General features: G+C 39.4%; 2 protein-coding genes across 11 annotated transcripts; one reads left to right on the forward strand and one right to left on the reverse strand.

Annotated features, from left to right (window-relative positions):
- The first annotated feature begins 13233 nt into the window (after positions 1-13233).
- LHCGR (luteinizing hormone/choriogonadotropin receptor) lies at positions 13234-70411 on the forward strand. Of its 6 annotated transcripts, none has more exons than XM_070236380.1 (12): positions 13241-13463; positions 31388-31459; positions 33474-33548; positions 36466-36540; positions 38526-38600; positions 38689-38766; positions 48278-48346; positions 53349-53423; positions 57295-57480; positions 57972-58124; positions 60753-60833; positions 65441-70411. In XM_070236380.1, exons 1-12 carry the CDS (start codon positions 13315-13317, stop codon positions 66576-66578), a joined length of 2226 nt encoding a protein of 741 aa, XP_070092481.1. In that variant the 5' UTR covers positions 13241-13314; the 3' UTR covers positions 66579-70411. The 6 variants fall into 6 exon arrangements, with proteins under 6 accessions (XP_005600049.4, XP_070092481.1, XP_070092482.1 ...); XM_070236385.1 differs by lacking the exon at positions 13241-13463 and adding an exon at positions 18688-18774; XM_005599992.4 differs by lacking the exon at positions 57972-58124 and having other exon boundaries at positions 13234-13463.
- Positions 70412-71909: 1498 nt separating this feature from the next.
- GTF2A1L (general transcription factor IIA subunit 1 like) lies at positions 71910-118355 on the reverse strand. 5 transcript variants are annotated; one of them, NM_001204845.1, is given in 9 exon segments: positions 73811-74078; positions 87351-87440; positions 88137-88397; positions 104373-104947; positions 106167-106251; positions 107673-107728; positions 115471-115594; positions 115807-115908; positions 118233-118296. In NM_001204845.1, coding segments are annotated over 9 exon segments (1422 nt in total). In that variant the 5' UTR covers positions 118254-118296; the 3' UTR covers positions 73811-73970.
- Positions 118356-121896: the final 3541 nt, after the last annotated feature.

Below are 121896 nucleotides of genomic sequence, written 5' to 3' on the forward strand. Positions count from 1 at the left end.
CTGCTATCAAATGAAGGGGATAATAGGTAGCCAACATGACCAGTGCCCATCACAGACAGATGAGAGCCTTTCCAGGTAACAAGTTGCCAGGGCAGAGCATTGTGTGCAGAAGAGAGCAAACATCCTCATCAATATTAATGACACTTGATACTTACAATGGACTTGGAACATTTTCAGATGTAAAAACTAAGAGCTGGCTGAAGAAACATAGTTCAAGCATTAATATAAGAAAATGATGAACCCCAGAGCAGGCTGTGTGGGAAGAGAAAAGAATAGGCCACATCCTATAGATCAGGATATTTGGAAACACTTGGAGAAGAAAACTATAGAACAGACCAAAAGGAGGACTGTTTTAGGGATAAAGATTTTACCAGTTATCTTAAAAGGAGCAACTTGAGATTTATTCAAGACTCTCACTCCAAGACAATGTATCATTGCTTTATAAAAGTATGTCTACAGTACCTATGTAGTAAAATACACATAATTCTCATAATTCTATGTGAGTTCAATTATTGTTCATTTCCTTACAGTCTTCAGAAACTCCCTCATTAAAGAATTGATCCTATTATTATTAAATATTGACACCTTGGCGGGATATCATTCCAAGGAAGACTCTGAATGTCAAAGTGAGCAAAACCAGGTAAGCATTACCACTTAGAGATGATGTCTCAAGATTTATTTCTCTGTCTGTGCATTGCATGTGCATAAAAACTGAAATGTAGAATTTAAAAAACAAAAATGATATGTCAGGACAGTATTTCTCAAACCAGTATCCTACAAACTAGCTCTTGGAGATTTTCTTGAAGGGAAAAAGAACAAACCGGGGGCTGGCCCCATGGCTGAGTGGTTAAGTTCGCGTGCTCCGCTGCAGGCGGCCCAGTGTTTCATTGGTTCGAATCCTGGGCGCGAACATGACACTGCTCATCAAACCACGCTGAGGCAGCGTCCCACATGCCACAACTAGAAGGACCCACAACGAAGAATATACAACTATGTACTGGGGGGCTTTGGGGAGAAAAAGGAAAAAAATAAATAAATAAAATCTTTAAAAAAAGAAAAAAGAAAAAGAAAGAAAGAACGGGATTCCACAAATTAAAAGGAGCAGAGACTAGAAACCAGAAGTCTCCTATTAGGAGCCCACTAAGGTAGTTCACTGGCCAGGAATTAAGGACCATGATAAGGAAAGTGATTGCGAAAGTAAAAGTAAAACAAAAAGACATGGAACAGGTGAGCGAGGTGTCCCATCTAGGAAGTAAAATCATCAAAGGGGTGTCTAGTAGTGACCCAAGGGCCTAGAGGTCATACCCTTTGTTCTCAAGCATAAGCTTATCTTTCCTTTTCAAGAATAAGTAGTTCAGTAACAAAATGGATAAAGCTCAAAACAATTATGCTGAGTGAAAGAAGCCAGACAAAAAAAGAGTATATGCTGTATGATTCCATTTATATAAAATTCTAGAATATGCAAACAATCTATAGAGACAGAAAGCAAACCAGTGGTTGACGTGGGATGAGAGGGTGGGCTGGGTAGAAAGAGGATGGCTGAGTTACAAAAGGACGGGGGAAACTTATGTTTATTTTCTTGATTGTGGTGATGGTCTCACAAGTGGTGATGTCAAAACTCATCAAATTCTACACTTTAAATATGTACATATTATTGTATATCAATTATACCTCAATAAGACTCTTTTGAAAAGAAAAGAATATGTGAGCTTTAATCTACAACAGAATTTCTCAACCTCAGCACATTGACATTTTGGGCCAGATAGTTCTCTTTTGGGGGGACTGTCCTGTCTATTGCTGGAAGCCTGGCAGCATCCCTAGTGTCTACCCACCACACGCCAGTAGTACCACCCCACCAGTGCTGATAAGCAAAAATGACTCCAGATATTGCCAAATGTCCCCTGATAGGAGTGGGGAAAAGAGGAGAAACACCCCCAGTTGAGAACCACATGTCTATAAGGATTTAGCAGGTTACAAAGAAGGTAAAAGAAGAGATTAACCGGAGTCTCTGTGTGTCAGGGAATCCATTCAGAGCTAACAATGAATGCTGTGGACTGAACAGAGATGCAAGCTAGATGGCAGGAGGAGGACGGCAGCTGGAGGGCTGTGAGGCTTCTGATGGAAATGCCATGAACTGCCAAAGCCCGGGCTGTAGGAGCAGAAAAGTCCTAAACAATGGCAAAGTAAGACTCAAGGGGGAAAGTGAGAAGTATTTAAATAACACCTTGAATTTGCTTATATTTCCTAGAGTACTTTTATTCATACTATTTTGCTGGGTCCTTACAAGGTCCATGTAAAGAGAAGGGGGTCGATTACTGCTCTCCTCATTTTACAGACCTAGAAAGGGTGTCCATCAGCCTCAGAGTTCCTAGGTCTCTGAGCACAGTGTTAATAAAAGAGGGTTAGATGACCCGTCACCTAGTTAAAGCTTCCAGATAAAAATTCTGAAGGCTAAGGATTCTTAATCTCTGATGGCAATCCAACAAGAAATAGGCTGTAAAACTGCACATAAGAAATTCAGTTTAGGAAGTTTAGCTTCCTAAAGGAAGCATTTCTGGGGTGAATCTTGTCAGACAAAAAAATGTGTGATTGAGGGATGGTGAAGAACATCCTCCTCTGGTGCTTAAAAATAGGAGAAACTTACTTCACTGGAATGATTTAAAGTTACGATAGAGGGCAGGAGGATAAACTAGAGGCCATGCCCAGCCCCTTCTAGCCCTGTGCTTCTCTCCAGCAATAAGAGGAGGGGAGAGAATTCAGGAGTGAGGGACTGAAGGTGATTTGAATGGGGAATTTGGCTTCACCCTCAGCACATTTAGGAAGGGGCTACATTTCAGTACACTCAGCCTCCCTTTTTGCACCCCTTTCCCCTCACAGATATTGAAATCCTTCCTTTAGAAAGATGCAATTATTTACATGTAGTGTGAAGGTCACAATGCCTCTCTCCTTGAATGAAAGCATTGCTTCCCAGAAAAAGAACCACAGACCTATGCAGGAGGTAGAGTGAGATTTGGTGAAGAGAACTTCACGAATCATGTAGATGACACCACATGGTCCACCCCTCCCCCAGTCCCAAGAAACCAAAGCTAGTTCTCATGTAGGCTGACTATTCGCAAACACTACAATTGGAAACATTCAATTGGAACCTAGCTAGTTATGAGAATTTAATGACCATCCTTGTGCATGCATTTACGACGTGATAATATTTTGATAACCATGCTTGCATTTTTGGAGTGCCTTTCTTCTGGAGGAGCTCAAAGAATGCTCCATATGGGTTTTTTAACTTTTTTATTACATATTAACAACTTTATAGTGAAATATAAACAGAATCATCAGAAAAGACAATCTCAGTCCTCAGTCCTCTTCACCATAAAACCTAAACAATGGTCTCTCCTTGCTTTAATATTGTACAGATATAATTTTTCCTAATTACACTCAATGTGGCTATATTATTTTAAGGTTTTACTTTACTTCACATTACAGAATCTAGATGTTTTTCATGTTCCTACCTCATTTACATATTTTCAAAAAGCAATGTGATATTCAACTTTTTAACGTACCAGACTATTTAAACAAATTGCCAAATGTTTGGTCATTTACACTGTTTTTCACTGAAAAAGAGAAGTCTTAATGCGAGTATTCTAGTTATCTCCCAATATTTTGCTCATTCATTCATTTATTTATTTAGTCGTGGAGCAAGGTGGAGCAGAAAGTCAGAAGGATCTTGAGTCCTTGGCAGTATCTTATTGCTGTCACACTGGCTCGGGATTGCCTATACCTAAACCTCTACTTATTTGAGCCACAGTAGTCAAGTTTCTACTTCTCGCAGCTAAAAGCAATCCTAACTGACACACCACTGAAACAATTCTTTAAGTCTGCACCACCCTCCCTCCTTTGCTCATGTCTCTAGGGGAGTGGTAATCCCTCCTGCTCTTTGAACTAGCCCTCCACCTGCATCCTTGGTCCCATCCCCCACCCCCCGCCTTGTCTTAGAGCATGTTCATGATGTCCCGTCTTATTTGCAGCCTCTGTATCTCCCTCCCATTCTTGCTCTTTTTTATATCTACTAATGAACCTGTTAGGATCTCCCTTTCCTATACCTAGTTCACCGGTAGGGTAACTCTCCCTTCCTCTTCTTCCCTTTGCCACAAGACTTCTTGACAGAATTGTCTATACCTACTTACTCCTCAGTCTCTTTCCAGCTGGCTCTCATCCCTACAACTGTGAAACCAACAATAAGTTCACCAATGATTTCCTAGTTAACAAGTCACACAGCCTTTTCTCAGTCTCCATCCGCCTCCAGCTTTCTGCATATGGTACTTCTGATCACATTTTCCTTCTTCTTTTAAACTTTTTTTAGAAGTATAAATATATTACACAAATTTTGGAGAAAATTATTTTAAATGATTGAAAAAAATGAACATAAAACTACACCCATCTACATATTTCCTTTCCTACCCTAGATGCCACTAAAATGTAGTAAGGATAAAAAAAACACTGTCCTACCCTCCCTCCAAAAAAGGAACCATCCAAAGGATACAGGGAACAAGAGAAGAAATAAATTGTATCAGCCATGAGACTGCTCAGGCCTCCATCTATGGGAGTGTAATTGACAAAGGCCCCCAGTACTGGGCTCTGAAACCCACCTAAAATCCACAGCTCAGTTTGGGCCCAGGCCATGCTTCCCTGGGGCTGCTCCCAACTAGTAAGTGAGCATGGTAAAGACTGAGCATTCCCAGGAGACACAGGACTCCTACAACAGACAACCTTGGCTCAAGGGCTCTGCCAGCCTCGCTGAATAGCCTTAGATCACATTGTGGTCCAGGATGCTTCAACCCAGCCTTCCTTCCTGCTGTCCTTCATTCTCATCTCAGTCTGATGCTCTCTCAGCCTTTTCTGGCTCCCTCCCCATATTCTCTCACACAGGTGGTTCCCTAATAAAATTCTTGCACACAATATCATCTTGGAATCTGCCTCTTGGAAGACCCAAACTAATGCATAACTGCAGGTAAAAGATTTCAGCAGATATTTGGAAGATAACAAGCAGATAGAGGAGCAGTAGCTGATGTAAGTATTGTGACCCAAAAGCCCATCAGAAAAGAATGCTGATAGGCATTGAGCCAATGCCACTAGCAGATCCAGAAAGTCTCAGGACATGGAGACGTAACTTGTTGCAGACGGTGAGGGGGTACAATGTGGGGCTAAAAACAGCTCTATTTGTTGAAAGTCTGTATACAGAGAGATTAGGCCAGCAGATTCTCTCCCTGACCCTGCTCAGCCTCCACCCACAGAAACCGTGCAATAACAAATCATGTGTTGTTTTTGGCTGCTTAGTTTGTGGTAATTTGTTACACGCAATAGATAATTAAAACAGATAGCAATAAAAGTATATTATTTAGAAATGAAGGAAACGTCTTAGCTGTGGATGGGGGAGGAATATAACGAAGTATTATAGTTTTCAATATCAGGTGTTTAAAGCCATTCGGATAGTTTTAGCAATTACTTTGACACAATTTTTTTTAGAGTTAAAACTTAAACACATTATAGGACTGTTGAGGTGTGTCCTATTACCTGAGCTTGTCTAAAATTGGGAGAGCCAGTCACAGCAGCGTCTGAGGGGAAGGCAAAGTCAGAAGTGAGAGAGACCAGATGCAGAGGGTCAGAAGGGGCATCCTAAGACATAAGGAGGCAAGAGTTGGAAGGAAGAGTTAGAAACGAAATCAGTGATGAAGCTGGTGAGGAGGGGGGTTTACAGAGCTATCCTGGCCATCTGAGAACCATGTCGCTGCTCAGAACACCAGCCGGTATCCGTGGCTTGCTTTATAGGTTACCAGGCCCACGATGCATGATGCATTGAGCTGACTTAGAGGTGCAGGATTGGGACAGAAAACTACTTCCCATTTCTTTCTCCTCAAGGAACATGTTTACATTATTAGACTTACAATGTAAATATTACTTTGTATTCTAACTTTTTTATTTAACATATCCAACTTGCCTATGTCTGTGAAATTAGTCCAATAATTCTAAATCACTGCATATTTCATTGATTAAGTGAATCATAATTTCTTTAAATCACTGCAATATTGCTGAATATTAAGATTATTTAAAATTTGTCATATAGATACTACTCCAGTGAATATCTTCATTCTCATGGCATTCTTATTCTGTTCAATTATTTTCTTTGGAAAATTCTCAGTTTTAGAATCACAGGATTGAGGGGTACACACATATGCCTGGATCTAGATGGGAATTACAATATTGCTTCCCAAAAGGCTTAAATCACTTTAAATGCATGAGTGTATTTGTTTTTACAATTATTTCTCTATCATTTGGTGTTTCCTTTAAACGACTTTCCTCCTGGCTAATTTAGTAGAAGTAAAGGGTTTTCTTTACTTCTTTAGTAAGGGTTTTCTTTAATTTTCCTATCTTTAATCCCAAGGCAAAATGAACTATTCCTTTGTGTTTGCCTATCATTTGTCTTGTTTCTTGGGTGGATAGTCTCTTCTCTCAGTTTTGCTGCAGGCCCAGCTCTCCTTGTATGTCCCGATGGCTCCTCTGAGTCCTCACCCTCCCTAAGGCAGGTAGCCCCCATGCTGTCCTGAGCCCATTTCTCTTCAGACATTCTCTCCCTGCGTTTCATCTATCACTCTGGAGCAGTGTTTTTCAGGGGGTGGATTGGGATCCCTCCCCCCCAAAAAGTTACCTGAGTCACTTTTAAAATGCACATTTCCTGTCCTGATGCCAAATGTACAGAAGCAGAATCTCCCAAAGAGAGTTCCTTGAACCTGCCTCTTAAGCAACTTCCCAAAAGTGATTCTAAGAGTTTGACAAGGACTGATGCAGGCTGCCCAAATTTGTCTCTCCCATTTCAGTGTTTCTCTTGCTCTGTATGAGTGCCTTCAGCTGCCTCCTGGATCGCTCCAGCCAGATGTTACCTCAGACTCCACACATCCTAAACAGCACCCCTCATCTTCCAGCTCCCCGACTCTCACAGGCACCCATGCACTGCTGCAAATCAGCTCCCGCTACATTCCCTGCTGCTGAAATCAGGGCCACCATTCCAGTCTGTCAGTCCCACGTGCACAATATGGTACTGATGGCTACTTCCAATCTAGTCTTTGAAGGAGATTCCCCTTTGACAAAGGCCTTGTAGGCCCTCGGGTAATGACTGGCCTCTCTGGTTGTCTGCATGCCACACAATGTCCAGAAAGCATAATTCAATGTGACAGATATTAGCAGCAGCAGGCGGACAGACGGTACGGGCTCTCAGTGCATCTCTAATAGAGCAGCACCCAAGCAAGCGAGAGCCAACACCACACCCGCCTGCCTAGGGCAGGATGAGAGCAGGAGGGGGAGAGAAGAGGGCTGCTCTCTCCACACAAAGCAGCCAGAAGGAAAACAGAGGTTTTCTTCGCCTTCCAACCCTTAACCTCTGTGTTCTGAATGCATGTGAGGGCGAGTCATAGCGTCCACTCCTGGCACAGCTCTGATGTGAGGAAGCTTCCCGCAGACTCCTCCCTCCCCTCTAGCAAAGTATGTCCACCTTCTAAACTTTATGTGCCCTGGGTCTTCACACCACCCTGGGGCCTTCAAAAATTATTCTGAAAATAAATAATTCAGACGAAGATAAAATCAAATCAATGTACTCTCGCCCTGTGCTGTATTTTCATTTTTTAAAGGAGCCTGGGTAAGCTAATGCTTAAGCTAAAGGAATGTATTGATAACACTGGGATTTCTAGACCTTGAGTATCCACATCAAAGGATGGAAGGAGAAGAGAGAGACCCCGGTAATCTTTCCTATCTCCACCAAATCCACACATTAATAGGCTGTATCTATGCTAAGGTCAGCTCTGGCGTCCAGTTCAGTGAAGGGGTTCTTTGCCATGAATGTCAGGCGCCTGAAAATTTGTGAGTAAATGAGTTTTCTCAATGTGTATTTCCAAATCAATATTCTCAAAGTGCATCCCAAAGAGACACACCAGTCCCCTGCATATACTGTGGCCCTCTTAGAGATTCAGAACGCATGTTAAAAGTTCAGAGAAACTGTTTGTAAAAAACCTTGTTTAAATTTTTTAACCTAATTTTTCCCAAATTTCTTGAGATTTGACACCTTTTCCATAAACACTGCCAATTAGCATAGCAGGCGGGGCCAGCCTGGTGGAGTAGTGGTTAAGTTCGCATGCTCCACTTCAGCAGCCCAGCGTTCGCCAGTTTGGATCTTGGGCACAGACCTACACACTGCTCATCAAGCCATGCTGCTGCAGCAGTGTCCCACACAGAAGAACTAGCAGCACTTACAACTAGGATACACAATTATATACTGGGGCTTTGGGAAGAAAAAGAAAAGAAAAGAGGAAGACTGGCAACAGATGTCAGCTCAGGGCCAATCTTGCTCATCAAAAAAAAAAAAAAGCACGGCAGGCAACCAGTATCCTGTGGTACACACTTTGATTAATTCTATATAAGCTTTTTTTTTTTTTTTTTAAAGATTTTTTATTTTTTCCTTTTTCTCCCCAAAGCCCCCCCGGTACATAGTTGTATATCCTTTGATGTGGGTCCTTCTAGTTGTGGCATGTGGGACGCTGCCTCAGCGTGGTTTGATGAGCAGTGTCATGTCCGCGCCCAGGATTCGAACCAACGAAACACTGGGCCGCCTGCAGCGGAGCGCGCGAACTTAACCGCTCGGCCACGGGGCCAGCCCCTGTATATAAGCTTTTTAACAATCAAATCCTCTTTCCTTGTTGACTTATTTCATCATTTCAGAAAGTTGTCTCTCTTTCCTTGTGTTGGCTCTACCTGATATTTTAGTTTAAAATTTGATTTCTAAACCAGGGTTGCAGTTTACCAGGAGGCCCTCCCTAAAATGGAAATAATGCTTGGTGAATTATTTAGCAAAAGGCATCTTCTCTAAAAAGAAGCAGAATGTGGTTCTACAACACTACCTCTTTATTCACTCATTCATCATTCATTCATTTGTTCACTCATTCACTTGATCTGTTTATTCCCAAAAGTGCAGTGATAAACGCTGCAAAGCAAAGGGGAAAAATGTGTGTGATGAATCCTATGACAGAGATAAAAATAGAAAAGCCCCTATTTCTTTTCTGGCTGAAAAGGGGTCGGGGGAGTAGCCAGTTCAAATAAAGGTCATAGCAAGGCCCATAGTAGAGATTAGGAATTGGGTTGCAAGTAGGAGTTGGTTGCAAGTTTGTTTGGCGAGAGACTCAACTCCAATTAGCTTAAGAGGGAATATATTGGCTCATTACTGGGGAAGTCCAAGGGAGGTGCTGGCCCCGGACTCTGCTCCAGTCTGTCTCTCATCTCTGCTTTCTCTCTATGGCTTTAGTTACTGCCCAAACACACAAGCTTTTTCCATGAGATAAGGAAGACAACAGTCTGCAATTCTTTCACATTCTTCCAGCAACACACCAAAAAGGCGAGGCCCTTCTCTAGCTTTCTCCCTGTCAGTCTTGGAGAAGGATTCTCAGCCCCAGACCAGCCTTCATCTTTCCATTCCCAGACCCACTCCCAGGGCCAGAGCCTAGGTGCCCATCAGCCTCCTAAGGCCCACAGGACCCCCAGGGTAGCACTGGAGGTGGCACAGCTTGATCGCATCTCTGATTTCACACTATGTAGATAGTGAAACACAGGATGAAATTTCCAAGCATCAACAGAGAGAGTGCACGAAATTTCAGAGTGTAACTTTCAGGGGTCATCTTTTTATTTTCTTTGTTTTGTTTTTTGTTCCAAGTGGCAAGGTGGACAGTTCACAGGAGTAATTGTATCTTTCTTTTCTTACGAATTTTTTTCTCCCTCTGCCCTACCTTCACCTTTTCTTCTGAGGGAAAGGTAAAACCATTGCTTTTATGAGGAAGAAATATCAGTTATGGTACTAACAAGGTATGTGTTCAAGAATCAGAAAATCTTGCGTATTCTACTTGAGGTTTTTCTCATTACTTTGCTGACTTCCTCCAACTCCAGTGTCTTAGTGCGATATCAAGTGCTACTGAGTTTTGATCTCATGAGGAAAAAAGAAAAATTGGATCCATGATCTTATGAAATTGTTATTCCCCAACCCCCAAAAATTAAAATAAGCAAACTGATTGCTACTTAAAAGAAAAAAAATCTCAGCATTACAACCAGTTGAGCAATTTTACACACACACACACACACACACACACAATACTATTTATATGCATGAGCTTACATACACTAGGTTTCCTGAACAATGCATCAAAACTCTTAGGCTTCATCCAACGTCCTTAGGAAGGTTCTTGAGTTTTGTCTTCCCAAGGCAAATTTAATTCTAGAATTCCCATTTTAGTGTTTAACAAACTGTGTTCTGGGAACCCCATGCATCCAAATTACATGGGGAGTGGGGGGCTTGTTAAAATGCAGCCTCCTGAGCCCCACTGCATACCAACTGAATCAGAATCTCTTTGGGGAGGGTGTTCCAGGAATCTTTGTTTTTAAAGCTTCCCAAATGATACTCCTGCACCCTAAAATATAAGATGAATTCTATATTCTATGTTCTAGAATTTTGGAGAGTTTTATTAAAATTTATGAGTTGTAGTATCAGATTATTTTATATCTTTAAGGTAGGATAAACTTCTTGTGAATTCCATGAACTTTAGTTTGCCAGTAAAATATAATTAGCCATCTTTGTGGGTCATGCTCTTTTGAAGTTCTGTGACAAAAGTAACTATAAGCCTAGTTATATGACACAGAAGTCCTTCAGATTTAAAAATATTCACTCTAAATAGGTCACAGATTAATGAGTAGGATAGGTAAATTCCATTGCAACAAACTTTGTGGTTATAACAAACAATTCAATGCAATTTTGTTATAATAGGTACATTGCAAGAACTGACATGATAATTAAGATCCAACTGAAATTAATCATAGATAGAAAATTTTTATGAACTCATTACAGTTGTGAGTTTTCTTCCAAATGAACAACTTCATCTTTCATAAACATTTTACTTCCAATCGAAGACAAGCAATAAGAAGTCAATGTACACAATCCACCTCCTTCTACCTCTGATACCCAGGAGCTGTCCACAGAGTCCTTGCATTTTAGAACTGGAAGAGCCTCAGGCATTGTGACTCCAACCCTTCCTCTTAGAGATGAAGAAAGGGAAGACCAAGTCACATGGTTGATGACAGAACGGGAAGGAAAATCCAGATGTCCTGACTGCCCAGTCCTCTCCTACTAGAGTATAAGTAGCCCTCACAGATCCCAAGCGCAGAATCAAATGGTTCTTCAGGGGTGAGTGTGAGCAACCATTCTTTTTACATAACAGATATGCCATGAAGTAAAAAGAAAAGGCCACATAAAGCATAAGACTTGAAATAAATGCCACTTGGCAACTTGAGTTACTCATTCCTTCTCTCCTGCAATTTAAGCTACAGGGTGGAAACATTTGAAAAGCCCAGTGCTACCCCAGCTTCCCTACCAAAATCTGACAAATTAAAAGAGGAGAGAAAATGTGATCCTCAGGTAGTCATGGGTAATTACTTGATACCTATCTAGATAGATCCAGTGTGGTTGACAATAAGTCAAGCAAGGCTGTTAAGGTCTTCTCAGATGATTTACTAAGCATCTGCTGCAGGTCTGCAACTGGGGTTGATATAGTCATTCTGTTATTCAAAAGACATATACTGAGCACCTACTAGAAGCTAGAAGCTATGCCTGTCCTAGCAATACTAACATGAACAGACCGGGGAAGCAACACTAAAGCCATAATTACAGTGCTATACAATCAGTTGCTATGGGCACTACTCAGCTAGGTTGGGTCAGAGAAAGCTTTACAGCGGAAATGACATTGGGCTGAGTCTTGAAGGACAACCAGGAGTTTACCTAATGGAATAAGGGAAAGAAAGAGAAAATCATTCCAGGTAAGTGAATAGCATATGCAGAGGTAGGAAAGGGTGAGAAAAGCAGTCAGAGAGGGGATCCAGAGAATAAAGACAATATTATAAACATAAACTTTGTTTTTCACACCATCTAGCACAACATGGGCAAAGTCAAGTGATTTTTTAAAACTAATAACAAAAAATCCACCTTCCGTGAGCAAGAGACTCACAAGAGACTACAAGCTGGTAACTGAGCCAGTCTGACCTTGAGAGTTCGCTTCAAACCAGAAAGAAAGAAATCTGTTCTTTTGCTTCCTGTATGTAGAGTCTTAGACACCTTTTCCAGCATTCAAAGCCCCCCCCACAGTCTCCTCCCACAGACTTCTAGGATTTGCAGAGTCCAAACTGAGTCCTTATAAGGAGGGAAGGAAAAGTGTTTTAATGGTGCAATTAAATAGAGGAAGTTATGCACCCCCATGGTTACCATAAAATTTTGTCTCCTTTCCAAGCCCTTGGTATGCAGATTGTAATTTTTTGCTTTGGTAAGAGAAAGTGGGTGATAGGAAACAAGTTTCCACTACTTAAGAGCTGTGTGACTTCAGGGAAGTCACATAACCTCTCAGGACATCATTTTTCTTGTTGCGAACACCCTGCTAGTTTATTGTGAAGCTTAGACATGATGTGAGGGAGAGTACCTGTCAGAGAGTCTGGTCGATCCTCGACCTCCCATTCGGGCAGCTGCTGTACATGTTACTGAGGACTGACCATGTGGAAGCCTGAATAAATCTGAGCTGGACCTTGTTCTCTAGGACCTCACAACCTATAGTGGAGCTATAGAACAGACTCACATCCCTCTACTCTAAGGAGAAAAGCAGTTACTACCAGGAGAAGAATACAGAGAAATAACTTGGGGAGTCGGGAGGACAGAGATTACCTGTACTGTGGAGGGAGTCGGTGGGGGAAGGAGAAAGGATTTGGGCCTGAGAATGAACAAGAGAAGTGTGTGAGCTGGGCACTTCCACCCTTTCTGATGTGGGTACGGCGAGTATCTGTCTGCCCCTCTCACAGATGAAATAAGAGAGGTTCGGAGAAGAGACACAACTCACTCAACTTCACACTCCTAGTTACAGGGGAGCCAGGAGGAGAATTCAGAACTCGCCACCCCTATCCAAAGAGGTCACCATTACCACATTCTACCTCCTCTGACTGGGGCCATTTGCAGATGCAGAAGACAGGCCAGGCCAGGGAAAGCAGCAGAAAGGAGGTGCTGGGGTCCCTGGCCCGGTCCCAGGTCGGGGCAGAGCAGGGACTCAGCCGCGGGGGGGCGCGGTCGTCGGGGCAGTGCCGGGGCGGGCCGGCGCGGGAGGGCAGGCCGAGGGGCGGGGAAGGGGCGCGGGCCGCTCTCCGGGGCTGTACCGGGCGCCCGCCCAGCCGCAGGCGCCTGCGCTCAGGCTCGCGGGCATGGGGCGCCCGACCCCGGAGCTGCCGCTGCTGGCGCTGCTGCTGCTGCTGCCGCAAGCGCTGCGCGGGGCGCCCTGCCCCGAGCCCTGCCGCTGCCCGCCCGACGGCGCCCTGAGCTGCCCCGGCCCGCGGAGGAACCTCTCCCGACTGTGAGTACCGGCGCCCCCGGGGCGCTCCGGGGCGCCTGGCCTCCCTACGCTTTGGCCCCCTTTACCTGGAAGCTGGGAGCAAGACGCTTCGCCCCATCAAACTCCACCACCTGTTAGGGTAACGAGAAGCCAAAGCTTGGTGGCTGTCTTTGCCGTCTGGGGCCGCAAGTTAGGATTGGGCCCCTCCTGCTGGCGCACCCTCCAGCCCCTGGCGGCCCGCTCTTTACCCCGGTTGGGGCTGTTGCGGGGAGCATGGAACTACTCAGAAGCCACAGGGCAAGGCCTCGCTCCCTGCGCTGCTGGAAGGGGACAGGGTGTGGTGCTCCTCAATCAACAACTGCCTTTGCCCAGAGAAGTGTTGGGTTGAGCCAGCCTGGTTGGCCAAGGTTACAGTGCTCTCTGACACCCTGTGGTCCTCTAGGAATGGGACCTATACTCCTGGCACATAGGCTCAGGCCTATGGCCAGGGGTGACCTGGTCACTCAACCAGGACTGCTGGCGTGTGCCTCCCACAACCACTGCCCACCTACACCTTAGTGAGCATATAAGCCACTGCTCCACCTCTGCCCCAGAGGGACTGGCAGTTCAATCTGCTTGCCTAATCCTTGTGTTCCCCTCCTGCACCACCACCACCTTCCTACAGAGCTGGTTAAGGGAATTGTACACATCAGCAAGCAGGTGGGGGGAAGCTGTTTGCTGAAGCGATGGGGTGAAGAGAAGGGGACCTTTAGACCTAGTGTATCAGAGTGTCACCAGGTCTCCTTTCTTTGATTTAGCAAAAGGTACACACATTATATGATTCTATGTATATGAAATGTCCAGATAGACATAAAGGTAAATTAGTAGCTACCAGGTTGGGGTGAAGGCCAGGTGAGTGCTAATGGATGTGGCTTTTTGGGGTGATGAAAATGATCTCAAATTAGATTGTGGTGATAGTTGCACAACTCCATGAACATACTAAAAACCATTGCATTGTACACTTTCAATGGGTGAATTTTATGGTATATGAATTACATCTCAATAAGGTTGTTAAAGAGAAAAGGAAAGGAAAGAAGAGTGGTATGTAAGTATCCAAAAGGCACCAGGCTGGCAGAGGTCTTGGTTTGTGTTCTCCCCATTAGAGGTGATGAAATTCCATGCTGGGGGAGGAAAGAGACCTGCCCTCCCCCATTTCCTTGGGCCCCCAGCAGTCTGTCAGGGGCCACTTCTTGCATGGGATTCCCTCTCCCTCCTGAGGATCCGAGCCTCTCCCATGAAAGAGTTAGTGGCCCTCAGGGAATATTTGCAGTTGAGACACAGTTTAAAAGTTGAGGGGTTTATATTAATTAGTTTCCATTATCTTGGCTTAATTCCCTGAGAGTGAGGACCATGCTGATAGAATTTGTTTCAATCAATCAACAAATCCCCGAAAACTTTATTCCGAGTCCCAGTACTTGTCCTTCCCTGACAAGCTTCCCTTCTGGCTCTTATGAATGATTGTGCCACTAACAGCCTTGCTCACTTGCCTGGTACTTATCATACAGATTACAAGAAACCGAGACCCAAAGACATGGGACAACCTGCCCAAGGTCCCACAGCTATTGAGTAGCAAAGACGGGACTTCATCTGTTAAATTATCTTTTTATATTTGCTTGTCTTTGTAAAAAAATTACCCCTTCCTTAATAATAATATATATATATATGTGCCCAGCAAAGTTGGCACTGCGTGGAGAAAGCCCTGGTGGGAGGCAGGAATGGGTGGGCCAAGTCCCAGCTCCTTTTAGATTCAGCTTTTCACCAAGAGTCTCAGCAGTTCTTGCCGCCATACCCATGTTGGCCTCAGGAGGGTACCTCTTCCCTGGAGAAGGCTGAAGTGAAAAGAACAAAACAAATTCCCTCGCTGCCCTGCAGCACAGTTTAGAGAGGCCTAGAACCCCTCAAAAAGATTTTACAGGGCTGACTAGGTTTGGGGGTAGAGGGCACAATATCAGCACTGCTAGCATGCAGAAGCTGGCTAGTCCAGCTCCCAAAAAGGAGCTAGTTGTCCAGGCTCTGAAGTCCTTCCCATCCCTGAGGGATTCTGGAGAATCCTTGACTTTCTCCCTTTACATGCACTATCCTGGCATCCACACCAGGAGCATCTTCTCCTAGACATTTGGACCCCTTAGGTCAGCAAGTGTGCAGACACTCACAAGGTCGGGCTTCCTGAGGATTGTTTCATTGAGAGATTACCTCATCCTTCAAGTGAAAACCCTATGGAGGTGGAGCCTTCTTTAGCATGATATGGTGACTTCAACATCAATATGACAAGAGAGATGCATCAGAAGGAATAGGACGGTAGTTATTTTAAGGCAATGGTCCTCAAAGTGTGGTTCCAGACCAACAGCATCAGCAACGCCTGGGAAATGTTAGAAAAGTACATTCAGCCCACCTCCCGACCTCCTGAATCAGAAACTCTGAGGGCGGGCCCAGCAGTCTATGGTTCAACAAGCTCCCCAGGTGATTCTGATGCACAGTCAAGTCTGAGACCCAATGTATTGCTCTCCATGGAGGATAATCTTCTGGAAGGCAAGAAGTATGTTTAAACTTCCTTGTGCCATTCACTTCCCTTCCCCATGCCCTCCACCCCACACACATCCACAATACCTACTTATTGCAAAGGCAGCTGTGATCAAATCAAAATCACAAACTCTGAGACATATGGAAAATAAACAGGATCAAGAAAAGGTGGGTGTGTTTTTTTTTGACCTTCAAAGGGGAACAGAGGAAGGAATCCATGGAAAGGACAGACTGAAGATCCAAGGGATGGGGAGGAATAATAGTTGATGGAGTAAGACCTCAGTGGGGTGGGAGGAGAGCATCAGTCCCAGACCAGAGGGGAAGGAAGGGTTAATCTTAGAAAGAGAGGGATAATTCGGGAGTCCTGGGGGAAGAAGACAGGTGGGTAAAGGTGTAAGTTCACAGTGAGGTGAACGATAGGAAAGTGAACAGGTTCATACTGAAACCCTCTCTTCTTGATGATAAATGAATGAAATGGTAAATAGTAATTACAAGATAGAAAAATGCTATGAATAACAAGTTATCAGGAATTTGTAAAAAGAAGACAGCTGAAATTATGAGATAAGGCTTCTGGAAGAGGAGGGATGTGGTCTTGCACTAAGTTATCCACAGGGTTTGACTCTGCAAAGAGAAGGGGAGAGAGAACTCTTGGTTCTAGTGGTTAGAGGAGGTAAGTACCAAGGAGCACCTTGGAAATTCATCAGTCCCTCAATAGATGCTAGTTTATGTTTTAATCATTTCAAGGCTTTGTAGTCCTGCCTTCTAAGACTTCCATCTAAAGTCCCCTATTTGGTTAAAAAAGAAATATGGATAATAGTTGCATATCATGTACAAGCCCACTGCTTGCAAATTTTGAAAATGGTATTGTTTAATCGTTCATATCTTTCCACCTCTTCCATATTTTATTAAAAACTTAGGTATTTAAAATCTAGAATGTGATACAAAAAATAGCCTCCCATGTGTTCATTCATTTTAATTGGGGAAAAAAAGTAAAAGAAAAATTTGATTTTGAAAATTTCCTTTTCTTATTAGTTCCAGACAACTGGAAGGAGGAAGAGAGAAAAAAAATCTCACCTTGTCCATGGTTATATAAAGATCTTTGTCTCTATGACAACAGAAAGGTTGATCTGCTTGATATGGAAACAGCTTCTGAAAAACCTGTTAGTAAGAAAATGCTAATAATAATTATGGCAATTTATTTTTTGCATGTTGTGCCTACTGAACAGATTTAACTTTTAGACTTTATTATAAGACACCATCCAGAGACTTCGGAAGAATAAAACAGGCTGTATCCATCAGTCCAGTGTCCATAGGAAGATGTTAGTCTCCTGACATCTTTCCTGAATGTCTTTCTCCTTCTACCTCCTTCAGTGCAAATGAGGGTCCAGAACAGTCTTCAAAGCTGTAGAGGGATATACAGGTGGAGGATGTAATCCTTGTCCTTGAGGAGCCCACATGTAGGTGGAAACACACCCAAGAGACTGGTGTAGGTGGGGAAAGAGGTAACAAGGTTCTAAGGAATTCAGAGAATAGATCAATCACTATGGATTGAAATCTCCAAGGGCTTCATGGGCCAAGGGTCATGAGGCTGAACCTTGAAGGAGAGAAGGGAAGAAGAGTCCAGGTGCAAGAACCACAGGTTAGAGTAGACTAGAGATTCCTTGCTGAGAAGCAAATACGGTTGAATGGATTCTTCCCTTTTTATGCCTCTTGCAGACTCTTTGGGGAATATTTTTTTTTTAAGAGACAATATAAAGTCATCAGAAATATTGGATTAAAATACCCAGAGGGTTGTGCAAAAACAAAAAATCCCCATATGTAGCTCCTGACTAATAAACTTTCAATCAAAGTCACTCTTGGACAGTCGATTACAAAGGCATTAAGTAAAAATCATGATGTGGAGCCACTTCCCCATGAAGCGTTTCCCAATGTCCCCTCCCTCCCATACACACATGCTTGCTTTGATACCTTGTGCTTCCACATATTTTCGTACATATCCCTCCATAACGTAACCAATTATTCAATGTGTGCCTCTTCTGCTAAAGCAGGGTTTCTCAACCTCAGCACAATTGACATTTGGGGCCAGATAATCATTTCTTGTGGAGGGCTATTTTGTAGACTATAGGATGTTTAGCAGCATCCCTGGCCTCCACCCACTAGATGCCAGTAGCACCGCCCTCCCAAATTATGATAACCAAAAATGTCTCTAGACATTTGCCAAATGCCCCCTGGGTTTTGAATCTTGTGCTAAAGTGAGAACCACTTGAAGAGGTCTTATTCAACTCACGATTCCCAGAATTTCACAGGTAGTATGATTAAAGTGTTTATTGAGCTACATGATGATCAAACTGAGTAGACAGCTGAATAGGAATAATGAACCAGTGCAAAAAGGAAGCACGTATATTAGTTAGCATGTACCACATCTAAGTGTCATTTTAAAAATCTCCATCCTAGAATAGGCAGGCAAGGGGTGCTGTGGGTAGTGGAGGGAGTTCTTTGTGTTATATCAACATCCAGGTCCCATATTTTGCAGACCCCCCAGGCTGTCCTTTGAACAGGCCATAGTAAACATATCAGCTTCAGAGAAGCAAGACTGGAAGCTTACCTATATTAGTATATAGTATATCCCAACCAGGTTTTTCTAATTTTTGTTGTTTTTAACTCACTCATTGGAGAAAAATCAGTCCCCAGCCCAGGATCCATAAAAACAAAACAACACAACTACCAAGGCCGCTTGAATTGAGACCAGTGGGTTCCCAGTCCAGGACACCAGGTAAGATCCACAGGACAGAGGGAAGCCTACCAAGTTCTTGCAAGTAAGACAGTTTGGCCCTCCCCTCAGCTTCCCTGCAGCTGAGAGAAACAAAAAAATCTCAGAATTCAGAAAGCTCATGTCCTGCCTCCCTACCCTACCCTCCACCAAAAAGCCACAGGCCCGAGGTAGAGGCTGATCTTGAACCCTCAGTTCTGACTCAGCTCTCCTTCAAGGCAGTTCTTAAACCTGGCTGTGCCTACAGACTCCTTAGAGGAAGCTTTGCAAGGACCAGATTTTATTAGTTTAAAAATCATCCTTTTGGAGAAAGTGAATGATAGCCCCTAGCAGGACACTAAAAAAGCAAGCAGCAGAGTTCCCAAAAGCTCAGTGGAAGTCTAGAGCCAAAAGGTTTTGCATACAGATCCCTTTGGCATTGGACCCAGCCCCCCGCTTGGAGAGCAATAATTCCTTGGGTTTTCTGCCTTATTCTTTTTTCATTTTAAAAGCAGTAAGTTAGATTAATTTAGAGCTCTAGTTCTGCTCTTTTACCCACCTCTATCTTCTTCCCAAGCCCCTCAATTTGGCTTCTTTTCATGTCTTTAAATGAGGCACAAAAGCCTTCTTTCCAAAACATAATCTCCCAGAGTGGCTGCACCAGACGGTGTCTTGGCCACGTGTAACTCTGCTCTTACACATGGCACTTTAAAGCCAGTTGAGTCACGGTGGTGGAGAACAGCCCTGCTGTTCACTTCTAGACCCAAGAGGATTGGCTCCATGGGAGCATGAGTTCTGTCCTGGCAGTTCCCCTTGGTGTGCAAAAAAATCACATTTAATGCAAATTTTAGTAAATTTCCCACCAGCTAATTTTTTTTCCTAAGAAGAGAATTAAAATAATCCCACCCCAGGCAGGCGGGCTCTCTGACTTGGTGGGCAGCTTCTCCACATAGTCTTCATTTACTCACAGCTTCTGCCTCACTGAGAGATGACACCCCCTTCCAGCCAGCAAACTCACAGCTGCTCTCTGTGTGGCCCTGAACTACAGCTCTTTAATGCCACCTGAGCCAAATTCAGAAAAGCCCAATTTATAAGTAAAACTCAACTTTCAGAATGAAGGTTTTACCCCTTGCTGCTGTTGAATCTGTCCTTGACTCTGATGAAATGAGGTGACTCCTGGGTTCCTAATTCTACCTCATGAGCAGCAGCAGATAGCATTTCTGAGCCCATAGGGGTGGAGATGCTCTGGTATGACAGGGTAGGGTCCAATACAGCCCCCAAATTATCTGAATTGATCAACAGGACAAAGATCGGACAGACCTGAGTTCTACCCCCAGGTCCCCTTCCCTAATTTGCACTGTGGGTTCGGGCTAGTGATAAAACCTTTGTGCCGTCTGTAAAAGGGGCGTGATGATTCCTACCCCTGACTGGGGTTGACTGTGGTGAAGATAAATGAGACAACAGAGCCAAAAGTACTCGGAAACGCAGAGAAGACTGAAAATCCCATAGCCCATATATGAGGTTGAACAGTAAATATCTGTCATCCAAAGGGTAAGCCTGATGGAATAGTTTTGTTCCTGGGAGGTGTTAATTGGAGAAAATGACCCACTAGGTCTTCTCAACCTGGAAGGTGAATAAGTTAGAATCCCAAAATAGCAGAGCTCATTATTGCCTGAAGTCTGATATGCTGGTCTTTCCATCCCAGGCTGAGGTGCCTATCGGACATGCCACCTAATACCTGATTAGAGGCTGTTTTCTTATCGTTCAGTTGGGTCAGTCCTACCTGCCAAGCTATAGCATCCAAGCCAATTCTGGATCCTTTCCTTTCCCCATTCCCCATCCCTAAGCCTCAGGCAGGACACATAGAAAACCTTCAGGTCAGACTTGTTGACCACTCAGGAACTATGTACTGAAATGGACTAGACAATGTGCAGGATCCAATGACACCGCCCCTGCCCTCCAGTAGCTTATAGTCTTCTGGCTGTAGGAGAGAGAGGACCAGTTCTCAGATTACTGCAGGAAAACTCAGAAAGGAATAAAAGCCAGATAAAGGTTATAAACAAAGTCTGGTAGCAGTTCAGAGGAGGGAGTGGTCCCTTCTAGCAGAGTAACAAAGAAACCTTGGTGGAGGTATCATTTGAGCTGTAGTTCTTTAAACCTCACTCTCTACAGGGGCAGTCGGGCTAATGTGGTTATTCTCTAAGCTCAGTCTTGGCCTTCGACATCAGGTTGAGAGACCACTGGGGAATCATTATTCAGAGGCTTCTCCTCTCTCAGTGACCGCCAGCACCTACTCCATCGTATTATGATAGTCAATGGAATAGTAGATTACTTCCCCTGGAAACCTTGGGTGTAAGGATTTTCTCATTTGCAAGCACCAGAAATCAGCCCTGACAAATTTAACCATAACAGATGAATTTAATAGAAGAATAAGGAGGTAGAAGGATGTAGGCAAGATCTAGAGAGAATTTGGCATTTTAACAGCAAGAGATCAGGGAACTTCTCTTTAGATTCCACCTTTACAATGAATCAGCTCCAAAGACTCCTTCTGTCTGTTCTATTACATGTTGTAAATTCCCAAGAGAGAGAATCAGATCACCCCAAGCCCTGCCCTCAGGGCCGAAGCATAGGAGCGCAGTCAAAGAGATGCTTGACTCTGATGCAACCAGCAATAAGATGCTTCCAGAGAAGGGCAGTTTTTGTTTTTTTTTTTTTTAGTGAGGAAGATTAGCCCTGAGCTAACATCCACTGCCAATCCTCCTCTTTTGGCTGAGGAAGATTGGCCCTGAGCTAACATCTGTGCCTATCTTCCTCTACTTTGTATGCAGGGCGTCTGCTTAGATGTGGCTTGATAAGCGGTGCACAGGTCTGTGCCTGGGCTCCAAACCAGCGAACCCCAGGCTGCTGGAGCTGAACTCCGGAACTTAACGGCTACGCCACCAGACCGGCCCCAGAGAAGGGCATTTTTGAGCCAAGCAAACACACAGATTGGTGTCTGATGAGTTTGTGAGAAGTGAAGGCACACATGCCAGTAATTCCAGGCACTTCAAACCCATCCTCAGATGAATTAAAAGTACAGTCATGCATCACTTAACAATAGGATATGTTCTGAGAAATGCATTGTTAGGTGATTTTGTCATTGTGCAAACATCATAGAGTGTATGTACACAAACCTAGATGGTATAGCCTACTACACATCTAGGCTGTATGGTACTAACCTTATGGGACCACCATCGTGTAGTCCATCATTGACTGAAATGTCCTTGTGCAGTGCATGACTGTATGTGGTGTATCAGCTGCAACCAGCTTTTACAGGCTCACTAAAAAAAAGGAAAAAAGTTTTTTAAGTGTCTGGAAACAGAAGCTTGTAATGAAAGAGCTTCCTGAAACATATCTGCAATGTCACTGCCCTGACAACACAATATTCTCTGCTTCTAAAAATTATTTTTGAGAAATCATTACAGATGATGTAACATTACCCCAGGAGAATTCAACATGTAGTTTTATCTACCAAAGTTATTCTTGTCATGTTATATTATTGCTAGAAGAATTCTAGTTTAGGTGGTAAAGTTTGGGTTATTTTGCTTTATGTCTTTAGGAAACTTGAAATGGGTTTTGAGGAAGGGTTTAGATGTGTTTACCATTTTCCTCTGAGGCTTTATATTTTTAATTTAGTTATTGCACAAATGACTTGGAAAATCCATTATCCAGGGACTCTTCTTGAACATCTTGTTCACATTATAATTCCTGAACTCCTCACAGCTTCTTGGGTGTCTGGAAAGGCTGTCTTGGAAGAGAGTCACTCAGATTGCACTTTCCAATGGGCGAGTTCCAACTGAGTGAACTTTTTAAAATCAATGTGCAAATGAGAACTCTGCAGAATGGCTCTCTAGAGTTGAAATATTTAATGGAAGGTTGTCCTTTATCATTTCTTTAAAAGGCTATGAGGCAAGGCCTCTAAGAGATACCTGAACTCTTAAGAAAGGTACCAAGGAGGAGTGTTTACCCTCCCTCTCAGTTGTCTTATGTATAATCATTGGAGAGTCAAGAGTCAGAGACAAGTCATAAGCATTTTATAGACTGAAGGGTGACCCATGACAAAAAGAAGAGCCCATTCTAAAGTACGGAACCCACCCTTCCAACCTCTGCAACACTCTCCCAACCCTCCTCCCCGCAAGGAAGTAGAGTTGTCATTGGACATAGCTCGGGTAGCTTGAATCTTTCACAGTAAGCAGATGTGAATTAACAGTGCCTATTGAGCTCTTATCTTGTCCTAGATGCCACGTTAGTACTACATAAATATTTTCTTATTTAATCCCAGATGTCTCTGGGGTAGTTAGTATCATCATCATTTTACAGATGTGGAATGATGCTGTGATTTGAACCCAGGCAATCTGGCTCCAGAGCCTGTACCCTTCACCACCCTACTATGCTGCTTCCAGAGAGAAAGCACATGCAATTGGTGAGCAAGACACATTCCATAAAGTACATTATGCCTGAGATAGACCTTTCACCAAAGACAGAATCTGACCAGCGGAGAAGGGTGAATGTGCTAGATGGTGGTGACAGTGTGAATGAAGGCAGGAAAGTGCAAGGCAAGTTCAGGAAACATAATAGTCTAATTTGTCTAAGGAGGTGCTGTCCAGTAGAAATGTAATGTGAGTCACATGTGTAATTTTAATTTTCTAATAGCTATATTTTAAAAGTTTTATAAGGTGAAATCAGTTTTAACAAAATATTTTATTTAATCCAATATGTATAAAATATTATCATTTCAACATGTAATCAATTACTAATGAGATACTTTACATTCTTTTTCTTGCCAAGTCTTCGACATCTGGTGTGTATTTTACACTTACAGTGCATCTCAATTCAAATTGGCCATATTTCAAGTGCTCAAAGGCCACATATGGCTAGTGGCTGCCTTATTGGACAGCACAAGTTTAGTGTATTGGTTATATGAGGGCAATAGTGGGTAATAGGACTCCAAATAAAGGCTCAAATGAAGTTTGAGCCTTTATTTGGAGGGCCTTGAATGCAAGTCTGAGACATGTGTAGATAAGTAGATAGGCCAAGGGGAGAGACAGAAGATATCCGAGTATAAGAGTGACATAGTGGGAGTCATCAGAAATATTAATCTAGACGGGGCAGAGGAAACTCAGGATGGGGTGAGGGGAAACCAATTCAGGGACTATAGAATAGTCAAGGTGGAGAAAAGAATGGCCAAGAAGAGTGGCAGTGGGAAAAGAATTAAGGGGCTGGAAGCAAGAGACATTGTAAAGTCAGAATCCACCAGAAACTGCATGTTCAATGGTGGAACAGAGGAAACGTTCATATAGAGCACCTGGTAAATTCTCAAATAATAAATAGTGCATGAAAAAACTGAATAGTTATTAAGAGCTAAGGAGGACAGAGAAGAAAAAGAAAACCCACTCCAGTAGGCTTTGCGGCTTCACAGAGGAACAGGAATTTGAGCTGCATCTTTCAAGTTGAAGATCGTGAACACATGCCCTCAAGAAGCTGATGGCTCTATCAGAAAGCTAGGTTTTCACACCAGAAAATAGGGTAGCAGACTGTAACACAACCCCAAAGGAATAGTACTTGTGTGATTTGATAAGGACACAGCCCCGGACCAGGAATGAAGTCACCTATGTTCTAGCCCAGATCTGCGTCTGATTTGCTATGTAGTTTCAGGAAAGTCATGTCACTTTTCCTAAGTTAAGATTCTCCATCTGCAAAGTGTGGGGTTGGACCAAACCACCTGCTGCAGTGGCCCTTGCACTCTTGACTCCTCGAGTCCAATGAAATCCGTGCTTAAAGGAGTAGTCAAACAATAATCAAAACCACCTGGATTTATTTTTAAGGCACATTCCAAATGTTTCTGATGTAAAACTTAACTCACTGAATGTTCATCTGTACTGACTTCATATTTTAGTTAACATTGAAGTCTCAGCTCCCTCTAGGTAAATGTTGAAGACAAGAGGCCAATAAATGAAGACATACCCAGTAATGAAGTTACCAAATAGATCAATGCATTTGAAAGCATGAAGTTTTAAAATCATTTGAAAAGAGGAAAGGCATTTTTATTTCATTCCAAGATGAAAGCAGGGTTTTATAATTACTGAGCAGCTTTGAAAAGAACAAAGAAATTCTTAAGTCTCTGTTAAATGTAGAACAAGGTCTTATGTAATAAATACAAAAACATTAACATTTTTTTGAACTTAAATAAGGTTATGCTTCCCCTTCCCATTTCAACAAGTTCATTAGGCAAAAAAGCCTTGACCGACCATCTCTCATTTCTCTCTTTTTCCCTCCCTCTGATTTTGTAGTGTTTTAAAAATTCAGCATGTGTAGCTCCATCAATAAACTAATCATCTGTGAAAGATGGGTGGATGTTTGTAGCTTTCTTAAATCAATAATATGGATGGCTTTTCTAAACAATTAGAAGAAAGGGAATAAAAATATTTTATTTCTGCTGTGATGGGCAGAAGGAAAGGTAAAAGCTCCAGCAAGGTGACCAAAGACCCTACCCAGGCTTTAGGGATTCCAGATCAGTGCTCAGTTTCTTCCCTGGCTCTCTTCTCCCTCTGGCCCTGCTCAGCATGTGCGCTTCAGAAGGTGGTCCTGCCCTGGGAACCATTATGCACTCCAAGCTTCTCAAAACCAAGGGGAGGTGAGGAACCTACAGTTGTAAATGGTTATGTAATACCTGCCTTTAAAAGAAGCAAGTGTGTCAATTGAACCATATTTTCCATTTACCTAGGAAGTTTGCTATTTAAAGGAACCTTTCATCCAATCCTTGTGTAGAATGAAGAACTCTTTGATAGCACAAACGTCTCCCAATTGATAGGTTTTAGTAAGCAAAGATTTCCAAATTTTGGGCTTCCTTGAAGGGGGGCACAGAGCCCTCATGATTCTGAAACTCTCCAGTTAACATTATTTTGAAGGTTTATTAACAAGCCAGTGAGCTGGACAAACTGGTTCCTTCTAAGGTCATCTGTGTTATTAAAGTCAGAAGAAAACAAGAAGGGGCCCAAGCCCCACCCTTGAGTACTCAAGAGATATTAGGAACAATTAGGAAGGACTTGATAACGTGGCATCATCCTCTTCAAGGTAATTGGGTTTATCTGAATGCTATTTGCTCTTATTTGTAGATTACCCCCTGTTGCTTGGCTCTGATATAAGGTGCACTGGTGGCTTGGCAATTGGGGCTGACTGGGAAGAGCACTGAGTCAGGGGCCCAGGTAAAATAGCTGATGGGAAGGAACTCTGAAGGTGGGATGGCCCTTCTGAGTAGTCCCACCTTGAGGCCAAGGGGCCCTGCCTTTATTGTATGCATTGACCAGTCATTGGATGAGGGCTACCCACCAGAGAAGACATGATCTTGGGTAAGGTAGAAATCTTAGGCTGAGAGTAATTCCAGGACAGCAACTCAGCTGAGAGCTTCAGCGGCCCACTCTCCCAGCAGCTGGGGGAATGAGTGCCTCAGTCCTAAAGGGTGATTTTTGGAGGTGCACCACAGCATCCACTACAGGAACTAACCCAACTGCACAGTTTAGCCCTAGAACAGGGTCCCCATCTGTCCCAGGGGGCTCAGTTTGAAAGAACCCAGCAGAGAGATACTAGGTTGAACCTAACCAGACAGCAACTAGGAACCGTTGTGGGTTAACAGTGTCTCCTAAGGGGCAGAGATACAGCAATCAGGATCTGGTGATTGAGATGAAGGGAAGGCAGGGGCTCCACTCCTAGATGGACTCCAGCGAGACCAGGCAGGCTAAAGGATAAGGAATCAAGGCACAAACAAGCACCAGCTTGGTGTGGGGGGAGCAAGGATAATTCAAAGCACTGCAGGTACACTCCTGCCCTCCAAATATTGTTGGGTTCAGTGTAGACAATTCAGAGAGACATGGGGCTTCACCAGAGTCATGACTAATCACAAGATCCCAGAACTAGGGTGAGCACTTAATTCCAATCCTAAGGGGTAGACTGCTTCTACTTCAACTTTAACCCATAACTAGAAGGCTTTGAGGACTTGTAAGTGGGATTCATTAATAGATGGAGGTTCCAGAACTGCTGAAACCAAGGCAGCCTTTCTCATTCCATCTCAGTATTTGTTTCAACATTGTGACGAAAGTACTTGGGCAAGGTGGGATGTGGCCATAATCCAGGTGTCACCTGTGTTACATCATCCATTCACTTAAAAGTCAAAGTTTAAAACTGTAAAAAAACAACTGTGAAAATGTAATAAATATAAGTAGCTGCATGGTTCCACAGCCATAGTCATCCACAGCCATCTCACTCACGATTCAAGAGGCAGAGAGAACTCTCATCCTGCAAGTTCAGCCTCACATCTGCCCAGCAACGCTGGTTTTTTGTCACCATCTGAGATGCAGAATTTGGGAGTGTCACCCTCTTTGGCTGAGCCAGAAAAGGGCTCTGCCGCTCTTTCATTTTTCTTTGCTTTAGGCACAGGTTTCATGCCCTTTCTAGACCCTGAACTGCAGAGCTGCTGAACTGTCCTTGCCTTTGGCCTTTTTTCCCCATTCTCCTTGGGGTCTGCTCTCTAGCAAATGATATTGACTAGACCTCTCCACATGAGTTCACAAAATCCTTGGAATACATGTGTGCCTAACTTCAAAAACCAAAAGGAAGAAAAGAAGGGAGGAGCAGGGGAAGAAGAGAGGGAAGGAGGAACTCAACACATCAGAATAAAACTTTTTTCTCTTCTATTTGCCTCTCAGGTACAGAGAGCTAAGTTGATCATGCTTCATTCAAGTAATATTATCATTGGCCCATTCAATGTCCTTCTCTGTTTTTAGTTATTTATTTTATCCCCTTCTCCCACTTCCTTCTGATTCACCATAAGCAGCCATCCTAATGTATGTTTATATGTTTTCCTTTAAAATGTCTAATGTTTAGTGTGCACGTATTTTAATTCTGCATGTGGTATTTAATATATATCATTAATTTCTTACTTGTTTCTCAGAACTATGATTCTAAGATCCACGCATGCTGCTCTGTGTGCCTTTAGACTCTTGCCTCTAACTGCTGACCTACTAGTTAAGTGTTTACCATCCACATTTACCATTGCCTCACTCAGGTTGCCTCCCAGGTTGCCTCCAATCCCCCCTGATGCCACAATGCTGTGAAGAAAATCCTTTTGTACAGCTTCCCTTAAGTATCAGTGTGAGAATTTCTCTGGGATATATACACAGGAGTAGAACAGCAGGGTTATTGAGAGAATGTTCACATTGCTAAAAGTTTCTAGCTTCATGGAAAGAACCATAAAAGCATCCATCAGAGAAGGAAGCACCTTCAAAGGTAGTACATTCAAATCATTATTAGCAAATCACAGGCCACATGAACAAACAAGTATAAATACAGGAAATAGACACTTCAATGCTTAGAAACTGCTGCCAACTGAAGATGAATCAGAAATGAAGCCGTCTCTAAAATAAAAATATAAGTCAGTTAGTGGGAAAAACAGTTTTGGATTCATAGAAACACATTCTCCACATCACTTCATGAGAATACGTCTGTTATGAAAAGTTCAGTGCACCTGCTTCACCCCACCACTCTCCATTCTGTGGCTCCCAGACCTTTCTTGCCCCAACTACATCCACAAAGCTACCTGCTGTTCGCTCAGTGGCTCTTTTATGATGAGGACTCTATTTTTACTCTCATCACACTGCCTTTCTTGCTCTGCAGCATCAACATCAACTCTGCAAAATTTCATCTTGCACCAGGGCTGTTCTGTAGTCATTGGGGACAGCCAGTGCATGATCTACAGCTTCTCTCACTTCCATCCAACCTTTGCTCCTCATCCCTCATCCCGACATCAATCAAAAGCTCAGGCAACCTCCCTGGTCAAATCTGAGCCAAACTGCTCCCCGGGGAGCCACAGTGTGCTCCCTTTTGGAGAAGGAGGCTGCCTGCTGAGAGACTCCAGCTTCCGGGCTCCATTTGCATGAATAAACAGCTCTGAAGGGTTCAGTTGAAGCTTTTATGTAAACACTCTCCAAAATATGTTCTGCACTGCATTATCCCCAGCAATAAAGATTCTGGAATCAGAATTTGGCTGTCAGTTTTATTGATGTTGCATGGGGTACAGTAGAATACGGCTTTCTCTTCTGGAAATTTATTGACTTGGCAGTGCAGAGAGCAATAAAACTGTGTTTTTAATCAGTAAGCCAAGCAGACATGATTCCAGAAGAAATATAGGAAGCAAACAGGCCATCATAAGAAGATTTCTCCCCCAACTGTCCCTGTTCTTCTCAGATGCCCTGTTAAATAAGTTTGGGTGTTGAACGATATGCTTGGTAGGCCTGTCTTCAGGAATAGAATCAGAGGACCAAGTTTGGATTACTTCCTCCAGGTTATACCATCGCTAAGAGACTATTCAGTGAAAGCAATTTTCTGAAATGAAATTTCTCTGCATTAGCCCCTAGAGAGGAACTGTGATAAGCTGCTTTGCACGAGGAACAGAGAGAATGAGACATGACTCCTCTCAAGAGAAGAAAGGTTACAATGCCTGTCCCTCCACCTTGCTCACTGAGAGAGGAGGTTACCTGGATATATATCCAAAGGAAATGACTTCACTATCTCAAAGAGACGTCTGCACTCCCATAATCATTTCTCCATTATTCACAATAGCCAAGATATGAAAATAACCTAAATGTCCTTCGACAGATGAATGGATAAAGAGAATATATGTATATTGTATATGCATATGTACAATGGAATATTTTTCAGGCATAAAGGAAGGAAATCCTGCCATTTTCACAGCATGGATGAACCTGGAGGGTATTATGCTAAGTGAAATAAGCCAAACAGAGAAAGACAAATACTGTATGGTATCACCTATGCGTGGAATCTTAAAAAAAAAATCAAGATTTCATAGAAACAAAGAATAGAATGGTGGTTGCCAGGGACTGGGGAGAGGGGAAAATGTGGAGATGCAGGTCAAAGGGTACAAACTTTCAGTTATAAGAAGAATAAGTTCTGAAGATCTAATGTACAGCATGGTAACTATAGTTAATTATACGGTATTGTATACTTGAAAGTGGCTGAGAGTAGATCTTAAGCATTCTCACCACAAAAAAAAAAAAAAAAAGAATTAACTATGTGAGGTTATGGATGTGTTAATTATCTTGATCTTGGTAATCATTCCACAATGTATGTATATATCAAATCATCAAGTTGTACACTTTAAATATACACAATTATATTTGTCAATTATTGGAAAAGTTGGAAAAAAGGAGAAAAGAGAGAGAGAATAAGTTAGGAATCACATGCTAGGTAAACATTTGAACTCAGTCTGCTTGGTCCTGTTACCTTGTCCAGGTTACTAAATCTCTCTGTGATCCCGCTTCTTCTGCTATCAAAGGAAAATACCCACCTCTCACCATTGTTAAGCGGATAAATTAAAGTTAGAAGTGAGTATGCATAACTCACACAGCACTTTACACCAGTGGCAAGTCCCATTCGGGACTGTAGAACATCTGACTGATGCAAATCTGCTCATGATGGAGGAAGTGTTCTTTCCCAGCAGCTAAGGCAGTCTCTGTTGCATAGACACATGAAAGCAAATCTCCCACCTCTGTTCTCATATTCCTGATATTCACTTCCCACCTGCAATGTCCTCATCCACTCCCCTCCTCTCTGCCAGTCCTTGGGCCAAAACTTTGAACCACTGTAGTTGCTTGATAAATGTTGGTTGAACATTCCTCCCTGCCTCGCAGATGTTTTCTCCTGAGTTATCTTAACCCCAGGTTCCATTAGCACTCATATATCATCCTGTTCTGGTTTTGCTATTGCTGAGTAATGGCTCTTCTCTCAACTCTTATGTAATGCCTAAGTTTTATCTCAATCCTAGAACACTTAGATTGTTCCTCTGGATACAAGCTAGTGCCTGTAGGAAACGCTCTATAGATGTTCCCCCAAAATGGCATGAGATGTCCACGTGATTTAACCTTAGGAGCAAGTGGTCTGTTTGGGATAATATTGAAATAGGGGAAGGTGATATAGATCAAAATAGGAGCATGTTCTTAGTGAATCTTTCCTTTCCTGCCTGCCAGGTTTCCAATTGTATTTTCACCATTCATTTCTCCATTCTACCCAAAATAGCTTCTTTCCCATCCTCTCAATCAAGCCTATAGGGCCACTCTAGAACTATGTATTAACTATTTACTTGGTGCCAATCCCTGTCTTTTACGTAGGTTATCTTGATTAATTGTAACAACCCTATGAAATAGGAATTATCATTTCAATTTTATGGATGAATAAACTGAAACAGAGGGCTTAAATACCATGTTCAAGGTCACATAGCCAGGCAGTGGGAGAGTGGGGATTTGAACCCGGGTGTGTCTGATCACAAAGTTCAGGATCTTAAAGACAAAATTACACACTCTTTGATAAATACCAAGAATGTCAGAGCACATCTCTTTATTGATATGTTAGAATTCTCAGCCTGAATCCAGTTGTTGGGAACTCTGTAGATCACATACATACAAACACAAAGACACACACACACACACACACACACACACACACACACACACACACATTTTATTCATAAACTTAAAAGGCACCTAATCTTAAATCTTAAACTCTTAGCTTTCCTTTTTTTCTTTTCTAGATCACTCACCTATCTTCCTATCAAAGTAATCCCATCTCAAGCTTTCAGAGGACTTGATGAAGTTGTAAAAATGTAAGTAAAATACTGCATATCAAAAGACATTCATAATTGGAATAATAAAATTTTTCCTAAGAGAAAATGTAGTTGAAAGAGGATAATTTTTCTAGAAGAGAAATTGTGATTAGGAAACCCTAGTATTTTTATCTTTTTAATACAAATAATATCTAGGGACCTTTGAAGAAAACGTATGATTTTCAAGAGTCATTAAAATCCAGATAATTAACTTTGCTTCAATGAACTGAATGCATTTGGATAAGTGATGATAAACTTCTCAAGTAGAAAAGAAGACAGATTCCAATCATAAAGATTCTCCTTCTGCCAGAGCAGCTATTCCCTCGTGTCATATTCTTAGATAACACCCACATAGAAGAAAATGTGTTGGAAGTTTATTGTGCATCAAAAGATAATCTTTGTATCTAAAATATAGTAATTGTATGATGAAAACACAGTATTTCTAGCCATATTGATAAAAGGCATTTATCAAAAGTGTAAAGCAGCCTGATCATGCAGTGTGATCTCACACTGTGTCAGAGGTAGCGTCAATCCTTTGTCCCTGGGTCTCAGCTTCTGGGGCACAAGACCTCATACACAGAGATAGAACTTTCTCAGGAGTCCAGGATTCCAGCATCCTCCTTAATGTTAGTCCTAGTCAAAGAACCTTAGAGGCCATTTACTTCCCAGAGAGCATCTCTTGATCTTAACAATCCACTGGGCTTTCTAAGTAGATTTGCATGTGTAAAGAAGATGCTATACCCATCAATCCTAGCTCCTTCGGGAACCTCTGACTGCTCTTTAGGGTATTAGCAAGAATCGAGGTATTTTTGTAAATTCCTCAAAAAGTAATGCATATTATAGGAAATTCACTGCAGGTTTACAGAAATGTCAGTTTGCTTGAGCCTAACCCTTACTCTTCTGCTCTCAAGTTTAAATGCTGAGTTTTGATCATTTGATCATTTGATGCACTTTTAATGCATTAAGACCTCCTGGTTAGAAAAGCAACCACAGTTAAATAAGCAAACCATTAGGTAGAAATAAGATGAATCAGCCCAGAAACAATCCATTACTGTGTCGTTCGTGAAAGACATTAACTGCCTTAGGCTCAGCCTTTCTGTGGGCTAACCTCTCATCAAGTCTGAAGCCTTCAGTGAAAGTTAACCTTAGAAATACGCAAATGTACAATTTGTGAATTGGAGACTTCTTTCTCAGTTGGCAGCAAATGGTAGCTTATGTTGAGGTTTTAGGGTAACATTGACATTACCTACATTCGTAGGAATGGTACATGGCAAAGCTAGTGTCTTTACTTTTGTGTCTTTTTTAAAAAATTCATTCATTCATTAATCTATTCATTCATTCATACCCTATGTGCCAGGCAATATGAAGCCACCAGGGATTCAGAAGAGAATACGACATACTCTTTGTCCTCAATTTGCTAACAAAGTGAGACAAACAGTCATAAGAAGTAGACAGTTACAACCCAAGAAGGACACTACGTGCAGAAGTTCACCACCTTGCAATTGCCTCAGAACAGGATTTTAGGAAAAGGGTAAAACGTTATGAAACAATGAATTCAACCCAAATTAAAACCTCCTTAGAGTGATGGAGTTGGGAACCCAGACATCCTGATCCTTGTCCTGTACCTTCCTATTAACACTGTTTGCCCCTCCTCTCAGAGCCTCAATTTCTAAAGCTGTACAACAAGGGGATCTGACGAGTTTTTCTCAAAGGTCCTGTCCACTTCTAAGAATCTGTGACTCTGAGTCATAGATAAGCAAGAAGAAAACCTGTCACATTAACAGAGGTTACTGAAACTTGCATTTCAACTGCACCTGAGCTGTACGTGTCCATCTGTGCTCCTAAAGGGAGACGTTAGCACTGTATCATGCAGGACAATTTAAGGCATCCCTGCTCTTTTTTAAAAGGACACACTGGAGTCCCCAGTTGTTGGGTCACACACAAAGCTTATGACCATGCAGACACCATCATTTCTTTCATGTTTCTCCTTTTTTTTTTCTTTTCTCTCCCCTAGTGAAATCTCTCAGAGTGATTCCCTGGAAAAGATAGAAGCTAATGCCTTTGACAACCTCCTCAATTTGTCTGAAATGTAAGCATCAGCTAACAGATAGTTTATTGCTGTACACTATTACCTCGCTGGCTGGAGCCCACTCAATATTTGTATTCAAGCATCCACTGCTAGGAATCCAAGAGGAAAAGACTACAGCAATTACTAGGTCTGAGCAGGCACTAATTTCTCTCACTGCAGTGGCCTGAAGGTTGCCATGGTGACAACTGCTTCTCCCTGGGAGCTGTATAAACTCTGAAACATCACAACACAAAGTTGGAAATTAAAATTGACATTGTGGAGTCCTGCCAAGTAGCTCTTACCTTATGGAAGGAAGGGTATGCAGTACTTGAGATGGTGGGAAAATTTGGAAAAGAACTTAAAGGTCATTAATTAGTTCTTTGGGGGGTGTTTGGGGATATTCATTTATTCAGTAAATGGTTCTTGAACACTGCCATGTAAAAGCCCTGTGTTGGGCATGTGTATGTTGGGTTTGTTTTTGTTATTGTGATGTTTTGGAATTGATATTTAATCCTTTCTCCAATTTACAAAAAGGATGGGAAAAGATTGGCTTAATTCAGTTTTCAAATGATGAACTGATGGCCCAAAGAGGTTAGCTGATTTGCCTGATGTAACACAGCAAGTTAGCACCAGAGCTGGGGCTGTAAATCAGGTCATGTGACTCCTAAACCTGGCATTTTACTGATGCCTTGTTTGGCCCAAACCTTTGGCCAAACATTTATTGTTTGGCATTTATTTCCTCTAGGTTATGTCTTCTAATCCTTATAGCCACCTTGCAACTTGGGGTAATTATTCCTTTTGTTAAGGGGAAGGAATGCAGGGTCAGAGACCTCAGTAACTTGACCAATGTGTCACCTTAGACAATAACAGGGCCAGGATTCAACCCTGGCCTGTCTTTCTTCAAAGCTTGTGCATTTTACACTATACCACAAGGCCTCCCTATGAGTGGTCCCCTTAGCAATTATCTAAAGAGAACAATTAATTGATAAGTATGTGAGTACCCGCCACACATCCAACCAAGGGCCAAGTGCTACTGGAATACAAAGAAGGTAAAACACAACTCTCCCGGAAATGACAGCATAGCCAGGGAGGTGAGACTAACTCACCAAACGATTATAAGGAAATCCAAAATAATGGGTATTTCAGTGCAAAAGGTATAGCCAGGACTTGGCTGTGAAGTAGAATTTCATGGTGGGGGTGGGGAGGGGGGATGGGAATCATTACCATTATAGATGATAGCCTTATCCCAGACCTGGAAATCTGCAGTTTTAACAGACTTCCCAGGTGATGCTGAAGTATAGCTTATAGTGAGAAGCACAGAGTAGCTTAAGATAAATAAAGCTGCTCATGATGAAAAGTAACATTTATCGACAGAAAGAAAAATGAAGTGCTCTATGGGAAAGTTTATGCACTTTTCCCAAGGAGGGTCCTGAGACTAGGATGTTAGCTCCACACAGGCTCTTTTGCTTTGTTCACAGCTATTTCCCCAGCACCTGGAACAGGGCCTGGCACATGTAGGTGCTCAATAAATGTTTGCTGAATGAATGAATGTATGACTGAATGGTCTAAGGTCAGATCCCAAAAGATCCTTAAGAGATAAAATTCCCTTCCCTCTCTTCCATATAATGCCTTACATGGCCCATGAGTGCTTGACTCACTTGTAAAAATAATTGCCACAAAACATCATTCACCTCTAAAGAATCACAAGGACATAAAAGATGGAAATAGCAGCAGTGGTGGATAACTGTGGTAAGGTGAAACGATCACAGACTTGGAGTCAGAAAACTTGAGTTCACCTCCAGGTTCTGCTACTTCTCATCTGTATGACTAGAGACAAATCATTCAACTTCCTGATTTCATCAACTATAATAATACCTGCTAACATTGATTGAAGCCTTACCATGAACGAAACACACATTTACTCCTCAAAAACCACCCTATGAGGACATTGAGCTTTAAGTAATATATCCAAAGTCATACAATTAGTAAAACCAGGATGTAAAGTCAAGCTGACTTCAGAGTCCGTCCACCGAATCAATACAATATATTTTCTATGTAGAACAAGAGTGATTATCATTTCCTCAGGGGTTGTTGCATGTGTTAAGAAAGCTAAAGGCACTTCCTGGCCTTTTATTGAATCCAAAGTAGACAGCACTTGGCAACTGTGGCTACTTCTGAAAGGGTGAAAGTCACTGGGGGAACTGGGGAGAAGGGCAGTGAGACCACTGTGGTATTATAGCTATAATTTTATACTTTGCAAAGCCCTGCCTTGTATATCATCTCTACCTATTCTATTACTCATTACCTAACAACCTGTGAGGTAGGAAGAGTGTGTATTATTATTCTGATTTTACAGCATGGAAAACTAGCTCAGGGAAGATACAAGGCTGGCCATCATCATACAACAAATTATCTACAGAATGAGCATAAAATCACCCAAATCCAAGCCCCTGGACTCTGCCCTGGCTGTTCCATAGACTGGGTACCCATCTGGGTAATTGGTCAGTGTGGCTGCTAGCCCAGTATGAAGAGAACCAGTTTGTCTACAAGGGGCAGTAGCTAATTTGCTCATCTCTCCTGGCAGTGGAATTTCCCATCACCCCCAGCGTGCAGGCTCCATGGTGGGGCAGGACCTACTCGGCCAGGAGCCCTGGACACTGATGTTCCTCGAGGTACAGGGGTGTATAACAGACTCCCACCTTTGATGCTTACACCTGCCTCAGCAGGAGGTTGAGAGCAGAGCTTCCTAGAAATAGCCAACTGGCTCTTACCATGCCATTTCCACCCCCAGGGTCTCAGGAGCTCCTCTCAAGCATATTAAAGTGACTTGATTTTGTTGATGCTATTTTCAGCCAGCATCCTCTGGTGACCATGATCTCATGTATTCCAAATAAAACATATCTAGTAAACTGCTGCCTTTTTTTTTTTCTCTTTACAGACTGATCCAGAACACCAAAAACCTAGTGTACATCGAGCCTGGAGCATTTACAAATCTCCCCCGGTTAAAATACCTGTGAGGAATTTTTCTTTTTAAGCAACTGGGGATGGAAAGATGGGCATGTGATGAAAAGCAAAACAATAAAAAGGCTGAGAAGAATTTTTAACTATATACTTAGCATTATTTGCATGTGCGTCTTCAGCCTTCTGATTTAATCAGCAGTTCTTGTCAGCCACCATGCTGGGTGCTTTCATATATGTGTAAGTGGTTCCCAACATTTCTCTGTCTCAAACACCCAAGAAGAATGTCTCCCCTTTGCAGTGATTTTCAAAGCTGGTGGTGGGAAGGCGGGGGGTGGGGGGGGTGACACTTTAAAGTCTCTAAGGTGAGGTGGTGATATGGGCAGAGTGTGGGTGAAAGTGAGAGAAGCAATTCTGATTGGTCCCCATCCCTGGTTGAGAATGACTGATCTTCTGTATCTCAGTTGTTTATTCACTTATTAAGTGAAAACTTTTTAAGCATTGCCTTGAGGTAGGCACTATGCCACATAAACTAAATCATTATTTTCTATTTCCCATTAAATGTAAGTCCACTAGTTAGAATTATACGTTGAGTACCACTGTAGCCCAGCGGATTCATTGCCTTGCCAGCAATACCAAAATTCCTGAAACGTGATAGAATCTATAAATTTATCACCGTGGATCTTCTCACATACCAACCAGTCACTTTTTCACACAGAAAAATTTAAATCTCTCTAACATAGATGTCCTCTCTCTCTTCTTCCTGATAAATTAAATTTCATAAGATCCCCAGAGGATGTAAAGTCCACAACCCCCATCACCTCCAAAAAGAAAAAAATGGAGGGGAAGTGGGGTCATCTTCTCTCTGGTGTTCCACGTGATCCGTGCAGTCTTGCCCTGGGGCCTCCTACAGGAGGTGCTGCTGGAACTAGCAGAGCTCCAATTCCTAACCCAGGGGCTGTGCTTTTCCAAATCTCTAAGGGGTCCATGGGACACATAAGCATCTGCAGCATCAACCACTTTGGAAAAACATAAGAAAATCCCAGAACAAAATGTGACTACTGCAACCCCTTGTTTTCTAAGAATCCTTGTCTTTATTAAATAGTATTTTCACCAAAAAAAAGGGATATTCTCCCAACCCCAGTATGCATTGCCGTTTAAGCCCACACTGCTACCACCAGCCACAGGCAGGGCAAGGATCAGTGTGACTGGGGTAACAGGTAAGTAGGAGAACCAGATAGAGCCCAAAGAGAAACCTGGCTTCCTTTCAGTGTCACCAGTGCCAGCAGTTCACATCAGTTGTCCAGAGTCCATGACTGGTGAATTTAAAACTCATTTGGGGGTAAGCCAGATGCTGGGACTCCTCTAAGGAGTCCTGTTCTTGTGTAATAAAATATCCTTCAATTTAACCTATCACTGAAGCCTCTCTCTTCTTTGAAGTTTGAATAAAAGGTAGGAGGAAAAGAAGAGCCTGGAGTAGCTCCAATAACCCAAAGAATGTTTAACGATTTCAGTGAGATACCTGGAAGAACTTCCTGAGTCGCAACGTAGCTAAATAAAGGAAGATTTTTAATGATGAAGGATATGGATTTCTCACAGGGAGATTAATCTTCCTGAAGTGTTTGAGTTAAAACGTGTTCCAAAGTAGAGGGATGCTTTCTAGAACTATCAAGAGCATGGAATAAACTAATTACCAAAAGGAAATGGAATGCGATACAATAGGAAAATGCAACTGATACAATAGGAAAAGACAGGCTGGAAATACAAACATAAATGAAAAAGACCTAAAAGTTTGGTCCCAGCCCCTAGATCTCTAAATAGGTGTCATTAGAGCAACTTCTCCGTAGTGTTAGGGGTTTTTAAATTCTAGCAATCTTTAACAGCTAAAATTGTTACTGATAAAGCCAAACTCAATATTTTTTAATTTAATGTGAAAATGGTATTTGTAAAGTGCCTTTCTACTGCCTTTATCTTTATGCCTTAATAACAATCACTTTTACTCACTCTCTGCCCACATCCCCACCCTGCCCCAAATAACAGAAGCATCTGTAACACAGGCATCCGAAAGCTTCCAGATGTTACCAAGATCTTCTCCTCTGAAATTAATTTCATTCTGTAAGTACCAGGCTGATTGGTATGCATAACAGTTTCCTATTTGCAGCTAAAATTTGGAAAGTAAATATTTCTCATTTCATTCCTCAAGGGAAATTTGCGATAACTTACACATAACCACCATACCAGGAAATGCTTTTCAAGGGATGAATAACGAATCCATAACACTGTGAGTAAACTCCCAAATTCCCATTCTGCCATACAGCCTCCTGCTATTCTTATTTCTAACTCGAGGTGAGCTCTTCCTCATCTTTTACCACATTCCTCATTTGCTGGTGACATTCTTTTTGACCTAAAATGTCAAGGGTGAGAGGAGTTGTGTGGGATCACAGCTGGGTCATATGTTCACTTGACAACCAACCAACCCATTCAGTTTAAAATTAATCAAATGGGCCCTGAGGATTTACAGTGACTGAATTTCCAACTGATGAAATTGTTCACTACATCAATGGAATGCTTTGAAGCTGGGAAGAGACAGCCCAGAGGGGATTGGCTGCCCTGGTTAAAAAAGAGCTTAGAAATTTCAAGTTTCAGTGAGAAGAGTTTGGAAGGATATTCTCCAAGTAGGTAGAGTAGTTGATCAATGGACTCTGCTCTCTGTCTTTCTTTCTCTGATTTTTCATCTACCTCCTGGGACCTGATCACTTTGTTTCTGAAGCAACAGCATCTGTGCCCATTCCCTACATCCCTTAATACTTGAAAATAATGTCTTTTTATTTGACAATCACTCATCAGGTTACCAGGCTCACAGGCCCCATCCCTTTCATGCTCTTTCCTAAGACCTTGCTTTTCAAAATATGGTCCATGGACAAGCATCTACAGCATCTTCTGAGAGCTGATTAGAAATACAGACTCTTAGGCCCATCCCAGACCTCCTGACTTAGAATCCGCATTTTTCACAAGTTCCCAAGGATTTACATGCACATTAAAGTTTGAGGGGCATTGTACTAAGATAACCCAACTCATTCTCTTCACTGTACACCTGCTGACCTCCTTCCCTCTGGGATCCCTGCCATCTTCACATGGGGCACCTTCCTTTGCCCCACCCTTCAGAAGTAGCACTCTGGGCACCATGTCTCATTTACATCCAAAGTCCAGTGACCCATATTCAATTCTGCTCCCCACATCCATATTCTTCTCACTCTTTCTGCTTTGGTTATAGCCTATGGCAGGATCGTGATGAGGCAATAAATAAGTTTAAATGCCCTTAAAGAAGAAAGAGAGAGCATGGATTGGATAACCCTGAAATGAGGAGGTAGCTGTGAAGCAAGAGAAGAGACCATCTCAGAGGACCCTTTTATATCAATGGATTCTAAAAATTGGTGTCAATTGTATGCTGCATTTGTATAGTACTTTTACTTTCTAGGTATAATTCAACACACATAATTGTCATATTACAAAGCTATTGCCAATGTAGCCCCAGCTCAGAGTGTTACAATCAAAAGAATATAGAGCAATAAACAAAAATAACTTCAAAATAACTCAAATTCTTTACTTGCAACTCTTGAACACCAGGAAGGAGACTTTAGATCCTAGAAAGACTTCTCTATGGTCTTTCTACTCTTCCACTTCCCTCACACTCTACAGTCTTCCAGCTGTTTATAAAGTGTTTCCAACTCACCATTGCGTATGGATCTGGAACTACTCATTCAACATGTCCCCTGTCAGAAACAGGGTATTTACAGAGCAAACGCTGAGTGGAGAGGTACAGCAGGCCTTAGGATCCGAGGTCTTCCCATGCCTTTATTGAAAACACAAAAGACATAGAAGATCCATGTCCCGGCTCATAATCTCAATGTGGGAAAACCTGAAATAATGAAAGAATAATATAAACCAGTAGATATCCACTGTAAGAGTTTGTGGTTCACAGAAATGAGAGTCTTAGAGAAGTCCTCTTGGGCTGGAGAAGTCAGAGGAGGCTGCATAGTGGAGCTGAGACTTGAGTTAGACCTCATAGAACCAGTAACATTTGTACGGGTAAATGTGAGAATAGCAGCTCTTATTCATAAAGCACTTCCTAAGTACCTGCACTGTTTTTAAGTACTTTTTTAAAAAAACTCATTTAAATCTCACAGCAACCCTATGAGGCAGGGACTCTCAGCCCTATTTTTAGATGAGGAAACCAAGGCACTGAGATGTTAAGTAATTTGCCCAAGGTCAAGATTTAGACCCAGACAGTTAGGCTCCAGAGTCATGGTCTTAACCATTTGTGGAACCACATATCCAGAAAAGGGGACTGTAATCCAAGTGAACACGAGCAAAAGCATAGGCTATGGGAAGGAGGAAACAGGATGAAGCACACTCAATGGGAGGAAACATCTTGTTTAAGGATTTGGAACTATGTTTAGATAAATGGCAGGGGTGGAAGGGACACTGGATTGCAGAGGGCCTTGAATGCTGGCATAAGGGGCTAAAGGCTCAGAAGTAACTCTTTATTCAAAGATCACAGAGACTTTGATTGAAGACTCTCTTTGATTTGACCTAACCCTAAAAATAATCAGGAACCAATAGGTACTCCTCCCAGGTAAATGTACAGTGGTGGGAGTGGAGTGGAAAAGGAATGAAAGGGCAGAAGACATGAAGATCAATAAGAAAACAAATGTTGGGAATAATCCATAGGGGTCTATGACCTCACAAGACTGGGCCACCCCAGCAAACTCAAGGAGCAACCAAAGAGTCCTTCTCATACATCACATTTCAGCATGCGCACACAAGAACTGCACAATATTTTTATTATGGTGCCATTAACTTATGTTAGTTATGATTTTAAGACGAGTAATGCCTACCAGCAGGGCATAATTGCCCCACCTCTGACGTTAATGAGGATTGTGGATCCATCTCTCCCAGAGAGCCTGTGGGGCCTTGTGCTTCCATCTCTCTCCTTACTCTCAGCCCTACATCTGGAAAGGGAGTGACTAGTCATTTGCTTGGCACTTGTTCTCAGCTGAATGGGCCCTTCTATAAGCAGGATCTGTGGAGCACCCCGCTGGAAAAAGGGTACTACACTTAAAGAGGAAAGCCTTATTTTCTCAGCTATAAAGTTCAACTCTCTAATTAGAAAATAATGAAAGCAAGCTTTCTCTTTTCATTATTAGCAGCATTTGAGATTTGGCTTTTTGTGGAATCTTTCCTGCCCTCCCCCCACTCAGATCTTTACCAACTGTGAGTTGATTTAATGAAAACAAAACACTTCACTTGATGCTGGAGAAGTTCCATGGGGCTAATGCTAACACTATGCATTAGGCTCTTATGTCCCTTTATAGCCACTTCAGCTTTTCATTAACTCTCCTCAAGAGGCCACCTTGAAATGTACCCCTGAGCAAGCAGGATTTGGCTGCACCACCTTTAAAATATTCTAATGACTGGTCATACCATTCTCAAAAAAGAGACAACCTTGATTCATGTCTGAACTCCACAAAGAGAAGGAAAGGTCATAGCAAGTAATTCTTAAGACACTTCAGAGAAGGGATGCTTGGCAAAGGATGACAAGATTCCAGACTGTACCTGTGACAACCCACAGTGGAGAGACTGCTGGGCATTGAAATAGAAAGCATAGGTTCTAGTCCTGGCTCTGCATCTAAGCAGCCTTAGTCAAGTCACGCCACCTTAACATGGCTCGATCTCTGTCTATCCAACGGGATTATTAATAACTCCTTGTGCAAATTCAATCACATTGTGTCAACTACACCGTACTGTGACAATTGAAAGTTAATATTCAGGAAGCCAGTTGTTTTAGACCGTCCTGAAAACCTCATGTCTCATCATCTTTTTAAATATTTTTTATTTTGAAATTTTTAACTGACAAATGGAGTCACTTTCCATTTGTCTTTACAACACTGACAAATGGAAAGAACAGTACTATGAATACTCCTATACACCTTACCTAGATTCACCAACTATTAATAGCTTGCCCCACCCACTCCATCTCTATATATTTAAGTACATACAATACATTTCCTTTTGCCAAACCATCCAAAAGAAGTTTATAGACATCATGACACTTCATACCTAAATACTTCAGCATGTATCTCCCCAAAACTGGGACATTCTATATAACTACAACACCATTACACCTAAGAAAATCAACATGAATTCAATGATATCATCCAACCTACAGTCCACATTCAAATGAAGATGTCTTTTACAGTTTTTTTTTTAAAACTCAGAATCTAATCAAAGTTTATGCTTTGCATTTTTGCTATTATGTCCCTTAGTCCTCCCAACCTCACCTCCCACCCCACCCCTCAAAGAACTGCCCCCCTGCCTTCCTCTGTTCTGTATGATATTAATTCCTTTGAGGAGCCCAGGCCAGTTGTGCGGATTCATCTGACTGTATTGTCATGATTAGATTCAGGTCAACATTTCTGCAAGAACACTACAAAGGGGATGTTATGTCTTTCCCCTGCATCAAACCAAGAGACACATCATGCCATACTGTCCCACGCCTTGGCCATTTGATCAAGGTGGTGACTTCCAGACCTCTTCATCGTAAGGCACATTATTCCCATTGTCATAAATAAGTAAACCATGGTGGGATACTCTGAGTTCATGTGACTATCGTGTCTGCCAACAGCCTTTCATCCAATGGTTTCGGCATCCATTAATTTTCAACTATTACATAGGGAGTTTCAAAATAGCTTTAAATTTTATCATTCCTCTACATTTGTTAGCCAGAACTCTTCCATAAAAAAGAGGTTTCCTTTCCTTTCCCCCTTTTCTTCTCTGTCTTGTTCTGTTTTTAAGTATTACAATGGAATGTGCAGTTTTCAGAAATTTTATTCAATATATTATAATCCATTGCTGTCATCATCTTTTGGATGCCTGTCACCTTTTTATTATTACATATAGTAAGTCATATAAGTTGACATGAACTTGGCTGTGGTGGAGGAAAACATAAAAACTCAGTGCTGCTAAAAGGCAGGAGACATGCCTGTATCAGAGAGAGGGATCTGCCATAGACTGTAAGCCCCACAGAAATGGGGGAATTCTAATGAACATTCAAAACTAGTAGTGACCAACATCACTACTAGATGCAGCATCATGGCAGCATCTAGTAGTGACCAGTCACAGCTATCCATACAACCACTGCCAGGGCACCCACTAAAGACGTGTCTTCATACATGAGGAAGTACTCATATAAAAGGACTTCAGCAAAGTACCAATGGTGAATTTAGGATCCCTCTTCTTTATGAGGGTTTTCGTATGGTCGTTTGATAAAAATTTGCTAATAGATTTCCACCACAGGGCATATTTTCTAAAATAGGATGCTTCACCCTTCAGCAATGGGGCCCACTTTTTGAGACCCTGAGGATCTGTAAACATAAATTAAGTTTTTTTCTTTGAAATCATCCAAAAACTAGGTGGCTACATGATCCAAGAGGGAACTATGGGAGAATGTCTAATACTGTTACTATAACCCTAGAAATGCTGTTAGAGCCCCAGGAGTATTTGGAGTTTGTTATAAGGCAGCATTCAGAATTAGAGTATCATCTGTGATTAGGTTCTAAAGCTTGAATCTTATTTTGAATAAAAAGATGCCATTCTCTCTGAGTCACGATTACTGACATTTGAATAGAGAACCTAGACAATGCTTTAAAGTAAAGTACAGCTATTGTAATAGAGGAGAGAGGGGGAAAATTCATTTCTATGCTTGTGACAGCATCCTCAAGGCAAAAGAAGTCCTCCTTATTTAATTCTGACCTGCGATGTTTTGGAAAAAGTTATCTGAAGTGACTCTCCAGATGTTTTAAAGGGCATTTAAAGTATTGTGCAGGCTTAACAGCATGATGTCTCCTACTCGCATTTGTAATTTCTCTAAAGTAAGTAAGGCACTCTTTTAATCAAAATAAGGCAGTACATTTTACTGTGTGTGACTGGTAAGAACAGAGATGAAGAGCAATATCTGAAAAGGAAACAACAAGCCACATTCTTTGGAAAGTTGGGACAAGCAGGACCTGGGCTATTCAAAAAAAAAAAAAGACATGAGAAATCTCCAAATGCAAAATGTCAGTGTTGCCAACACAGACCGAAGGTGGTTGAGGGCCTTGGTGGGAGCAGCCCAGGCCACTGAACCAACCTGCTCCACCAGAGAAAAGAAAGGCCCCGACTGCAGTGGAGGAGAACAAGAGTTCAGTTAAACAGGTGGCTGCCTTTCATGGAAATCCTGTCTGGAGCATAGAAAGGGAGACTCTTGACCTCTGTTCTGGTCAGAGAGCTGAAGGCCACTGCCACATACAATAAGAATAATAATAGGAGCAATACATTAAGCCTTTACTGTGTTCCAGAATCTGTCTAACTCCTTAAGTATGTTTACTGTTTTAATCCTCATAACAGCCTTTTGAGGTCAATATTATTATTATTATTTTTGATTTATTTTTTTTTCTGAGGAAGATTCACCCTGAGCTAACACCCACTGCCAATCTTCCTCTTTTTGTATGTGAGCCACCACTACAGCATGGCAACTGACAGACAAGTGATGTAGGTCCATACCCGGGAACCAAGCCCGGACCGCCGAAGTGGAATGCGCCAAACTTAACCACTAGGCCACTGGGGCTAGCTCTCAATCCTCAATACTACTATTATCATCCCTATTTTCAGATTAGGAAATTGAGACACAGAGATATTAAGTAACTTGCCCAAAGTAACTCAGCTTATAAGTAGCAGAGCTGGGATTCAAGCCCATGTAGTTGGGCTCAGGGCTTGCAGACTTAACCACAAGGGTGCACTTAGAGCAATGACATTGTAAGCCCCATAAAAAAGTATAAAATCCTAATATGTATAAAACTAGGATCAGGACAGCATAAAACAGTTATGGGTAATGGGCATGCAGACAACTGCTAACAGCTTTGCTTTACTAAGAACAGAACAGAGTAGGGGCTACTCTTTCTTGATCCATTACACTTAGAAGGCAGAGAAAGCAATAAGAGGACTAGACTCTGGACTCAATTCTGACCAACAGACCATCTGATTGGCACAATGGAAATGATGAGAGCTTCATCATCCAAGATACACCCTAGGGCAAGGGGTCCCAAAGTGACATGCCCCAGGCTCACTGGGAGAGCTGTTACAAAAGTGCGTATTCCTGGATACCACTACCAGATTCTGATGCCATAGGTTTGCAGCACAGTCGGTAGGTCCGAGTCTGCAGTTTGGGCAAGCAGCTCCAGGTGACCCTGATTCAGTGGACGGAGGAGAATGCTTTGACAAACACTGGCCTAGAGTCTAAGAAATCCAATTTCAAAGAAGTTCAGAGAAAAGACAGGTGCGATTCCTTCATCTGAAAGAGCTTGCTATAAAGGAATTCACCTCCCCCGCCAAATGACGAGATACTGACAAAGAATAATATTCTAAGAGTAAAATTTTAAAAAAGAATTCCAGTGTGATTGAGCTGCTAAGAAGGCAAGACGGTTGTGTGTAATTACACAGGACAACAGATATAAACCCAGTACCTGTCCCCCCAGATTCTACAATATAAATGGAGAAGGAAAATTATTGACAAATGGCATCCAATAAGCTATTATAAAATATGGTTAAGAGCTAGTGAGTGAAGTTCAAGCTAAGAAGAATTCCAGAAGAAAGCACACGAGAGTGGGGAAGCTGGGGAAGGCTCTTCCTCCCATGGAAGGGGCAAGACTACAGCTCCCCCAGCCCGATGACTGAGCTCCTGCTGGGTAACAGGCACTATGGGAGGCCCGGGGGTTTTATGAAATGAATTAAATCTGCTCCCCTGCTCTCTTTGAACTCGATCTAATAAGGAGACACGACGAATTATTTTGTAATCTCTGCATTTTCTGAATTTCAGTGTTCAAATGTCAGGCTTCGAGCCCCAGCTATATTTATGTATTTACTGGTTTGTCTCAGCTGTGCTGTGGGTTGATGGAAAGAAACCACACATACACACACACACACACACAGACATATGTGTAGACATATACACATATACCATAAGATGACATTCCATACTTGTTTTATTTAACAAAGGCTAGAGAAATCTTTCAGACCACAGCCACCTGGAGCCAGAGCAGGTGAAGGATGTATCTAAACTCTTTCTCACCTCGCACTCCCCAGCCTGTCCCTGACATGGCCACGTAGCTGCCAGCAACCCCATAAAGGGAAGCTAGGGTCTTGCCAGATACAGGAGTTTAATTTTATATCTTACCACAGCCCTTTCTCACTTGAGTCTTACATCATTGTTCATAAAGAATTTATACAAATATTTCTATTTTAAGACTGTGGCTACAATTTATAGTAAGAAATTCATCTTACATAGACCCGTTTGTTCATCTAATTGATTTAACATATATTTATTATAATCCTCCCAGGTCCCAGGCACTTTCTAGATGTGGGGGATTCTGCAAAGAACAGAACAATTTGAAATTCTTGCTTTCATGAAGCTTCCATTCTGCCGGGGGAGGTAGATAATGAGCAAGTATAATATAATTGTGGGTCAGATGGTGATAAAGCGACAAAGGAAACATAAATCAAAGAAGGGGTCTGGGGGATGCTGGGATGCTGGGATGCTGGGGATGCTGGGATGCTGGGGAGGGGAGGATGATTGTTTAAAAAGGGTAGCCAGGAAAGGTCACACTGAGAACATGACATCAAACACAGCCCTGCAGGAGGAAGGAGAGGGGGCCATGGGGATATCTTGGGGAAGGAAAGTAAAAATAACAGCAAAACTGATGTGCTAGAAGTAGCCACGGACAAAGTGTTTTCTCATCCCATTTTTACCTGCTGTGGGCTTTAGGCAAGTCACTGTCCTCTCTGAGCCTATTTGCTTCTTTGTAAAATGCAGGGGTGCCACTTGATCCTCTCCAAGTTCCTCTCTGGCTCTCACATCCCAGCATCTGTGTTCTAAGGAGCCTCTTGTGTCTCACACTGAGCAGATGTGTATGTGTATAGATATATATATGCATATGTATACTTATATGTATATAACATACAAAAATGGTGGAAGAAAATTTCTTGAACAGTACTACCCTAATTACATACAACACACTCTAATTAATTTTTCATTTTGTTCTGTTCTACTTCATTTTTTAAAATGCCAATTCCACCCAACTAAATTGATTTCACTATCCATTAATGGGACTTAAGGAACTGTTTACAGACATTGAAATCTTCTTGGTTGTAGAGCTAAATATGGCATCAGCAAAACCACATACTCATCCAAGAGAAAGAAAAGCTAGCTCAGCACTGGAGCCTTCCTCTGCCCTCAGCTTTCAGCAACCCAGAAAGCCCACATGCCCACTGGGGCCTGGAGAGCCAGAGGCGAGACCTGAGTGCTAGTCAGACAGCTCCAGCCTCAAAGCCCAGTGCTGCCACTGCTTTCTTTGACCTTAAGCGAGCTGCACAACACGAGGCTTAGGTTTCTTATCAGTATAATGGAAATGACAATGAGGATTAAATCATAACATATACATAGAACGGCTGGTCAATAGAACGGCAGTTAATACACACTTAATAAATGAGTGATGGTGGTGATGGTGGAGGTGGAGGCAAACTGGAGCAAAAAGAGCAGTTTCATGTCACCAGGCGCTTAGAATCTAAAATGTTAGAGCAACAGAGCTAGATACTGTGAGTGCCAGTAATTATCTTGGTAATATATGTCACAGGAAGAAGAATGTGTGATTCCAAACTGTGTTTCTTTCATTCCTAAACCCTCTCTCTTCCCTCTTCAGCAAACTATATGGAAATGGATTTGAAGAAATACAAAGTCATGCATTCAACGGGACGACACTGATTTCCCTGTAAGTATGTGCTCATTTCCCCAGCTCATGAATAAAAATGAAACATTACTCTGGCTACCAGATCACGTTCAATCTTCAGCAACTAACTCAGGACAAAAATAAACTTTCAAGTGGCTAGTCCTCAGTGTTTCATGCATGTTACTAGGCAACTGGCTGGCTGGAAACCCGAGAGCACCGTGATTTCAAAGATAGATGCAGTCTGGATACATCGAGGTTGACAGTTTGCTGAAATATTCAACACCCTACTTTAGGCTCCTCCATCTCACAGCCTCCATCTCTGGCCCCCTTGCTAAGGCTGATGGTGTGTCAGAGGCAGCACGATTTCAGTGAAGATATTCTTCACCCTGGCCCCACTACAGAGAAATTGGGTAACACCATTTACCAGCCTAATCGGCCACAACAGGCCACTCAGAGTCCCATCTCCCTACTGTGTGTGTTGGTGGCAGGGGGGGCTTTTATGTTCCACAAGGTGAGGGAACCTAGCATTTTCACCACACCCTACCCCAGTCGCCATTGTTAACAGCCTTTCACTCAAAGGAAACAGCCCTACTGTTTCCTTCGTTGTTCCCAACCTCTCCTTCTTTCTACGGCTCCTTTTCTAAAAATGGCTCATTCACAAAGCTTGTGGGGCTAGGGCCGTTTGAACCATGACAGGGACAGGGTGAGGTGATGATCACCCTACAGTTGTGTATGATAAAAACTAAGAAAAGCTCAACTAAAGCCAAAAGTAAGGAAAATAAACACATGAAAAGGCTTTTATAATAGATAAGTCGTATAAACCATGGTCTATACCAGTGCCTCTCAAACTTTAACAGACGTAAGAATAACGTGGAGATTGTTAAAACAGAGATTCCCAGGCCCCACCCCCAGAGACCTTGATTCAATGGGTCTAGGGTAGGGCCTGAGAATTTGCAGTTTTAACAAGCTCCCAGGAGATGCTGGTGCTGCCACTCTGAAGTTGAGTAGCATAAGCCTAGACAATATACTATTTATTTTAACTATAGATTTTAATCAAAGACCCTATTATACTTATACCATGCTGTTTAGCTTGGTGACCAAGAGAACAGAACTAAGAGTCACTGACTGTGACTCAAACTCCAAACCCATTATTTATCAGCTTGACCTTGAGCAAGTTGCTTAATCTGTCTTAGCCACAATGTTCTCCTCCATCAAATGGAGCTGCCAATAAGCTTGTTTTGAGGACACCCCCACCAATGAAAAGGTCTGTTTTGTATCCTCAGCCTGGCACAGAGTAGGTGCTCATTTATTAATTATTTACTACATTACATGGTTAATTAATTATGGATGAATGATAATTAAATAAGGTTATATTTTTATGCTCTCAGCACAGGTCTGGCATATACTAAGGGCTCAAGAAATGGTAGCTTTTTAAAAGTTGTCCTTCCAATCATGGAGTGAATTTCCCTCATTTTCTTGTTGACTTGAATTTAACAAAGGGTTCACTCTAGCCAACTGAATCTGGTTCTGCCAAATTTAAGTCAGATGCATCTCCCCTCCCGGCACAGTACTCTCAGATGCCCCATTCCATTATCCACTCAACAAGCGTTCGCCAAGCATCAGCTGTGTTTAAGGAACAGGCTATATTTGGAGGGGAAATGAAGATGCATAAGCCCTGGTGTTTGCTCCGCAGGAGCTTACAGCCTAGAAAGAAGCATCTCCAAATGGTACATAAACTGCACTCTAAGTAGTAACTAAAACAGAAGGCAAAGCATGACACCTGCCCTGAAAGACAGAAAGTCCTCCGAGATTGCAAAGGCAGAAGAGAAGGAATTAGAGAAAGCCTCGTGAGAGTAGACTTTGAGCTGGGCCTAACCTGGACAGGCAAAGATGGAAGGAAAATGCATTCTGGGCAGAGGACAACAAAAAGAATGGCCCAGAGGAGGAAGCATGGGATGTGTTCATAGACCAGCAAATAGTATCTTTTAGAAAGTTCTAGATGTGGGTTAGAGACAAAGCAAGAAAGGCCTTAGATGCCAGAGTAAAGAATTTGGACTCTCTACTGTAGAAAATGAGAAGCCATTGAAAGTTCTGGGATGGGAAGTGTGAGAGGGGTGCGTATGGAGGGTTCATCTGTCAGTAGGGAGGACAGAGGGTTGGAAGGGGCAGGCCAGAGATGGAGACACAGACATCAGGGTTATCTGAATAGAGGGGGTGGCTGAAGTCCTTTGTGACTGACGTCACCTGGACAAGGGGAGAAAATAAGAGAACTGAATATAAAATTGGGAGGAAACAAGAGATGAGGAAGAGAAGCCAGAGCAAAAACAGACAGATGTGGGAGGAAGACCTCCTCCCTGGAAGGTCAAGGAAACTAAGACTTCAGGAGGGAGGGCCGTGGCTGCAGTGTCTCAGTGGCTTTGGAGATGCCAAAATAGTTGTGGACATCGAAAACTCCAATTAATCAAGATTCCATATTCCCCACATCTCATTGTTGCGAGAAAGAGGAAACCAAGAACACAAATCAGTTTGCCAAGAACACACATCAATTTCATTCATTTATTCATTCAACAAACACTTATTAAGCATCACCAATATATTAGGCACTATGTTAGGTGCTGAGTCTGCAATGATAGAGTGGAGTCTCCGCCCTCATGACGTTTCTGTTCCAGCAGAAGAGATAGACAAAAAGACAAGTAAATAAATGAATGTATTGCAGGTAGTGATGTGTACCCTGAAGGAAATAACCTGTTACTGAGATCTGCAAGAATACAAGGTGTGACTGATTTTAGGTTAGGTGCTCAGGGATAGCCTCACCAAGGATGTGATATTTAGGCTAAACCTAAAGGATGGCAAGAAGTCCACTCTGGCAATAGTGAGGGGAAGAGCGTTACAGAAAAGGGGAGCAGCATACGCAAAGGTCCTGAGTTGGGAAAGAAAAGAAGTTGATGAGCTCCAGGTATTGAGAAGAGGCCAGTGTGGCTGGAGGGTCATCAGCAAAGGGAAGACAGGTATGAGATAAACCTGAAGACGGAGATGGACCAATGCAGAACTGAGGGGCCTTGGAAAGGAGTTGGAATTCATTCTAAGGGCAAGGAGACCCACTGAAGGATTTAAGCAGGGAAGGGGGAGTAGTTTTCAAGACCATTAAGCAAAATTTTCAAACTATATATTCAGCCCAGTTTCTGACACCTTCCTCGTAAATAGGCTTGTCCAAAGTTGTTCAGAACAATGACACCAAAGCCCTGCAAAGTTCTCAAACCCGCCGGTTCCTAAGGCAGGACAGGGTGGGGAGGATCAGCACCTCCAGGCGGCCCAGAGTCAGTGCCTCCCATCCCCAGAGCACCCCACTTGGGAAAGCTTTGGGTGGAGTTTGGGGGTTCGCCCACTCTCCAAAGGTCATCCTAGCCGTGCACCTCACCTGAAGGGCCATGTCACTGGGAGACACCCAAAGTGCCCCCAGGAAAATGCGGCAGTTGAATTTATTTTTGACCAAGTTACACAATGCAGAGTTATCAGTATACAGAAAGAGCTTGTTTTAATGAAACATGCAAAATGCTCTGTCATGAAATTTGAACAATTACTTTGACCTGGCTGATATGAAGATTATTTGCTCACAGAGCCCGGTTTCAACGAGGTATGACCATAGCCGAACATAATGAAAACAAACCCAATCAGGGAGAAGAGCCATGGAGGTTTGAGAAGGAAAATTTCTTTTGATTTAGATTTTAAACAGCAGTTGACGCTGACAACCTCATCTCTTTGAAAATGGAAATACTCCCAGGGGATGGGCCGATGTGAGACGGGTGCATTCTGATGAAAGGGCTGAGGGATTCCAAGGAAAGTGCTTAGTGGAAGCATGTGGAAAACAGCCACCCAGGGAGTGAGAGGCAGGGGCTTTTGCAGTTAGTAAATGGCAGGCGTGATGTGGAGACATGCAGAAGGACGATAAAGAAGACGTAAAGCTGAGATGAGCCAGGTAATTACCGAGGCATCCCGCAGGGGAGGGGTGGCTGTTGTGCATCCGTTTTGTCGTGTAACACTGTAACAGTGGTGCAGAAGAATCATGTTCCCATACTCAAAATCACCAACGACAGAGGGACACTATGCCTACTGTGTCCAGGGTTTTCCAGAATGCTCTTTCAGTCACTACCCTTCTCTTAGAAAGTGCTCAAAAGAAGGCTGGCAGGCCTGAGCCCAGGACCTCCTCTCCCAGCACCCTTGTCCGCCCAGAGAAGGTCCTGTGTTTGCAGACACCAGCGTCAGGGCCCAGACAGGAAGCTGCTCTGCAGGGTCAGGCTTGAGCTGCTTTAAGGTAAAGGGAACAGAAGCCCTCAGGTAGCCACTGCCCAGAGCAGCTTTTGGCTTCTGCCACCATCTTAAGAGCAGTGGCCCTAACCATTTTGTGTCCACAACATGCACACTTGGCGATGATCATAAACACAGCACAGACCCCGGGGACACTGAGGGTACGGGGCAATTTTCTACACAGGCTGTCCTTCCTCCCCCTTCTCACCCACTGAGAAATGCATATCTGAAAGAAAAGAATGCAATTAACACTGTGAAAGAGGTAACTGAATGGACCCTACTTTTTCTTTTTAAGTAAAATATTTGCAAATTTCGGTATATTACGATTAACAAACGGAGACCTCCAAGGTCAGGGCAGCTGAGAGCCTGAGACAGGGCTGGCTGCACTTCCACCCGCGGCCTTGAACACTAGAGCAGCATTTTCATCCTTGCCCCGCTGTCTGGTGGTAAACCTCCGTAACTCCAGGACAGCAGGGGGTGAGTGCTTTTAGTTGTAGGACAAAGGGTTCCCCCAAGCAGTGGGAAACTGCAGAGGAAAGGTGGGGCCAAACACACACTCCAGCAAGTTCACAATTCACCAAGCACTAGTGTGTCTTTTTTCCACTTTACCTACAGCCCCCACTTGTGCCCTCTGACCTGAGCACCATGCACACAGGCTGGTCCAAACATGTGTGTACACAGCTATGACTGGGTACACGTGAGGTGCAAACTCCACTAAGGATACTGTCCTTCCCCACAGGGAGCTAAAGGAAAATGCCCAGCTGGAGAAGATGCACAACGGAGCCTTCCAGGGGGCCACAGGGCCCAGCATCTTGTGAGTACAGTGCTGCTGCCTCCCCTCCCCACCCAGTGCACCCCAACAGGCCTGCGTAGGGTGTCCAGTCACATTGTCCCCAGCCCCGTTTGTGGGGCATCAGCCTCTGCGTGTGAAAGGGCTTCCATAACAAAGCACCACAAACTGTGGGGCTTAGACGACAGAACAGTATTGTCTCATGGTTCTAGAGGCAAGAAGTCCAAAATCAAGGTGTCGGCAGGGTTGGTTCCTGCTGGGGGCTGTGAGGGAAAGATCTGTTCCAGGCCTCTCTCCTTGCTGCTGGTAGTTCCTCTGGTTGTGGCAGTATGACTCCAATCTCCACATGGCATTCTGTGTGTGTATGTCTGTCTGTCTGTCTCAAAATTCCCCCTTTTTATAAGGATATCAGTCATATTGGATTAGGGTCTGTCCTAATGAGCTCATTTTAACTTAACTACCTCTGTAACAACCCTATTGATAAACAAGGTCACATTCTGAGGCACTGGGGGTTAGGACTTCAACATACGAATCTGGGGAGACAATTCAACCTATAACACCAAATATGGAGGGCCGCCTCATGTGCTGCCCACCTGGCACCCACTCATGACAATCCAAAGCCAGAGATCAGATTTGCCCAGGGCCTTGGCTGGACAGGGCTGCACTGCTGTGTGTCAGACTTTCTGAGGGTGCAAGGAGCAGAGCCAAGTTCCCCCAGTTAATGGGAGTTTAGTGTAAGGACACGTATGAAAATTAAGAGGAACAGCAAACTGAAACAGTCGTGTCCTGACAAAGCCCTGGGAAGCCTGGGACATCTTACAGGAAACAACTGTAGCTGCCATCAGGCCTCAGGGAGAAATGCACAGGGTTCCAGACCCTCTGCAGATCTAACACAGGGTCACCTCAGCACCCTCCACAGAGGCGCTGGCCCATTACTCCCTACCTAGTACACTGTTACGCATTCAACAACCATTGACTGAACACGTCCTGTTCACCAGGCACCACACCATGCTGAAGAGACAGTGGTGAGCAAAACAGCTCTGGTCCCTGCCCCTAAAGAGATTATAGTCATGTGAGGGGGACAACAATAAGCAGGCACATAATTTTAAAATGAGAAAAGTGCTAGAAAGACAGTGAGCAGTGTAACTCAGTTCATCTGTTTGTTTATTCATTCATCATTTATCCAATAACTACTTTATAGGTCCATACTATGTGCTAGCCACAGGATCAGGCATCAGGAAAATAGCAGAGAATATGAAAAGATGAACATCTCTGCCTTAACAGAATGGGGGAAGACAGACAAGGATCAAATAAATAAATAAAATATGTAGTATGCCAGATGGTGTTGGTTACAGAGGAGAAAAATTCAGTTGCTTGGAGAAAAGGAGTTCCAGGGAGGGCAAGCTACCATTTTGAAGAGGATGGTCAGAGAAGACTATCCTGAAAAAGTTTCACCTAAGCAAACATCTGAAAGAGGTGAGGGAGCAAGTGATGTGGATGTCAGCGGGAAGAGCGTTCCAGGCAGAGGGAATGGCAAAAAGAAAGGCCCTGAGGCAAGAACTTGCCTTGTACTATCTGAAGAACAGAAAGAAGGCCAGTGTGGCAGAGTGAGCAAAGAGGAGAGTTCTAGAACGTAAGGACAGAGAGGTTGCAGAGAGCCAGGTCATGGAGGGCCTTGTAGCTATTATGAGGATTTGCCTGTTCTCTAAGTGAGATGAGAAGGCTTTAGGGTTTTGAGCAGCGGAAAGAATGAACTGACCCAGTTATTCTTTATATCCTAGCTCTTGATAGTATCAACTCATGATTCTGCCTACTTTCTATCTCCAACCATTATATAAACTCCAAACTCTATCGACTTAGCTCTTGCCACTATCAACTCCTGACTCTCTCTTCCTGACTCCTATCCACTATCACCTCTTGACCCTGTCTTCTTCCTACCCCACCACTACCAACCTGACTGTATCTAGTTCCTAGCTCCCACCACTATCAACTCCTGAATTCAACTGCTTCCCAGCTCCTGCCACTATCCATGCTGACTCCGTCGACTTCTTATTTCCTGACACCATCAACCCCTGACTCTTTCTGCTTCCTAACTCCCGCCACTAAAACTCCTGACCTTCTCCATGTCCTGACTTCTGCCACTATCAATCCCAGCTCTTTCTGCTCTCCACTCAACCTCATGACTTCTACTTTATGGCTTCTACTTGTGAGTACAGTGCTCCTGTACTCCTGCTTTCTCTGCCATCTCTCAGCTTCTGCCACCCTACCCTAGGGTCCCTGTCTGTATGTCTCATATTCAAAGTACACCAGACTCAGAATCTTACAGGTTGGTTGAATACTCTCCAGTCTAGTACAGCCTGTAGGCAGAACTCTTACAGCAAGCTGGCCACTCACTTGGCCACTGGACAGCTGAAGAGCGTTGCCTCTGGGCCAGGCACAGGACATGACAGAGCTGGTGTGGTCACAAGGCACCCTATAAGACAGTCTTCTCGAAGAGCTGCTCGGTCAGCCTGCGTAGAAATTACTGGGAGTACTGCAGGCACCTGCACTGTCCTGTTCAGAACAGTGGGGCCAGACCTACATCTCTTACTTCCCAGACAGTATTCTCATTACACCCTTAGGATTTAAGTGGTGTCTCTAAGGGTTCCTTCCACCCACACCCCAAAAATATTTCCCCCACTGGTCTGTCACTGAGACTGAAAATCTATTATCAGAGATTCACTTCTTTGTAATGAGACCTTGTCATTTCTAGAATCCTAGTCTAAAATATATCCTCACCACCCCCACGCCCCAAAAAAACCAAAAAACCCACGAGGCCTACAAAGAGTCACATTTTCAATCTCTAACACATCTGAGATAATAACTCTATAAAGCAGAATGAGAACACTGGTTACCTAAATCGACAAGGGCACAAAAACAGCAAAAGTGTGCCGCCCGTGAGGCAAATTCTGCTGCCTTTATTGTTCCAGCAAGGGTCTACACTAGTAGTCGCTCCATGTTGTCAAGTTCATCTGCCCATCAATCACCTCCTGACCCCTCCCATGTGCTGGGCAGGAAGTACTGAGGCAGTTTGCTGAGGGAGTTGTGCTGCTGGGGAAGTTTCATGGGGCATCAGCAGCAGCTGCTTAGAAGATGGACAGAATGTTTAAATTCCCGCTGACACCGACTGTTCTTCCTCCTCATATTTAACTTGTTTGGAGTCTTCTTGGACGATGCCTCAAGTCTAGAAAAACCAAGGAATTCAGGACCTTGTTTACAACACTTGAGCTTTCTACACAGTTCTGATGTCATAGCCGAGTGTCTGCTTGCTTTGGACTGATGAATCCGGTTTGCCTTTCGAGAACATGTATTCCTCTTCCCAGGTAGATGATGGCCAATGCCACACAGCAGCTCTTAATAGCATAACCAGCCTGTGCTTCATGAAAACCTACCCTGCAGGGCTTGACCAATCAAAGACCAAGGCATCTAAAGCCCTGAATATTTTCCCCTAGAGTAGAGCTCAAAAGCTGATGTCACTGCATGTGCCTGCTGTCTCATAAAGCAAGTAGTTATTTCACTTCTGCTAAGTGGAAAGAGGTAGAGGGAGGGAGGGAGAGGGAGAAAGGAATCAGGAGAGGGAGAGAGAGAAATGCTAATGAACCTATGGCAGGTACAAGGAGCTATATTCAACCTTGAAAAGAATAATGGGATACTTAGGAGAGAAAAAAAACCACAGCATCACTTTTTGAATTTAGATCCTAATGAGAATACTGAAATGGAGAATTAGTAGAAAGGCAAGATGGAGAAAAGATTCCTTAGAACCTGGAATGATATTATGGTTGAGAAGACATTTCATTCAATGAATCAAAGGTACAAAATAAATAAATAAAAAGCCTTTCTCTCTTTTATTTTTCAGGGATATTTCTTCCACCAAACTGCAGGCCCTACCTAGCTATGGGCTGGAGTCCATTCAGACGCTAATTGCCACATCATCCTATTCTCTAAAAAAATTACCGTCAAGAGAAAAATTTACCAATCTCCTGGCTGCCACACTGACTTACCCAAGCCACTGCTGTGCTTTTAGAAACTTGCCAACAAAAGAGTAAGTAAAACACAAAAGGTAAAGCCTGCCAAGCTGTGGCAAACTCAGCTTTGAAAATAGTCAATTGGTTGACAGCTCCCTGCCCCTTCACTCCCTGCCTTCTAGAACAATTCTGTAGCCATGGGGTCACTTTCAGATAGACAAGAAGAAAACAAACCATCTTGTTTCCTCCAAAACCATCAGTTTTGGAAACTGATTCCAAACAACCAATTTAACCTGCAGCTAGAAGACCTTTGTAGCCTCTGGGCTAATTGAATTATAGCCTTAAATTAGGCTATAATTGCAGTTGCAAAATGGAGTACAAAACTGACATCTCAAAGATCAATTAGCTCTAGTCCTCATCAGAAAGCAGCATTTTTAAAGAAGTGGGGGAAGTAGGCTCAAGAGGGTAAATTTTACCTAACATCTTAATCTTTAATAAAAAATGGACACAAAACACTACAAGTTTTGCGTTTTGTTGCTGTTGTTTTAAGCTATTTCTCTCCCAGCAGAAGACCATCTTCCATTTCAGAACTGAATCCTAGCTCCCTAATGATGAGCTTAGTGTGGGAACAGAAAAGGCACAAATTCCTGGCTGGTTCGTGTCCAGTGGGGGCATCTGACCTATTCAACTGGTTCACTTCAATCCAGAATGGAATGACAGGGTGTGCATGATTTCATTCTTTCCTTAAAGCATTGTTTTCCAGACCTTTTTGACTGAGAGGCATACTAAAAGATACCTTTTTTACATTGCAACCCAATACACATCACATATGTCACTGAAAAAAAAAAAAGCAATCCTTAACTTTTTATACATGATACACTCTGATATTTTCTTGTCAATTTCACTCTATTTTATTTCACATTTGTTTGTTTTTAATGCTACCCTTGATGCAATCTGTTGTTTTCATGACCCGCTAACAGGTCACAACATACAGCTGGGAAAACATTGCCTTATAGGGATATCACGCAGCCTAAAAAGATAATCTCAATCAATTAATTAGATGAAGCACTGAGAGAATGACACCAGGATGCTGCTGTCTTTGTTTGGAATCAACCCTTTTATAATTAATCACCCAGCCTGTATTATTATATACCTGCTCTGTGCCTTGCATGGGTACATGCAGGATTATCCAAAGCTTTTGAGGTAACCAAAAGGACAAACCACTCCCATGCTCAGAGAGCCATTAAATGAGCTTCAAAGAACATTAACTGAGCACCTACCATGTTTCAACACTGTGCAAAAGTCTAAAGATGCAAAGATGAGTGAGAGCTCATCTCAACCCTCACAGAGTCACAAACAGCTATGTGGGGGCAACACACATGAAAGCCAATGTTTAAGTTCAATACAGCAAATGTTATGATAGAGCTGAGAACAGAACAGAGTGTTCCAGGAGCGCAGAGGAAGAGCTTCTAAATGGCAGCAGGGCTTATGGAAGGCTTCCTGAGGAAGTAACTTCTGCTGAGTCTTGAGAAACAGGTAGGAGTCGGCTAGACATGTGTGGGGAAAAGCATGCCAAGAAGACAACATAGATTGTGTGAAGACACAAAGGCAAGAAACAGTAGGATGAAAGTCAGTGAGAAAAGCTGAAGCAAGTACACTTATGGGTCCATGGAGGAAGATAAGTGAGGAAAGGAAACCCGGGAGAGGTGGACTATGATGGGCTCTGAGTGCCACGCCAAGTTGCTCAGAGGATGGGGAACCCCTGAAGAATTTAAAGCCAAATTATTCAAATTTGCTTTTGTAAAATATCACTCTGGCAGCAGGGTGGAGAATGAGTTAGAAGTGAGCAAACTGGTGAGAGACCAATTAGGAGAATTACACAGACACTGGTTTATGATAAAGCTGATTCTGGACACCTCCAATTTTGTGGCAAAGAAGTCACCTCCCTTCTGAAATTACTGACATATAAAAACTTCAGTTCAGGGGTTTTTTATTCCAGTAGATGAAAGAGACTAGCTCTGGGTAAAAAAAAAAAAAAGTGGGATGGAGGGTGATCATGAAATTGTGGGCCAGTATCAAAGTGAGATGGGAATGTAGCATGCAGAGGTTATTGTGATTGAGATTACAAGCATTAACTGAGCCCGTCCGTACCCCTAAAGCTCCAGACCTTGGACGCTAGTGAGGATGGAGCAGTGAAGCTGGGCCAATGGAATGTTTGTGCAAATTCTGAGTCAGCCCTCTGCCCTGCAGCTGCTGAGCCTGGATAACGCACAGCTGCCTGGGCAGATGGCCCCAAAGACCTCCTTGGTATCTATGATTAAAATTTCAAAAAAGATAAGAGTAGATGGAACCCAGTGCTATCATCTGAAGGCCAAGAACAACCACATTTCCTGTTAACTGTAGATTGGTTCACACACACTATCTCGAAGTGTCAGATACAGAGCCAGCATTAAACATACACACACACATAATTTGATCCAAATTTGAAGATTTATAATTCTCACCCAAAATAACAAGCTGATTAATTTTTGAAAGTGAGTCCAATAGGTCAAATTGTTCTGATATATTCTCCACCTCCCTGCTTTTGTACAAAGTCATTCCTACAAGGAATTGTCTTATTAATATTGGAGGAGAAGAATGCAGCTCGTGTCGCTTCATTTCTCCTCCCTCCTCAGGAAAGGCTGAAGCTCTCACAGCCTGCTCTCCTTTCTTCCGTTTCTTCACTCAGTTTTCCTTTGTGCCTCCCTTTGGTTTCATCTTAGGAATACAAGCCTTCTTTTAATTTTTTGACATTTTCCCCCTTTCCATAGGCTAAACTTCTTAGAGAAAAAGATGGAGGAATGAGAATCACCCACATATATTTCTGCACATGAGCAAAAAAAAAAAAATGCAGAAAATTCACATAATAATTTCAGGTCCGGTATCTTCAAATCCTTACACAAGAGATTCCCAGCTACAATTCAAAGCCATGAATGGTTATTTGTTCATCAAGGCCGATGTGGTGAGGAGAGTGAGGAAGAGCAAATGTTAATATACCAGAAAGGTAGCTTTTAATGAGCACTGAAAAATCCGTGATTCAGTATGACAAATTTAAGTTTTTTCATCTCTAGAGCCCACACAAAACACTTGGCATTCAGAAGCATTTTATCTAAGCTGGAAGCGCTCTAATGACAATTCGGAAGCCTTTACTGTCTCCCCAGGAAGCATTTCAGTTAGGACAATGGTGCAGAACACGACACTGGTGTAATAGGTAAAGAATTTGGATGAACAAAGCATAAACAGACATGATCAGGTTTAGTTTAAAGACCAAAAGCTCAACTGCCTTTTTTTTTCACCTCTTCTCTTTCAGACAGAATTTTTCATTTTCCATTTTTGAAAACTTTTCCCAACAATGTGAAAGCACAGCAAGGAAACCAAATAATGGAACACTGTAAGTATTTGCATGCAAAGAAACTCAGGGAGCCATATCTCATTCTGTGTGCACCTTATTATTATCAGTGCCAACTATTTTCTTTTGATAAAAGTCTTGGTTGGGGGCATGTTTGCAAAGCATTTTATAATAGCTTTAAAGTGAGAATTTTTCTTTGTAAGTGACATCCAGTTGATCAGGTATCTCTTTCAACTGGTCAAAAAAAAAAAAAAACGCTTTAAAAAATGTACCTACATGTTCATTCTACAATTATATTAAATTCTCCTCAGAAATTAAAATTTTATTTGCAGGTATTTTGATGTCACTAAGGGCTTGTTTAAGTCATAGCTTCATTTGTAGGAGTTTTCACTAGTCACATGGTCAGCACTCCACAAAGATTAACTGATTGTAGACATGGCTTCTTGAAGTAGCCTCTGCCTTCAAAGAGACTTAGGCCACCTTGACCACTATGCTCTGGAGCTTAAACATATTCATCTTGAATGCTATCACTAACATACACTGGATGGGAGCTATATTTCTATTCTATTGACTGATCTTTTTAACATTTTTCCTGGCTGTTTGGCATTTCACATACCTTCAAATGTAAAAGAGCAAGCCTCAGAAGATAATCCCAGTGTCCCGAGGCCACATTTACTGCGACTTAGAAGTTTCATTATTCCCCCCATGTGTCCTTCAGGCTACAAACCCAGATGCCCTTCTAGGATACCCTGCCAATCTCCATTCTCTCTTCTACATCTTTTCTCTTTTTGTCCCCCATCAATCTGCAAGTTATCCAGAGGCAGCAGGGTGAAATGATGGAAGGACCCTGGGCTTTGGGGCTCCTCAGGGTTGGATATGAATCCTTGGCAGTAATGTTCCTGTAACACTGGGTATCCCTGGACAATACTTACCTTTTTTGAGACTTTTTTTCCTCATCCGTAAGAGACAGCAGAAATATCACTTGGCTTTCAGAATTGTGAGAGTGGAGGGAATTGTTGAAGAATGTGACAGCTTCTAGGGTACATTATAAATATTATAGTCTGTATTCTTCTTTTCTTTTTCTTTCATTTAGGTCTGACACCATCTATCCTCCAGTGTTCCTTTCCTCACCCTTTCCACTCTTCTCTCTTGATATTCTCTCCATCAGTGACCTTCCACATAACTCTTTTGCAACCATATGGCTTTTTCCTCTCATCAACAGGAAGCTGCTTCTGGGTACAAGTCAAGGGTAGCACCGAGGGGTGGCTTGAGGGAGGGGAGACTTTAGCCCACTCTCAATAATCCTCAGCAACCCCCACCCCAAGCCTTCCCCAGTGAGCACACGATCCTGAGTTTGCTATGCTAACACTGCTTTAAAACCAGCCTCCTAATCTCCAGCATCCCCAAAACTACTTGAAATTAATCTATGATCTAAATAAAAAGAGTGTGCTTCCTGCAAAAACATTTTTTATGATAAATCTTCTTCCCCCCTTCTCACCAGATTGCTATTTCTGAGTCCCTGGAGTTCAGAAATTCTAGAGCTAGCCACTAAGCCTTACCTACTCTCCCCAAGACATCATGGTGTCCTTACTGCTATGACTGGCCCCATTGTCCTCCTAAAACTCCTGTCTTTTCTCCCTTCATTGTTCATTGTGACCGGGGCAGTGGTGCTACTGCTTCTCCTTCCTCTGACTCAATATTGCTCAGCCCGTGCGAGTCCATTCACACACCCTGCATAGCTTTCAGAACTAAAGACAGCTCCGTGCTGGGTTTGTCAATAAGCATGATGCTGCCCTCAGGAGCCATCCCAGGACACAAATGCAAGTAGCAGCAGGTAGGTATTTGGTCTTAAGACAAATCACCAAGGAGAAAAACTGCTAGACATATGCCCAGGAGGGCAAAAAAAGAAAGGGCAAAGGACCAGGGGAGTGGGAGAGGGAATATGTTTGACCTCTTATTAATATAAATTTATTCAGAAATCATAGCAGGATTTTTAGAAGCTTTGAATTAGTGCTTCTAGCAGCTGAAGTCATTTTGAGAAGGGGAAAGGAGTAAGGGAAATTAAGGCATTAATTAAGAGAAATTAAGTTTTCACCTGATTTAATAAAGCCATTATTTTGTAGGAATCATCCAGGGAACTTGCTTAAAATGCAGATTCCTGGGCCCTGTCCCTGGAGAGTTTGATCCAGGATTTGAGGTAAAGCCAGGAATCTGCATTTTAACAAACACTCTGGGGATTCTGATGGCAGTGGTCCAAGGACCACTCTTTGAAAAACACTACGAGACAATGAAGTCAAGGAAGGACCCCTGGACTAAAGATATGAAGACCTAGTGCTGAGGGACCTGAGGCAAGTCTCTTATCTCCTTTAATCTAGTTTCCTTACCAATAAGACGATGGGTTCAATGAGATGTTCTTCACGGACCTTTCTAATGCTAAGAAATGACCTTTTTCTTTAGTCATTCTTTATAACCACTCTATCTCTTTTAAGATTAAAAAAAAGGTAATTATATTGATGTGCATGAGATGAGGACAAACAAATGTGCTACTTACATTTAATAATAAAGCAGATGAGGTTCCTATGCAGTCTTCTGTGCCTAGCAGCACAGTTCCAAACTGATTTCTATGATATTCTAGCACCTTTTTGGAGTCCTAGGTCATAGATTTCTTTTGCTTTTTTACCTCTGTGTTCTTCCCTTCAGTAACTGTATTGCTCAAATATGTCATTTCATCCACTCACTGAATTGGGTACATGCTTCTTTATTCAGAACATGAGAAACTAAGTTTTAAGATAGAGAAAAATACTCTTTCAATGTGTAAGAAATCCTAAGGTGAAATATATATTTGTAATGGTCCTGACAGAAAAATTATGCCCATTTCTCCAGCTCGCAAGATTATATTAGCAGACTGTTAGCAAAGGGGAAATTTGTTGAGCCTGCATGCATCATATTGTATGCACTCATTGTCCCTATATCCTCTCAGAGCCAGGATCACTCGGGTTTGTTCATTCCACAAACATTTATTGAATGGATACTCTGAGCCAAAAGTATGTGAGGCACTGAGATTTCATAAATAAATAAGACGTAGTCCCCTAGCTTCAAGGAGCTAATACTATTGAAGAGGACAGACACGCATCATCAACACGGTTTGATGATTACAATAGTACTGAAGTGCAGCTATGGCAGAGAGAAGAGGGGATAAATTCCCTGGAGGTGTAGAATGAAAAAAGGCTTCACAGAGGAGCTTATCTTTAAGGATGAGGAGGAATTCACCAGAGTGGTGAGGAGAGGAAGGGAAAAAGAAGAAACAGCACATACAGAGGGATCAAACAGCAGAACTTATTCTGAGAGCCACAAGTCTTTCATATGACCAAAGGGAAGGATGTACACGGGATTTGCAAGAGATAATTATAAGAATCCCTAACATTCACTGAACATTTAATATGTGTCAGGTGCTATTCTAAACATCCTACATGAGTTCGTGCATTTAATCCTTAGCACAACTCTAACGAGGGAGGTATGATTATTATCCCTATTTGGCAAGTGAAGAACTTGAGACACAGAGATGTTAAGTAACTCTCCCAGGTTTACAAAGCTTATAAAGACTGGAGCCTGGGCAGGCTTGCTCCAGAGCCTATGTTCTGAATTGTGCAGCACTACTCCTTCTTAGAGATGAGACTGGAGAAGGAGGCAGAACCCAGACAAGGAGGGACCTGGAGATCATCATAAGGAGTCTGGATCTTATCCCACAGCCAATGAGAACCTAGGGAAAATTTGAATTAATAGATTTGTGCTTAAGAAAGGCCATTCCAGGAGGAATGTACAGATGGACTGGGAGAGGGCTAAAATTGGAGGAAGGATACCAGGAAGAAAACTAATGTCACTGTCCTATAAGAGAGGATGCAAACCTGAACTCAAGCAGTAGCAGTAGGGTTGGGAGGAAGGAAGTGGCAGAGGTGGGACTGTTCCCTCACTAGGGACAGAATCCCTCTTCAGTCCACTCTCTGAATTTGACTCATACCCCTAAGAAGTATCTGTTTTCACCATTTCTTCCTATTGTCCACGACCATATTCTTCCTATGCTCCTAGGTTTCTAGTAATCTATCTTTGGCTTGGTTTCTATTTCTCAACTGGGCTATCTGATTAGCCAAGGACTTAAGTGTAAGCAAGTCCACCAGTAGCTGACAATCCTCAACAATGCCAACCTTCCAATCCCATTTGTCTTCTACCACAGACAAACAGCTTGATAGCAGTTTGGTTGGCAATGAAATGAGATAAATAGCTAAGAAAATGACAAGAAAGTATTCTTTTAGATTTAGCAAGCATATATTGTGGCTCTAAATTTGTTTTCCAAAGAAAATCATCCTCTGTAAACAGCTTCATTAAGTCTTTGCATCAAGGTGTAAAATCTATATATATAAAGAAGTCTAAATGGCTTTTCATTCCCTTCTTTACAAACTCCTACATCAATTCAGAGTTCTCAGATAATTTAACAAATAAATGTAAGACTGAGGCTATTCTGGCTTTGTTTCCTTTTGTTTCTTAGGCTTTAAGAAAACACTAAGGATGATTCTTGAATTTTTTTTAATACCCCAAAATGATAAGAAAAAAATCTGTTAAGTTTACATTGAGCCAAAATATTCTTCTTACAGTTATTCTGCCAGCTTTGCTGAGAGTGAACTGAGTGGCTGGGATTATGACGATGGTTTCTGCCCACACAAGACACTCCGATGTGCTCCTGAACCAGATGCTTTTAATCCCTGTGAAGATATTATGGGCTATGACTTCCTTAGGGTCCTGATTTGGCTGATTAATATCCTAGCCATCATGGGAAATGTGACTGTCCTCTTTGTTCTCCTGACCAGTCATTACAAACTAACAGTGCCCCGTTTTCTCATGTGCAATCTCTCTTTTGCAGACTTTTGCATGGGGCTCTATCTGCTGCTCATTGCCTCAGTTGATTCCCAAACCAAAGGCCAGTATTATAACCATGCCATAGATTGGCAGACAGGGAGTGGGTGTAGTGTTGCTGGCTTTTTCACTGTATTTGCAAGTGAACTTTCTGTCTACACCCTCACAGTCATCACACTAGAAAGATGGCACACCATCACCTATGCTATTCAGCTGGACCAAAAACTACGATTAAGACATGCCATTCCAATTATGCTTGGAGGATGGCTCTTTTCTACTCTAATTGCTATGTTGCCCCTTGTGGGTGTCAGCAATTACAGGAAGGTCAGTATTTGCCTCCCCATGGATATAGAAACCACTCTCTCACAAGTCTACATATTAACCATCCTGATACTCAATGTGGTAGCCTTCTTCATCATTTGTGCTTGCTACATTAAAATTTATTTTGCAGTTCAAAATCCACAACTGATAGCTACCAACAAAGACACAAAGATTGCTAAGAAAATGGCAGTCCTCATCTTCACCGATTTCACCTGCATGGCACCTATCTCTTTTTTTGCCATTTCAGCTGCCTTCAAAGTGCCCCTTATCACAGTAACCAATTCTAAAGTTTTACTGGTTCTTTTTTATCCTGTCAATTCTTGTGCCAATCCATTTCTGTACGCGATTTTCACAAAGGCATTCCGAAGAGATTTCTTTCTGTTGCTGAGCAAATTTGGCTGCTGTAAACATCGGGCTGAACTTTATAGAAGGAAGGATTTTTCAGCTTATACCTCCAAGTGGAAGAATGGCTTCACTGGATCAAATAAGTCTTCCCAGCCCACCTTGAAGCTGACCACATTGCACTGCCAATATACAGCTGTCCCAGACAAGACTTGATGTAGAGAGTGTTAACTGTTATATCAGTAACCACATTACTGGATTGTACTTAAATATGTAAAAAATTATCTGTACCAGTAACTTTAACAAAGAGTTGATTTTAGGAAATTATTTATTCTTGGGCACACTGGGCAAAGAGAGACCTCTACACCTAGCTCAAAGTGTGGTCCATGACCACTGCCAGTCTAAAAACTATTTGGCATTGATACATGATGACATACAATGCAGAAGCTGAGAGTGTTTAGAAACTAACAGCAATTTTGACGGAGTAATTTTATGTCTGTTGAATCTAGTATTTAAAAAATGAGGTAGTATTTTGCATATCTTTGATATTTTTCTCTCATTTCATCTTTGTAGTAATTTTTGTTACATTTTACAAAAATATTAGTCCATAACAGATTGGAAATTTAAAATAACTAGTCCTTTTCTTCAGACAGTTTGAGAAACACATTCTAGAGATGCACTGTCCAATCTGGTAGCCCCTAGCCACATGTACCTAAATTAAAATTAAATTAAAAATGTAGCTTCTCAGTTGCACTAGCCACATTTCAAGTGCTCGATAGCCACACGTGACCAGTGGTTATCATATTGGACAGCATAGATAGAAAACATTTTCATCATCACAGAAAGTTCTATTGGATAGTGTTGTTCTAGAGACTTTTATCTATCCCCTGTCTAGGTTCTACTATTTAAAATTTAATGTAAGGCAAGCAACTAAAGGCACATTTCAGCCTATTTTCTTGGTTCAGTGTTTAACCTCTAAAGAGCAATGAATCATTGAAGAGTACATTGTAAACACCTTATGGGGAGGAATCCTGTCTCAGTTTTGTGTGCCTGTCTCCTAGCTCAGGATCTTAGCACTGGTATGCATCAAATGTGCTGAATTACACTGAAGTTATGAAATCTATAAGGAAAAAAATGTTTTTTTTCCTTTTAGGGTCCCATCTTTTTATTTAAAAGAAAACTTTGAATATTTAAAAATATTTAACTTTCATCATTTCTATCCTCTGGAGGATACAGAAAAAGATATCCAATATTTGCTAGAAACTATTTTTATTTATCAGAACTGACTCTTACAGGATAACGAAATTATGGTTTTAAGTGCAGTGTTTTTTGTATGCTCCTTTGACTTTTTAAAATAAATTTTATTGAAAGCTTATTATATGCCAAACATTTTGATAAGTATTTTACATAATTTAGCCCATTTAATCTTCATAAAACTATGATGCAGATAGTATTCACATTTTAAAGTAGAGGAAAACTATTACAATTTGCCCAAGTTCTCAAAACTAAGAAAAGATTCAACCAATAGGATTCAAATTCAAAGTTCTGACTCAGGATCCCAGCATCTTAACTGCTGTGTTTTACTGTCTTCCATATTGGTAAACCAGTGATCCAAAGGTTTAATATTTGCTTAAAGTTTCTTAAATTTTCCCAAACATTTTATTGTGAATATTTCAAACGTACAGAAAAGTTGAAAGAATCATATAGTGCACACTCATACACTTAGATTCAACATTTTACTGTATTGGTTTCATTACATATCTATATAATTATCTACCCAGTATCCCAGTATCTATCCATCCATCACTTCTGATGCATTTTAAAGTAAGTTGCACATATCAGTACTCACCAGCCCGAAACACTTCAGCATGTTTATCATTAACCAAGGTTCAATATTTGTTTATACTTTTAGGTAAAATTTACATTAATGAATTTTGAGAAATGCATACAGCCACATGACCCAAAACTTCTATGAAGACATAGAACACTATCACCCTCAGAAAGTTCCCTCATGCCCCTTCCTAGTTAATCCCTCACCCCCACCCCGCAGAGTAACAATGGTTCTGATTTTTTCCCCATAGATTAGTTTTGTGTGTTCTAGAACTTCATATAAATGGAATCATACATTATATACTCTTTTGTGTAAGGCTTCTTTGACTCAACACAATGTTTTTGCTATTCATCCATGCTGCTGCTTGAATCAGTAGTTCATTCCTTTTTGTGGCTGAGTAGCATTCCATTGTATGAATATTAACACTGTTTTCCATTTTCCTGTCAATGGATATCTGGACTATTTCCAGTTTTTAGCTTTCCTTTGACATTTTATTAAATAAATATATAGGCATAACTATACCCTCTTCACATTTAGTCTGCTTTCAATCTTTATGCCATTGGGCAAAGTGATTCAAAATAGATTATAAAAGATTAAAACTCTGCAAAATGTCTCTTCTCTGTAATGTGTTTTTCACATTTCTGACTTTGCTACTCCTTAGCTGGTTACTTGTCTTCACTCAGATAAAGTCCTCTCTCTTTCAAGCTAGTGTTCTAGAGTTTGTCTCAGTGATATGAGAGAATATTAGTCATATTGCTATATACATACACAATAAACTTTTTGATTCATACATGAATCCCAGAACCAAATCAACTAAGTAAGCAAAAAAGCAGAAAGTAAAACAAAAGAAAAATAAAATATATCCTTGTGAAGAAACTTTACTTAAATTACATACTCTTAAATATTGTTTGAGCTCAAGGTACTTATATTCTCAAAATAACTTTTATGGCCTTTTCCACAAATATTGATCTTTATTTTCCAAATTACAATTTAAGTTTTAATATATAGAGTCATAGTTTACTATCTCCCTCACTCTCATATCCTTTCATCCACTAAGACCTGCCAGATATTCCTTTGAATTGTCTTCCACATTAGTCCTTTATTTTGTATTTCTACTCTCACGGGCCATTTCCCCTCACCTCTGGAGTCCTACTATATCTCCCTCATTTTAATTCATGTCCAATCTTTTCCATGTCTACACTCTCATACCCATCACCACTAATTAATCTTCTTAAACTCCTATTTCATATTACTACATACCCACCAAAATCCTGAAGAGTTCATCAGAATGAAGGAATTTAAGTTTTAGGTCCTAGCCTAACATTCAAAGAGATCCAGAATCCATCCTCAAATATGCTCACTTCATCTCCTGTATTTCTACATGAACCATATTGTTCCACTTACTTTTCCCTAGCCATGCCCTATCCACCTCCATTCTGGCACCCAAGTCACCCTTACCACCTGGAATACCTTCTTCCTGACCTGTCCTCCTTCTGCATCCTTTAAGACCCCAGCTATAAATTTATCTTTTTATCAAGCTCTCCTTAATCCACCCCCTCCCTAATCCACAATAGTCAACACAGCTCCTTTACCTGAAATAAAGTAGGGCATAAATAATAAATATGTAACCCATAATGGTTTCTCTCGTTGGACTTCTTCATCACTTGTCATCTGTGTCACTCATTTGTCTTTTATTCTAACACTGCTGGATATTACTATTATCTTTACATGCATCTCTCTTATTTCACCTATGTTATAAACTTCTATATCTGTCACAGAGTTTTGCACATAGTAGGTGATTAATAATTTTTTTAGCTGATTCACTTTTACAACTGAAATACAAAACAATCTTTGTTAAGGAGCATTTCCTTTATGAGATGGTCTCATAGAAAGCATATGTATTCTTAATCTGTATAATCTCTCATACATATTCATAAAAACATCAAATGCTCAAGAAATTTATGTTTCTATCTTGCATTTTTTAGCCATGTTTGAAATTATCACTGGTAGGTTGCAAAATGACCAAAAAGGATTAATCAATCTGGAGTAATTCATCTAAACTTACAAAATATTTTTAAAAGACATTTTGTCCTCCATGCATAATATTTACTATAAAGGACCCGGTTTTAGTTTCCTCAAAAATGTATTAAGTCCAGGTGTAAATTAAGAATCTTTATGTCACAAAGATTTCAATAAATGTGTTCATAATTGGAAATAATCTTTTCTTCGAAATGTGCAATATTTTTATTAATATTGAGTTTCTTCCTAAGAGTTATTACCATGGGCTTCCTATTTATAATTTAGCTTTCTAGTTATAAATCACAAAGTTCCCACTTGGCCTAGAGTTTATTTACATGGAAAACAGTATAACATTAATCTACTAACATGAGTGAAAAGAAAATCCCCCACTAAATTCCCCTCCGCACCAACCCAATTAACTGTTGCTATTCATTCTAAGGTTATTAGTTTTCCTACACAACTTAAATAACTGAAACTGAATGCCTCGGCCAGAATTGGAGTCTCATTGCCCTGTCGAGTCTGAGCTGTACAGATGATTATTTACACATATTATAGCACATTGACTAAAATAGGTAAAGAAGGTATTCCAGGCAAGGTCAGTTGATCAGTCCCTCAGAGACTAACTGTGCAAACTCAGCAAGATCTTCTTAGCCAACAGGGAGAGGTGGAAAGTATGTAAGGATGTAGGATGTGAACATGACAAAAAGTTTGAATTAGGAATTGTAATACATGATACTTTCACAAATTTTGTTTTTGTTTTCATTTTTGCTAAGGAAGATTCATCCTGAGCTAACATCACTGCCAATCTTTCCCTTTTTGTATGTAAACCATCAAGACAGCATGGCCACTGACAAACAAGTGGTGTAGGTCTGTGCCCAGGAGCTGAACCCAGGCCACCGAAGCGGCGCACACCAAACTTAACCACTAGGCCACTGGGGCTGGCCCCACAAATTTTGTTTAACTAAGCAAACTGTAACCTCTATAATAGAGACACTTTCTCCACCTATAAAAGGGTATGGGATGACATTGACAGGGATTGTATTTATAAGAACTGAGAACCTACCTTATGATATTTTGTTATAATATGTGACAAGAAATGTTTAGTTTGGACATGAGGAAGAGGTTCCTGAAGGTAAAAGTGATATCGTATCAGAGCCAAGTCTTGGATAAACTCCACCTACTTATAGGGCTTAAAGAATAATCTTCTTTTTTAAAACTGATTAAGATTTGTCTCAGTCTATCTTTAGCTCATGAGTTAAAAATATTTTTTTAACTATGAGTCATGACCATCAATGAGTAGTGAAATCAAAAAAAAAATTTTAATGCAACAGAACAGAATTAAATAGAAAACATAGGAGGCCATCATGTGCTAAAGGCAAGCATGACTTTCTGAAACTTTTGTTTCATTTGTGTTATGTATGTACATACATGCAAACATATACTGGTTGCTAAAGTATATTTCTTAGTGTGGATACTGCCCCCAAAATTTTGAAAACCACTGGTTTAGACTACTTTCCAAGACTAAGATTTTTTTCTAGTATTATTTGAGACTAATAAAAGGGCACCAGGTCCAAAATAATTTAGGGAATCTCAATTCTCTCTTCAGTCACCACCAAAACTATCATTATTTATATTATCATGCAAGGATAATTATTTGGGCTTTGTTTTATTTTGTGGTAAGCCTACTTTTAAACTGATTTTTTTTTTTGGATTTTTAAAAGATCAGGGGCATGAGGGCATGCAGAGACACAAATGGGACAACCGTGACTTTTATCTCTAATGATAAAATGTAACACATAAATAAAGAGGATCAAGATTATAATAATGTTTGTAATGTGCCATTAAAAAAATCACTGAAGCAAAGTGATATTTTAAAATTCACAGTGGAAAGGAATTTTAGAAACATCTATTATGGCCTCTCCTAAACACTTAAATCAACACATTAAACTCTAATTTCCAAGTGAATGCACTTTGTCAATAAATTCAGCCCTTAATTTGCAATAAGGCTTGCCTAAGGCAAATATAGAGTGACTAGGTGAGCCTGGGAGGAAGAAAGCAGGAAGAAGACTAGACAGTGTACTCCTCAGCCCTCGAGGGGGCACATTTCAGGGATAGATATAAAAAATAATTGCCCTCTTTTTGCCTTCCTTGTAGAAAAGATGGACATTTCATGGTAGGCAACATCCATGAAGAGAACTCATAGTTCCTGAAAGTTCTCAAGAGCCACAAAAGGCTCTAGCATAGCAGAGGTGGTAGAGAAAAGGATAATCACTCTGAGGAACCAAATCCTCAGGCAGCTGCCAACTTTAGGCCAAAGACAGTACCCCATACATGTTGTCCAAGGCCCAGAAGAGATTTACCCAAATTTTGAAAAGATCTATAAGTAGCTGGGTCTCTTGGGTAGGACAGGACAAGTGTTAGAACAAATTAAACTTTTCAAGTGGGGTTGCCTCCAAAAAAGGAATGAGGAATTCACCCAGTGACCAGCCAGATCCAGGCATCTAATTCTTAGGGAGATTTCAAAGACCATCACCCACTTATCCGAGCACTCCTTTCTGTGTAAGAGTCACTGTCCTGGAGAACACCATTCAGGCCAAAAACAGAGATCCTAGACTTAGAGACCAGGTATACACCACCCATTAAGAGAAGCAGAAAGATGGGGAAAATGTTCCTTTGAAGGATTTGATCTACTAATGAAGAGAGAATTATGAAATAGTTTATTGGGACATTAATTTGCTTTGTTTTTATTGCTGCAGGAAAACGAAAGGTATTTGTGTTTTACATGTTGTTTTCTCTCCCTGACTTTAAGACAGTTATCCAGGTCTTCTTGTCTCAAATGAGATTACTTGGCCAAAGCAAAAGGTTTCTGAAGAGTACATCTCTTCTTGACTTTTGTTTTAGAAAGCCTAAACTCAAATGAGGGAATTCCCTTTTACAGAAAAGAAAGAGAGATAGTGTCTTTGAAAGGGAAAGAGTATGCAATGGGGTCTTCCATGTAAGAAAAATAGAAAAACTTAGGGAGAGAGGAAAAATCCACCATGACTAGGAAGAAGACAGAAGTCTGAAGTTTCAAGAAGTAGAATAAGAACCTAACCCAACTCCCTTACAATTCCCCAGGGAGACAGCAAGATACCAGATGAATGGCCTGGTCACATGATAAGCCAAGAGAGGCTGATCCTTAGCTCCAGGGATCCTGATCTCGTCAAAGATTTCCATGTTCACGTGTGGTACAGGCTCAGCAGATGCCTCTGCCTCCCATCTGGGCTCGTATAATCAGCATATTGCTAATGACAAGTGTAGACTGAAGACCCAGAGAAACCTTGAACATCCCACTACTTAAAAGACTCTCCACGATCTTCTGTAACCTGTTTTGGTGAGAGGTGGTAGGAACACCAGCCCCAATCTAACAACCGATAGTGACTTTATCATGAAGGGGAATTGGAGCTTGATGTAAATTTTACTTCAGGATTAAAGAAATGTGACATTTCTTCATGCTCCATCACAACTGATGTATCTATGCTTTGTAAGGGTATAGATAATGAGGGTTACAAAAAAAAAAAGAAACCCTGTTAAAACAGTAAATGAAAGAAATATAAAATTGTGTATTTGTATCTGAATCTGACTTATAATTTTATTAAGTGCCATACAGTGAACTAAAAATTTGAGCAGCTCTGTGCTGGACTATATTTCAAATAAAAATGTTTCACAATATGTAATATAGTCCAACTGTTGTTTATGATGTATTGAGCTCATAAGTTTTACCACTCTGCATCACCAATGGCTCTTGCAAATACATAGTCTCTCCCTCCAAAACACATAATACCATCTTTCAAATAGAATTTCCATTTGTTCTTGCTTCGATGAATCTAGAGAAAGAGAAATAGTCTAAATTAATTAATTTTATAAGCTAAAAGATCATTTACATTTCTTTGCATATCACATGGGATTATTCTGACCCTAAATGGAGTTCTTTAAAAATAAGACTTCCTGGGGTTGGCCTGGTGGTACAGTGGTTAAGTTCATGCACTCCACTTCAGTAGCATGGGGTTCACCAGTTCAGATCCCAGGCGTGAACCTACGCACCACTTATCAAGCTACACTGTGGCAGGTGTCCCACATATAAAGTAGAGGAAGATGGGCACAGATGTTAGATCAGGGCCAATCTTCCTCAGCAAAAAGAGGAGGTTTGGTGGTGATGTTAGCTCATGGCTAATCTTCCTCAGGAAAAAAAATAAGACTTCCTCAAGATAGTTTATTCATTCATTCAGCAAATATTTGAGTTCCTAAGTGTAAGCTATTGTTTTAGACACTGGAGATATATCAGTTTAAAAAAAGAAAAAGTATTATATAATTTTTGGAAAAAACAGGAAAACATTCCTGTCTTTGAAGAGTTTACATTTTATAAGGATGAGGGAAACAGAAACATAATAAATATGTAAGTATATAGAATTTTAAAAGGTGATAAATGCTATAAAAAATAGAGTAGGAAAAGAACGATCACAAATACAGTGGTAGGGTTGTAATTTTAAATAGAAGAGTCAGAATAGGCCTGACTTATGAGGTAACATTTGAGCAAAGACTTGAAAAAGGTTTAGAGATAAAACCAGGCAGATATTGACTAGAGAGCATTCCAGGCAAAGGGAACAGAAGTGCAAAAGTCCTGAGGAGCAGCATGCCTGGATTGTTCAAGAACACCAAAGAGTTCAGTATGTCTGCAAAGGAAGAAACAGAGAGGATGTAGTTAATATGATCAGGAATGAAAAAAGCAATGTTTCATTTTGAAGAAGAAAATCACAATAAAGCACTGAGCAAGGTCAGAAGATACAGCTTATAATCTATTAGATTCTATTGGCTGTGCTTTGGATTCAATAAGTCAGCCTAGATACAGACAAAATAAAAACTAGGAAATGCTACTACCTCAAGAGGTAAGAAATCATAAAATCATTGTTACCTCTCTCGGTAAACCACAAGTGTCTATTTAAAAACCTTAGAAATGTATGATCTGAAATCAAGGGTAACAACTAAACCTAGCTGTTGGCTGCAAATGGTCAAAACAAGGAAGAGAAGCCTGTGACTAGTATTCAGGTGCATTTTGTGAAGCATAAGAAAATACAAAGGATAAACCCTCTATTTGTGTGAAAAAAAAGTCCTAATAATGGAAAATTTCTTTTCTGAGTTTAACTCCCAAATTTTCATTTGCATGTATCCTAAAGACTCTGGGAACACAACAGTGACAACAGAATCCTGAATGCAGCATAGGTGATAAAATCTGACCAGAATTAGGAGAACAACAGCAGTAGCAACAACTCATCCTAGTAGCCTTCTCAAGCTATATCATACATTTTTTAAATGTATGACTACATTTATTCTAGAAATGCAACATTGGCTCAATATTAGGAACTTATTAATATAAAAACTATATTACAGAAGTGACATCAGCATCATGGTGGAATGAGTTCTCCAGGCAATCTCTCCCCTCCATGATACAACGAAAAAGACGTTCATACTCCAACAGAGGACATCCATACAACACAAAAGACATCTGAGAGACCCACACAGCCATACACAGGAGGGTGGAGCGGCTGGAGCACCCCTCAGAGGAGGTGGAATAGGGTAAGAGAAAACTTCACTCCCTTCCCAAAAGACTGTGATCTGGGACTGTGCGCAGCCTCCAAGAGGGAAGGAAGGGGGAAGGGGACACCTGTTCATGGGAACATCAAAGATCCCCGAGGTCCCTGGAAGCCTAGGGGGACGTCCCCTAACAGGGCCAAAGCTATCATGGGGGATGACCTCATCAAGCCAACACTCCAGGAGAGCAGATAGTGAGAGCAGAGTGAGTAAGCCCATGAGAGCATGCAGAAGAAAGCAGCCATCCCCCACACCGCCCAGCACTGACTCAGCACCTGGGATCCGGGTGGAATGCAAAGGGCTCAGAATATGCAGATCTTGACCCCCACCCAGTGGCAACAGGTGGTAACGGCTACCAAATAATACCAGGATGTGAAAGAACAAAGCCACGCCCTTTAGCAGTATCAAAAATTATTAAATATCCAGACCAGAGAGAAAATGACAAGTAACCAGAAATCAGTCCTGAAGACACAGAAATATGTAATCTAAATGACAGAGAATTCAAAATAGCTATCATCAAAAAACTCAATGAGGTAAAAGAGAATGTAGAGAAACAATTCAATGAGTTCAGGAGCTACTTCACAAAGAGATTGAAACTTGAAAAAAGAATCAATCAGAAATATTAGAGATGAAAGACACAATCGATGAGATAAAACAAAATATGGATTCCCTGAATACTCGAGCAGACATCACAGAGGAATGAATCAGCATAATCGAGGATAGACATAATGAAATGTTCCAGATAGAGGAGGAGAGAGAACTAAGACTAAAAAGAAATGAAGAAAGTCTCTGAGAACTATCCGACTCAATTAGGAAATGCAACATAAGAATTACAGGTATTCCAGAGAGAGAAGAGAAGGAGAAGAGAGCAGAAAGCTTGTTCAAAGAAATAATAGCAGAGAACTTCCCAAACCTGAGGAAGGAGATGGAAATCCATGTGAAAGGGACTATCAGATCTCCTAAATATGTCAATGTAAAAAGGCCTACAGCAAGGCATATAGTAGTGAAACTGGCAAAAGTAAATGACAAAGAAAAAGTACTAAAGGCAGCAAGGCAGAAGGAAATAACCTAGAAAGGAACCCCTATCTGGCTTTCAGCAGATTTCTCTGCAGAAACCTTACAGGCTAGGAGAGACGGGAATGGCATATTCAAATCTTTGAAGGACAAAAACTTTCAGCCAAGAATACTCTAGCTAGCAAAAATATCCTTCAGATATGATGGAGAAATAAAAACTTTCCCAGATAAACAAAAGCTAAGGGAGTTCATAGCTACAAGACCCCCCTACAAGAAATCCTCAAGAAGGCCCTCACACCTGAAAAAAAAAAAAAAAAAAGTAGGGGGAGATAGCAGTTAAAAAGCATGGAGTAAGGAGATAAATAGGTAGACAAATCAGAAAATTGTAGCTATCCATCAGAACAGGTTAGCAAATACTCAAGTATAATGCTAAAGATAAAGGGAAGAAAAACACCAAAAACAAAGATAATCTTGTCATTTAAACCACAAACTCACAACACGAGATGAAATAAGATGTGAGAAAAACAACTTAGAAGGGGAAGAGGAAAGGGACTGAATCAGTTCAGTCTAAGGAAATAAGAGGCCATCATAAAATGGACTATCTTATCCATGAGATTTTGAATACAAACCTCATGGTAACCACTAGACCAAAAAAAAGCAGAACAGAGACACAAATAATAAATAAGGAGAAAACAAAGAAACACAACATAAAAAACCACATAACTCAATTGGTAGACTGAAACATGCGGGATGAGAAACAAAGGAAATGCAGGAGGACCAGAAAATGAGTGATAAAATGGCAGCATTGAGCCCTCATATACTGATAATGACCATAAATGTAAATGGACTGAATTCGCCAATAAAAAGACACAGAGTGGCGAGATGGATTAAAGAACAAGACCCAACAATATGCTGCCTCCAGGAAACACATCTCGGCTCCAATGACAAACATAGGCTCAGAGTGAAGGGATGGAAGACAATACTCCAAGCTAATGGCAAACAAAAGAAAGCAGGTGACATAAGACTTACATCATACAAAGTAGACTTCAAGATAAGGCAGGTAAAGAGAGACAAAGAGGGGCAGTATTTAATGATCAAAGGGACACTCCACCAAGAAGACATAACATTTATAAATATCTATGCACCCAAAACAGGAGCACCAAAGTACATAAAGCAGCTATTAAGAAACCTAAAAGCAGACAGTCATAGTAACACAATAATAGCAGGGGACCTCAACACTCCACTTACATCAATGGATAGATCATCCAGACAGAAAATCCACAAGGAAACAATGGAATTAAATGAAAAGCTAGACACTTGGACCTAATAGACATATATAGAACAGTCCATCTAAAAACAGTAGAATACACATTCTTCTCAAGTGCACACAGCACATTCTCAAGGATAGACCATATGTTGGGAAACAAGGCAAGCCTTAATACATTTAAGAAGGTTAAAATAATAACAAGCATCTTTTCTGATCACAATGCTATGAACTAGAAATTAATTACAAGAAAAAAGCTGAGAAAGGGACAAAGATGTAGAGACTAAACAACATGCTATTGAACAACCAATGGATCATTGGAGAAATTAAAGGAGAAATCATAAACATCTAGAGACAAATGAAAATGAAAACACACCATATCAACTCATATGGGATGCAACAAAAGCTGTATTAAGAGGGAAATTCATCATAATACAGGCGTACCTTAACAAACAAGAAAAACCCCAAATAAGCAATCTGAAACTACACCTAACTGAATTAGAAAAAGAAGAACAAACAAAGCCCAAAGTCAGCAGAAGGAGAGAAATAATAAAAATCATGGCAGAAATAAATGCTATTGAAACAAAAAAAAGCAGTAGAAAGGATCAATGAAACAAAGAGCTGGTTCTTTGAGAAGATAAATAAAATTGACAAACCCCTAGCTAGACTTACAAAGGAAAAAAGAGAGAAAGTTCAGATAAATAAAATTAGAAATGAAAGAGGAGAAATAACAACAGATACCACAGAAATACAACAGATTATAAGAGAATACTACAAAAAGCTATATGCCAAAAAAAATGGACAATCTAGAGGAAATGGATAAATTCTTAGACTCTTACAACCTCCCAAAGCTGAATCAAGAAGAAATAGACACTCTGAATAGACCAATCACAAGTAAAGAGATTGAAACAGTAATCAAAAGCATCCCAAAAAATAAAAGCCCAGGACCAGATGGCTTCCCTGGAGAATTCTACCAAATTTTCAGAGAGGATTTAATACCTATCTTTCTCAAGCTATTCCAAAAAATTATGGAAGATGGAACACTTTCTAACACATTCTACGAGGCCAACATCACTCTGATACCAAAGCCTGACAAGGACAACACATAAAAGGAAAACTACAGGCCAATATTGCTGATGAACATAGATGCAAAAATCCTCAACAAAATATTGGCAACCCAAATACAGCAATACATCAAAAGATCATATATCATGATCAAGTTGGATTTATACCAGGGACACAGGAATGGTTCAACATGTGCATATCAATCAATGTGATACACCACATTAAAAAAATGAAGAATAAAAACCACATGATCATCTCAATAGATGGAGAGAAAGCATTTGACAAGATCCAACAGCGATTTATGATTAAAACTCGTAACAAAATGGGGCTAGAAGGAAATTATCTCAACATAATAAAGGCCATATATGACATACCCATAGCCAACGTCATACTCAATGGGAAAAAACTAAACGCTATCCCTCTGAGAACAGTAACAACACAAGGATGCCCACTACCACCACTCTCATTCAACATAGTACTGGAGGTTTTGGCCAAAGCAATTAGGCAAGAGAAAGAAATAAAAGGAATCCAGATAGGGAGTGAAGAAGTGAAACTCTCACTGTTTGCAGACAACATGATCTTATATATAGAAAACCCTAAAGAATCCATCGGAAAACTATTAGAAGTAATTAGCAACTACAGTAAAATTTCAGGGTACAAAATCAACTTACAAAAATCAGTTGCATTTCTATACTGTAATAATGAACTTACAGAAAGAGAAATCAAGAATACAATTCCATTTACAATCACAACAAAAAGAATAAAATATCTAGGAATAAATTTAACCAAGGAGGTGAAGGACTTATACAATGAAAACTATAAGACGTTCTTGAAAGAAATAGATGATGACATAAAGAGATTCCATGCACATGGACTGGAAGAATAAACATAGTCAAAATGTCCATACTACCCAAAGCAATCTACAGATTCAGTGCAATCCCAATCAGAATCCCAATGACATTTTTCACGGAAATAGTACAAAAGAATCCTAAGATTCATATGGGGCAACCAAAGACCCTGAATTCCTAAAGCAATCTTGAGAAAAAAGAACAAAGCTGGAGGCATCACAATCCCTGACTTTGAAATGTACTACAAAGCCATAGTAATAAAAACAGCATGGTACTGGTACAAAAACAGGCACACAGATCAATGGAACAGAACTGAAAGCCCAGAAATAAAACTGCACATCTATAGACAGCGACCATTATCTCACACCATACACAAAAATAAACTCAAAATGGATCAAAGACTTGAAGATAAGTCCTGAAACCATAAAACTCCTGGAAGATAATATAGGTAGTACACTCTGACATAAAGCTTAAAAGGATATTTTCAAATACCGTGTCTTCTCAGACAAGGGAAACAAAAGAAAAAATAAACAAGTGGGACTTCATCAGACTAAAGCTTCTGCAAGGCAAAAGAAACTATGATCAAAACAAAGAGAAAACCCACCAACTGGGAGAAAATATTTGCAAATCATATATCCGAGAAGGGATTAATCTCCATAATATATAAGGAACTCACACAACTGAACAACAAAAAGACAAACAGCCCAAACAAAAAATGGGCAGAGAATATGAAAAGACATTTTTCCAAAGAAGATACACAAATGGCCAATAAGCACATGAAAAGATGATCAACATCACTAATCATCAGGGAAACGCAAATCAAAACTACACTAAGATACCACCTTATGCCTGTTAAAATGGCTATAATCACTAAGACTAAAAATAACAAACGTTGGAGAGGGTGTGGAGAGAAGGGAACCCTCATACACTGCTGGTGGGAATGCAAACTGGTGCAGCCACTATGGAAAACAGTATGGAGATTCCTCAAAAAACTAAAAATAGAATTACCATATGACCCGACTATCCCACTACTGGGTATCTACCCAAACAATTTGAAATCAACAATCCAAAGTGACATATGTACCCCTTTGTTTATTGCAGCATTATTCACAATAGCCAAGACATGGAAGCAATCCAAATGCCCACTGACCAATGACTGGATAAAGATGTGCTATATACACACAATGGAATACTACTCAGCCGTAAAAAAAAAAAAAAAAAGACAAAATCATCCCATTTGCAACAACAGGGATGGACTTGGATGGTATTATGCTAAGCAAAATAAGCCAGACTGAGAAAGACAAACACCAGATGACTTCACTCATATGTGGAATGTGAACAAACACATGGACAAAGAAAATAGTTAAGTGGTTACCAGGGGAAGGGGGAGTTGGGGGTGGGCACAGGGGGTGAAGGGGAGTACGCATATGGTGACAGACAATAAATAACTTACAACTGAAAGTTCACAATGATGTAAACTATTATGAACTCAATAAAAAAAAAAGCAGATTCAATTTAGTTTTAAAAAATTGAAAACAATGCTACATTTCTACACATCTGTGTTGTAAAAAAAAAAAAACAAACAAACTCTATTACTAGCCCTAAGGAAACAAATCATATAATCATCTCTATGTTGAAAAAGTATTTGATAAAACTCATGCATTTTAGTTTTTTTAACTCAAAATAAGAAAGACTATGTCCTACACATACATACACACACACTCCTCTACCTTAGCCCAAAAGCTGTGACTGGGTACTTAGTGAGGAAAACCCTAAAAGTATTCTAAAGTCAGGACATAGACAAGGATACCCACTATTATCCAACTTTTTACTCCAGAGGTACTAGCCAGTGCAATTAGACAAGAAGAAAGAAGTAGAGATGTAAAAATTAGAAAGAGTGAAATAAATTTGCAGATGCAATTACTGCATCTCTGAAAAACCTAAGATAATCAATAAAAAAATGACTAGATAAGAATTCAGAATTTGTATCAGAATTCAGAATTGAGACAAAATTAATATACATAAATTCACAGCCTTCACTGTATACAAACAACAGTTAGAAGATACAGAAAAAGAGCCCATTTACTCAAAAGAGATAAAAGAGCTAAGAATAAATTTTAAAAATACTTGTTCTACAAGCACCATTCAATACACTCTCCTCTTTGAAATATTTTCGTCACCTGGCTTCTAGAACACTCCTGGTTTCCACCTAACTTTCTGGCCACTCCTTAGTTTCTTTACTGATTCCTCCTTATCTCTGTTACCTCTCAATTTTAGAGTATACCAGGACTCTTCTTTCTGTTTATATTCACTCTCTTGGTGATCTTATCTAATCTCATGACTTTAAACACCACCCATATGCTGATGACTCCCAAAATTTATATCTCCAGCTCACACCTCTCCCTTGAACTTCAGATTCTCATTCAACTGCTTCGGCATCTCTTCTTGAATGTCTATTAGACATCTCAAGCAATTTAAAACTAGGACACTGATGTCCTCTCCCCCAAACTTCACAGTCTTCTCCATCTCACTGAGGAATGTCCACTCATTCTTCTAAGTGCTCAGGCCAAAAATCTTAGAGACATTCTTTATAACTCCTACTCACTCCCCATACCTGGATGTATCGGTAAATGTTAGTCCTACTACAAAGCATGTTCATATTCCAACTACTTCTACCACCTCCACTACTATTACTATTGTCTAAGCCACCATCCTCTCTTGCCTGGATTAATATGGCCCATAATTAGTTTCCCTGTTCTCACCCTTGTCCCCCTTCAATCTACCGTAAACATGGTAGCTAGAGTGGTCCCGTTAAAAACATAAACCAGACGTAATTTCTCTGCTCAAAACTCTCCAATGACTTCCCATCCAAAAACTAAAGTCCTTAGAATGGACTATAAGATCCTGCTACTCCCTTCATTTACTACTCTGGCCTCCTCACTGTTCCCTGAATACACAGGTGTTCTTCTACCTCAGGACTTACATATTTGCTCTTCTCTTTGTCTGAAATGGTTCCATCCAAATAGCCTCATGGTTCATTCTCTTACTTCCTTTTGGTCTTTACCCTATCATGTTCTCAGTAAGGCCTCCCCTGGACATCCCATCTAAAATTGTAACCTACTCCTCCTTAACATCATTAAAATACCAAATTCTATTACTTTAATGTGATCTCAATGAAAATACCACCAGGGTTTTTTTGAACCAGACAAGCTGATTCTGAAGTCAATATGGAGAAATAACCAATAATATCGAGGAAAACTCTGAAGAAGCCCATCATGAAGAAGTACTAGCCCTACCAGATATTAAAAACCTCAATAATGAAATCAATGTAGTACAAGCCAATGGAAAGACAAATCAATAGAACAACATAGGAAATCGAGAAGTAGACCCAAATACATATGGAAATTTTAGTAGATGATAAAGGAATCATTGTCTTATCAGTGGGGACAAAATAAACTTTTTAACAAATGATGTTAAGAAATTGGGTTGCCACCTGGAAAAAAAGTTGGAACCATATCTCACATTATACACGAAGATACACACCAACTCAATCAAGATTTACATTTTAAAAAAGAAACCAAAAAAATACTTAGAAGAAAACATGGGTAAATCCCTTTAAAATCTTGAGCTAAGAAAGAACTTTCTATTCATGACTCGAAATTCAGAAGCCATAAAAATAAAGGTTGACAAATTCAACATCTGCATGAAAGGAAGAAAAAACATTGAAAGCAAAAAACTGAAGAAAAAGTATTTCTAGATATACCAAGGGCTAATCTCCCCCAAAATAATACAGAACTCTTAGAAATCAATAAATAGACCAATAATCCACTTTTTAAAAATATAGACAAATTATAAACAAGCAGATCACATAAAAGTAAATACAAATGGCCCTTAAACACACAAAAAGTTAAAAATTTCACCAAGATATTTTTCACCTTTCATAATAGCAAAGATCCAAATGTTTTATTACACTCTGTTGTCAAGGCTGTAGGAAAAGAAGCACTCTCAAACATTGTAATGGGAGTATATACTGGAATATCCTCTAGGAGAGCATTTTGGCCATAGCTAACCAAATACATTTGCCTTTGACCCAGTAATCCAACTTCTGGGGACTGATTTAATAGACATAACTGCACACATATGAATATCTTGTGTACATGGTCACTCAATAGCAAACGACTAAAACATAACTCAAATATTCATCAGTAGGGGATTGGTTAAATAAATATTAATAATTCTACAATGGAATATTGTACACCTATAAAAATATTAGCACAAAGAGCTCCGAGATATACTGTTAATTTCTTAAAAAGACAAGGTGCAGAATACAGTATTGTCTATGCTATCTTTTAGGCTTGTACTTGAATAAAGAGACTGTAAATATATTAAGAAATTAATATAACTGGTTACTTATTTGCACTCAAGGCAGGGACATGAAGCTACTGGTAGGAAGAAGAAATGATGGAGGAGTGAGAACCAGACTTTTTCACAGTATACTTTTTATAGTATCTTGATTTTTTAATGATACATATGCAATATCTAGTCAAAAAACAAAACAGAGAGAGAGAGAGAGATACTGTGCTACACACTTAGCAATTACTCATTGTATTAACATCTAAGGGACAAAGCTAGCTATAAGCAAAACTTTGCTAAACTGTTAAATGAAGATGCAGCATATTCAAATAGTTTCACATTCCACTATAAACAGTATCCTATTTATTGCAAAGAACACTCCCATCTATAGTAACAGTGGTCTCCTCCAACCCCACTTTGACCTTATAGATACATTCTCTTTGCTAGCCATCTTCTGACTTCATCACTCCCTTTTAAAAACTTTTCATTGGTTCCCCAATACCCTGGTTTCCAATAAAATTTTTAGTACTGTTCTTAAATACTCACTGATTAGAGAGTACTCTCAGACAATTATATTTGTTAACAATATACATTTAATATCACTCCTCCTACCTAGCCCACAAGATTGTTTTAAGAAGGAAAAGAATGTATGAGAAAATACTTTGAAAAATACAAAGCACTATGTAATTAATTACAATCTATTTCCCACAAAGCAGTACAACAAAGGATACTATATCCATAATGGTCTTAAAAATTCTTTGTGACTATGGAATGCCTACATAATTCAATATCTTATAGAGCTTTCTTCACAGAAGGTAATACACTATTTATAAGAAACTAAAATAAGTTTCAAACTAAGGACAGTCCCTTTTCCATCACCTATTCTTTCTTATGCTTATGTTTACCAGCATCTCAATTGCCATTTGCTACCTGTATAAAATATTATAGGGGAGAAAATGATATTTTTACAGAAAAAGATTCATTTTTACAGCAATTCAAAACACCATCCTGTTTTCCCTAGTATACTGAAATTATTACTGAAAAAAAGTCAAAGAAATAAATATGCATTAGTCATCAGGGAAATGCAAATCAAAACCACGAAGAGATACCACTTCACACCCTGTAGGGTGGCTAGAATCAAAAAGTCAGATAACAAGTGTTAGTGAGAATTTGGAAGAATCTAAACCCACATACACTGATGGTAGGAATGAAAAATGGTACAGCCACTTTGAAAAGAAGTCTGTCTGATAGTTCCTCAAACTGTTACCATATGACCCAGGAATTCCACTCCTAGCTATATCCCAAGAGAAATGAAAACATATGTTCACACAAAAACTTGTACATGAATGTTTACAGCAGCATGCTTCATAATAACCAAAAAGTGGAAACAACCCAAATGGCCATCAACAGATGAATGGATAAACTAAATGTGGTGTATCCATTTAATGGACTACTATTCAGCAATAGGAAGGAATGAAGAACTGTTACATGCTACGACATGGATGAATCTTGAAACACTGTGTAAAGTAAAAGAAGTCAGTCACAAAAGACCACATATGATATGATTCCTTTCATATAAATCTCCATAATAGGGAAATTTATAGAGATAGAAAGTAGATTAGTGGTTCCTTAGGCCTGGGTGTGGGAATGGGAAGCAGTGGGGAGATATGGGAGTGAGAACTAAAGGGTATGGGGTTTCTTTTTAAGGTGATGAAAATGTTCTAAAATTGACTGGATCAATGGTTGTACATATCCATGAATATACTAAAAACCACTGAACTGTGAATTGTATAGTATGCAAATTACATCACAAAGCTGCTAAAAAAAATAAAAAGATGTAAATATCCATGAATTAAGGACAAAAACTGGCCATCTACTACATAATCACAGTTATAGTGTCTTTAAAAAAAAAAAAAAAAAGCAGTATTGTATTTTACTTGCTAGGTTAAATTGCTAGTGAAATTCTAGGCGTGAAACCTGAGAGATACCTTCAACTCTCCCTTGTTGATGATCCTCTAAAGTCCATCTAATCACCAAGTCCCATTGGTTTTTCGATCATAATCTCTGACTCTTCCATTTTCTACACTGTCATCCTTAGTCTAGACTCTAGTTACTTCACGTCAGCTCTATCCCTATTCTTCTCATTATTTGCTTCTTCCAAATCAGCAAACACTGCTAGCTTTTAAAACCCAATTACAATTCTCTCAATAACGTTCTCAGAATACCAACGTCCATCCAATCAAGTGTGGATTCTGGATTTTCCAATTTGCCCTCAACTCTGTCCCCAGTCCGCTTCGTTTCCTAATACATCCAAAAGGAGAACATCTCATTCAAGGCAGAGCTGTCTCTTGACTGTCCCTTGTACATTCTACATGCATTCATTTGTCTGCCTTTTTCAGGCTATTCTACTCTGAATGCCTACTCTCCACACTTATCTATATCCTACAAATCATCCAAGACCTATTTCAAAGCCCCACATCACCCATGAAGGATTTGTGGAGAACTCCAACTACAAATGACTTCTTGCATTTCCAAGCCACTTTTAGGACTTACTGTCTGTGCCACGTATCTTAGCATTTGATTTACATGCCACTCATCTTAGCATTCGATTTATATGCCACATATTTTAGCATTTGATTTACCTGTCACACGTTTTAGCTTTTGATTTATTACCATTTATTACCATCTTATTGTATGCCATTTTATTATTCCCTACAGAAACATCTCATTTCAATAAGATTATCTCCGCCTTAAGACAAGGACTATCATTTTTTTTGGTATCACTAAGACCACATGGCACAATGTGAGACCCAAAATACACTCCCAAAACTTATAGAATTAATTAGCTATTTTGAGATTAATTTAACTGTGAACTCTAACTCACCATCATATTCCCCATCATTTTACATATCTTTCTACTATAAATGCTATTAATGAACTCAAAATCTAAAAGGTGAATACAGTACCTTGTCATACTGACAGACAATTACATTATCCGTGTCAAACAGGTCTGACATATCCTGCTCACTAACATCATCTCCAGAATTTAAAGGGTCCTAAAGATGAAAGATGGTCACATTAAGGAATTTCATGATGCCTTGACTTTTTTAAAGATAGAGAGACTTACAGGAATAAAGGAACTAGAAGAGGCAGAATAGTATTATACTTAAAAGTAAAACAGCCTGAGTTTGAATCCTAGCTTAGCCACTCAATAACTTCAAGACTGACTTTTGGCAAGTTACTAAAACTCCCCATATCTCAGTTTTCTCATCTGTAAAATGAGGATAGTAATGAGACTCATAGGGCATTGGGAATATTCAATAACATAAGGCAGGTAAGATTTAGTATGGTACCTGGCACATATGTAAGGACACCATAAACAATAGTTATTACCACTTACATGCTTCTTAATTACCACATTGCACAACGATTTTACTGCGTTTATTAGGATTAGAGTAGATATTATACGCTTCTACCTTGGCTGCCTTCTTTACCTCCACTCCCATCCTCTAAACCTCCCACTATCTCTAGTTAAGAACAACAAATACAGTAGCCGATTCCTAAATACTTAATACTAGTTTAAATTACAGTTTAAGATTAGGAATTTATATACAAATGTACAAATAAGTCTCACTTTAAAGGACTAAAGACAAGGTTAATCTTAATCGTTACTCCTCTTGGTTCAAAAGTATATTAAAGTATAAATGTTATAAATTTAATAAAGAAAGGCTCAGCTCAAAAGTGATCCTCACCTCTTCCACAACGTCTATTTGAGAGTCTTCATTATCACTACTGTTGGTAGTTGAATCTTCATTTGATATACTGTCAGCTTCTTCTTCAAGTACCTTCAGGTCTCCTGCATCAATAATCCCTAGAAATTCATTCTCATCTACATCTCTTGTACTTCCTGTTTCATCATTGGAAGATGTATCACCAGTTCCATCTATCTGAATTATTTCATTAATATCATCATCAGTCACCTGAATGCTTAAATCCATCTGAGAATTAGAACCCTAAAAAGAGAAAGAAATGCAATAAATTTCTTCAAGTCAAATATGGTGTATAAAACACTGAATCACACAAAATATAAAATTACTTAAACATTTCACAAGTGGTCAGTTAATATATATTGCTTCCCTATAACATGATGTTCCCTAATTTTGAATTTTAGAACACCCCTGACATTTCTGTGTAACATAGGGATAATTTTTAAATTGTAAATAAAGTAAACCCACTTACAGTCATGCATAGACAGCAAATGAGTTCACTGTTTTCAGAAAATATTACCAGTTTTTATACACATCATCTTAAATTTATATAGTACCTGTTAGGTTTTAACAATTTCATTTGATTTTAAACAATAATTCAATGAAGTAGAAAGAACAAGGGACATTATTCTCAATGGATAAATAAAAAATATAAAGGATTATTCTAACTGATATAAATCAAATACAAAAGGGCAAGATAAATCAAAACTGATAGAACTGAAAAGAGAAACAAATAAATCCACAATTACAGTTGGAGAATTCAACATTCCTCTCTCAAGAATCAGTAGAAAAGTAGACTGAAATTCAATAAAATGTAGAAGACCTGAACAACACAATCAACAAACTTATCCTAATTGACATTTATAGAATCCTCTACCCCAAAATAGCCAAATGCACATTCTTTTCGAGGGCACAGAGAATGTTCACTAAGATGAATGATATTCTGGGCCATAAAACAAACTTTGACAAATTTAAAACACACAAAGTATGTTCTCTGAACACAATGGAATTAAATCAGAAACCAGTGACAGAAAGATTTGGAAAATCCTCAAATATTTAGAAATTTAACAACACATTTCTAAATACCCATGGGTCAAAGAGTAAGTCACAAGGGAAATTAGAACATAATTTTAACTGAATGCAAACAAAAATATAACATTTCAAAACTTGTGAGATGCAGCTAAAGTAGTGCCTAGAGGGAAATTTATAGCATTAAATGATTATATTAGAAAACAAGCAAGTCTCAAATTAATGGCCTAAAATTCCACCTTAAGAAACTAGAAAGAGAAGATCAAATTAAGGTTGTAGCAAACAAGAAAATAAAGATTAAAAGAGAAATAAATAAAACTAAGAAGAGAAAAAAATAGAGAAGGTAAATTAGACCAAAAGTTTATTCTTTTGGTGCAGCCACTTTGGAAAATGTTCGGCAGTTCCTCAAAATGTCAAACACAGAGTTACCATATGACCTGCAATTCCACTGCAAGGTATATACCCAAGAGAACCGAAAACATATGTCCACACAAACTTGTACACTCTTCCCTGGGGAGAGGGAGAGTCAGAGTAGGTGAAAAGGGGAGAGATGCATATGGACAGAGAAAGGGCTCTTGGACATACAGACAAATGGAAAAAATTAGTTGGAGAACCACACATATAAAATGACCCCATTATGTTGGTTTTTAGAGATATTCACAGGTATAGACATCTGTGTGTAAAAACATAAGAGAAATAAACAGCCAGCTGATCATTAAAAAAAAAAGTTCATTCTTTAAAAATATCAATAAAATTGATAAGCCTCTAGCCAGACTGACAAAGAAAAAAGAGGGAAAAGAAGCAAATAAACAATATTAGGAATTAAAGAAGGGGTGTTGCCATAGATCCTGAAGACATTAAAAGGACAAGAAATATGTCTTAGGCCATTCAGGCTGCTACACAAAATACCATAGACTGAGGAGCCTATAAACCATAAAAATTTATTTCTCATGGGTCTGGAGTCTGGGAAGTCCAAGATTAACACACTAGCAGATTGATATCTAGTGAGAGCCCACTTTCTGGTTCATAGATGATGCCTCCTCACTGTGTCCTCTCCTCACATAACAGAGAGGCCAGGGAGTTCTCTTGAGTCTCTCTCTTTTTTTTTTTTTAAAGATTTTATTTTTCCTTTTTCTCCCCAAAGCCCCCCAGTAAAGGTTGTGTATTTTTAGTTGTGGGTCCTTCTAGTTGTGTCATGAGGGATGCCTCCTCAGCATGGCTTGATGAGCGGTGCCATGTCCACACCCAGGATCCGAACCGGCAAAACCCCAGGCTGCCAAAGTGGAGGGTGAAAACTTAACCACTCGGGCATGGTGCTGGCCCCACTGGGGTCTCTTTTATAAGGCAACTAATCCCACTCATAATAGCTCCACCTCATGACCTAATGACCTCCCAAAGGCCCCACCTTCTAGTTACCATCACCTTTGGGAGTTAGAATTTCAAATTATGAATTTACAGGGACATAAACATTCAGACCATAGCAAAAATATAAACTTTCTATCAATAAATTTTGCAACTCAAATGAAATGGATAAATTCCTTGACAAAAACTATCAATGTTTACTCAAGAAAAAATTGATAACCTAAATAATCTTGTATCTATTAAAGAAATTTCATTCATAGTTAAAAACCTTCCCACAAAGAAAAATTGAACTGAACCCAGATGGCTACACAAAGCCTTCCAGAAAACAGAAGAGGTATGAATTCTTTTCAATTCATTTTATAAAACTAGCATTACCATGATACCCACTAAAAGAAAAGAAAACAATAGACCAATATTCCTCATGAATATAGAGGGAAAAATCCTCAATAAAATTTTAGCAAATTGAATGTAGCGATATATGAAAAGGATAATACAACATGAATATATGAAGTTTATCCTTGGAATGCATTTGAAAGTTCAATATCAGAAAGTCAATCAACATACCTCACCATATCAAAAGATAAAAGATGGAAAACCATTTGGTTTCAATAAATGCATAAAATGGATTTGAAAAAATTTAACATCCATTAACAATAAAAACTCTCAGCAAACCAGGTTACAAGGAACTTTCTTCACCTGAAGAAAGGGGCATCTACAAAACACCCTACAGTTAACATAGTACCTAACAATGAAAGACTGAATGCTTTCTCCTTAAGATCAGGAAGAAGACATCTGCTCTAACCACTCCTATTTAACTTTGTACTAAGAGTTCTAGCTAATGCAAAAAGGCAAGAAAAAAAACATACTGATTGGGAAGAAAGAAATTAAACTATTTCTATTCATAGAAAAGATGATTGCCTACATAAAAAATCCCTCAGGGTCTACAAAATAACTATTAAAACAAAAATCCCCAAGGATCTACAAAATCTACTACTAAAACTAATATGTGAATTTAGCAAGGTCACAGGATATGAGACAGTTTACAAAAATTACTTTTATGACTGTATAGTAGCAATAAACAATTGAAAACTGAAATTTAAAAACAGTGCTATTTAAATCAGCAAGAGAAAAGAAGCTCATCACATACATGGGATCCTCAATAAAATAACAAGATTCCTCAGCAGAAACTTTGAGGGCCAGAAAGCAGTGAGATGATATATTTTTTAAGTGCTAAAAGACTGTCAACTGGGAATTCTACATCTGGCAAAACTGTCCTGCAAAAATGAGTGAGAAATTAAGGCATTCCCAGAGAAAAGCTGAAGTTTATTACCACTAGACCTGCCCTATAAGAAATATAAAGGGAGACTTTAAATTAAAATGAAAGGAAGCTAAACAGTAACTTGAAGCTATACAAAAATATAAAGTTCTCTTGTAAAGGTAAATACATGGACAGATATAAAAAGCAGTATGATCATAATTGTGGGTTGTAACTCTACTTTTTACCCCTCTATGAGATTTAAAAGACACAAGCATAAAAAGTAATTATAAATCTATATTAAGGAGGACACAATATATAAAGACGTGATTTCGGACATCAATAACATAAAGTGGAAGAGGATGGAGCTGAAAAGGAGCAGAGTTTTTATGTAAGATTGAAATTGAGCTGGTATGAGTCCAAAACAGATTGTTATAACTTTAGGATACTATAAGTAACCTCCATGGTAATCTCAAAGAAAATATCTATAAAATATACACAAAAGGGAATGAGAAGGCAATCAAAATGTGTCACTACAAAAAAAATCAACTAAACACAAAGGAAGAGAGTAAAGGAGGACATGAGGGACAAAAAGCTAAAAGACACACAGAAAACAACAAAATGGTAAGAGTAAGTCCTTTTCTATCAGTAATTACTTTAAATGTAAATAGATTAACTTTCCCAAGCAAAAGACACAGATTGGCAGAATGGATTAAAAAAATAGGATCCAACTATATGCTGTCTACAAGAGACTCACTTTAGATCTAAGGACACATATAGGTTGAAAGTAAAAGGATGGAAAAAGATATTCCATGCAAATGGTAACCAAGAGAGTTGGGATAGCTATGCTACTATCAGACAAAATAGATTTTACGTCAAATATTGTTACAAGAAACAAAGAAACACATTATATAATAATAAAAGAATCAATTCACCAAGAAAATATAACAAGTATAAAAATATACACAACAAACATCAGAGCTCCTAAATATATGCAAAAACATTGACAGAATTGTAGGGAGAAACAGACAGCTCTACAATAATAGTAAGAAACTTCAATACCCTACTTTCAACAATAAATAAAACGACGAAACATAATAGGAAGAACTCGAATAACTCTATATACCAGTTGGACCTAACAGACATATACAAAACATGTCACCCAACAATAGCAGGATACACATTTTTCTCAAGTGCATACAGAAAATTCTCCAGGATAGACTATATGTTCAGCCACAAAACAAACCTTAATACTTAAAAAGACTGAAATCATACAAAGTATGTTTTCTGATCACATTGGAATGAAAATAGAAATTAAGAGCAGAAGGAAAACTCGAAACTCCACAGGATGTAGAAATTAAACAACAGACTCTTAAAAAACCAATGGGTCAAAAAAGAAATAAAAATCTTTTATCGAAAGATTAAAAAAATCTTGAGACAAATGAAAATGAAAATAAAACATACAAAACTTATGGGATGCAGCAAAGGCAGTGCTGAGAGAAATTTATAGCTGTAAACACTCACTATAAAAAAGAAAAAAGATCTCAAATTAACAACCTAAATTTACACCTTAAGGAACTAGAAAAACAACAAATAAACCTCAAAGCTAGTAAAAGTAAGGAGATAACAATTAGGGCAATGATAAACAAAGTAAAGAATAGAAAAACAATCCAGAAAATCAACAAAACCAAGAGTTGGTTCTTTGAATAGGCCAACAAAATTGATAAATCTTTAGCTAGACTGATGAAGAAAAAAGAGGTAAGACAACTAAAATCAGAAATGAAGAGATTTTACTCCTGATTTTACAGAAATAAAAAGAATTTTAAGAGAATATTATGAACAATTGTACACCAACAAATTGGATAACCTATATAACATGGAAAAATTCCTAACAACACACAACCTACCAAGACTGAATCATGAAGAAATAGAAAATCTGAATAGATCTATAACAAGTAAGGAGACTGAATTAGTAATCAAAGACCTCTCAACAACAACAAAAAATACTAACAAACAGAATTCAACAGCACATTAAAAAGATCATACACCATGACCAAGTAGGATTTATTCCTGGAATGTAAGGATGCTTTAACATATGAAAAATCAATCAACATAATAACACATTAACAGAATAAAAGGGGGAAAAAACACAATCACCTTGACACAGAAAAAGCATTTGAAAAAATTCAACACCCTTTCAAGATAAAAAAAAAAAAAGACACCTCAAACTAAGAATAGAAGGAAATTACCTCAACATAATAAAGGCCATCTAAGAGAAGCCCTCAGCTAACAGTATATTCAATGGTGAAAAACTGAAAGCTTTTCCTCTAAGATTAGCAACAAGACAAGGATGCCCACTCTTGCCACTTGTATTCAACATAGTACTAGAAGTCCTAGCTAGGCAATTAGGCAAGATAAATAAATGGTATCCAAATTAGAAAAGAACAAGTAAAATTATTTCTGTTTGCAGATGACATGATCTTATATGTACAAAATCTAAACATTCTACACACAAAAGAACTGTTAGAACTAATGAATGAATTCAGCAAAGATGCAGAATACAAAAACCAACACACAGAAACCAGTTACATTCCTATAGACTAACAATTAACAACCTAAAAAGGAAATTAAGAAAAAAACTTCATTTACAAGATCATCAAATAGAATAAAATACTTAGGAATAAATATAACCAAGGAGGTAAAAGACTTGTTCATTGAAAACTACCAAATATTGCTGAAAGAAATTTAAAAAGACACAAATAAGTGGGAAGACATTCTCTGTTCATGGATTAGAGGAGTTAATATTGTTAAGATGTCAATACTACCCAAAGCCATCTACAGATTCAATGCAATCTCTACCAAAATCCCAATGACATTTTTCATAGAAATAGAATAATCTATCTTAAAATTCATATGGAATGTCAAGGAACCCTGAGTAACCAAAACAATCTTGAAAAAGAAGATAAAACTTGGAGGTCTCACAGATTCTGATTTCAAAACTTACTACAAAACTACAGTACTCAAAACAATGTAGTATTAGCAAAAAGACAGACAACAGACTAACGGAATAAAGAACCCAGAAACAAACCCTCACAGACACAGTCAAATGATTTTCAACAAGCGTGACAAGACCATTCAATGGGGAAAGGACAGCCTTTTCAACAAATGGTGCTGGGAAAACTGGATATCCACGTGAAAAGAATGAAGTTAGACTCTTACCTTATACTATACACAAAAATTAACTCAAAATGGATTAGAGACTTAAAAATGAGAGCTAAAACTATAAAGCTCTCAGAAAAAATCAGAGGAAAATTTTCATGACATCAGATTTGGGAATAATTTCTTAGATATGATACCAAAAGCACAAGCAAAAAATAGATAAAATGGACTTCATCAAAATTGAAAATTTTTGTGCATCAAAGGACACTATCAAAAGAGTGAAAAGGCAACCCACAAAATGGAGAAAAAATATTTGTAAATCATATATCTGATAAAGAGTTAATACCCAGCATATATAAAGAACTCCTTCTACTCAACAACAAAAAAACAAACTACTTGATTTAAAAATCTGCAAAGGGGGGCTGGCCCCGTGGCCGAGTGGTTAAGTTCATGCGCTCCGCTGCAGATGGCCCAGTGTTTCGTTGGTTCAAATCCTGGGCACGGACACGGCACTGCTCATCAAGCCATGCTGAGGCAGCGTCCCACATGCCACAACTAGAAGGACCCACAACGAAGAATACACAACTATGTACTGGAGGGCTTTGGGGAGAAAAAGGAAATATAAAATCTTTAAAAAAATAAAAAATAAAAATGTGCAAAGGACTTGAATAGATATTTCTCCATAGAAGGTAATCAAATGGCCAATAAGCACATGAAAAGATGTTCAATATCACAAGTCATTAGGGAAATGCAAATCAAAACCACAATAAGATACCACCTCAAACCATTAGGATGCCAATTATCAAAGAAAACAAAACAGAAAATAACAAGTGCTGGTGAGGATGTGGAGAAATTGGAAACCCTGTGCACTGCTGGTGGGAATGTAAAATGTGTTGTTGCTATAGAAAACAGTACGGCAGTTCCTTTAAAAAAAAAAATAGAATTACCATATGATCTAGTAATTCCACTTCTGGCTATATACCCCAAATAATTGAAAGCAGGGACTCAAGAAGCTATTTCTACACTCAAGTTTATAGTAGCATTAGTCACAACTGCCAAAAGGTGTAAGCAACCCAAGCGTGCATAGACAGATGAATGGATAAACAAAATATGGTGTATACACACAACAGAATATTATTTAACCTTAAAAAAGAAGGAAATTCTGATACATGGAAATTCTACAACATGGATGAACCGAGAAGAGATTACGCTAAGTGAAAAGGGACACAAAAGGACAAATACTGTCTGATTCTATTTGTATGAGATACCAAAAAGTAGTCAAATTCATAGAGACAGAAAGTAGAATGGTGGCTGCCAGGGGCTGGGGTGAGGGAGGAATGAGGAGTCATTGTTTAACGGACGTAGAGTTTCAATTTGGGAAAATGAAAACGTTCTGGAGATGGATAGTGGTGATAGTTACACAACAATGTGAATGCACTTACTGTCACTGAACTACATAGTTAAAAATAGTTAAAATGGTAAATTTTAGGTTATATAAATTTTACCACAATATAAAAAAAAGACAAAATCAATGGTGATAATAAACTGTCAAGTATGTGCTAAAACTGATACAGAGTGCTGGTGGCAGGAAATATTGGCACCACCTCTTTTGAAAATATTGTGACAACGTACTTCAAGAATCACAGAAGTTTTTACAGTTTTTTCCTCAATAATCCTACCTTTAAAAATGTGTTTTTAAAAACAATGCAAATGAATCTTAAAATATGAATAAATATGTCCTTTATGATTTTTTAGTATTATTTATAATAGCACTCAAAACCATGAAATACTTAGATAAAAATACAGCAGAATATGTGGAACACATGTATGCCGAGACCTACAAAACATCAATGAGAAAAGTCAAAGACCTAAATAAATAGAAAATGTATCATATCCATGAATTGGAAGACTCATTCTTGTGAAGATGTCAATTCTCTCCTTGTTGATCTACAGATCAAACACAGCCCAAATCAGAGCCCCAGCAGCATTTTTTTTTCTTTTGTAAAAATTGACAAGCTCATTCTAACATTTATATGAAAAAGCAAAGGAATTAGAATAACCAAACAACTTTGAAAAAGAACAAAGTTGAGAGACTCATATTCTCTGAGGTCCAGATTTACTATAAAGCTACCATAATCAAGATAGTGTGGTACTAGTGAAAAGAGAAACATGAGTTAATGAAACAGAGTGAAAGTCCAGAAGTAAACCAACACCCAGATGGTAACTGATTTTCATTAAAGGTGAAGTGCTTTAGACACTCAATACACTTTAGACAACTCAGAGGAGATAGGGCAGTCTTTTCAACAAGTGATGCTAGAACAGCTGAACATCCACATGCAAGACAAAGTGAACCTAAATCCTAACCTTGCACTATATACAGAAATTCACCCAAAATGGACCACAGTCCTAAATATAAAATCTATAAAATTATTAGAAGGATGAGATCTTTGCAACACTTAGTTAAATAAGACACATGAAGCAGAAATCAAAAGGAAAAAATAAATTAGACTTCATCAAAATCACAAACTTCTCCTCTCCAAAAGACAGCGTCAACTATCAAGGATGTGAAGCAACTACAAATCTTGTACACTGCTGGCAGAAACGCAAAACTCCACCATACACTGCTGGTAGAAATACACCCACTTTGGAAATGAGTTTGGCAGTTTCTTATAAGCACGCATGCAACATATGACCTAGAAATCCCACTCCTAGGTATTTACTCAGAAGAAAAGAAACTCTAAGTCCACACCAAAAAAGAAAAAAAATCTACCCATAAATATTTCTAGGGGCTTTATTCACAAATACCAAAAACTGGAAACAACTCAAATGTGCAACTGGTGAATGGATAAACGAATTGTGCTACAAAGACATATATTAACAAATGCAACAACGTGAATAAATCCCAAAGGTACTATGCTAAAGTTACATATTGCATGATTCCATTTGTTTGACATTCCGGAAAAGGCAAGCCTACACCCAAATAAAACAGATGAATAACTGCCAGGGACCGGAAGTGGAGAGAGGGGATTGACTACAAAGGAGCATGAGAGACCTCTTTGGGGTGATGGAAATGTTCTGTATCTCAGCTGTGGTAGTAGTAACATAACTGCAAGTGTTTGTCAAAATTCATACTGTACACCTAAAAAATGGTGAATTTTATTGTACATAAATTCTACCTCAAAAAAATCTGATTTTTGTAAAATTAAATTATGCTAAGCTTAGTCCTAGGCCTAAACCACATTGGAATTGATTTTCATTTTAATAGCAACAAGTACTGAAAAACTTAAACCACAAGATCTTTTGTTGCAAAATGAATCAGAGCTCCCATGGTACTTTGTCAGATGAGGATAAGCTTATTAAGGAATATTAAAGATTCAGGACTGTTCTAATTGAATTCATGTAGCATCACCTTATAAATCAGTGAGGTCCTCTTTAACTCTAGGAGAGTAAATCCAAATTTAATATCAATAACTACAAAAGAGTTTTGTCATTCTCAACTTCTTTCTTCAGAAGCACTTCCACCAAGCATTGGAAAATCCATATGATTATCCGACTCCAATCTCCTCTTCCAAGGTGGTAATTCGACCAAAACAGCCAGCAGTTTTACAGCAACATCCATGATTGATTCTGCAGGACCAGGAATAGAAAGACTTGTCTTTCAGACAGCCAAACATCCACTACATAGTTCATCAATGAACTCCTCCAAGTCAAACTCTTACGAGGGGGTTTTCACTCTCTCAAAAATAGTAAACGTCTCCCCAAGGATTAATCAAAGACTTCAAACGTTGTCCAGTGAAAAGACAGGAAAATTCTGCATGAAGACGAATTTAACATTTGCCCACATTTTTTGACAAACGTCTTGAACAAAGACAATGATTCAATACCTTCACTCTAATGTACTTGAGTTTCTTGGCAGACAATAAGGCTTTTTAGAATTATGGGCTGTGTCTTAACATTAACGCATGCATGTGCTGAAATAGACAGCAATGCTCTCTTTACTGAAGCAGCAAAACCATGTGTTGCCAAGGATTTCAGGAGCTTCACCAGTGTAGAGAGTACCAAATTTTGCAAAGACAAAAACCTTTTCACTGTTACAAAGATGTCAGTTTCCAAAAAAAGGGTTTACAGCATAGGAATTTTTTGATGGTACCAATGTGCAAATAATGATTAAAATCAGAGGCTGGCTGCCCTGAGAAGCAGTAGTGTTTTCATACCATTGAATGTTAAAAGAAAGTCACTGCTGATACTTCTATGAGTTCCGAGTGCATGTGAAGAAATGTCAACAGTTCTAGCGAGGATGACGTCATCTGACATAGGCACTGATTCAATTTTCCTTCTCTGCTCTAATACAAAACAGCTCAATAATTGCCAAGATTCTCAGCTTCACTAAGGTCTCTTCAATTGTATATGGCTTCTGTAGCTGGGTGGTACAATAAGCAAATGCATAGGATGCTTCAGGATAAGGCTTTATTTGCCAAATCTAGTTTCCAACCTTCTCAATTTGAGCTTTCCTCTAATGAAAGAACCATATTTTTCCAATGTGGTAAGGACTGACAGAACTTCACACTCACATGTGGAGATAAATATAAAACAAAAGAAATCTAAGTTTTAATATAATTTCTTTTCATATTTTCAAACTAAACTATGTGAAATTCAGTTGCCCATAATCATAATGGCAGGGCATATCTCTTTAATTCTGAACTGAAATTTGATCCAGATATCTACCATAACATAGTGGCAACGATGGTTGCATATTACCTTACCATGTACAGTAGCATCCCATGCCACTCTTATTTGGCATGAAATATACCTTAACATATTTTTACAAATACAAAAAAGTATTTTGTTAAATAAGCTTTTTTCCTATAAAGACAGAAAAATATCACATATCTGGTTCAAAAATCTCTGATTTAGAGATATTAATTTAGGAGTGGCATATAGTGACAAAAAATATTTGCTCAATTAACTGAATTCTGAATTCAAATAACTATTGATATGATATGTTATCTTTTAGAGGAATATCAGAATGGATTTGGAAGAAAAAAACTCTTATCTTCCCCTCACTCCATCCATTTTTCACTCATACATTGATTTTGAGCTAGATCAGTGGTTCCTAATCTTAACTATGTATTACAATCACCTCATAAAGCTCTTACACTAATGAGTGGACTCCACCCCAGAACAATTTGATCTAAATCTCTTGAGGTAGACCAAACATTATTTTGTTTAATGCCCCAATGATTCTAATATTTAGCCAGGGTTGAGAACTACTGAGTCAAATAAACTAATCACAGATCCTGTTCTTTAAAAGTTTATATTCTAGTATACGTGAATGTGTATATATTCTTAGGTGCTCTGGGTATACAAAGATTAAAAAAATGTACCTTTCAATGCAAACAGGACATTTTAATGTATCTTTTAACTACATTACGACAGACACATGCCTAAGGCGCTGTGATAACACAGAACAAACTAATAATGAAGGGGGAAGAGGTAGGAAGAGAGGTATTGAAGTAAGATTTCTGGAAGAAGTAATGAATGGATAAATAGGAATTAATCAGAGGAAAGGATGGTGGGGAGAAAATCCAGGCACCAAGCAGAGGGGATAACACAAGCAAAGAGAGAAATAGGAAACAATAAGCTTAACACAGAGAATTGCTCACAGTTTGGTGTTCCCAGTAAAGTAGTCAGCATGAAATGAAGGAAGAATAAATAAGAAACAATGGCAAAGAAAGGACAGGGAGGTCCTTGCACACCACATTAAGGAGTTTGAACTTCATCCTTAGGTGATGGGCTGTCAGTGCTGTGTTAAGCAGGAGGCATTTTGGGTAAGTCTCTAGTAGCCCTGAAGAACAGAGACAATAGCCAACATGCACTGAGCATTTACCCTCTGCTAGGCAGTGTTCTGCTGAGCACTTCACACCGATTATCTCGTGTAATCCTCCCATCACCACAACTCTGTGGTAGATACCATTATCTTTATTTTACAAATGAGGAAACAGTAACTTACCCAAGTCACATAATTATGTGATAGGGAGGGGATTCAAAACAATTCTGATCCCTAAAGCCTAAGCCTTTAACCTCTAGGATTGATGGATTGGGAGGAGTGGAGTGAGAAACAGCATACACTGTAAGTTAATAAATTAGTCAGGAAGCTATTATATTATCCCAAGTGAAAAGCAATTAGGGCAATGGCAGTAGGGATGGAGAAGAAGGAACAGTTTCCAGAAATATTTAGTTTTAAAAGTTATCAAAATCACATGATTCAGCCTTAAAAAGGAATGAAATTCTGACATGGATGACATGGACCATGGATGAACCTTGAAAATATTATGCTAAGTAAAATAAGCCAGTCACAAAAGGCCAAATATTGTATGATTCCACTTATGAGGTACCTAGAATAGCCAAATTCACAGAGACAGAAAGAATACAAGTTACCAGGGACCGAAGGGAGAGGGCAAGGGGGAGTTATTGTTTAACAGGTACAGAATTTCAGTTTGGGACGATGAAAAAGTCCTGGAGGTGGACAGGGGTGATGATTGCACAACAATGTGAATGTACTTAATGCCACTGAATTGTACACCTAAAAATGGTTAAAATGGTAAATTTTATGCTACATATATTTTACCACAATTAAAAAATATTTTTTAAAAAACACACAATATGAGGAGAATAAGGGGGGAAAAGAGCCTAAAAGTAACTGTAGTGCTTAGCTGAGGAAACCAGGCGGGCAGTGGTACCATGGGTACCATGCAGTATCTCTGATGAGGAACAATGAATTATTGTGACATTGAGGTCGAGCTGTCTGGAAGGCCAACACATGAGAATGAAGCACAGAGGAGTAATAGGCTTGGAAATGTAGTCATCAACAAATAGGTGGTAATTAAAACCAGGATGATGCATGCAATTGCCCAGGGAAACATGACGTAAGAATAGAGATGGGCTGAGGATAGAACCTTAGGAAATAGCAGAGGAAGATAAAGAGGAGCTCATGAAGGAGATAACAGGATGCAGTCAAAGGTAAACAACTAAAAGATAAGGCAGCAGCAATGACAATATTTGGAGGTGGGGCAATAAGGATGATGGGGAGAGCAGGAAGGAGTTAAAAAGGAGTTAAAGAAGGTAACATTGCCATATCTATTTCTCTCCTACTCCTACTTTCTGGAATTCCAATGAAGATCTCTCTAGCATTATATGATTAGAAAACAAAATTCCTACACTGAGGAAAAACTTAACATAGTAATACGTTCTTTAAAATAGGAACACATCAAAAATTGTCAGGAACATATTTTATGAAACAGTAAGAATGTCAGACCTACACAGAAATTTAAGATCTCTACTACACAGGAAAAGAAAACAAAAAGTTTAGCTAATTGTAACTTGGTTTAAGCAATAAGAATTTCTGAATAGCTACTTACAAAATTATAAAAAAGAAAACCTATTAATAAATTTTTTGAAAATTATATCATCTTAAACTTTAGCAGATTACTAACTGAAGGTATCCTACATACAGTAAATTAATTTAAAAAATTTTATAAAGTAAATACTTTTGAATGTTTGGATTTTTGTGTTTTAGATACAGATCTATTTTAAAACTAACCAACAAGTTATAGGAAAAGTTACCCAACATATCACAAGCCCATAAAACATAACAGCACTAATCTAAAGTTTATTATGGTGCCAGAAGCTATTAAAAACTCTATATACATCATCTCTGATAATACTAAAAATTATGAGGTTGGTTTTATGCCCAGTTTACAGACTTAACTGGATTTCAGAGAGTAACATGCCATAGCTTGCTTATAAGTAGTGAATCTGGAATCAGAACGTACTGTGGCTTCAAAGCTTAAGCTATCAACCACTATCCCCTAAACAATCCTTGATTAATCTCCCTTAACCATGCTATTTCCCCACATCAGAACAAAGGACAAGCTGACATCTCATAAGTAACAGTAGAATAAGTCCTTGAATCACCACAGTGAAAATCTGCAAAGCTCGTAGTGAGTCCAGGAGAAAAATACCTCCAAAAACTATAACTGATGAAGCACACTTATTATAAATGTACAGTTATTTTTCTCTCCAAACCAAATTTTTCATAATTGTGCGTTTAGCCTACATTTCTTCAATTTTACATATTATGTGGAAAACATTGAGAAAAAAATACCCAAAAAACATTTTAGTCTTAATACTTTACACCTAAACTAAAAACAGACTTACTAAAAGATGTTGAGCAGCCTTCATCAAACATCTGAAACACTCTCAAACAGGTCACAGCTTCTGGCGCTCATTGTCTTTGTTTCCCATCCTTCACTGTGCCCTACATCTCTCCACTTCTACCTAAGAAAATGTTAAGGGGGCACTTAACCATCCATTGCTACAGATTTGTACGGAAGCTCTAGTGGACCAATAAACCGTTGGCTAGGGACACAAACCTTTAATTATTTGTCACGTCACCAAATTGTATAAATGGAATTAGCCATAAGGCATATTCTACATTTGTAAAAAGACAACACAAGATTTTTTTTAATTTTGCCATTCAAACTTCTCTATGAATCTTTCTGCCATCACTATCAATTCCTTGGAAATTAATAATTTTCAATATGAAAAGGTAACTAGAAGCTGTTTTAAGTTTGAATTCCAAAACAAATTAAGTTACCTAGTATTTTAGCAAGCAGGGAGAAACAAAGCACCTGCTAGCAAGACAATTCCTCATGCAAGGAAAACTTTCATACAGGAGTTTAGGAGAATTAGGCAGAGTAAGAAAAAAAATACTTCAAATCTCTTCTGTTTGTTAAGTATGACAACGAATTACCTCAAAATATTCATTTAATTACTAGGATGGATTTCTGCTTTTTTTTTTTTTTTTTTTTGAGGAAGATTAGCCCTGAGCTAACATCTGCTGCCAATCCTCCTTTTTTTTGCTGAGGAAGATTGGCCCTGAGCTCACATCCACGCCCATCTTCCTCTACTTTTTATATGTGGGACGCTTGCCACAGCATGGCTTGCCAAGTGGTGCCATGTCTGCACCCAGGATCTGAACCGGCAAGCCCCAGGCCACCAAAGCGGAACGTGTGAACTTAACCACTGCCCCACCGGGTTGCCCCTGAGTCTTTTAAATTTTATCTGCAGACAAAGAAAAATTCTCACAATGCAAAAGAGAGATAAAATGGATTACTTAATACAAATGCCTTTTCTTTAAAGAAATACTCTAATTAAAATTCAAAGTTTAAAAATGCAGAGCATGAATACTTTAAGAACTGATCGTTATATTAAAAACAACAATAAAGAAACAATCTTCTAAAGAAAAAACCAAAACACATGTACTTCTGGGTAACCTTACAGACTAAAAAACACTCAGGATGTCTAATCACTGGCCACTGTTTATCCCGATACCATTAAGTTGAACACACAACTACCTTCTCTGAGACAGGTAAGCTGCTGGGCTCCTCTATATTTCTTGGCTGCTTCACAGAATCACATTCAAACTTCCTATTTTTGAGAAGATGAAGCTGAACATCAGACACGTGCTGGTCCCGAGTCCCCTGAGGGCCCTTGAAGAGGGGCCCCCCATGCAGATTTTGAATCATGCTAGCTGAAACACTGACCACTGGCTCCACGTTCGAGTCTGTTTGAGAGACCTGTGGCGGAAACACAACCCCTGGAAGACCGATGTACTGAGAGCTTTCCGGCTGACTCAGCAAAGCTTCAGACGCGATTTTATGCTCATTTCCAGGAGGGACAAGTGTATCACTGGTGGCCTTTTCTAAATGTTTCCTATCCTCTGTCCCAGAATGAAGAATTGTGGGTTGCTGAAGCACAGTTTCCATTCTCTGCGCTTTTTCAGTAGTTGCTTGAAGACAACATGGGTTCAATTGTGGAACACTGGGCTGCCCAAGCTGCTGAATTACTTGCTGAACTGGATGCTGAAGAATACTTGCTCTTCCAGAAGTCTGTGTCACCATAATTGGTACATTGACTTTGTAAAGGTGACCTTAAAAAGGAGAAAACAAAACCGTAAGTATAACAGAATCCTAATTTCCTCTAAAAGAAAATCCCATGCACAACAGCCCGGGAGGAGATATATCAATATGTTAATAGTGTTTATCTCTAGGCGTTTTTCTTTTATTCTTCAGATTTTTTGTATTTTCTACAATAAGTATGTATTACTCTTATTTTTTTAAAATTAAATATGTCTTGCTTTAACTCTAGCCTTTTCCCACTATTGCTTATACGGCATATTTTGAGATACATACAGGCCACCAATATTTATTCCATAAACCTCTCCCACTGTTTGATAAATAACAGTGTTACTAACTCAAATTGGGATTTTAATAAACATACAGTGGTCTCTCAGTATCTGCATTGGATTGGTTCCAGGACCTCCTGCAAATACCAAAATCCATGTATGCTCAAGTCTTATAGTTGGTCATTCTCATCCATGGGTTCCAAATCTCATGGAGAATGTATTTCATACATTTAAGATATAAGATACCATATAACAACTAAAAGACAAGGCTATCCAAAAGGAGTTTAATAATTTCAGAAGTAATCAAATTTTTTCTCCTTCTTTTCTTTAAAATAATACTAAAAAGAAGAAAGAAGAAATTTATTTTTTGAGGATTAGTTAGGTGCTTTGCTTAAACTTTGCAACAACCCAAAGAATAGGTATGATTCTCTTTCAGACCAAGAAACAGTGCTGTGAAAAGCAGAGGCTGGTTAATCTCCAAACGTTTTGGATATTCTTTCTATTATACCATGCAATCTCTAATAAGAAAGGCAGCAGAGGTTGATCAATCCATGGTTTTTCTTGATTAGAGCTGGCAGGGACACAGATACGTTATTTTGTATTTGTCAAACTTTAGCTAACTGCATTGAATTAGAGAAAACATACATAAAAGCATCTTGTACAAAGAGAACTGGGAGTGAAATAAGGACAGGCCTAGGACCGAGCGTTTCGTGGCAGACCGCCTCCACAATACGACTCACCGTTTATTATTACTTTTGAAATTAGTTTGATTAACAGTTCCTCTAACTTCTAGTATACAGTTTATTAAAAATCATGAAAATTAATCCAAAAGTCAGTACCAATGCTAAAAACAAAATTTCTTTTCTGCTTTTTTCTCCCCAAATCCCCCCAGTATATAGTTGCATATTTTAGTTGTGGGTCCTTCTAGTTGTGAAAACAAAATATTTTTAAACGATACTCTTACCAGATGCAGTCTGCAGTGTCACACCTGCTGGTACATGAATAGGATAACCAGAAAAAGTAAGGTTTGCCCTGGAGTTTGAGGTGCCCTAGACATGAGAAATTTATATTAGAAAGTTAGAAAAATGGCTTTACTTGTATCTTTTTTTCCTGATCTTGTAGAGGGTCAAAAAGTCTGATTCAGGACAACAATCGTTTGACAATGCTTTACATTAGGGCTGAGTTCTTTAATAAAACAGCTTTGTAATACTTGATTTAGATTATCTCATTAAGGATAAAAGGCATTCTGTTCTACAGCTATTGGCAATGAAGCTAATAAGCCTTTTACGGATACTGACTCATAAAACTTGCCCACTACACAGCTTTGCCTGAGCCACTGATGCTCAAGATGTCAAACAGAAGAACCACAGCTGTCTACAAGAGTCCTCTAGTCTATAAGTTGATCACTAATGGCATTTCAAAGTAGATAATATGATAGTGTCTAATTTTTATTTTAGAATAATTAAACCTTAGCATTTTAATTTTTTTAAGTAGTAAATCAAAAGACAAAGAAACGTTTTTGCCTATCAGACCTGCAAATTTAAAAGATTAGATTAGTAACATCCAATGTTGGTAAGGATATGATAAAAATCAGTTCTCTCAGATTCTGCTTATATGAGGGTATACGGGACAATCCTTTTGGAGGGCAATTTTGCAATATATACCAAAACTGAAAACATGCATGATCTTTGACCCAGAAATTCTACTTCTAGGAATTTATCCTGGTTACCTGATTTTCACACAAATACATAAGGACACAACTACAAGCATAATCAATAGAATGCTATATTAAAAAATAACCAAAAGTAATTTAAACATCCATCAACAAAAGATTGGTTATTTTAAACTGTGATATATCCACAAAGGCTAATCAATATTTAACCAGCACTAAAAAGTGTCCATCCATATTACTAAGTTAAAAAAAATTCCAAAATAGTACACGGAATGATCCTACTTTTATGCTGAAATTAATATAACTTTCATGAAAAAAGTCTAGAAGGATATCATCAAACAACTAAAACAGTCATCTTTGGGGTAGAATACTACAGGGCTCTTTCACTTTTTACTTTATAAATTTGTTTTCACTTTTTAGAAATATATTATTTCCTTAATCAAGGGAAAAGGCATCTCCACTAAAGTGAATTACACTTCTGCCATCACTCACTAAAAGTGGGTCATATCTTTTAAAATATATCTTAGGGGCTGCCCTGGCAGTGCAGCGGTTAAGTGCGCACGTTCCGCTTTGGCGGCCCAGCGTTCGCCGCTTCAGATCCCAGGTGCGGACATGGCACCACTTGGCAAGCCATGCTGTGGTAAGCATCCCACATATAAAGTAGAGGAAGATGGGCACGGATGTTAGCTCAGGGCCAATCTTCCTCAGCAAAAAGAGGAGGATTGGTGGTAGATGTTAGCTCAGGGCTAATCTTCCTAAAATATATATATATCTCTCTCTCTTAAATAAGCTACATACCAGTTCTGCTGTAGTAAACTTGGGAAGAGTTCTACCAGCAGGAATAACTAATGATGCTGCATAGAAAACAAAATAAACATTGTAAATTCATTAGAATTTACCAATTTAATAAAATTTCTAAGTATAGCTTATTTTTAAAAAAACATTTTCCATCACTAATTTGTTAGGCCATAATGAATTCTAAACTTCCTGATTCTAAGAGAGGTAAAAAGTATTACTTTTTTCCCAAGAACTTTAGATCAAGACTTTACAACTAACCTACTTTAAGTCCCAAAAGGAAATCTCTCATCTAATCAAGTATACTGTACTTTAGAAATCCATAAGAAAATACTTTAGTCTTTAGTAATACAAAATGTCTTTAGTAAGCAATGTAGCACTTAATCTCCATTACAACTTTTCAAAGGAGAGAAAAAGTAATATTTGTTAAAGTGGCACTTTTCCAAGAGACTATACTATCGAGCAAAAATATGTAACCCCACAAAAACCATTTGAAATTTTATAGGTTCAAAATAAATTTCAATTCATTCATTTTATGAAAAGTTATTTACAGTACTTCAGCCAAGTAAGCAAGCACAGCTACATAGTTTTAGGAATAAATGCATAAGAACATGTCTCCTGAAGTCTTTGCATGAAACAGTTTAGACTGCTAAGAAAAATACAAGAGAACAAATTCCTAGGAAAACACCAACTCAACCTGCATTAAAGCTGCAATCTCACATATCTTTCCTTTATTATCCATCAATTTGCTATGCTATCTCTTCATTTATAAAACATCTAAAAGGTTGACCAAATGGTTGAACATATAATCATTAAAAAATAAGACTAAAAAATAAAGAAATAGTAACTTCACTAGAAGGATCTCAGTTGATCAATGTAAACTTAAACCTCACCTCAAGGCTCACTTTACCTAGCTGAATATGACCGTTAGAATATCACTTCGTGCTACAACTAGAAGGACCCTCCACTAAAATATAAAACTATGCACTGGGGGATTGGGGGAGAAAAAGCAGGAAAAAAAAAAAAAAGAAGATTGGCAACAGTTGTTAGCTCAGGTGTCAATCTTAAAAAAAAAAAAGAATATCACTTTGCTTTTTCTTTAATAAAAATGAGAGTCTTTTAGCATGTTTATGCAATACATATGTATTAAATGTAATTTATTTATTATGGCCTTTTTTCACATACTGCCTTAAGGAAAACTGCCTCAAAGATCTGTTTCTGACGGGGCTGGCCCCGTGGCCGAGTGGTTGGGTTCGCGCGCTCCGCTGCAGGCAGCCCAGTGTTTCGTTGGTTCGAATCCTGGGCGCGGACATGGCACTGCTCATCGGGCCACGCTGAGGCGGCGTCCCACGTACCACAGCTAGAGGAACCCACAACAGGAAATATACAACTATGTACTGGGGGGCTTTGGGGAGAAAAAAGGAGGAAATAAAAAATCTTTAAGAAAAAAAAAAAAAATCTGTTTCTGACGCTAGAATGGCTCCATCATATACAACAAACAGCTCAGAAGGGCAAATATTTTTTAAAATAACCATTCTTTCCACGTTTAGACAACAGAAGTGAGGCTACAGAGATTGATGGTTAATGAAGCACAAAATTATTTTTATCCTCTGTTCATCTATGCCTTTGCTTATTAACAGGCATTCTTTTAGAAAGGCTAAATTAGAAAGAATTGGAGTGGCAGGAACACAGTGGCATTAGACTTAATTAGCTGAAGTGAGCAAAGCTTAAGCTGGTACAACTTAAGCCATAGCCTGGGAGGAAACAAAAATCTGTTAACACACTGAAGCAATTAAATGAATTTCTTGAGGAAAAACAGCAACAATCTTCCTCTTTTAATTACCTTGCAATAAATCCTAAAGGCTAATTCTCTATACTTATATAAATCAAAGAGAACTATACGAGAATTTTAAGAGTTTCTTTACAGCCATCAGAATAAAAGCATTGAACTAAGAGTTTATAGCGAAGTTTCATGCAGCTCCTATTTAATTTTGATACTAAACTCACAAGTTATATGCACCATTTATATACATTCACAAATTATATACACCATTATATGTGTGTGAAACACACTTTTTAAAATATTCAAGCTGGTTTCAATAACCAATTAAGTTTTAACTGAATACATGTTTTTATTTAAACTCAAAGTGCCAGAATTTTGGTCTTCATGTATATATTCTAGAAATATTAAATTTCTCAAACAATAGGCTTTAGAATATAGAAAGAATTCAGTTCCACAAATATAATTTAAGAAATTTAGTAAAAATAATACAGCATAACAACATTCACATTTATAAGTGTATTCTTCCCTACACACCAAAAAAGTCTTTGAAACATTAAAGCAGTTAATTTCACAATCCTTGGTCCTGTTTTGAACCATTCCAAATCTTAATATCGAAGTCACATGACTCAAGAGGTGCAAAGACTGGTCAATTTCTTCTTTGTAACTACTTATTAGCATAGGGATATCTTCTCATGACCAAACTGAATATTCTAACTCAAAAACCAATAGTATTGCTGCAATTTTCACCAGATCTAAGTTCAAGAGCAAATGAACATATAGTTTAGGAGTTTTAACGCTCAATGATGAAAGCCACCACAAACCTCTCGATGTTCCTGTTCTTTCCTGTCTTCCTCCCACAATGACTGAAGGTTTAAACAAAAAAGGCCATGTGACATGAAGAACAAATAGCTGAAGCTTATGTGAATTGCCCTAGAAATAAGGCAATCACAAACAAGGTGACTACACGTCCCAGTCTGCCCACATCCCAGTTTACACCTGTTATTCTGAGGCTATTATAAATAGAATCCCATTTCTCTCTCAAAAGTGGAGTATAGGCAAAAGACTCAGAATATAATACTATACTCAATGAGAAAAATAAAGTTGGAGGACTGACAATACCCAACTTCAAGGCTCACTATAAAGCTGCAGTAATCAAGACAGTGTAGCATCAGCAAAAGAAAAGACAAATAGATCAATGGAATAGAACAGAGGGCCCAGAAATAGACACACATAAATTCAGTCAACTGATTTTTGACAAAGGAGCAAAGGCAATACAATGGAGCAAAGATGGTGTTTTCAATAGTGTTGGAGCAACTGGACATCCACAAGCAAAAAAAATGAATCTAGACACAGATCTTATACCCTTCACAAAAATTAACTCAAAATGGAGTATAGACCTAAATGTAAAATGCAAAACTATAAAACTCCCAGAAGATAACATAGGAGAAAATCTAGATGACGTTGAGTATGGCAATGACTTTTCAGATACAACACCAAAGGCACAATCCATGAAAAAAATAACTGATAAGCTAGACTTCATAAAAATTAAAAACTGCTTTGCAAAAGACAATGTCAGGAGAATAAGAAGACAAGACACAAGTTGGGAGAAAATATTTGCAAAAGACATATCTGATAAGGGACTGTTATCCAAAATACACAAAGAACTCTTAAAACTCAACATTAAGAAAACAAACAAAACTCGATTGAAAAATGGGCCAAGATCTTAATAGACACCAAAGAACATATCCAGATAGCAAATAAACATATGAAAAGATGCTCCACATCATATGTCATCAGGGAAATGCAAATTAAAACAACAATGAGATACTAATACAACCTATTAGAATGGTCAAAATTCAGAACACTGACACCACCAACTGCTGGCAAGGATGGAGAGTAAGAGGAACTCTCATTCATTGCTGATAAGAACGTAAAACGGTACAGCCACTTTGGAAGACATTTTGGTGGTTTCTTACAAAACTAAACATCCTCTTACCAGATGATCCAGCAGAATCCTTAGTATTTATCCAAAGAAGCTAAAAACTTATGTCTACAAAAACACCTGCACAAAGATGTTTATAGCAAGCTTATGCATAATTGCCAAAACTTGGCAGCAACCAAGATGTCCTTCAGTAGGTGAATGGATAAATAAACTGTGGCACATCCAGACAACAGCATATTATTCAGTGCTGAAAAGAAATGCGCTATCAAGCCATGAAGAAAAATAAAGAAACCTTAAAATTACTAAGTGAAAGAAGCCAATCTGAAAAGGCCACGTACTGTATGATTCCCACTATATGACATTCTGGAAAAAGCAAAGCTATGGAGATGGTAAAAAGATCAGTAGTTGCCACGGGTTGGTGTAGGGGAAGGGATGAAGAGGTGGAGCACAGATGTTTTTGACCAATAAAAATATTCAGTATGATACTATAATGATGGACATGTCATTATAAATTTGCCCAAACCCAGAGGATATACACCACCAAGAGTGACAATGTAAACTATGGACTTTGGGTGTTTATGATGGTGTTAATGTAGGTTTATCAATTGTAACAAATGTACCACTCGAGGGGAATGTTGCTAATGGAAGAGGCTATGCATGAGTGAGGGTGAAGGGTATACGGGAAATCTCTGTCCCTCCTCTCAAATTTGTTATGAACCTAAAATTGCTCTAAAAAAATTATTTTTTATAATTAAAAAATTATTTAAAAGCATATTATAATTACATATACTCACCCTAACAATAGAACAGTAGTTCTCAAAGTATAGTGTGTGAAACCCCGGGGGCTCCCCAAGACCCTTTCAGGGTGCTCACGAGGTCAAACTATGTTTTACAATACCAAGACAACACATGCCTTTTTCATTTCTCACTAAATATTTTTTGTTCTGTTTTGTTGACATCTGCTCTGATGGCACAAGGCAATGATGAGTAAAACTGAAGGCACCTCAGCTTGAATTAAGGCAGCAGCAAATCTCACTAGTGACCAATGGATTTATTTTCCATTGCCACTCACTCACAGTAAAAAACAAAAAAAGAAACCAGCAGCAACAACAAACTGTTTCACTTAAGACGTTCCTTAATGTAACCATATAAATTATTTTTACTAATTTCAACCCTAAAGTGTATTTCCTTTTAATATTCTGTGTGATGAAATGGGGAGAACAGAAAGAGCATTTCTGTTCATAGACAAGTACAAGGAAAAACACTGGTGCTATTGTTTAAGTTGGGAGCTGATCTAGCCTCTTTTTTCCAGAAACACTATTTTTACTTGAAAGAAAAACTGACAGAAACTATGGTTATTCAGACATGAGTATTTGGCAGACATTTTTTTTGAAAATGAACTAAGTGTGTCCATCACTTCAAGGAAAACAAATTGACAGTATTTGTTTGGCAATGATAAAATTCAAGCTCTCAAGCAAAAATTAGAATTTTGCAAACTTTATATCCACCACAGTGAGTTTGATAGCTTCGCAATACTTAAACACTTTTCTGATGTGTGGTGATATTTATGATTATGATTTGTTTAATCTTGCATAATGAGCAATGTGTCAACTCCACAACTCAGTGAACCAATATTTTCCAAATAACCATCTAACATTATAAAAAGTCCATTATATGGTTTCAGATTCCACTCTGCATCTAACCTCTCAGATACTGCTACTTGTTGAGTTTTAACGTAATACCAAGTTATCTGAAAATACTATTAAAATACTCCTCCTTTCCCAATCATATATCTGTGGGAGGCAGGATTTTCTTCATATACTTTAGCCACAACAACATATCACAACAGATTGAATTTAGAAATAGATGAGAATCTATCTGTCTTGTATTAAGCCAGATATTAACAAGATTTGCAGAAAAGTAAAACAGTGCCATTCTTCTAAGTATTGTTTGTCCTGGAAAATACTTACTGTTAACAAATATAGTTATTATGTTAACATATGATAAACTTTTTAAATTAATAAACCAATATTTTTTGGATTTCTCAGTTTTAATTTCTAATACAGTAAATACTTACAACCCACATAAAAGAAAGCTCTTTGAGGTCCTCAATTTTTAAGTGTGAAGAGGTCCTGAGACCAAAAACAGTTGACAATTGAAGATATAGGAAATTACTAAATAAATGGATGATACAGTCAAAAAAAATATGATAGGGCAAACAAGTTCTAAAGGTGGAACAAAGGTAAATACTTATTCCATTGTAGATTAATTTGAACTTGTTATCAAGAGATAAAAAGGTTGTAGAGGTAAGTTAGTTTAGGTTATTTTAATCAGGCTTTTAAAAGCATACAATGCAAAGACATAATTAAGAAGTACTTCCAATTTATAAGGCTATTTACTCCAAGAATCTTATTGTAGGGTACCTAGAAATGAAGAAGGATAGGAATAAGGCCTATAATGCATTTTTAAAAGATATATGTACTTCCTCTTAAACCATTTCATTATAAATGATATAGAATAAGGAGAAAAACTGTCTTTAAATGTAATTATTTCTGTTATTCTAAGAAAGAGAATAATAAAATGCTGAGTGAAATCCAGCTAGTTACATTAGTTGCAAGACTATTTTGTGATTTAAATCACTGGTAATATTACCATCTTGCGGCAAAATCTAGTATTGCAATTTTGAATGACAAAGAACCTGAGAAATGGTAACTAGGCTTTTGATTAAAGACTGTCAAGTAGTTTACTCCTCCACACTGGCCACACTCCAAGCCACTCCTAAGTAAAACATCTTTAAAGTTCTTTAATAGAGATAAAGAAAAAAAATTCAAAAGAATGTTATTTAAATAGAGAAATAAAAGGATGCCCTAATAAAATAGTGAAGTAATAAAATAGTAATAAATGTAAAGTAATAAAATAGCAAAAACAAAAGCATAGCCAAAAACCCCACAACTGATGGAAAATGTTTCAATGTGTCAACTTAGTAATTAAAACTGCCACGGCTAATCCTTATAGAGCAAAGTTATACTTTATAAGCACAGTATTAGATAAAAGTTTTGTTTGGTAATTCAATATTCATTGTTAATTTATTTCATTTTTATAAGTCGTTATTGCTGCCACACTTAAATTCTCTCATTCTGTAACAGACGAGGTATTAGCCTCCTTACTATTTTCTCTTCATCTTGGCTAATGTGATTTTCATGTGAATTTTCCCAAGTATGCAATGAACAACCTAGTTATTACTGACAATCTAATCCAAAACCTACCCTCACCTCTTGCAGACATTAATCTATTGAATTGCAGCTAAACCCAATGAAACCTGTTTGTGTGTGTGTCTGTGTATGGACATATATATAGACAAACATTAGGGTAGCATAAAGATTATGAGTCAGAGGAGAAAAGAAAGAATAAAGGCTAGAAAGATATAACAGTATCATTTTATTTTTTATTAGCTAGTCTTTTCCACTTTAAATTGATACATATAATATGGACAAATATTTCCCTTAAAAGCAGAGGTCTAGATTCATTAAGTACAAGAATAAAGGTAAGATGTATATGGTCAATTTATAGTCATCATTGTATATATCCAAAACAATGAGGTAGCCTGAATATTCTCCATATTCTTGTTAACTCTCCATTTTGCTTCCAATAGAATAACAGATCTATAATATTTACAGAAAGCAAAAGAGAGAAAGAATGCACAAGTATGCAAGCACCCATCCGTCCCTCTGCTTCTTCAGCAATGGTGGCTGGATTATTCCTCGACTAGATCCAATCAAATGCTCTGAAATAACCAGTGGGTGCTCCCAATAGCCCATAAACTACGTGACTTACTCCTCTAAAGTAAGGCTTTGTCACCTTTGTGGACTTTAATATTTTAAAGCACTAGTTTGAGTAATCTAACTTTTCCTCAATAATTACATGGGGTGATGATTTATTGTGTTCATTAAGTAGCAATGATTCTGAGGTCCAAGCCCTCTCACCTTAAGAATATTACCCTGTCTAATTCAAAACCACCACCAAATGAGAATTAGTTCTGAAGTCCAAATAGTACTAATTTACTGACTGTATCCAACCTGTTGGTGACTGCAATGTTTGGTGCAAGCTGTGTGGCAACTGAAGAGTGAACAGAGGTGAATGGAGGCTATTTCTGAAGAAGTCTTCTGTTGCTTTAGACTGCAAAACCTTTGTTTCCCAGAGCTGCAGAGAAAAAAAAATTGTTTACTTTTAAAAAAATAATAAAACTTTTATAGGATTCTTTTTTTACATTTTTTAAATTAAATTGTCAGCTGATGGCACAATGAATAGGCAAGTACTAAACTACAATTAAGGAGTTGGAACTATAATTTACCAGTTTTTTAAGCTAAGAAAACTACAACAAAAAGAGAGAGAAACCTGTCTTGTCTACAAACCTGCTTCAAGTCTTTTAAGACTTGTTCCTCTACACCTTCTTCAGCAAATAGATGCCGCGCTCCTTCAATTACATCTTCAATTACAGATCTGTAGAGTTTAGGCTACACAAAAGCAATTGTTAAAGTTTTAAATTCTCAAGTTTGAACGTATCCAGCCTTAAGAGGCATGCAAAGCACACATTCTAATCTTACAGTTTAAAGAAAAACCACCATAAGGATTTTTACTAAGCACATCCCACTTCCAGTAGCTTCCTATAAATTGTGTTACAAGTACAGGACTACAATAAAATATAAGATAATAATCTCATCAAGATGCATGGTTACTGTTACGTTACTTGGCTTTTGTGTCAGTATTTAACCTCCCCACTTCTTATAAAAAGGGAAATTAAATTTAAGGCAGGTGGAAATGAACCTTCTGTTTTCAATTTACCTTCTTCTCAAAGAGGCCAAAGGAGCTTTTTTAGAGCTCACTATGTTATTTCCCCAAATGTAAGGAAAGTCCAAGCCATAAGATTGTGGCAAGCACTTACAATAGAGTTACCAAAGCCCATGCCATTTCCAAAATACACACAGTTCAAAAAAAAACTCTGAACCATTGTCAAGTAAAAGTACAACTGCACCAAAATAGATTTCCTAACAGAAACTAAGAAGGATATGAACGAACCTTACCTTTCCACAATCTGCATGTTGCAGAGACTAAGTAACATCCTAAAATGCTTCCTAGTAAAAACATGCCATGACAATCATATTAAGCAGGTTTCTACCCAGATTGAACACTGGTAAATACCAATAGAAAAACAGCCCTGTGAAATAAACTCAGTCCTTCAAAGCTATGTAAATTGTGCTCCACTCCCACCCCAGTCCAAAAGGGCAGTGCTAAGTGTACTAACAATACTGACCTAGTGGAAGTTCCACTGACAAGAAATGGCAAAACAGGAATTTAGCTGAGTTGCTCTTATTTCAAATTGCTTAGTCAGGCCAAAATGAAAATTGCGGCAGTCTAGGACCGCTTTTTCATACTACCCAGTAAATACTCTAAATACTCCTCCTGCTCATGCCAAGAGTAGCAAGGTTTTAAACTAATCCTTCTAAAGATCAAGGGTAAGCTGATGAATAGGCCAATCAGTAATATTTAAATAATACGTTACTCACAAGCATATCCATTAAGATTAAGTACCCTAGATTAGTTGCTTCTTCTAAAACAGTTTACACTAATAAAGGCACACTCAATTGATGCTTCAGTGTTAGTCCCAGCTAGTGTAATCACATTTAAAGCTGGAGGAAAAACTCCTAGGGCTAAAAACATCTTTAAGTTATGCCCTCAGAGTGTAACAGCAGCCACCAAAAATAACCCATTAGAACACAATTTTTCAAAAGTAAAGTAGATATTAAACATATTTTCTCTTCTAGGACTAGAGTTAGACTTTATATTCTTTCTCTGTTATCTTTATTAAAACTATGCATAGCCAAGAACTCCATCTTAACCTCTTCTCTATTTAAAAGAAAACACACACACTCTCCTTGGAGTTCACCATCAGATGAAATGGTATATGTACATGGCAAGCTTATATTCAAGCACAAGTATTTTACATATCTCAAAACACATTATCAGAAAATAGATGCACATTAAATAAGAACATGTCTCTAAAAATGGACCCTTTAATGCTGCAGATGTATACATGGAACCCATAAAATAACACAGATCTGGACAACCACGTTGTCTTTCACCAAGTATGAAGTCTGTCGAGATGAAATGAAAATCAAGGTTAACCCTCGATTTTCTCTTGTTCTTTATTTCAGGTTTTTAAGACTGACAGAGGTTCTCATAAGTACTGTTTAGACCGTCAATTCTCATCATGAGGTTTAGGTACCCCTTAACTGTAACAGACGGGTGTTTGTGTTCTTCAATTCCAATTGTACCCTTAAGCATTAAGATGCTACAGGTTGGGGAAAGGATGGAGGGGGTGGGGGCTCTAAAAATATGTAGTGGGGTAACATAACACATTTTCTATTATTTCAGGTAAATAATATAGCTTTGAATCAACAATGACCATACTAAAATTAAGAATTATAATTAGCGTACAACTGAACTCAGAAAATTTTCTAAACACATAAGAAACTGGGAGGATCACGGCAAGTTCCCACTCTAAACAGCTCATTCTGGAAAACCAGTTTGGGTGAGAACTGAGGAGGAGAAGAGGAGGGACACTTGTTCTTCCGGTGGGGGCAGGCCCAACTTCCGGCTGGGCTACTGGCCCTCATGGCTTCCTCCAACCCGGGGAAGCAGCGTCGGAGCCCCTAGGGAAGAGGGTTTCTGACAGTCTGTGAAGGGCCAGGAGAGAAGAAAGGGTGTGTGGACCAGAACCCGGCGCCAGCGCTCCCTCTACAGAGAGCACAGGCCGACAGGCCGGGCGGTTCCTCCTTACCACTGGGTTGATGCAGGCCATGACGGCAGGTCCACTGCCTCGCCCCTCACGCCTGCGCAGCAAGAAGTGCTCCGCTGAGGACCGCTCCCCTGGCGTTGACCCTCGGTGCACGTTGCCGCGCAACTACGCAAGGACGCTGGGGGCGGGGCCCGAGGGGAGAGAGAGGTTGATGAACTGAGCGGGGTTAACTGGAGACACCCCAGAGAGGCAGGGAAGAGGTTGGTCTGAGTGAGCCAAGGCCAGCTGAAATGGGATGGTTAAATCCCATCCACCCAGCTTTGGGCCGTTCACATGATCCCTGAAGAGCCTTTATTTTCTCAATTTGCGAAATAAAGACTAAGAAAATAGGGGCAGGGCGATGCAGTAGCAGACCCCAGTTCACCTTCAGCTTTGAAGAGGTCGGGCCGGGAAAGAAGGGAGACTGGTGGTATCTGTCCTCTTCTTCTACCAAGTTTCATTCCCACTACCACGTCCGTCTCTGCAGCTGAACTCCAATAAAAGTACAACAAGAGCCAAACTCTTCTAAGATTGGTTCTCAAAGTCTGGGATGGCAACATCAGCCTCATTTGGGAACCTGTTAAACTTGCGAATTATTGGGTCCCACCCCAGACCTCCTGAATCAGAAACTCGGAGAATGGGGCCCAGCATTCTGTAATTTTAACATGCTGTCCAGGTGATTCTGATGAAAGCTTAAATGAGGCTCCCTGTCCCAAGACAAAGATTCTCAGCATTGGTTGCACATAGAAATCACCTGCCGAGCTTAACAAGGGTTTGGCACCTGAGTCTCACCCCAGAGACTCTGATTCTATTATACAGCCAAGGTGGAGAATCACCGCTAAAATAAAGTCACCACCCCAACACCACCCCTTCTTCTTCCCCTCCTCAGGCAGAAATCACCATCTGTTGGTTTGCAATAATTCTCTCCCTCCCCTGAAGGGTAGAGCATCTAGGAGCATCACTCGCCTTGGGCCGAGGGTGGATGTAAGCACAGGTAACCTGGAGGGCTAGAAAAAGGAAGAAGTCATCTATTGCCACTATTCTCCCTTTTAAACAGGCTTTCTAGCCTGCAGACAGGCCCTGACCTAACCAGATGGCTCTTATTTAATGATTAAAAATCCTATTATGTTTCAAATTGGCTGTTTATTTATTTATTTGTGTGTATAAGTTCGGTAGAGCTATTTATGGCCTGCCACCATGTATTTGCTTTGCCTGGGTCAGGTACCTTTTGGTTTGTGAGTTTCAAGCACCTGATTTATATGAAGGCCTTTAGAGGACTTTCCTAAATTGAAAACTATCTGAAATTTCCTTTACAAAAAGCCAAGAATTTTATATAGTAATTTTTAATGATTGTATCTCTACCTGGCAATTTTCTACCAGAAGTATTCAAAATGACTTATCTTTCACCTAAAATAGAAAAGCTAAAAGCAGTCATTGATTCCCACTGATATTATAAAATCCAATTAAATTATTCAAGCTGGGAAATAAGAAAGCTGAAAGATCTCTTGTTTTCTATCTTTTTCGTGGCTAAGTTTTAAAACTTTATTCTTAAGTGCATAGGACTGATAATCACTTAACTTTTTGTAACACTATACTGTTTTATATTACTTCATTGTATATTTTACCCTTCTCGGGGCTATACTGTAGATCGTGCATATTTTTGAAATTAAATTTGGACCTTGGTTCCCATAAAAAGCATGATTTAGAGTTGAACTGCCATTGCTCAGTATGTTTAGGAGACTCAGGTTACAAAGAGGTTATGTAATCTTGGCAGAGAAATGTCAGCAACTTTCCACTTGCCCCTTGTGATCTGTCTCGATGATCACTAGTAAACTCAGCCATAATAACTTCCCAATAATAGACAATGGCTCTTAGAGGAGGTGTGCTTTAACCCATGTTCTGGGTGAATCCAAGATGCAAATCTGCTCTAGACCTGTGGTAGCCAGCTTCCAAGAGGGCCCCCAATGATTCCCACCTCCTGGTATTCACAACCTTGTATTGTTCCCTCCCGCATTGTACAATAGTTTGTTTGGGTGACCAATAGAATAAAAGAGAAGTGAGAGTGTATCACTTCCATGATTAGATTATGAATGACTGTGGCTTCCTTCTTGGGCTGTCTCTTTCTCAGATCGCTGACTTTGGGACAAGACAGCTGTCACATTGTAAAGACATTCAGGCACTCAGGTAGCCTATAGAGAGGCCCATGTGGCAAGGAACTGAGACTCCAGCTCATAGCCAGCAAGAATTAGAAGCCTGTAGACAATCACACGAGTAAGCTTGGAAATTGATCCTTCCCCATTTGAGCTGTCAGATTATTGCAGCCCTGACTGACACCTTGACTACATTCCTTTGAGCGACCTTTAACCAGAACCACCCTCTCGGCATCTCCCAGATTCCAAAGCCTCAGAAACAGTGTGTGGTCATAAATATTTGTTGTTTCAAGCAGTTGAGTTTTGGGGTAACATATTACATAGCGTGAGATAACCAATACAGGGCCCATTCTCTGATTGGACTGTGACTGATGGAAGCTTGGTTTTCCCTCATTGTAATCTCAGCATTTAAAGTTTCTTGAATAGCCTCATCAGTCACAAGAGCATTTGAAAAGTATGTAAGGGAATCTTCATACACGTATTTGATAGCATTGACCCCAGGTTATCATCAAACAAGCAGACTGTTATAGTCATGTAATGGTCACATTTCTTTTGTCAATTTTTCAGACTCAGAGGGGAAGTGTGTTGCATACACAAAGCACTTTTGATGCTGAAATTGAAATTCCAAGATCCCAAAGCCTTAGTGAGGCAATTTTATAGTGTCTATTTTTTATGTTAGTAAATAAAGAATAAAACAGGAATGCTGATCTTTGGTCCTTCTTTGAGTACACAGTTCTTTGAAATTACACCTGTGACAAAACATAAAGCTCTTCCCCAACTGCCCATTGCAGTTCAGAGCATCAGATTTTCATTTTCTCCTGCTTTGTTTAGAGACTGTCATATACATTTAATATATCATTGGTAATCAGCACCAGTTTTGCAACATTTAAACAAATCTTAATACAGTCATGCCTCTCTTAATGATGGGGATACGTTCTGAGAAATGCATCATTAGGTGATTTCGTTGTGCAAACATCATAGTGTGTACTTACACAACCCTAGATGGTATAGCCTATTACACACCTAGGCTGTATGGTAATAATCTTATGGGACCATCGTCATAAATGCTATCCATCGTTGACCAACAACATTGTTATGCGGCACATCAGTGTAATCAGATTAATTTCTTTGCACTCTGTGTGTTCTCATTACTTTTGCCTGGAGGTTTCAGTGATAGTATTACAAAAGTGAAAAACAATTTCACTTTGCTTATTGTGAGAAAAATCCATATCTATGAAGTTCTTTCTCTGAATATGAATGTAAAAAGAAATGTGTTTTAGAAACAGCCCATTATCTTTTACATATTATTTTACAGTCAAATAGAGGGCATTTCAGTAACTGTATAGACTCTAAATAATATATTTGTCAGTAATAAAAAAATACAAGTTAGTCTATAAGCGTATGTCTTAAGGCAGCAAATATTTATAATTAGTTTCTGAATATCTTACAACCAACATACTAAACCCAGCAGTATTGTTTCTCTGCCTCTGTTTCATCCTTCACATCTTCCAGGAAAT

This window comes from Equus caballus, chromosome 15 (genome assembly GCF_041296265.1).
Source record: "Equus caballus isolate H_3958 breed thoroughbred chromosome 15, TB-T2T, whole genome shotgun sequence".
NCBI classification, from domain to species: domain Eukaryota; kingdom Metazoa; phylum Chordata; class Mammalia; order Perissodactyla; family Equidae; genus Equus; species Equus caballus.

Excerpts from the sequence above, each read along its gene's own strand:
- LHCGR (XM_070236380.1), top strand. The coding sequence starts at position 13,315 with ATGGGGCGCCCGACCCCGGAGCTGCCGCTGCTGGCGCTGCTGCTGCTG. Across the intron at positions 36,541-38,525 it reads CTCCCCCGGTTAAAATACCT|AAGCATCTGTAACACAGGCA; the intron begins GTGAGGAATTTT and ends CCCAAATAACAG. Across the intron at positions 48,347-53,348 it reads GGGACGACACTGATTTCCCT|GGAGCTAAAGGAAAATGCCC; the intron begins GTAAGTATGTGC and ends CCTTCCCCACAG.
- GTF2A1L (XM_005599777.4), bottom strand. The coding sequence starts at position 118,253 with ATGGCCTGCATCAACCCAGTG. Across the intron at positions 104,948-106,166 it reads GACACTGCAGACTGCATCTG|GTCACCTTTACAAAGTCAAT; the intron begins GTAAGAGTATCG and ends CTCCTTTTTAAG. Across the intron at positions 74,079-87,350 it reads TTGTCTGTCAGTATGACAAG|ATTCATCGAAGCAAGAACAA; the intron begins GTACTGTATTCA and ends CTCTTTCTCTAG.